The following is a 112,559-nucleotide window of genomic DNA, read 5'->3' as shown; positions in this document are numbered from 1 at the left end:
GTGGGGCTGGGCTGTGGGGCCGGGCTGTGGGGCGGGGCCGGGCTGTGGGGCCGGGCTGTGGGGCGGGGCCGGGCTGTGGGGCGGGGCTCCGCCGCGTTTGGGCCCCGCCCCCACGGCCAAGGCCCGCCCCCCCGCAGCCCCGCGCCGGGATCGCTCCGGCGTCGCTGGCCCAAGGATGCTCCGAGCCCTGCACCCCAGAGCGTGTTGCGGTGCCTAAGGGGGCTCCAGAGAGCTGGAGAGGGACTTTCATTAGGGGCCTGGAGTGATAGGACAAGGGGTGATGGCTTCCCACTGCCAGAGACAAGGTTAGATGAGATATTGGGAAGAAATTCTTCCCTTTGAGAGTGGAAGGGGGCTGGCACAGGTTGCCCACAGAAGTTGTGGCTGCCCCATCCCTGGAAACGTTCAAAGCCAGGTTGGACAGGGCTCTGAGCAAGTGGCAGGTGTCTCTGCCCATGGCAGGGGGGTTGGACTGTATGACTTTGAAAGGTCCCTTCCAACCCAATGCAATCTGTAATGCTGTATTGGGATATGGTTATTCCCCCAGTCCCACGTGAATGGCATACGCTGGGAGTGAGGAGCGGGGGGATCTCACCTGTGGGTAATGTTCAGGCTGATGGCTGGAGGTGTCTCATCCCTGCCTGCTCTGCAGCTGTGGTGCCTGGCTTTGAGTGCTGAGTTTGTCTGACCCCGTCTGCAGCCATTGGCTTTGGATAGAGCCACGCACTGCCAAACCACCCCTTCCCTTCCCAGTCAGAGCCACGTCCCTGGGTCATTCCCTTGCAAAACCTCTTTCCGTATCCTGAATTAGTCTCGTATCTCCCGGGCTTGCTTTCCAACACCTATGTCCCCTTCAGAGTACAAATGTCCAATATGGCTGCAGGACAGTGTGTGCTTGGTGGAGATGTGCCTTGACAGCCACAAGCCCCCAAGATGCCACATGGACGCCCCAGTCACACCAACAGCCATGTCCAGCAGGGATGCTAGGTTGTCCCCGCGTGCTGTAGAGCTCCCAGGCCACTCAAGGTTTTCCCCGATGGAATCAGGGGGTGGTCTGCAAATTCCTGGCATCCAATCTCTGGCCCCATGCTCTGGGCACAGACCTGAGGCCTTGGCACAAACACAAATGACACGATGCTGTATGGGATTTGCTGTCTGGGATCCTGCTGGCCAGCATGTGCTGCCTGATTCCCAGAGAAGGGATTCCCATGGCTGTGCCATGCTGCATGGCTCAGCTTAGCCCCAGCCAACAAGCTCGCAGTGGGAGCCCTGTTAGAGCATCAGTGGTGTCCTGGCAGGCTGTCAGCCACTCTGAGCCTGTCCAAGGAATGCTGAGAGCGAGCTGCCATGGTGTGGTGTGAGGCCTGGCTCTGGGTCAGGGTCGTCAGGCCTGGGTCTGGAAGGGATTGCCACCTCACCACGGCTTCCCCTGCCACCAATGGCTGAGCAGAAAGGTGCCAGGGAGAAGCAGATGACAGCATGGCATGGGGCCAGCCATGTCATCTGCTCCCAGTGGAATAGTTACCTCTCAAATTTTCTTTATTCCTTAATTTCCTTGGCCATTGCTTCTGTGAACGGGACTGTAAAAAAAAAAAAAAAAAAAAAAAAAAAAAAAAAAAAAAAAAAAATCCTGTGTGGGATTTTACTTCCCCAAGAAAAAGCTGCTGTCATGGTTTAGGAATAGCACTCTCCAGTTTAATGCCCTCTGCCCAAGACTCTCCCAAACCAGATGCTGCTCACTCCCTCCCACCACCTGGGAATGAGCACCTCCTGCTCTGGGAATGGAGTTGAGAACTGGAGGCACAAAAACATGGGTTGAGATAAAAACCACTTACTGGAAACAGCACCTCTATGGGGACCTCCGCACTCCCCAGCACCACACTCAGCCACGGGGCAGGGGCACTATTTCTTCATCTGGGAGCAAGTGGTGGATGGGGAGATGGAGTGGGCCATGGGAGCCCTGATCCCAGTGGGGCTGAGTTGGATCTTCTAGTGCCAATCAATTAGGAATAAACATGGCTGGCAGCAAGGTGGGACCTGATCTCCTGGGAGACGCAGAGAGGAACTCACTAGAGCCATGGTCACCACCCTGAGGGCCTGCAAGATCTCGCTGGATGAAATCTTAGGAAACCACCTGTGCCTCTACCCTGACTGTAGGCACTTCCAGCCCTCTGGCAGGGATGTTTCCCTTTATTCATAAGTTATATACTTGTAGATTTTAAAACATACACATGAATAGACATTTTAAAAAGAACAAACTAAAGATTTAATAAACACTCACTTAAAAATATTATTTTATTTTGTTTATTGATTTGTATATATTTGCACCAAATATGTAATATCAAAGTATACTTGCACCAAATGTACTTTCCTCCTGCACCTTGATGGGTTGTCTTGTGTACCTCTGGAGTTGCATGCACCCTGGCTTCTCTGGAGGAAGCAGGGGTCTCCCCTGAACTCTGAGAACACAAATTCATGATTCTTTTATCCCTGGTGACACTGCTGATCCCTTCAGCAGGCTCCCCTGGTCCATATTGGGGTGTGGTCTCATCTATCAGTGTCTTGAGTTGATGAAAACTAAGCACAGACACAGTTGGAACTCACTGTACCCAGCCCTTCCCTGCCACAAGGATTCTCCATCCTCACTCTCTGTGCAAAAGCTCCAGAGGTGCACTCCCAGACCAATACTAAAGCAGCTACACTTGGCAGGAGCAGCCATGAACTCTCAGGTTTCTCTGACAGTAGGAGAGCAAGGGGTGGCAGATTGCTCTGGCTCACCCCTTCCCTGGGAACAGTGGGTAAAAAGGGATGGGAAAATCACATTTTATTTCCAAAGGAGCTGCTGATTTTGTAGGTGTCTTAAAATCTGGGTTCCCCACCTAGCCCTGTGTCTTGGTTTTGAAAGACTGTTGTCTGCCAGGGAAAGCTAGAGCCTCCCTTGGAATGGAGAATGTAACCCCCCCTTCCATCCAATTATTATAATTTTGCAATTAGGGGCTTTCAGGCAAAGATATGAGAATAGGAATAACAGTTCTTTACTAGGAATATTAAAAAAAAAAACAAAAACAACCAACCAAACAAGTCTAGTAGTTAAAAAAAAACAAACCACCACACAAAAAACCAACCAACCAACCAAACAAACAAAAAACCAAAAAACAAGCAAGGTATCAAACAAAAATACTGGAATACTCTGACAGAGACAGGGATATGACCTGGCACCCTGTTGGTCAGGGTGTTGGAAGCAGTCCATATAAATCCTCCTGGAGTAACAGATGCGGTCCTGTGGAGTAGAGATGGTCCTGTAGAAAGTCCAGTGGCGACAAGATGGTTCCAGTCTTCCTCCAGGAATCCAGTGGGAAAACAGGATACCTTGTGTCCTTCAGTCCCAGTTTTTATCTAGCTAGGAACAGTTGGCTCCTCCCCCACCATGTGGAGCATCTCCCAATGGGATGATGGAATGTGTCATGTCACTGGTGGGCCCTAATGGACCATTATCAGAAGATGTCCCCCTGGAGGATGGAGAGGTGGTGAAAGAGATAAGAAGCACTGCCCCACCTGGGTTTAATGGCTGGGCCATTATCAGAAGGCATCTGCCCCCCTCCCCCCTGGAGTTACAAGAGAAGGATAAAACATCTCCCAAAAACCAGTTTTCAACAGATGAAATAGAAAACACATTTTTAGGTTACATAATCCAAGACACCCTGCCTCGTCCATGTCTTCTGAGAGGACACAGTGCAGCCTAACCTGAGTGGGATAAATCATGTTGGGTTCCCACTGGGAAGTCTTGACTTCATCAATCATAGGACACTAGTTTCCATAATTTTTCCTCAGTAGGATTCTTACAGAGTTTTGCTTGTAAAGTAGTCTCCCTTGGGCTGAGGTCTGAGGAGGACACATTTCACTGTATCTGTCTGAATCTCCCTGTACATACTGAGCAAAACATCCACTCCACCTCTTTATTTACAACCACCAGGTACCACTCTCATAGATCCATGTGCTGAGAGTCCTTGAACCCTTCCTGAAGGCACATCATGAGCCAAATCCATCTGCTCTCCCACCTGCACTAGTGCCTCATTGCCATTTCACATGTGGAAGCAGCTTCCTGTTCCCAGGATTAACTTTCGGCTCCAGAAACTATAAAGATCAGACCACTGACAATGGTTTTCCTATTTATACGTATTTTATTGCATTAAGGGAAAGACATCTGGCTCAGCAGTGTCTGCATGTTGAGCCCAGACAAGATTATCCAGCACTTACCAGGAGTTCAAACAGCTAAGTATTACTGCTGTGCTTGCCTCAGAAAGGGCTCTGCTTGGGAATAAAAGCTCTTTCCAGGGAGCCTGACAAAGCCCTCATGTAGATAAATGATTAAAGGAAAAAGGGTTACCAAGGGCATCGGCATGCCAAGGCAATGTGTGGACAGCCAGCACAGGTCATCCACCTGGGCAGTATTTATTTCTTACGGAAAGAGTTCCCAGAATTGCTTATTGGGAGAACTCCTGTGGCCAGACAACTAGCAGTGTTAAAGAATCCCCTCCTCGTCTATCCCATAGGATGCTACATGCTATCCTTCTGCCCACCCCCCGAGAGGATGAGGAGCTGTGCAGTGCTCCACACTGATCCCCAGCTTTAGGGATGGGATGAGACCCACCTCATCCATCGAGGGCTGTACCTGCAGAGCCGGGCTCTCTGAAGCCAGTAGTGGGAGGCTTTCTGTCACAGAGGAAGAGGATGCTGTGAATTAGGGACCCAGGGTCACCCCAGGCAGTAAGAGGTCTGAATGTGCTGGTGAGCAGGAGAGAGAAGCTGCCAGCTGTGCCCCCACCCGTACTGCCTGACCAGTACCCCCAGGCTCTTCCCCTGGGTCAGGTCACTGAGAGACCTGCCCCTGCTGCCGGGAGGGTGGAGGTCACTCGGTGTCTTTCAGGTCACTCAGCTGCTTCCTCAGGGACACCTCTAACATCTGAGAACATGGCAGGACTGTATTCTGGACATGCACAGGGCTCTCCTGATGGTCCCAGGGACTGTTAAACAAGAGCAGACACAGCAGTAGAAGATCAGAGAGCAGACACAGTAGCTCCTTTCCTTCCAGGTTTCCTGGCCTGCAACCTGATTGGTCTAAAGATCGTGCAAAACGCAACAGGTCAGACCCTACCTGAACATCTGCTGCTCTTCGTGGGAACAAATTGTGTTTACACCTTTAGTAAAGATACAGAAAGGTGTCCATCACAGATTGCGGAAGCAGATGTAAAAAAAAAAAAAAAAAACAAACCCAAAAAACCAAAAAACCCCACACAAACAAAAAAAACACTTTAAAATTTATAGACAAAGCGCCTGCGGGCCAATACTGCACTGGGGATGTCAGCCTCATGTTCACACCGAGAAAACAACATAAGGCAGGCACCTCTGAGAGTCTGTGAGAGTCTGGAGGACCAGAATGGCATCCAAAGGTGTCTGTAGCTCCATCAGGCTTGAGAGTGGTGAGGGAAAGCAGAGACACCGGACTGCAGGAAAGACTTTGAGAAACTGGAACCTAAGGATAAATGAAGATGAGATACAGAAGATTTTGAGTGTGAAACTAAAGCTACTGAATTTGCAGGAGGAGCAGGCCAGGAGATGATCAGTGATTCACACAAGTCTAAGAACCTACTGGTACTGACAGAGTTGCCGTCAGGTCCTTCCAGAGAGAAGGGTGGGAACATCTGCCAGGAGCAAAGAGAAGGTGGGTGCCAGGCTGAGAGGACTGAGCACCCTCAAACAACATTGCAAGGGCCCTCCAAGAGGGAACAGGGCAACCCTGCCATGCTGGGGATGTGCTTTACAATGCAGTGGTGGGCTGTGGGTTTGTCCTGGTGCCCAGCACTTGGGTGGGGGGGCGTGAGCAGCCAGCCCAAGGCTGGGGTGCCTGAGCATGGATGCCACGGCATTCATGGACACACTCCTCAATGCAAGGAGGCATGACAGTGGGATGGGAGACGCCTTCAGGGATGTGATGCCAGGCTTGGAAGCAGGAAAGGAATGGAGAATGAAGGACAGGCATGTACTCAACATGCTGTTTTGGGTTGTGATGAGGAGTAGGAACTGGTAAACAAGTGTGCAGCCACAGAGGGATGGAAAGAACCTGAGGGATAAGAGAAGCTGGGAGAGCAGTGTGGCCTGGTGTCTTCACATCCAGCTCATGGGAAAGATCACAAGCAATGCTTCTCCTTGTGCAATGCTGCTGTAGAGAAACTCAGACTGGTACATGGAGCTGCCCACGGGAGCAGATGTTCCCAGAGTCGATGGAGGACTCAGGGGGAGGGAGAGGAGTGTGAGATGAGCAGAGAGGCCAGCACAAGACACTGAGACACCATCAAAAGATTTTCCTAGACCTAAACTGCCTTTGTAAGGAAGGAATGGAATTTCTGCCTAAGTGATGTTGGGAGCCCATCACAGATCTCTCAGCCGGCTTGGGGCGAGGACAAATCTGCAGGAGAAATCCTTTCAGGAAGAATAACTCTTTGGAGAGGCAGACATGCTATAATCATGTGTCTGCAACCGTCGTTCTAGTTATCCTTGGAAATGCAGGCAACTTAACCAGCATAAAGTGAGCTGATGGAGTTTTTGGGGTGTTTTTCTTGTACCTGTTCCTTTTGGTTGTTTTTAGAAGAGCTATTTGGGAAAATAACTTCAGCTCCAATAAGCATGAGTCAGTGCCATTTGGCATAAATAGGAAGATCAATAGGGGCAGACTGGTGGCTGTTGCTGAGAACAAGCACAAATCAAGAGAAGTGAGGCGAGCTGATTCCTGCAGCAGGGCAGGTTTGGGAAATTGAGCATTCAAACAGAAAAGAGAAAGAAAAGGCACCAAAAAAAAAAAAAATAAATCCTTTCTAAGCACAAGGGAGAGACTGGTGAAACAGAGCTTCTCTCCTACAAACAAGCAACATACAGGCACCAAGAAGGGACTCTGGAAATAGTGGAATGTCTGCAAGGAAAGAAAAGGACCTGTTCTGGAAGATGAAGTGCAGAGAGCCTGTGAGAACAACGTGCAGAGTTACATGGGGTAAGTATTAGCCCTTCAGCCATGCAGCTGGGGACAGGCAGTCCTGCTGTGTCCTCAGGACAGCGCCCTGGAGGTCAGACATCTCCGGCTCCCAAAGTTCCAAGAGGACAATGACAATTTATGGCCAGTGCCAACATGAGGGCACTGGGACAGCAGCATCAGGGAGGGAGGAGGGTCTTCAGAAATTTCCTGAGGGAGGGAAATGTGGCTGCACCTGGATGCAGAGGGGAATGTGGCTGCACCGGTTTCAGGAAGAATGAACCCTGTGTCTCCAGCAGTGAGAGTGCGAAGTGTTTTTGTGATGCAGGAGAAGAGGAATCTGACCCCAGACATTTGCAAGGCTTCAGAGGAAAGAAAGAAAACTTGGTGGGCACAGGAGCTCTGGGACTGCAGGGTAGTCTGCCTGTCTGCATGATCCTTGACTGGAGAGCCAGTGGTCTGGTCAGCACAGGGGAACCTTGAGCCACCGGTATGGCACAGGATGCCAAACTGGCCACGGGGACAAAGGGTCCCAGTCTTTTGGGGGAAATAGTGATACTGTGTTGTGTTAGTGAGAACTTTCTCAGTGCTGCACAGGGAGCCCACTTGAGGAGGAAGCCGAGCTGGGCTGTCATGATGCCTGATAAGTAGAGAGTCCATTGGAGAAGATATGGTGCAACATGGTCAGCCTGGAGAAGCGAATCCCAGCGGGGAGATGGCTGCATCACGGAGGAGAGCCCTTTGCTTGGGCATGCTGCTGAGGGCCACCCTGGAGGGGCAAGCCTACAAGAGCTGGCAGCTGAAACCCAGTGCCAAAAATTACTGTGACCCAGGAATCTGCTCCTTAGAGCCAATGTACCAGGGTTTGGACAGGATTTAGGATATTTGTGTGGTTTCAATATACTCCTGGGTGTATATTGAAAGGAAAAGGCTCTTCTGGGCTCACAGCCACCAGATCCCATGGCCAGTGGCACTTGGCGATCTCTGGAGTCTCACATGGTGCCTTCCCAGGAGATCTGAGACCCAAAGCGCTCACTTCATGGGGAAAATACAGGAGATGTTTGGGTTCCTAAATCCATTTGTCATCACCGAAAACTTTTCCCTTTACCTAGAATAAACCTGTTCTAACTACAGTTCCATGTTCACTGAGCCTTTGAGTTGATTTGATGAAGCAGAGATGGAAAACTACATGGCTGGTCCACTGTAAAGGTAGCCCACAAGCCCCCTGGGGAGACCACCCACCCCAGCTCCCTTCCTGCACCCTGTGACCTCTCCATGACAAAGAGTTGGTATCCTCAGGACAGCACCGCAGTCTGGGCTACCAGAAAACCAAGTTTGGCTCTCTGGCACCAGTTGCCTTACTGGGGGTTGGAGGGTGCAGAGGGATGAGGCACAGCAGACCATGTGTCACCCCACAGCAAACCCCCCCATCCCATGAGCCAGGGCAGGGGAAAATGTCAGAGGTGCTGTGCAAATAGCATCTTCATTTCATTCTCTGTTAACTGTAGGGCTTTGCAATTACATCTACTGATCTGATAGTTATTAGGGAATGATCAGCCAGTCATTGGCAAGGGCTGTTTGCCTTTCTGCTGATTAAATTGCATTTGATTTGCAATCAGATCTAATGAGTCAAGAGAACTTGAGACAGGCTCAAGTGAAGCATAGGCCAGCTCCACGGCCTCGCTGTGCCTGAAGAGCTGCATCCCAGGGACACTGCTGGGAACAACCCTGCGGCACAGGAAGGTGAGGGACACGTCTGCAGGTGAGCAGTGCTGTGTTTGTGGCAGGGACAGAGCTCCTGCCATGCTGCTGGCAGGTCACCTCTGAGGCTGTGGGCTTTGAGACATGCTCCAGTGTATTGGGTTGGCATGGCCAGGCTTTGGTAGCGGGGAGAATATAGAGGTGGCTTCTGTGAGAAGCTGCCAGAAGCTTCCACCCTGTACAGCAGAGCCACTCTCTGGTGGCTCCAGAGACAGACATGCCACGGGCTGCGAGTGTAGCCCTGATTGCTGGCTGTGGAAGAGGGGCAAGGAACAGAGCAGGGCAGAGACCCCAGCATGGGGCTGCTGCTTCTCTCCTGCACCCCTCTTCACAACAGGTGTGTCTGGCAGCTTCAGTGGTTTGGGACACTGGTGTGATTTCGATAGACCCCTGGATGTCTTTCAAAAGAGGAAAGGCTGTTCTGGGCTCACACCCACCAGACCCCAGCATCACTTGGGGAACCCTGTGGTCTCACTCTGCTCCATCCAAGGCAGATGGACAAACCTGCTACCAACGTCTGCATGTCCTCAGTGACCCCTGCTGCGGTGACCACACCACCAGCTGGTGACCGGTGCTGCACTCATTCACATGCAAAGGGACGTCCAGGAAGCCTCTGCCATACACATACAACTGCTCCAGGCAGGTTGGTTGGGCACCCGTGCACTCAGGGGTTTTTGGGATGGCCAAGAACTCGCAGGTCTCAAGCAGCAAGTGGGACCTGGCTCAGAGGCTGAAATTAAAATGTAACCTGGTGCCAGCTGGTGCTACTCTTACAACCTGAGATGATCCCATACAGTCACATTTTATTTTTAAAAAGAGGAAAAATGAAAAGTCAAGAGGATTAACTGTCACAGTTAATCATATGGCACAGAGATTTTCTGGAAAGACCGGCTTAGCTTCCCTCTGAGTGCTTAAGCTGATATTAGCAAATACAAGCCCTAAATGACATTGGGAAGCCTAAATGGAACCTGGCGCGATTGCATCGGTTTAAAGAATTTGATTAGAAATAGCATAAATATTCTTTAACTTATTGAAGACAAGTGAAGGCAACAACGTAAGACGAACAACAAAGACACCAGCATCTGGTGCCTTGCTCTTCTGCTTTGAGAAATGACAGCTGCACTTTATTCAAAGGCTCTGGCAGCAGGAATTTAACACGAGAAAATATTTGAAAGTAGCTGGTTAAATACAAAGAAAATAAGCTGATAAAAGAGTGAAGAAAACCTGTATCCACCTTGGCCAATAAGGAGCTTTGGTGAATCCTCAGAATGGACAGTCTCCTCTGCAAATGCTTCAAAAGTTCTTTCCAAGTGAGTAATAAGGCAGAGGAGTTGACACTTCCAGACAAAATAACTCCAACATCACTACGGCATCTCATCTGCCACCTACACTCCCTTTGGTGCCTTCTAGTTTTTACCAGATGATGAGAAGAAGAGAATGTGCCAGGCTCTGCAGAGGTGGCCAGAGGGACAGCAGATGAGTAGGTCCTCTCACAGTGTGGGAGATAGTCACAAAAGCCACAATAAATGTCAGATTTGGGTGATGTCTTGGAAAACCTTGACAGGGGGCAGACGGAATCCGACTTTTGCACAGGAAAATCACACCTCAGAAATACACCTCTCTGGAGGAGTCAACAAGACATGGGTGTTGGACATCCCCTGGCCAGCTGGAAAGACCCTATCAAAGCTCACAGGGGACAAGCTGGCATAGGCTAGGGAAGAAGATATCACTGAGGTAAATCACAGAATCAGTCAGGCTGGAAGATCATCCAGTCCAACCTCCTTTCTCAAACAGAGTCCCCCAGAGCAGTCAGGATCGTGTCCAGACAGGTTCTGAGTTCCTCCAGACGTGATTCCACAGCCTCTCTGGGCAGCCTGTCCCAGTGCTTGGTCACGCACACAGTATAAAGAGTGGCTGAGAGAGAAAGGAAACAAAGTCACCCAGGGAGGTCACTGACTGACAGATATCTGGTAAAACATCTTATCCATGTGCAGCAGGTGCCAGAGGGGGCAGCATGAGATATTAGGAGAAGATCGGAGAACAGGACAAGGCTCCATGTAAATCTCAGTTGTACCCCCATCTCTTCAGGGAGGTGAAGGTCCAGGTCTGGCCACACAGCCCCAGCAGGGACATGGCCTGAACAGAGGAAGGAGAGAGAAGGGTGAGGGGGGAAGCTGGAAGGACAAGGAAGCTTGTCAAAGATTTAAGATCTTGAACAGCATAAGGAGCATGAATGCAGGGGATGATCTTGGATCACCAGCAGCCATCAGCTGCCCATCTCAAACTGTTCCTCAGCCACCAAAGGCTGTTCCAGCACTTCCTTTTCCCCAACACCCCTCTACTCTCTCCATCAGTGTTTGGGGCCCTGGTGTCTGGGCTGATCCCCATGCACCAGCCTGGTCCCTGCCAGCCCTGCTGTGTTCCCATGGCCACTGGCTGAGCAGCTGAAGATGGAACCACCATGACAAGCAAAAGGGAGAGCAGAGGAGACCGAAGCTCCTTGCTGCAGGATGCCACCATTCCTAAACCTGGGAAGCCCTTAGGAACATTCAGGGAAGAAAAGTCCCTTTTTATCAGATATATGATATCTGGCCAGAATTGCTGGGGGCGATAAAGGAGCTTTGGGTGAGCAGCAGAGACAGATGCAGGGAAGGGTTGAGGGACTATGGAGGGCTGCATGGGGACCCACCACATGCTCTGCATGGATCGGACTCACACCCAAAACCACTGAACTCTCAGCTGTCAGCATCTGTGCTCTGGGACCCCACCTCCAGTGGGGGTTTTCTCTGTGTGGTGCCCAGGGACAGAAACCACAGGCAGCTCTCCAGGTTTGGCTCCAGAGGATTCAGACAGCCATGTTCCACAACAGCTTGCAGTGGGGTAGAGAGGTCCCAAATCTGAATCTTGCCCTGCCTTGGCTCAGCCTGAGATGTTGGATGAGCTCCTGGGGATCCCAGGGAGCAGAGAGCTGCAGTCACTGCAGGGCAAGAGGAAGAAAGGTGGTGGATGGGGGTGGGTGCAGCCCTCCAAACTCCATCCTCACTCTGTGGCCTTTCTCCATGCATCCTCTCTTGCCCACAGGATCCCCAGCTTCACTGCACCCTTTGCCTCACCTCTGCTTGGCCTGGTCCTGCCCCTCTGGGAGGCACCCAGGAGGGAAAAATCATGTGGTTCTGAAACTGCCCTCTCTTGAGTGAACTCAGCTGGGATCTCTCCTGGCTGTTCACCATCTACAGCCCCCAGGAGGACAACAGGAGGGACCATAGGGCCCAGTACCCCAGGTTCTCTCCAGACACCAAGATCTGGGGAAAGTTTCTGTTTATTTGGCAAAAAGCAGGGGCTGAAGGAGCAGGGGCTGAAGGAGCAGGGGCTGTGTCAGAGTCCTGACAACTGAGTTTGGAAGAAGGATGGTGGAGCAGGAGCCTGGAGCTTCAGAGCATGGGTCTCGCACTGGTTGGCAGGAGCATCCACAAGCCAGTCTGCGCTTTCTGGAAAGCAAATGGGAGAGGTGGAAGCTGGGTGAGGCAAGAAGAGCAGCAGAACTATCCATTAGGATCAGTGCATTCTTCTCCAGTTCTCCCCAGATTTGTAGGGTGAGGCATCTCCAGCAATGGATTTCTAATAACTCCTAAAGCTGTGTGGTGGGAAAGCACAGGCCATGGGGGGCCAACAGCAAATATGTTTTGCACGGTGAGACACCGACCCACTCACAAGCCTTTGGCAGGAGCCAGTGTCCTGGTCCTCACCACTCAAAGGGCTGCACAGACGTTTCTCTGGTGGTTTCAACTCACATGCCCACGTTCAGCGCCAGGCACTTCCCACTGGGGGTCCCTGGGTACTGCTACCTGGGGGTCCCCACTGTACAGCAGCATCCAAAGGAATGGTCCTACCTGTGTGCAAACTCCAGCACCAGTTCAAACAGCTCAACCCCAGAGGAATTCAAAAGGTTCTTGGTGGCCCTTGCCTTGGGGGCACCAAGAGGGTCAATTTCCAGGAGAGAACATTGCAAACACCATGTCGCACTGCAGCAACTCACCTGCGGTTTGTCAAGTCTGCATTCCTCTGTGGAAACAAAGAGAAAGCCTGAGTCAGGCACTGTGGTCTGAACAGACCCATTTAGCACCCAAAATAGACTACTCAGAAGGAACTTGTGGGTTTCTCCTGGCTCACTGTGCCCAGCCAGAGCACCGCTGGCTGCCAGCACTCCCTCCTGCCAGCTCAGACCACAATGTGGTGGCACTGATGAGCTGAGCTGGTCCCTCCCTTGTGTCCCTGTATTGGCCCTGGGCAGTGCTCACCCTGCCTGGGTAACATCCAGATCGTCTCTTTGGTGAAGCCTTTCTTCTCGGCAAGTCTCTTGAACAGCGACTCGATTTCGGGTCTCACCCACTGGCTTCTGCCTAAAGACGAACACGAGTTAGCTCCAGGCTGCACCTGGCCCTGCATCTCCTGGGAAGCTGCTGAGTGTGTCCAGCTGAGGGCGGGATGGATGGCAGTCCCTGGGAGAAGGCTGGAGGTACTGGTGGAAGTTCTGGAGAGCAGTGGTGGCCAGGCACCCCATCCAGGGAACAAGATGAGCCAGAGGTCCTGACACCAGCATAGTGACTCCTCTCTTGGTTCCTGACCCCACTGATTCTGTTCTGCCTGTGCAGCAGGACCCCCACTCTCCATCTCTCTTCACCAAGCAACTTATCCAAGGCCATGGACTTGCAGCACAGTGCTGGGAGCCTGAGCCCCAACCTCCCCTGCCACCCCAAACCACTGCTCCTTCCCTGACACACAGGAAACACCTGGTAGTCCCTGCCTCGCTCCAGCACCTCACCCAGGGCAGGAGTGAAGACCCCTGTCGCCTGGTTCCTGGCCTTGCAGGACCCTCAGAAGCACCTGACACCTCTGAGTAGTTCACCACTGCTGGCTACTCACTGTAAAGTCTCAGCATGTGCAGGGTCTTCTTATCCTTCTCTCTGGTGGCAAAGACAATCATGTAGGAGCTGCCGTCGGTATCCACCAGCTGCACTGTCTTATTGCCCCTGTCTGCAAAAGGATGTGCAGAAAAATTAATTACGTCCTCCTGAAAACCACCACGCTGCAAAGAGGCTGTAAGAGCATGAAGCCTACCAAGCCCATCTTTCCTCGATATCTCCCCATCCTGGTTTTCTCTCTTGCTAAGGCTCCTCTGAAAGCCTGGGGTAGCCCACAGACCACAGCAGAGCAGAGGGATGGGGAGGTGAGGGCAGAAAGGGCTGTGGAGGGTCAGTGCAGGCTGTTGGCCAGTGTTAGACGGATCCCTGGGCTGGGAATGGTGGAAAACCACTCCTGCTCCATCCTCTGGGAACATCCACTCACAGCCTCTTTGTGGAATGAGCCCACTTTTCTCAAGGGTTTAAGCTTGGTCTGAATGTGTTTATCCCAGAGGGAAGGACTGGGGGTCCTGCCATGCTGCTGGGTCACCGGTCCTGGGGTGCAGCTGGCACCTGGACACAGAGGGATGTTCCACCCAGGACACAGGAGGGGCAGGCAGTCCTGAGGGCCATGTCCCCAGGAACAGCCACTGCTTCAGACAGGGGTGGTGGGACATGCCTCCATCCTGCCCCAAGAACCAGGCATCCCCACTCACCAGTGCTGCAGTATTCATTCGGCCTGCCTGTTGGCTTGTAGATCGATTCAAACTTCATACATCTCTCAGGGCTGCAGAACAGTGAAGGATACTCCAGCTGAGGTGAAGTGACCCCCTTTACCCTTCCCTGTTCAAGGGTCGCTATCCCAGGTGTGGGACTTGCTGTTCAGAGATGGGATGGTGTGTCCAGGGCAGGAGGGGACAGATACCACCCTTGGAACAATGAGTAGCCAGGCTGACAGGGGACAGTGCTGGCACCCGGGGATTATCCATTCCCTCTCTCATGCTCTGAGCTTCTGGGATGAGGCTGGTTCTGCTGGGAAAGTTGTAATCACAGGGTCCCATCCCACCCTCTGTGGTGCCACTGGTCCTAGCTAGTGTTGCCCTGAGCCTGCCTTAAAGATGGGGGGCCCACAGCTGTCCCAAGCCCCTGGTGGTCCTGTCTCAACCCCTGTCCAGGTCTTTGGTGAGTTCACTGAGGTGGAGACCCACCAGTGAATGTCCAGGGAGGAGGTTGGGAGTGAAGCTTGTGGAGGAAAGTATGTGGGACTTACGTGGGAATTGCAAAGGAAACCTTCAGGTCACCATCCCCCAGGACCTCAATGTTGGCCATTGCCATCTTCAGTTGGTCCTTTTTTTGGAGGTAGGCCTCGGAGTCAGAGGCCATAGCAGTGATGTACCATGTCCCTGCAATCTGGCAGTGAGAGCAGGCTGTGAGTCCAGAGGAGCAGTCAAGAGTGCCCCCTCCTCAGGGACCAAGCCAGGACAACCTCAGTCCAGGGAACACGCACATCCCATCCAGCCAACAAAATTCCCTCAGGGACACCTATGCAGGAGCTGGGTGACTGTCCTCATCTGAGTGTGACAGCAAACAGTGGTGGCTGTAGTGACCCCAGCTGTTCCCAACACCAAAACACCTCTCTACACCTCCCCACTCTGCTGGTGACTGAAGACCACTCCCTTCCCTTCCCTTCCCTTCCCTTCCCGCACCTTCCCTTCCCCTTCCCCTTCCCTTCCCTCCCCTCCCCTTCCCTTCCCTTGCCGCACCTTCCCGCACCTTCCCTTCCCTTCCCTTCCCTTCCCTTCCCTTCCCGCACCTTCCCGCACCTTCCCGCACCTTCCCGCACCTTCCCGCACCTTCCCTTCCCGCACCTTCCCTTCCCGCACCTTCCCTTCCCTTCCCGCACCTCCCCTTCCCGCACCTTCCCTTCCCGCACCTTCCCGCACCTTCCCTTCCCTTCCCTTCCCGCACCTTCCCTTCCCTTCCCTTCCCGCACCTTCCCTCCCCTTCCCTTCCCGCACCTTCCCTCCCCTTCCCGCACCTTCCCTCACCTTGCTCTCGTCCAGCTCCCCAGTTGCCGTGTCCCCAGCCTGCACACGCAGCAGGCACAGCAGGACCAAGCCCAGGCTCAGCTCCATGGTCCTCATCTCAGCTCCTCCGGCTCCAGCAGTGGGATGGGCAGCTGGGGCTCCCGGATTTATAGCTCCGTGCTCCCTCCGCCCCCGCTGGAGCGGTGCCGAGCCCCACGGGAACGCTCTTGAGGTTGGCTTGGGCAAGGGGTTGGCTTCGAAGGGCAGGAATCAGCTCAGGGTGAACAAATCCCTGGGGCAGAGGGGGCCAGCCCCAAAACGGGCTTACAGGAACTGTTGCACCACTGCTGAAATTTGGGATTTCCCCTGTTCTTGTAGGTGCTTGCGAAAGAACAAAGCGAACGATTGTTTTCCAACGGGCTGCCAGGAGGAGCGGGAGGTTCTTCCCGGCACGGGCTCCGGGGCAGTGCCGCTGCCCAGCTCACCAAGGACCTCGGTGACCCGTTCTGGGATCCTGCCCAAATCCTGCCCTTCCCTGGCACAGCCCGACCCGCGGTAGCGGCGCTGGGGCACGCAGGGTCTGCCGAGCGGGCTGCACCCTGACAGGGCGGGCAGAAGAAGGGCTTCATGTCGCCGTGGGAGTGTGTCCCTCCTTCCCAGAGTGTGATGTCCCCTGTGGCCTGGCTCTGCCAGGCTCCTGGGGTCACAGCCCAACACCTGACTGGGCACTCAGGGACTCCGAGTCAGGGAGGCAGAGGGGGAAGCAGAGGCTGCCTTCGCTCTGCAGGAGGTGGAGGGGGATGAAGATTGCCTTTGTGGCTCATGGCTCTTACTTCAGTCAGATGGGGACCAAGGGGGGTAGCAGACAGGCATGGGAGTCCCATCCTGCCATGTGCAGCCCTGGTGCCAACCCACTCCCAGCTGGGTGGCACGGGAGAGGACTGAGTGAAGAACGGTGTACCCTGGGGGTGTCCCTGCAGGCAGCACTGGGCAGCCTGACTGCTTAACCCTATCTGCCCAGAGCTACTGACCACCCAGCTGGGCTGTGCCGGCCCCTGTTCACCCTGGCTTCATTCCTCCCTGCCCTAGCAGCTGCTCCCCTGCACCTTCCCCATCCCCTGCTCCCTGTCCTCCCCATGCTGGGCACAGCAAACCTCATATCCAGGGAGCCCCCTAACACCCGTGGGGGCCTGACAGGAAGGGTCAGCTCCAGGACTGTTGGGCTCAGGGTGCCTGGGGATCCTGGCAGCACCCTGCTCCTGCCAACAAAGCACCGATCTCTGGGGCGGCTTCTGCATCTATTTATTTAGGAGGTTGAGGGTGATCCTAGTGTGGAACAGGGGGTCTGGGAGAGCCTGGAGGATGGGAAGGAGCACCACGGAGTGGGGTGTAGAGCCCATCATCCACTAGGTCTGGAGGACACGTGGTCCTTCAGCTGCAGAGGCAGGAGAGGCAGATGACTGGTCAGAGCAGGGCAAAGCCAAGGTGACAGAGCCCCGAGGCAGGTGGGGGATCCCCCATGGCCTGCAAGGCCCTGCTCAGCTCAGGCCATGCTGGAAGGGAGTCACAGCTTTCCCTGGCCACACTCACCTGATGTCCCTGGTACATTGATCTGTTGGAAAGCAAAGAGAGGAGTGAGCGTGCAATCGGCAGCACCCTGAGCCCCTGTGCAGAGTCCTCAAGCAGAGGGGCTGCAGCTGCCACCCTGTGCCCTTGGGCCACTCACCTGACTTGGGCAGGATGGCCAGCATGTCCTCAGTCAGGCCCATGGTGGAGATGAGCTCCATGAACTTCTGCAAGAGCTGGGGGCTCACGTCCTGCTCCCTTGCTGCAGCCACACATCCAAAGTGGGAGCTGGTGAATGCAAGGAATCGCAGCAGCCAGCCCAACACTGGGGGTCCAGGTACTGCTGGGCAGCAGCTGGACCCCAGGGAAGGGCCAAGGTGAAGCCATGAACATGCAGGGTGGACACTAAGCACCCCACCGCTGCCCTGGGCTGGCAGCAGAGGGGCACAAGTCCTTTGGGATGAGCGACCCATTTGCTTGAGATGGTGTGGGGTGGCTGGCAGGGCTGGGTTTCTGCAGCTGGGCTTGCATGCTGCGGGGGGCTCCGGTTCAACCCACAACCAGCTGGAGATATCTCTAGTGCAAAGTTTCATCCACCCCAAAATTAATTCCCTAGGTTATAAACATGGGGTGCTGCTGGTGGTGGCCCTGGGTAGTGGTGGGGAGACAACCACTTGTGCCCCCACCCCTTCCCAGGAGCCAGGTCCCCACTCCCAACGCACTGAGGAGCTGCAGCGCCGTGCTGGGCTCTCCCTCGCTGTGATGGGCCTCGTGCAGGACAGCGTAGTAACTGTAGTCTGTCTCCATCACACGCAGATCCCTCTTCTCTTGTGCTCCTAAAGGCCCGAGAGGTGACGAGCTGGGTAACACGGTACAGTCTGAGCCCTCCTGGTTCCCACAGCTCACTGGGCTCAAATCTGCCTGAGGGAGGTATGAGGAAGGAACCCTGCTCCAGGTGAAGGAGCCAGGTGGCAGAAATTTGCCACCCACCCACAACCTCTCGCTGAGCCATGGAGGCAGAGGGGCCAGGCCCACCTCCCACTGCTCCTGAGGCATGGGGGCTGGGGATGCCCACCCTCTGTTTCAGTGTACTCATGGCTCAAAGCCCACACATACCCATGTAGTGCCCCGCCTGCTCACTCTGCTGGAAGAGCAGCTCAAACGTTTGGCATTTGTCCATCCTGGAAAAAGAACATGAAAAGGACAAACGTGCCTAGACACCGCGTTGGAGGCCACTGGGGCGGTGAGTACGGGGGGAGCTCAGCCTGCTCAGGGGGATGCACTGAGGCAGGACTGGGCAAGCCGGAGCAGTGCGGGAGCTGCTGTGTGGGGAAGGGCTTCCCTGGCCCACAGGGAGCAGAGTGAACAGGATGGACACTTACAGGGGCCAGACCAACTTCATGGCCAGGTCCCCTTCTGGCATGAAGCTGATGATGGCCATGGATGATTTCATTCCATCCTTCATCTTCAGGAAGATGGAGCAGTTGGAAGCGATGGCTGTGACATGCCACACCCCTGCAAACTGCCACAGGACATCACCAGTGGAATTTGGAAAAGTTGTGGGGACCTGCTGGGGGACCTGCATTCCTCCATGGGAGATCTGACAGCCCAGTGCAAAAATCTGGAACCTGCAGTGGGCCTGCAATTGTCTGTGGGGACCTGTCACCCTCTTCAGGGACCTGCCACCATCTGTGGGGGTCTGCTCTCCACTACGGGGAGCATGACACCTCTGTAGAAACCTATAGGAACTGTAGAAACCTGCCAGCAGGTGGTGGCAGACCTGCCACCCTCTGTGCAAACCAGCCAGGCAGACATGGGGACCTGCCACCTTCCTGCATGCAGAACACCCTGTCCTGCCCCATGCTAAGAGTACAGGTGCAGCACCTGGCCCATGTTCCCTGAGGAAGTGCCACACACTTGGGGACATCATGGCCCCACGTGTTGGTGTCCTTGCAAGTGGGGTTACTGCTGGCACTGGACGCAGCAGCCAGGACTAACCTGGTTTTGCACAGGTTTTCCTGGAAGCTGCCCTGGAGTTGGCTCAGGAACGGGGATGGAAGATGCCTGGGGGTGCAGCACAAGCCCCCTGCCCCAGCCAGCCCCTCCAGCCCAGGCAAGATGTGCCAGGCAGCACCCTGTGCAGTTACCTTCTCGGTGTCCAAGTCCGGCTGCACGGGCACCTGGGCCCCTGCCCGCAGCAGGCAGAGCAGGGCCAGAGCCAGGCTGGGCAGTGCTGCTGTCATACTCGCCCTGAGTGGATGTGGGCAGGAGAGGCTGTACCCACCTTTATAGGGCCCACTGCTGGCAGCACTCCTGCCCACGCCAGCTTTATGCAACAAGTTACACAAGAGCAGGGATAACCTGTGCCCGACTTAGGTGACAGTGCTGGCCCTGTCCCCCTCAGTTCCAGATGAATGCAGCCTTGTGTGAGACCCAGCCTAGAGCATGCCAGGACCAAGTGCTGCCCCATGCCTCCTGTGTGTGCGGGGAGGAGTCTGAGGGGCTCCCTGCTGGCTGTTCCCATTGGGTCTAGGGTCTGTCAGCAGTGGGACACACGGATCCTGCCTCAGGATCCTCAGTGCCACAGAATGGTTGTGCTGGTGTTCTACCTCAGACTGAGCCACAGCTCAGAAGGGGTGGTGGCTTCTTAGGCTGGTGGCAGCAGGATCAGATCCCACTGCTGGAGAGGGCCTGGGCTGATGGGATGGAGCCCAGGGGACAGCCAGGATTGAGCCACACCCAGAGCTGACAGACATCCTTCTGCTTCATGTCCATCCTTCCCCAAACTTCTGGAGACCCCCTGATTGCCCATTGCTCCATTCCCATGCTGCCAGCCTGCTCTCCAGCAGGGAAACCAAGGCAGGGAGGCTGGGGGAGCCCAGGGTGCCCAGGGGGCAGAGGAGGAACAGATGCCCCAGTGGGTGCTAGCCTCAGGGATCTCTTTCTGGGACAGGGCATGTTCAGTGGCCAGGCAGCACCATGGGGCAGGGCTGTGAGTGCACACGGGGTCTCAGCCCAGCAGCTCCACAGCAAGGAGCTGGGGTCAGCCCTGACCGCTAACCCCAATCCCAACCCTACTGGCCATGCTTTCCCCTCCCCATCGCCTTGTTTGGGACTGTACCACAACAACCCAGCAGGCAAGGGCTGGTTTTTTTATGGGCTTTAATCGAGACAGGGATACAGGTGTGGGTTGTGAAGCCAGGGAGCAAAGGCTGCTGCGGTGCTGGGGGGCCACTGGGGGTCAGATGGGGCAGGGTGGTCACCAGCTTGCAATGCTGTTAGGGCTCAGGCTGGCAGCAGCTGGTGGGTCCGCCTGGAAAAAATGGGGGGTGAGCATGACAGAGCTGTGGGAGACCAGGTAACACACAGGGGGAACACGGACCTGGCCAGCCCCACATTGAGTGGGTAAGCACCCCACAGGGCTGGGTGGAGGATCCCCAGTAGGAGCGAGGAGAGGAGCAGCCTGGGGAAGGGTTGTGGAGGGGCTGGGGGCTCTGTGGGGTGACGTGGCTTTAAGCATCTCCATACCCTCCTGCAGGGCTGGTCTGAGCCCCAGTGACGGCAGGACTCACCTAAGCAGTATCTGCCATGCATTTGTCTGCAGGAGAAAGAAACAGGAAGATCAGCTCCTCTGGGAGCTGTGGGACCTCAGTCCCCCTGAGGGATCCTGAATGGAGGCACCCCATGGCTGGTCCCATGCTGACCCCACAGAGAGGCAGGAACAAGCCAGCAGGGTCTCCTCCTTCTCAGTCCCCCTGTGGTATCTCACCCCCTACTCCCCGACACCATCCCTGTGCTCCCAGCCTCACCCGTTTTGGGCAGGATGAGGATCTCGTCATCTGTTAGGCCCTGCTCCCTGGAGAACTGGGTGAACATCTCCAGGCGCTCAGGACTCAGCTCCTTTGTCCGGCCTGCAGCCAAGAGCACGGTGAGAGGCAGCCGCCCCGTACCCACCAGCACAGGGGCACAGGCAGCCCAGCAAGGGGGTCCTGACACAGCCGTCATCATCCCAAGGTCACCCCAACTTGGGAAATGACCCTAACCCTGCCCTTCTCCCGTGGGAAAGACAGACATCCCAGGACTGTGGACAGCAAGAGGATCCTGGGGCAGACATACTGTAAAGCAGGACCATGGTGGAGGAACCAGTGCTCTTGGAGATCTGGGTGGCCACCAAAGCGTACTCCTCGTAGTTGGTGTCCACCACATGGATGTTGTGCTTGCTGCCCCAGCCTGCGGGGGACAAGAGGCACAGCTCAGCCCTGAGCTCTAAATCAGCCCCAAGGCAGGAGAAGGGACAGCAGGGCTGTGAGCGTGTCCAGGGCTGCCCCATGGAAGCTGGGCACTCACGTGGGCTGGTGTAGCTGAACCGCCCTGGCTGCTCTGTCTTGATGTAAAGACTGTTCCTCGTCACACACTGGTCACCCCTGGGGAGCACAGCAGCGGGGGATGCACCAGTGACCACCCCCAGTACCCACTCCCTACTCATGCCCTCCCCATGCCCCATACTTGGGGTAGGTGGAGGTAACTTCCAGGTTCCCCTCTGCGGTGCTGGAGATGATGGTGGTGCACATCTTCATCAGGTGCTTCTTCTCCTTGAACCAGTTAGAGTTGGAGGCCAGGCCGATGCTGTACCATTTCCCTGTGAGCTGCACACAACATCAGCCCTAGTTGGGCATAGACCCTGTCTCACCCCTCAGCCCCCACCAGCCCCAGTGCAGGCCATACCCCTCTCCCCTGCCAGCCCATTCCCTAAAGCAGGACAGTGTCCCAGGGCCCTCATTTTGCAGGGAGCTGCTACAGCTCTTGGCAACCACAAAACTCAGGAACAAGGAAACTCCTGTTTCATGACATGCCCTTCACTGCCCTTGGGTGTTTCCTTCCTCTTCATCCCAAGCCCAGGGAGTGTGGCAGAACTGCCTGGCTCTGAGATACCATTTCCATCCACCTGGGAGGGTGAGGAGGGGTCAGGACACTGGCTCTAGCATGGCTCATTCCAGTCCAGTTTATGGAGCCAGCAGTGTGATGCCCCTGAGGGGAACTGCCAGCCTTGAAGAGCAGCTGTGCTGCGATCAACCTTGCAGCACATCTCAAAGCCCTGTCCTTGCACTAAGTGTCTCCCTCCATCCCCATCACTTCCCTGGGGTGGCTGTGTCTCCCAGGACATTTCCAGGGAAGGAGGGGTGTAGGGGATACCCCAGCACAGCAGCTCTTATTTTTTTGTGGCCCTGGGACCCTGTCTTTGTTGGGGAGGGGTTCCCATGGCCCATCTCTGTGCTGTCACACTGAGGCTGCATTTCTCTCTCCCCTGTAAGATCCCTGTGCACCCACACCCAGTCCACAGCACAGCAGCAGCTCAGATCTGTGCTGGAGCCTGGATGCTGGATCCCTTCCAGAGCCACTAAAGCCAGATGTTGGGAGGTCCCCAGGATGGGGGCAGCATGTGCGCCAGTACGAGCCTAGCCACTCATCCACACCCGCACCACCCCCTCCCCACATTTTCTGGGCAAGGATCCCCCCAAACACCCCAAACCTCCACAGAGGTGATGCCGGTTGGCCTGGTCACCTTGTCCTGCTGGAAGTCAGTTTGGACAGGAATGTTGTCCTGGGCGTGCAGCGTCCCGAGCAAGGCCAGCCCCAGGATGCTGAGCAATGTGGGCTGCATGGCAAAGCCGAGCCGAGCCGAGAGCTGGAGGCAGAGCGTCGCAGTGCCGGAGAGTTTGTCGAGCCCCTATTTATGGGCAGGCGTTGCAGGGGCCCCCGGGGAGCCAGCCCTGCCTCCCCCCAGTGCTGTTATGCAAGCTGGAGCAGGACAGAGCGCTGAAGCCAAAGGGCAAGCAGGGGATCCTGCGAACGCTTCCCTCCTGTTGATACCACATACTTGCTCCAGGGTGCCAAACTGCTCTGCAGTGAAAACAGCTAGCGGCCAGCGCAGCGGCTGCCCTGCCCCCAGCGCTGCCGGGCTGGGCGGGGAGCAGACCACGGAGAGGGGCCAACGCTGCCCCATCCACACAGGGGGGCCTCACTCGGACCCAGAGTGAGGCTCCAGTGAGATGGAGGAAATGTCCAGTGCCTGCCAGGTCCCAACCCACGGGACTTGACACCTGCATGTGCTCCTGTGGGACACCCTGCTGTGCCTTGACTTTGTCTCTGCATCATCCAAGGAAGTATCTCTACCGGCCCCAGCGCTCTCGGGGTGCGTCCCACTGGTGAGCTGAGGAGCCCCATGCTCAGCTCCCTTGGGACCAGCATGCAGCCAGATGCACCACAGAACTTGACTTCCCACCTGCCCAACCACCCTGCACCCTTTTCCAAGAGGGGCTGGAGACTCCCTCCCCCTTGATTTGAGGTCACCGGTGGGTACTAAGGTGCCCCCCCTCAATCTGGGGGGCAGGGTGAGGTATGCTGGGTACCAGCAGCAACGCCCAGGGGTCTGGCAGGGTTTGGGCAGGGCTGGCCATAGCCCCAGCCCCGCGGCACAGCCCTGCCAAGGTGCTTTATGTAAGGAGGATGTTTTCAGAACAGCTGGTTTTCCCCTGGCAGCCCCTCCCTGCACATTCCCTTCCCTGCGCCCCGCTGCGAGGCCGCCCTGCCCGGCCCCGCGGATTTAAGAAAACAAAACAAAAGCTGAGCCAGGCAGGACTGGCCATCATGAGAGCCTGGCTGGGGCCCTGCATGCTGGGCTGGGGCTCAGTCTCCCCCGGAGGTCACCCTCAGGGTGCAGGGGGGACCTCTCTCCATTAGGCAGAGGCAGGGAGCACCCGGGGTGTCACTGTCCACCTGGCACTGAGGCAGGAACAGAAACTTCCCCCTGCTGCCCAGGTGCCAGGAGGGGGTGCCCAATGGATGCCCAGGTGGGGGCATCTCTCCTGGGGGTAGCAAAGCTGGGAGCCAGCCCTAGGACCTGAGTGGCAAAGGTGGTGCAAACTCAAGAGTATGGGAGCACTTGGGGGCATAAGGGGACACCAACGGTGGCAAGGGGCAGAAAGAAGCAGGGCTAGGGGCAGGACGGGGTGTCTGAGCTGTGGGTCCCCGCAGCAGCTGGACACAGACCCTTGGGCATCACCTGGGTGTTTGCACTCAAAAATGGTTTAACCCTGACAGATGGGCTGAGCCGGGATGAAGGGTGTGGGGAATCCTTGGGGACCAGCCCAGCTCCCCGGGGCTCTCCCCTTTCTTCCTCATCTCCCTGCCCAGTGCAGCTACTTCGGGGTGCAGGTAGAATGAGCTGCATCCACCACGGCCCGGCTCTGGCAGGCTCGGGAGCTGTACACGGCCACCCCGCACGTGGGTGGTGGGAACAGGGGCTGGCTGCGGGCACATCACGCGGCTTCCCTTACATAATTCTCGGATAAACAACATGTGTTACCAGTTCCCGCTCGGATTGCAAAATGCCGGCGCTGGGGACAGAGGGCTGCTCCCCGCCCCGGGGGCTGCGGGAGGGGGGGACGGGGCCCCGCACCTGCCTGCCGCCGGGCTGGTCCCTGTCCTCTCCTGAAGCCACGGGCAACGGGTACCGCTTGCCTGCGATGCGTGGCAGGACAGCCTCGGAGAGGCTCCACACACAGGAAGGAGGGGCCCGATGATGGGCTGCAGCATTAACCCTGGGGGTCACCCCTACTGGAAGACCGTGCAGACCCTGCCTCTCTCTCTGAGAGGTGCTGGCTGTGCGGGCAGGAGCCCAGTGCAGACATCAGCCCCTCGAAGAACAAACTCTGCAGGGCTGCGGTAGGGGAAGGGGGTGTTTCCCAGCCCTGGGGATGGGAAGCAGGATTGTGGGACTAAGATTTCCTCCCCTGGGGTCCCTGAGTGATCTCCCAGCTTCTTGGGGGAAAAGGCAAACGCTGTGCTCTCCCCAGTGCCCCACAGTCTATGCTCCCTGTGGCCCCAGGCATGGTGCTGGTCCCCTCAGTGCCGGGTCCTCCTTTGCCCCTGCCAGCTGGACCACAGGCACCACATCACAGGAACCACCACAATTCTGCCCCACTTTCCCATGGCTGGGGAAGGCTCACAGAGATGGCAGAGGGCTGCACAGCCCCCCAACATCCCCCAGCCAGGGGCAGTGTCCAAGGCACTGTCAGCCCGTGGTGGAGGCAGTGCTGGCCTGGCTGGAGCAGACGAAGAGGTGATGGGCCTGTACACAGGCTCTTCTCTGAGGCATTTATTGGGGTGTTGCTGGCTGCTGCAGGAGAATGGGGCACAGAGCAGAGCAGGGACACAAGCTGAGGGGCACAAGACAAGGACAGGCACAGCTGCCAGCACAGCTGGAGGAGCTGAGGAGCCCCAGGACTGGTTCCAGAACTGTGGAGCAGCAGTGGGAGCTGATGAAAAGCGTGGTTGAGATCTGTGTGGCCATGGGCAGCTGGGTGAGGTGAGGGCTGAGCTCTGGGACCCCCCTGGCAGCTCTATCTGCGCCTACAGCTTCGTTTCTGGAAGGAAGAGAAGTGCTGAGGGGCTGGGGGGGTGTCCAAGCCCAGCACCAAGGCTGGAGACCTACCTCTGCCTCCCCAAGCACCAATGACAAGTGGTGGAGCTGTCCCCAAGGACTCCAGCCCTCATCCCAGGGTGCCCCTGTGCCAGGACATCTCATCCCAAACCAGCCCTCACCCCTGGAAACACCAATATAGATCCATCAAGCCCAGTCTGACCCATGTTGGGGGGTGAGTGGGGTTTGCTTTGCCAGGATGTACCTGATGCCCATCCTGAGTGATGGTTTGCCACACAACGGCACAAACTCTGTTCTGGGGAATGGTCTGTCATGGCCTCTCCTCTGCCAGACCAGCCCTACCCACACTCCTGGGGCAGGACCACACAGCCATGGTGCAGCGTGGATCTGGCCCAGTGTGCCCAGCCCACCACCCAACCGGTGCCCAGTGCGGGACCAAACCTGGCACATGGGGGCACCCAGCACATCAACTCACCATCGAGGACGTGAAACTCATCGGCAGAGTCACAAAACCCTGCAAGAGACAGAGCCCAGGAGGAGATCATCTTGTCTGGGACCTGGCACTCTCCAGCCCCTGCACCACCAGGACATTACAGGGCACAGCCCCATCCTTTCATCTTTGTCCCTGGGGTGGCAGGAGAATCAAGACAGAACCCACAGGGATCTCCCTGAGGAAAGTGTGCCACCCACCGTAGGTAGGGAAGTAGTAGGTCACATCCTCACTCAGACCCACAGCCCTGATGTGCCGCTCGAACTTGTCCACGACAGCGTCACTGACTAGGCTGGTCCGTCCTGCACACAGGAAGACACCATCAGTGGCCTCAGGCCCTACCTGGCCCTGGTCAGAAGCCCCCTGCACAATGCTCAAGGCCCAGGGGGCTTTCAGCTCAGAGAAGTGGGTTCCCAGTTGCTCCCTTACCCGCTCCCCTGCAGCATCTGCGGACAATTCTCAGGTGGGAGTGAACCCCATTCCCATGTTAGGTCCTCTAAGGCTTCAGCTGGCCTCTCCTGAGTCCAGCACAGGTTTTCCACCCTAGTCCTTCACCTGCCATGAGCCCCGAGCCCCAACCTACCATAGAGCTTAACAGAGACGTTGCGGCCCTTCTGGTAGTAGAGGATGACAAAGCTGCTGGGGTCAGCCTCACCCACCACCACATCTACCTTGCTGCTTTTCCTATGGCCTGGGAAGGATGAGAGGATAGCCCAGTTAGTCCTAGTCAATTCTGGTTAGCCTCAGCATTGTCCAGGGGCTTCATTTCACCACAAGGCGGGTGTACAAGGGGTGAAAATCAGGGCCAGAGTGGTGCATCCACAGGCACCAGCCCATGGCGTCACCCATGTTGGTATCCAACGCTTAGGGACCCAAGACGTAAAATACTGGGAGTGCACCAGGAAGAGGGACATTGGTACCAAAACCCTGCTGACAGCAGGACTGGGGGGCTCCAGCAGCCTCCCGCCACCCCAGAGCAGTTTCCCTCACCCTTCAGCAGGAAGCGTCCAGTGGCCTGGGCAGGAAGGTAGTGCTGCCTGATTTCCCAGCACATCCTGTCCCTGCATGTGCGTGGCGTGAGGAGAAGGAGATTGTCAGTACAGGCTGTGGAAGATCTTCCTGGGTCCCTGCCCACCCAGGCACATACACTGTCTGTTTCCCTGGGACTTTGTTTTCTCCCCATGGAAAGATGTCCCAGAATACCAAGCAGACATTGTGAGAGATGCTGGGCCCAAAATCTGCTGAGCCCAAGGAATCCCTGCCATCTCCCTACAGTGCTGAGCCTGGTCAGGAGCTCAGGGCCCACACCAGCTGGGGGAAGTGCTCACAGGTGTGCTGAAAGTCACCATCCTCAGACATGCTGTCCCTGGGATAGCCCCAAGAGCCAGTCCTGGGCTGGGCAGCCATGGAGCCACCACGTCTCAGCTTCTCCAGCTTGGTTGTCTTCACACTGAGCAGCCGGGGCGTGCCCAGCCCAGCCTGGGCTAGTGGCCATGCAGGTGGCAGGGTGCCCTTTGTGGCCAGGGCTTCTACTACAAAACTCCCTGGAGGGTATCCCACCCACACTTGGCTCTGGGACAGCTCTGTTCTCTTTGGAGCCTGTGGCCAGGACACTGGCACTGCTCCGACTTGCTGTCAGAGTCCCCATCCCAGGGCACCAGTCCTGTTCTGACCTGCCTGCAGCATCCCCGTCCCTGCCCGTAGCCCCTGTGCCCGGCATCACTCACAGCTTCCTGAAGGTGCTGATGACCAGGCTCTCCCCATCCAGGATGGTCACTGTCATCATTGTGGCCTCCAGCTGGTGGCTGTGCTCTGCCAGGTAGCTGCAGCGGGAGGCCATACCCACCAGGAACCACTTCCCTGAGAGCTGCATGGCACAGGAGTGGCACCATCTACAGGTGGCCACCAGCCTGGGGTGCCACCACTCAACCACCCTCCTTCCCCTCACTTGGCACCTCTGCCCACACCCTATCCCTTGGGGTGCCCACAGGGCACAACTGCCCCTCAGGTGCTGGCAGATGGGATGGCAGGGAAGAGCCTGACATGGGAACAGGCTGGGCGTGTATAGGGGATGTCCAAGGCACCTGTCCATGGCTCACACTGCCAACAGCACTACAGGCACCCCAATGCCACACTGAGTGTGTGCTGGACATCACTTTATGCTGCAGCCCCAGCTTGGTCCCATCAGCAGAGCCCCGAGCTCAGCCCAAGCCCCAGAGGGTGGCTGCACCGGCCCTGCGGCAGCTCCAGATGGGTGAGGACAAGGGTCCCTGTGAGGCTCTGGCCCCTATGCCTGCTCTGTGGGCAGCTCTGTGGGCAGTGCTGGGGCTGAGCTGGGCTGCGAGCGGGCGGCACCGAGGGGCTCGGGCTCGGAGATGGACTGGGAGGTTGAGTCTGGGGAGGACAGTGGGGGTCAGCTCTGGAGGGGGACACGGGACGGGCTGCAAGGGTGGGCCTGGGGGGAAGGGCACAGGGGATTAGGTCTGGACGGGGATACAGAAGGTAGGGCTGCAAAGCTGGGTCTGGGGGTATCAGCCCTGCAGGGGAACAGGAGCCACCATGGTTCCCTGCAGCCCACCCAAGTGCGGGGTCAGCGGATGCCCACAGACCCCTCAGCCCAACCCCTCACCTGGTGGAGGCTGAGCCCCTCCTGAGCCGCCACCTTCTCCAGCGCATTCTGGGGAGGGGGCGGCCGCCGTCTGTGCGCCGCCCTCTGCCCCCGCGCCGTAAGGAGCAGCCCAAGGAGCAGGAGGGTGTGCAGGGCCGCCATGTGCCAGTGTGCGAGGCCCGCGCTGCCCGGAAGCGGCGGGGCCAGGCGGGCACGGCCAGGAGCCAGGAGACCTCGTAGCGGCTGGACGGGGTCAACGCCGGGGTCATCGCCGGGGTCATCGCCGGGCCGGGCTGGAGCCCAGTGAGCGGGCCCGGACAGCGCCGGGGCTTGAGGAGGAGCCGAGGCGGGAGGGTCCCGCGTGGGCGGGGCCGGCTGGGGAACGGGGCGTGGCCTAACGGGGCGTGGCGTGTCAGATGAGGGCGCGGTCACGTGAGTGCCGGCCGTGACGGGCGCGGTCGGACCGGGCGGGGCGGGGCGGGGCGCTGCTGCCGCCGCAGGGGCGCGCGTGAGCGATCGCGCCGCGCTCGACTCGCTGCGCCTGGCACGCTGCGGGGAGCTCTGTGCTCGAGCCGTCGGGGCTGCGGCCGGACGCGGCCGGTGATTGGCCGGCGGGGGAGCGCCGGGAGCGCCGGCCGGAAGTGGCGCGGCGGGGTGGGGGCGGCGGAGGCGCCGGGGTGCGGGGGGACAGCGGGGACGCCAGGCACGGAACGGGGGGAACACCGGCCATGGGGGACGCCGTGGAAACCGGGCACGGCACGGGGGGAACGCTGGCCACGGGGGGCACCGGGCACGTCACGAAGGGAGCGGGCAAGGCTCGGGGGGGCCGCGGGCCCTCGGCGGGTGCGGGTTCCCGGCCCGGGCCTGACACCAGCACCCCGCTCGGTTCCAGGCGCGGCAGCAGAATGACACGATGGACGCGGGTTGCCCCCGGCTCCCAGACACCGTCCTGTTCGAGATCTTTCTGTATTTGGACCACGCCGACGTGCTCTCGGTGGGGCTCGTCTGCCAGCAGTGGCGCGCCGTGGCCCGCGACGAATTCCTGTGGAAGGAGCTTTTCTACCGCTACTACCGCGTGTCCCGGGATGTGCCGCGGCACCCAGGTGCGCTCCGGGGCGAGGGGCTGATCCGGGGGGGCGGCATCTGCTGTGAGTCCCGGATGGAGACTGCGCTGCCCTCGCTCTGCCCTCTACACGCCGCTGTCGGGGCGGTGGAACACCTGAACCGCGTCGCCTCAGCTGTGTCACAGCATCATGGACTGAGATGTGCATGGGAATGGCTCTGGGTCTGCTTAGACCCTTCGGAAACGAGGGTGAAAGGGCTGGAAATGCTTTGCGTCTCCTTTCTTTCACAGAAAGGAAGTTTTCGAGCTCTCTAGGCAGGTGCTCTCTGTAGCTGTTACCCAGGGAGATCCCGGGAGTTGCAGTGAGTCACCACATGCTGCTGCATCCCAGCCTTTGTGGGACCTGTGGAATCACTGCTGGCTTGGTTTTTCTGGGACTTGGCAGCTCCTCTGGTGTGTCTCTGTCTTTTCTCCCACTAGAGCAGGCACTGCCACCAGCACCATTGGCTGCTCCAAGGATCCCAGGGACCAGGCTGTGCAGGGATGCCGGTGCCTGTCTGGGGATGTGTGGCCCTGTGACAGCACTGGGGACATATGCTTAGTCAGCAGCTGCCCCACAGCACCAGGGCAGGTTGGACTTGATCTGGGCTCACAGCAGGAGCTGACAGAGCCTAGCGGGGCTGCCCCTGGCCAAGCTGTCAGAAGGCTTGGGGATGGCAGTTGTGTGATCAGAGCTCTGCTCCCTGTTGAGCATCCAGTGCTGGAAGCAGTTTGGTGCAGTCTGGAAGGATGACCCAGCTCTGTCACACTAGCTGGGACCTGGCAGCAGGAGCCTTTGCTGCCCAGGGGTTTTCTCTCCAAGCAGTCCATTCCCAGTGCGTTGCAGGGCATGGGAGGGCTGTGCTGGGGGGCCCCAGCTGTGGCTGAGGGAATTGGATCTTGGGTTGTGAGTTGCAGTGGCTACAGAAGGGCAGGAAGAAATGCCAAGTCCCAGTGCCTGGGAGCTGATCTTGCAGCAGGAACACCACTGCAGAAGCACTCTGGGAAGAGGTGGATGTCGATGGGATTCCTCCAGGCTGTGTGACTTTGCTCTTGCAGACCCTGGGAGCTCCATGGGGCTGAGGATGTTCTCTTTAGAGGTTTTTCTGGAGCCTTTTGAACAGGCTCGTTCCCTCCTAGTTTCCTGGAGCTGCTGCCACTCAGCTGCCAGCCCTGTTCTTGAGCACTAATTAGGATCAAGCAGCTGGTGTAGCTCCGTAACGTATTCGGGCACTTCCTTGGCTGCTGGAGCTGTGGGCACCCCGCATAAGGCAGCAGGACAGGGAAGCTGGCAGGTGTGGGCAGGGGCTGGAGCATGAGCTTGGAGAATACCTCTGCCAGCCTGGCTGCCCTGGGCAGCCCCATGGTTAGAGGAATGGTATCCAATAGGTCTGTTAGGTGAAATGTTGGGTTTACTTGGCCAAATGGGGCCTGCTCAGGCTTTTCCCAGATGGATAGGCTGGGACCAGGAGGTTCAGAGGGGCTGAAGTGCCCAGCCTCGAGCAGCAGTGGGATGTGCTGGCAGCAAGCTGGTCCCTGTCTGCAGGAACAGGTGCCTCCTGGGCTGCAGTGTGTTCCAAAAAATCCTTCAGTCCTGTTCAGTGTCACTAGGAAAGTTGGCCCTTATCCATATACGTGTCTAAGCCTCTTTGCTTCTCTGGGATTTGCAGCTACAAGAAGTCTGTAGGCTGCTTGGCTGGGCCCTTCATTAAAAATCTTCTTTATTTGTCTTTTATTGCCCATCAGTAAGACTCAGTGAGTGTGCCCAGCTTCTGTTCATCTTGCATTTTTTCAAGTCTCTTACCTCATGGAGATGTTTTTTTCCGGGTCCCAGAACCTTTTTGGAACCATCTTAATTCTGTGTTAGACAAGACAGAGATAATCAATGCAGGGCTGGGTACAGTGAGGAGCAGTTTCCCAGCTTCCCTCTTGTCCCACCTGGTTGATTCAGTTGTGTTGGAGCATGTGTTCCTTCTCAAGACTGTTTTGTCCTGATCAAGGTTTTGGTCTGACAGCCAGAGCCTCTACCCGGGCTGTTCCAGCATGGGTTGTGCTGGTTTGGAAGGCAGAGGTGTGGTGTGGAGCTGTGTGTGTACTGGAAGAAAGGGGAGGGGGGGGGTGGTTGTGTGGTAGTAGGGAAGCTGCTGAGGAAAATGCTGAGGGCTGGTAGCTGAGCTGCAGCCCAGAGCTGGTGCCCCAGCAGAGCTCCTGGCCTTGCTTGCAGGAGCCAGGATTGGTTTATTAAAGCCTGATGTCATGTTTAGCCTAGCTCTGCTTGCCTCCACTCACACTCCTGTCTCATATCCCTGCTCTGTGCTGCAGGTGCTGTCTCCTGGTATGATGAGTTCCAGAGGCTCTACGACACCATCCCTTGTGTGGAGGTGCAGGCCCTGAAGGAGCATAATGACCAAGTTTTGCACCTGAGCTTCTCCCACTCTGGCTGCTTGTTTGCATCATGCTCCAAAGACTGCACGGTCAAGGTAAAGTGGTAGGTGCCCTGCCCAGCCCTTGCAGCCTTGGTCCAGTGGGGCTTAGCCCTGAGAGCAGCCTTTGGGAAGTCTGTAGAGAGGTTTCACCAGATGTCCCTGGACTTGTGCTGGTTCCTGCGGGTGCTGAGCTGTCTTCTAAGCCATAGAACTAATGACTTTTGCAAATGTAGCCTTGAGGGCTGTGGATTCCAGCTCCAGCCTGAATGTGTGTGGAGGTGGCCGAGGTGCTTTGCTTTCTAGGAGCAGATCAGTGCCCTGTTGTGCCCTGGGTCTGACAAAGGCTGGGGAGATAATGATCCACTGCAGTGGTTCATGTCTTGCCTGGGTGGTTGTCCTGGGAGGAATCTGTCTGAACATGCTGGAAACCCAGCACTATTCACTGCCTGAACACCCTATCCTCTGGCCAGTGGAGCAGGAGTTCTCCATTTAGCCCCTCTCCATGTCAGGGGAATGGGCAGGGATATGGTGAGTGGGAGGCAGTTAAATGGAGTTTCTGATGCTGTTTGTTTTTCATGTCCCAGTGAGTACTAGCAGAATCACTCTCAGGCTTATCAGCAGCTTCCTGACTGTTCATCTCTCTGTAGATCTGGAGCAATGAGCTGGACATCTCCCTGCAGCACAGCTCCAACATGAGGCCATACAACTGGAGCTACACCCAGTTCTCCCAGTTCAATTCTGATGACTCCCTCCTGCTGGTATCTGGTGTCTTTGTGGGGCCTCATAACTCCTCCTCAGGGGAGATTGCTGTGATCAGCATGGGTAAGGGGCTTCCCTGGGGCATATGAGTGCTGGGTGAGGGGGTTCCCTCCTTCTTTGGATGTGCAGTGGCCTTGCCTCAGCTTGTCCTGACTACTGAGCTAAGGGGTTCCAATCACAGTTCTAGAGGGGAGACCTCGCAGACAGCCTTAACTCTGTTTGGGTCACTACAGCAGCACCTCATGGCAGAGTGTATTTAGCCTCACTTCTTTTCTAAGTTCCAGTCTGGGCAAGGGTTATCCACATCACTCATCTTGAATCGCCTGCCTCTGGCATATGTGGTGCTTACCACAGAGCCTCAAAAACCCAGAATGGTTTGGGCTGGGTTTCTCATTCCAACCCCTGCCATGGGCAGGGACACTTTCCAGTCTCCCAAGGTGCTCTAAGCCTCATCCAGGTTGGCCTGGGACACTTCCAGGGATCCAGGGGTAACCACAGCTTCTCTGGGCAACCTGTGCCAAGGCCTCCCCACCATCACAGGAAACAATTTCCCTGCACTATCCCATCTGTCCCTGCCCTCTGACAGTGGGAAGCCATTCTCCATTGTCCTGTCCCTCCATCCCTTTTCCCAGGTTCTCTCCAACCCTCCTGGAGCCCCTTTAGGCCCTGGAAGGGGCTCCAAGGTCTTCCCAGAGCCTTCTCTTCTCCAGGCTGGACACACCCAGCTCTCTCAGCCCATCTCCAGAGGAGAGTGGCTGGATCCAACCCTCAGATCACCTTTGTGACCCTAGTCTCACCCTTAGGTCTCACAGGGCTTTCTGAGGTGTTGTCACCTGAGCCTCTTTCACTTCTGCTGCAGCTCTGTGTATGAGGCTTATCCCCACTGTGTTATCTCACCATCTTTGTGCAGAGTCCCACAGTACCAGCAATCAGGAGTGTAGCAGGAATCAGGAGTGCACAGCTGCCTTGGCTGGAGAGGCCCCAGTGGTGGGAGGGAATTTCTGTGTGTGTTTAACTCATTCCTGTCCCCAGGGCCTGCTCTGGGCCCTGCTCAGGGAAAGGGTGGGAAGTTGGATTGCTCTGGCTCTGTGCACTGCCCTGTTATTTTGGTTTCCTTTGTGCAAGGTATCATCACACATCTCTGGAGAAAAGAAAAATAATCTGTCTCTGTAGCAGTGGCTGGGAGCTGGATGGGGGTTGGCCTCTCCTACAGAGACCTGGATCCACTTCCCCTGTCCCACATGCTTTCTCCAGGGCTCTTGCTGGATGTCATTGCTTCATGTTTCCTTTCCAGAGAACTTCACGCTGCTTTCCAGGGTGAGGAATAAGCCCTATGATGTGTTTGGGTGCTGGCTGAATGAAACCAACTTGATATCAGGCAATCTGCATCGGATTGGGCGCATAACCTCCTGCTCAGTGCTGTGGCTGAACAATGCTTTCCAGGTGAGCTGCCTTCCTTCCAGCTTGACAGGCAGTGCAGCTTCCTGCTGGCTGCTGGGGGAGGGAAGGCTCCAGGGAAGGATGGCTCAATCCTCCTGTCCTCCCTGTTTGTCTCCTCTGACTTGCCCTTAGGATCCTGAGCTTGAGGCAACCCTTGCATGAGGTTTCTCCACGCTTGGTGTTGTGGTACCCACTACAATATTCTAACTCTGCCCTCAGATCTCATTAACTTTTGCCATATTAATTGGGCTGAGGAGTTGGCTGCAGTGCTCCACAGCGTGTATTGCCCAACAGCAGGGCTGCTGAGGTGCTTGGTAGTCTGAAACTGGGCCTGGGACCGCTGTAGTGTGGCATGTGTCCCAGCAACGGCCCTTCTCCCACTTGGTAGCTCAGGGTGTTCCTGGGAGCTGGAGGCTGAGCTCAGCCCTGCCTGCCCTTGCTGAGATTTCTTGGGCCAGCTGCTGTCTCTGATTCCATGGTGAGACTTGGAGAGCCAAGTGTGCTGGCCTCAAATTGCTCATTCACGCCCTGGCACTTGGGCTGCTCAGTTGTTTTCCCCATGTTTTGCCTCTGTTTCAGTGTCATACCTGCACATCCCCATGTTTTGTGATTTTAACAAGATGCTGACCCCAGGTAAAATGCTCTGGTAGCAGAGACCCTTCCCACAGCCACATCTCTGTGCTACACTGAGGCATTACCCCAGCATTACCCCTTCCATCCCTGAGAGGCCAGGAAGGACCTTGCCTATAACAGGGGTGTGGGAGTACAGCTGCAGGCTGGGAACATTGAGGCAGAGAGGGACCTGCTCTGTGTGTCTGGAGCAGATACCAAGCTGCCCCTGCTGAGGGGTACAAGCACACTCCAGGAGCACAGGGGTTCTCTGTCAATGCTGCTGTGGGCCAGAAGGATCCCACTTCGTGCTTATCACAGAGGTCTGTTGCTGAAATCCTTTAGAATGTAGAGGTGGAAGGGACCCACAAAGATCAAGTCTAGCTCCTGGCCCTGCACTGTAAAGCACCAGGTAGCACCAGCTGATGACCTCAGGGTAGGGGGCAGCAGGGCTTCCCAGCTGCTGTGCTTCCTCGCTCCCCTGCTGCCTGCCTGCAGGAACGTTTTCTCTTGCTCTGTCTCCATCCAGAGTAGGAAGGAGCTCAGTAGGGCTGGAAAGCCCGGGGCGCGTTCTTGTGTCAATGCCTCACACATACTGTGAAGGGATCTGTGGGGGCTGGTATCCCCGCACTAGCTCAGGTCTTGGCTTGAACTGTGGTTCCTGCTCACTTCTCCCCTCTGCTTGCAGGGCATTGAGTCTGAGAATGTGAATGTAGTGAAGAGACTGTTCAAAATCCAGAACCTGAATGCTAGCACCATCCGGACTGTGATGGTGGCTGACTGCAGCCGGTATGATTCCCCCGATCTGCTTCTGGACTACGAGGAGCAGCTGGCTGCTTCCTCCACTTGCCCAGTCTTTGATCTCGGCAGTGACAGTGAGGAAGAAGAGGCCAAGCCCAAGCTGCCTCCGGAGCCAGCCGTACAGGAATTGCCGGATGCCGGGGGTGTGCCGGCAGAGCACGGGCTGCAGCAGCTCTTTGATGATATCATGGAGGGCCGCATGAGGCCTGCCATGACTGAGACAGAGCTGGAGACAAAGGTGGCTGAGCTGTTTGTGCGCAACAGAACTAAACCGCCCGAGCCAAACCTGCTTCCCACGGACAGCAACAGCAAGACAAAGTACTTGATCTTCACCACAGGATGCCTCACCTACTCTCCGCACCAGATAGGTAAGGCTGGGTCTGAGCCTGACACAGCTGGGTCTCCCTGGGGGCCTGGGCTGCCGCTGTGCTTGGGATTTGGGTCGGGAAAAGACCTGGTCTCTCTGCTGCCTGTTTGGGAGATGTGAGCTGCAGTTTGCTCTGGGTTCTGAGAGGCCCCATCAGTGAGGGGAGTTCCACCTCCTCTACTTGCCTGAGGGTTGTTTTGTGGCCAAAGTCATGGCAAGGCTGAGCAGAAAAGCAAGAAGGAGCTTCTGGTTGAGGACACCAGCCATGAGCAGCAGTGGGTGCAGGAGCAGGGCAACTGTTGCCCCAGAGGAGTGTGTGGAGGCACCTCGGTCCTGTTCTCTTATGGGAGTAGACAGGGTATCAGGTCAAGCCTGGTCTGAGCAGCAAGGTGTTGATGTGTGAGTCACTTGTGCAGTGCCCTTGGCCCTTGCCTGCCTCCCCTCTGCCATGGTTGGGATCACCTTTACATGGGTGTCCAGCCTCAGTGAGACACTTGGAACTGGGGAGGTTTCCAGGGGGATTATTCACTACCCCAGGCAGTGTTTGTGTGGTGAGCGATGCTGGGCAGGTTGCAGCCTCCTCCGTTGTACCAGTGGGGTACAATGGGCTCTGGGTGCAGCATGTGCTAGGTTGTGGCTGGTGGTCTTGTCCTGTATTAAGATGTCACTTGCTCTCACCTGGGACACTCCTGTTAAGGCAAAAAGTCTATCAGAGCCTGAATTTACAGGAAACCCCATGGGAAACTCCTCAGCAGAGAGCAGGAGCAGGTAGACTGGCTGTTTCCCTGAGACCCTAAAGCTGGCAGAGAGGTGGAAAGGACCAGGAGTGTGGGAGGAGGAGGGAGCTGCTCCCAAACAAGACTGCTGTGAAGCCAGACTGTTTCGGTTCCTTTCACTGCTCGCACTGCAAGCACAGCCTTGCTTCCTTGCTCTCCTGACTTTCCCATGACATAGTCCTACACCAGTACAGCCCAGTAAGGTGGGGGAAGGCAGTTTCCAGAGCTGTAAGCAACTTAGTCTTTGGCCACCTCAGTTAGGAATATGACTTGGACTGATTGAGCTCTGCTCCATGCGCCTGCCTGTGGGCTGGGTTTGCAGGCAGCCATGGTGACTCAGCCCTGGGCTGGGCTGAGCCAAGGCCACCTTGCAGACTGCAACCTGCCACACACCAAGGCAGAGCCTCTGGGCTCCCGAATTCCTCTGCAGCCTCCCAGGACTGAGGGATTTGTGTGATGCCTTTGAACTCTGTGACTCCCTGGCTGGCAGCCAGCGCTTGCAGTACAGGCTGCTGCTTGAAGGGCTGGACACTGGCTCAATTCCTGTCCCACCATGAGTCACTGCAGTGTTGTTTTTCCCTTGGTTTGTGCACAGAACTGGCCCTGTGGACCAGCTCTGTGCCCACAGGACCCAAAGCACCTCACTCTGTGCTCACCTCCCACTCTATGCAGTGCTGCTCCAGCTTGAAATCCTTGATTCCCATTTCTCATGCTGGTTCCAGGTTGAGCAGCCTGTCCTGCTGACTCGTGTGTCTGAGTTTGGAACGGGGAGCATGGTGCTGTGGAAGTGAGGATGAAGATGCTGGTGAGCAGCACCAGTGGGGTGAAAGAACACCAGTCCTGTCCCAAAGGTCCCAGGCTTAGGAGCAGAGACACTGGGAATGGCTTTGGACTTGAGCTGTAGTGGGGTGTCACCTGTATCTTGTTGGGCTGCAGGAGAGGGCTAAAATCAAAGCCCAAATCAAAAAATCACTAACGACAATTCCTGCAGAGGGGCAACGGGATGGGCTGGGCTGGACCTGCTGAGGATGAAGGCTGTGTATGGGCTGGGACCTCCCCCAGCCCTGCTGGCAGCAGCCTGTGGAAGTGCCTCCGTTTGCTTTCTGTCCCACAGGGATTAAAAGGATCCTGCCCCATCAGATGACAACTGCAGGGCCGGTGCTGGGGGAGGAACGGCGCTCAGATGAGTTCTTTGACTCCCTGGATCATGTCATCGACATCCACGGGCACATCATCGGCATGGGCCTCTCCCCTGACCACCGGTGAGCACAGAGGGCTTCAGCAACTGCCAGGGTGGGCAAGAGCCGCCCATGGCCTCTGTGGGGTGACCAGGACATGAAGTGACTGTGGTGGATGGATTGGGTGCCTGCTGATCCAGGTGCTGATGGTGTGTTACTGCTGAGCATCACCCCCAGCTGTGGCAGGAGTATGTTCCTGAGCCAGCTCAGGACAAGGTGGCTCCTTCTGAGAGTGGAGGAGCTGCCCACACCAATATGTCTTGTTCCTGAGGCAGATCATCCATAGAATCCTAGGATGGTTTGTTTTGGAAGGTAGCTTAAAAACTATCTAATGCCCACCCTCCTACCATGGACAGGGACAACTTCCACTCTCCCAGGTTGCTCCAAGCTCTGTCCATTTGGCTTTGAACATTTCCAGGGATCCAGGCGCAGTCACAGCTTCTCTGGGCAACCTGTGCCAGGACCTCACCACCCTCAAAGGGAACAATTCCTTCCCCATATCCCATCTCTCCCTGCCCTCTGGCAGCTGGAAGCCATTCTCCCTTGCCCTGTCCCTCCATCTTTTGTCCCAGGTTCCTTTCCAGCTCTTTTGGAGCCCCTTCAGGCACTGGAAGGGACTCTAAGATATCCTTGGATCCTTCTCTTCTCCAAACTTAACACCCCCAGATCTCCCAGTCTGGCTCCAGAGCAGAGGCTCCAGCCCTTGGATCATCTCAGTGGCCTCTTCTGGAGTCCAGCATCTCCACATCCTTCTTGTGTTGGGTTCCCAGAGCTGGAGGCAGCTCTCAGGTGGCATCTCACATGAATGGAGCAGGGGGCGCAGAGTCCTCCTTCACATGCTGCCCAGAAGACACCCCCATCCTTAAAGAGAGTTTTAATGGGATTAGAGAGCTGTGACCTGACCCCTTTTAGGTGTGGCGGTCCTTTCCAGACATGGCCAGGAGCGTCCCAGCAGCCTGTTCCCCGTTTCAGCCTGAATTTCAGTCAGCTGGGCTGCAGCCCTGCTGTGCCAGGGGGCTCTGTGAGCTCTGGTGCAGTGCAGGTAACCCATCCCTGCCCTCCCCAAGGTACCTGTACGTGAACAGCCGGGCCTGGCCACGGGACTGCGTCATCTCGGATCCAATGCAGCCACCTCCCATCGCTGAGGAGATTGACCTGCACGTGTTCGATCTGAAGACCATGAAGGAGGTGAAGCGAGCGCTGCGTGCACACCGGGCCTACACACCCAACGAGGAGTGCTTCTTCATCTTCTTGGACGTCAGCAGGGACTTCGTAGCAAGGTGAGGGGGTGGGCAGGATCCTCTTCCTGCAACTGGAAAGGCCTGGGGCTGTTGCTGTGGGATGGCCGGGTGAGCAGAACACTCCTGTGTGTTGGAAGCAGAGCAGGGAATGGAATTGGAAAGAACAGATGGACTGACTTGGAAAGCGCTGATAAAGGTTGGCTGCCCTCGTCCTGCTGTAAATATTCTGCTGCAAATCCCTGAGGAAAGAGTAAATCTGGGGCTGTGGTGGGTTTGGTGGTAGGTGGCAAATGCCCTTCTTGGCGCTCCAAGTGCTGCAGGGTGAGCTGAGGGGCCCTGGATCCTAGAGGGAGCTGCCTGTGCAGGATGAATGAAGCTCATGGAGACAGGGGCTTGGATACCCTCTGCTCTTATCCCTGCAGAAGGACGGGGGTGGGAAGGGCAGGGTGTTGTGTCTGCTGGGCTGACACTGGAACCAGTGGGGCACCCTGACCACTGTTTCCGTCCCAGTGGGGCAGAGGATCGACACGGCTACATCTGGGACCGACACTACAACATCTGCTTGGCCAAGCTGCAGCATGACAATGTGGTGAACTCGGTGGCATTCAGCCCTGTGGAGCAGGAGCTGCTGCTGACAGCCAGTGATGACACCACCATCAAGGTGTGGCGGTCGCCACGGGCTGTGCGCATCCGGCAGGCCAGGAGGCCCCGGCCCAGGAAACTGCTCTTCTCCTGGCTCATGAACCAGAAAAGCTGAACCCAGGTACATCTGCTCCTGCAGCTTCCTCACTGCAGCACCTCCTTCTGAGCTCACAGAGCCCTGAGCCCTGCACAGAGATGAGCTCTAGGCACACAAATCCTATGGCTGAGCCAGGAGAGGCCCTGGCAGCAGGAATCGCCTCCTCCTTGAAGCATTGGCTTCAGACAGGATGTAAGAGCTGGGGCCCTGCTGTGGGTCTGTCAGGCAGCAGCTGAGCTGGTCATTGCAGGGTGGGCTCCCACAGCTTCTCACCAGCATTGCTACTTGGGCATAGCTCTCTGGGCGAGCTCTGGGCTCAGGGGACACTGAGGCACATCCAGTGTGGGTCTGTGTGAGGTGAGGACATGGCTGGCCCCACTGGGAGCTGCCAGCTGCAGAGTGCTTGGCAGGAGCCGTGGTGCAGCTGCGCTGCCTGACTGCAGGACTCTCTTAATATTGGCATTTTATTAATGTGTGTTTGTCCCAGAGCTCCACAGGCAACTTGTCTGGCTGCTGGGGAATGTCAAGTGCCTCCTCCCCATGGCACCTCTGCCTTTGAGGGCAGCAGGGACTGGGGGCAGTAAGGGGGCAGCAGGGCCAGGGCTGGGAGCCTGACTGGCCCCAGGGTCTGTGTACTGGTATTGCCTGTTTCCATACTTGGGAGGGGGGAGGGCTGGTGGTCACATGGTGCTGGCTTTGCCTCTGTCTTCCTTTGAGTAGCACTTCAATAAGCTATGGATCGGGAACGTATTTATTGTGGGGGATCTGCTGTCCATTTCTGGGGTACCCATGAGGACAGCTTACCTCCTGCCCATGCTACCCAATCATGGCACTTTAGGTTCTTGGTATGTTCTCTGTGAATAGGGTAGGCACCCATGGGTGCTGCAGGTATTCATTCACCTGCAGGTGATGGGGATGGAGCCCTCCTGCCTGCAGTGACAGCTGAATAAGCTCCCTGTCCCTGGGGCTGACCCACCATGGAAGGGGTCAGCTCCTCCAGGACCCCACAGGCAGTGGGAACAGTCACTTGCAGTTCATACAGACTCAGTGGTGTTCACTGTCTGTCCCTTCAGCTTCTCTCCCTGTAGCAGGTACCCAAATGTCAAGAGTCTAAAATTGAGCTTCTAATCTTGACCTGGCCTGATGGGGCCCTGAGGAGCTGCTGTCGCTCCTGGAAGCAGGGCTGTGAAGGAGCTGCAGAGGGAGGCATTTTGGCCTGGAAGCCCCAGGGCAGGTGCCTGTGCCACTCCCAGTCTGGGGTCGCTGATAGACCTGATGGAGATGGCAGCTCCCGTCAAAATGGCACAGATGGCTTCAGCAACCTCTGCAGCAGGAGGGTTGGCACCTGTGTCCTGCTGTGCCCCAGCTTCATCCAAAACCCCCTAACTCAGGTTTTCTGTCATGAAATGAGGGGTTCCTTCATGTGTGTGTACACAGGCTCCACATCCTGCTCTGTCCAGTCACACAGTGAAGGAACAGCCTCTCCCTCCTCCCCCAACTGTGAACTCTCCACCCGTGGCTCGGTGCAGCAGCGTGCAAGGCACTGAGGTGTTGTTTGTACTGAGTTTTGCTCTTCACTCTGGCATTGAATAAATACTCTGCTAAAGCATCTCTGCAATGTGAGCTTGTTTTTCCGAGCACTGCTCTGGTGAGGCCAGGACTGTCACAGGGCTGGGGCACTGCAGGAGCTGCTGCCCAGCCTGTGGTTACCGGCCCTGGAACTGGAGAGTGTGGCTAGAGAGCTGTGAGCAAAAGGAGAGAGGGAGGGGATGGCCGAAGGGCAGCAAGGGCTGAGCAAGGGCTGAACACTGCAGGCTCCAGGACAAGCTGGGGGCTGGCTCCCTCTTGGATTTATGTTATTCCAAGCACTAACAGGCACGGAACAGGTAAGCAGAGAGTCCTCCAGTGCTGTTTGGCATTCCTGTGCCACAGCGACCTCCTGAGCTGCAATGCCACAGTCCTGTCATTGCCCTTTGCATCTCCCTGGTGCAGCAGATGCTGTGGTATGAAGGGGGGCTGGGAGCTTCCCAGAGGGGTCAGGTGCCCCTGGTCATCTCTTGTGCTTGTCTCTTCCACACACAGTGAGTGGAGGCCAGCAGGCTGTTGCCCCCACATGGGTTTAGTCCCTCCATAGGTTGGTGCTGCAGCTTGGGAGGGGCAGGAATAGGCATCCTGCAGGCAGCGAGGGAAAAGCAGCTTATTCTGGAGGAGCTCAGAGCTGTTACAACCCAGGAACAGGAGTGTTGGATTTGCCTTAGCAGCAGCAGAACCACTGGAACCACTGACCCAGCACTGCTGCACTGGCTGCCATTGGCCTTTTGGCCCAGTGAAGCTCCAGCAGACAGAGTTCATCTCCTTCCCTTCCTATTACAGCCCCCCCATTCCCTTCTTATTTGGGAGGCAGGAGCTTGTTGCAGGGAGGCAGGAGGTGGGGAGAGCTCCCAGCACAGAAACCCAGCCACCCCGAGGCAATCCTCCCTCATGCTGTGCCCACCATCCCCGGGTTCATACACAATGATGCTGTTAAAACAGCTTTTATTAGTGGTTCTGACCATACTACCCCCTCAAGGAAAAAAAAAACCTAATTCACAGTGCCCGGCTGAAATGGTGTAGTCAAAAGGGAACAAAGTCCCACAAAACTCCAGTGGTGGCTTGTGCCCAGTGTTTGTCCGTGGGGTCACCGGGCTGGCAAAGCAGTGCCCAGGAAGGGCCTGGGCCTTTGCCTGCAGCACAGAAGCACAATTCCTGCTGCCAGCTCCAGAGCCGCTAAGAGCCAAAAAAGGCCTGGACAGGGTCAGCAGCACGAGATGGGTGGGGAGGAAAAAGCTCCCGGCAGGAGGGGCTGACAGGCCGTTTCCTCTCCAGCAGTAACGCCGTGGCCTGAAGAACTCAGCCTGAGCTTTGCTGCAGCACCGACTCTCCCACTGACCTTCCAAACGTGCTGCGGCAGGAGGAGCAGCTCCCACCCTGAAAACAGCCCAGACCACCCACAACTGAGCCACTGTCTCCACAGTCCCTCCTGGCACTACCTGGCCAGAGCCCCCAGTCCTGCTGCACACAGGAGCCAGACACCCCACAAGCAGACATTCTGATCAACACAGAACAGCCTCTCCCACACATAACACTTAATTCCCAGCAATTTATGAGCAGAACTGACCTTCCTCTCCCTTCCCAGGCTTTTCCAAGCATCCCTGGGGAGCTGCCATAGATGGGAGCAGGGAGCTAGCCTGGAATTTTCCTCATAAGGCACAGGGTTAGAGCAGCAACACAGGGCATGATCTGTCCCTTGGGACAGGCTGGAAGGGGGCTTGCACTAAGGGAAGAGTCCTGTCACTCCTCTCCCTCCTCAGCTAGGCTGTGCTGTCACCAGCTTCTGTCCTCCTCTGCAACAGCAGTGGATGGATCTGTCCCCAGGCCCTGCACACACAGGTATGAGAAGTTCCCCACAGCGATTCCAAAGGGCTCAAAGGTCAACCCAGCACCTGTCTGGAGAGCCCCTGGCCAGCACAGCAGCCATGGCTGCAAGAGGTTCAGCTTGGGCCAGCAGCCTGCAGGGCATTGGGCACCCCTAAATTCCTGGGCAGCAGTAGGGACATTGCAAACAGGCCCAGGGGCAGGTCAGGGCAGTGCCAGCATATGGGGGATAGCCAGACCCTGCAGGGCTCCCTGCCAGGGCAGAGCCTGATGGTGTTCTGGACCCCTTAGGGTGGTTGTGCCAGAGCCAAGGTGTGCGCAGGGCACAAGCCTGGCAGGCTCTGTAGCCACCAGACCCAGGCTGGGCACCTGGCAGGAGCTGCTGGTGGGTGGAGTGTGACCATGCTGCACAGGAGCCAACCAGGGACCCAATCATTGCAGGGTATTCACAGCTGGTTCCTGTCACCAACAAAACATCTCCTGGGGCACGTTCAGCCACTGACAGGGGTGTGGAAAGCCCAGGCAAAGGAGGCAACAAAGCTTTGAGTCCACCCTGGATCAGGGCCCATCCAGAGCTACCCATGGCCACAATAAAGCTGCAGAGGGCACTATGCAGGGATGTGGCAGCCAGTTCTTCCCCACTAACACCAAGAGAAACCTTCTCATGGCTGCTGAACAAGTGCTGCCCAGAGGGAAGGAGCCCAAGGACAGGAAGGGGACAGCACACTTTACTTCTCCAGCCCCCAGGTGGCTGCAGGCTCAACATGGGGTCTTAGTGGAGGAAGAGATTCAGGGTACTGTCACGTGGAACCAGCTGGCCCACGACTCCTGAGCTCAGGGACAGGGAAGAACAGTGAGGGAGAGCTGCTGCTGGTGACTGCAGGCCCTGTGGGAGGGCAAGCGCTGGCCAGCAATGCCCACTGCATGGGCACACAGTACACATCCCGCAGCCCGAGCTGGCAGTGCCCAGACAGACACGGCAGCGTGGCCACAGACGGGCATGGAGCACAACAGCAGGGAAGGCTGGTGGAGCTGTCCCACCGCTGGAGTGAAGCCAGTTCAGAGCCTGCGCCTTTGCTTATGAGCAAAGACAGCTCCCAGCACAGCACCCATCCCACGCAGCGCTGCTCGGCACAGCGCAGAGGGGGACAGGGCCTGGGGCTCTCAGGGTGCACACCAACTCTGTGTCCTGCCACAGGAGGGACAATTTCCACAGCAGATTCCCTTCTCCCTCCCTATAGGCGTTCTGGGTGCTGCCCTATGGTCCCTCCCAGGCAGCAGCACCACCTGCCCCATTCGACACTCCAGCACACACCAGCCATCACATACCCAGCGAGGGCTGGACTCAGGGCTCCCCTGCCCTGCAGCTGGGCTCAGCACCTTCCAAACACACCAACAGCATCAGACCAGTTTGTGTCTCTCTTGCCCAGCTGGCACTGCAGCTGTCACACACCCTCCTGGCCTCCCACGTGTGGAGCAACCAGCAGTGCAGAGCCATGGCACCCCAAAGCACACAACCTCCAGGAACACTGAGATCTCACAGGGAAATCCTAGACAGCTGAGCCAAAATCCACAGGAAGTGGAGCTCAGGCAGGGCAAACTGCTGTTTTACTACAGAGAGCTGTGGATGTCGGCTGAACTGGCAGAGCAAGAGCTGCACTGGTTTCCACTGGAGTCCAGACAGCAGCAGTTCAGACACCCAAGTCCCTGCAGGAAATCTTCCATATCCCACAGCCTGCCAGTGTCCACCCAACCCTCTCCTCAGGAAAGAGGGCTCCCATCAGACACCTTGTTTCCACTCAGAGCAAAGGTCCCTTTTCAGGAAGGGTTTTTCCCCTCTCTGTGCCTCCTCCTCTCGCTCTGAGACCCGCCTGAAGTGCAGCACAAGCAGGAGATGCCCTGGGCAGTGCTGGCTCCACTCTCACTGCTCCGAGGTCAGGAGGGTTAGAGGCCCGTGAGATCAACGATGGCTTTAATAAAGATGGCATCATCACGCACGTAGGAGTTCTTGGCTTCCATGACGGACACGGGGCAGAAGAGGGGGCAGCCACTGGCGATGTTCATCTCTGTGACGGGGCGCTGGAAGGATGAGGACGTCACGTCAGGGCGGAAGGCATCGATGATGTGCTCCCGGTTATTCTGGTCCAGAAGCATCAGGGTGACCTGTGGTGAAAGGTGAAAACACAGGGGAGTGGCTGAATTAAAGACACATGGGAGCCCAGCCCAGTGACTTGATGTCAGACGTGCAGATACCGGCAGCCACGGCCACCCTGCGCACCTGCAAACCAGAGAAATGCCTCTGAGTGGGACCAGCAGAGAACATCACCGCAGTAACATCCTGTAGAAATTTTCCCCATCCCCACATCCTGCCTGTCACTGCAAACTTCCCTGTGGCAGCACAGGGCTGTCAGACTGACTGAAAACCTACACCTTGCTCTCAGTACCAACACTGCACACAGTGCATTTCCCTAAGCGAGGGCTGTTGTCCTCTCTGCATCCGCTCGTGCCTGCTTACTCAGTCTCTGTGTGTTCCGCAAACCTGCGGTGCCCAGGAGCTGGGAGCTGAGCTCCTGACGTGGAGTGAGCACCTGCTGTCCCTGAGCTCTGAGGCCATCACAACCTTCCCTTTGCCCTCAACCCCTGCAGAGGGTCTGTGGGGATCCAAACATCCCGTGTCATCCCCTTGCCCCACAGTACACCTAGAGAACCCCCAGGACAGCCAACACAGAGCCCTTCCTCTGCCTCGCCAAGCGGGCCAGAGTGACAGTGCCGAGAAGCTCAAGTGGATGCCAAACCAGCCAGGCCGTGGCTGGACACAGTGGGCTCTTCCCCAGACCCACCTTCTGGTTGAAGGGCCACCGCAGCAGCGCGTCGTTGGGTCCCTTCATCACCACAAAAAACAAGGACAGGTGGGTCCCACGGCCGGTGCCGTCCCCATTCAGGTACACGCGCAGACACATCTTGTAGCCGTACTTGCTGGTGTAGAAAGCTGTCAGAGAAGTGTGGAACAGGCACAGTGAGGCTCCAATGCAGCACAGTCTGGCACCAGCAGATTCTCTGAACTCGGAGGGCTCTTAAGTCTGGGAAGAGCCAGGTCTGGGCTGCACCAGAGGTGGTCTGGAAAGCCCAAGGCCAGGCAGCGCAGCCCCTGGCCTGAGCAGACGCTGTGCAATAGAGCAGCTGCTGCCATTGCTGCAGGTGCTGCTGTTCCCCTGCCTGTTCCCTCACTGCCAGGGGAAATCTGCCACAGAGTTGGGCCAATCCTCCTGCACCCCGGTGCTAAAGGAGCTGTGGCTCATGGCAGTAACACCGGTGAGCAGGAGCAATGCCCCCCATTAAAGCATCTGGCTGGGGCAGAGCTCGCTCAGCACCCCTGCTGTGAGCTGGTGCCTCTAGTTAGGGCAGGGACTCAAGCAAGTGAGCTTTAGTTCTCATTTGGATCCCTATGGAATGACTTGGGCATGACTGGGATAGGATCTCAGGCCCTTTCCTTCCCCAGCAGTCTTGGGAATGCCTGTGGTGTGACAACAGACCTCTGTGGGGTCACAGCCTGGAATGGGACCTGCCACAAGCCACCCTTCCAGAGTGCCACAGAGCAGTGCATCTGGGACTGGCAAGGCTCAGTGGGCACAGGCAGAGATCAAAGGCCACAGCCCATATTTTACTGCAGGACTTGGTGCTTTTCCCAACAGGCAGACTATGAATAACAGAGACACTGTGCTCTTCCACAGGGTGAGGGACAAGAGATCAGGTCTTTGTCACTGCGTCCCTTTTAGCAATCCCCAGCTCATTCCCTCTGCTCCTGCCTCCCCACCTGCTTCACCCAAAGGCTCTCACGACAGATGACCCTTTTGCTAGTCCACGGAGAACAACCCCATTGTCTCTCTGGGCCTTCTCAGCATTCTCCTCATGCTGTGAATGCAATACCCATAGAGGAACAGGAGAAAGGATGGCTCCAGAGTGGTGGGAATAGCCAGGGAGATGGACCAGGCAGCTAGGCATCCTGCTCTCCCTGGCCCAGGCAAGGAGCAGAGCAGAAACGCAGCAAAGCCATCCCCCTACCCCCCCAAGACCAATGGGCTTCACCCTGGCTCGTCCCGGGTCAGGCCCTGAATGAACTTTCCTTGTACAATTTGCTGTTTTGCACTCAAGATTTTGCCCTTTCCCAAACCTTATGTCAATCACTCTGTTCTCACAATACTGCAAGCAGCAACTCCACTTCCTTTACTTTAACACAGCTATCAGCTGGTATTTCCTTGCCTTTATATTTAATGCAAACCAAACAATTACAGCCACTTCCCTTTCTTCATCCCATCCACAGCCTGCACCTCTCTCTGCTCAGCCCTCTCTTCCCTCTTGGAACAGCACTGCTGCCTGCTTCACTCTCCAAGACAAAACACCCGCTTCCACATAGAATATTTTTTTTCTTGGCCTGATTTTCTCAGCCTGGCCTTGGCAGCATGTCCCAAGCAAAGGACCTGCCACAAGACCCACACCCATCCAGCTGGGATGCAAAAGATTTTTGGGATTTTGCACACCTGGAGAGAAGATGGCAGGAGAGCGGCCTGTTATTGCCTCCTGACGCTTCCGGGCAAACTCCGTTATCTTCCAGATGAAAACCCCGTCGTAGGTGGAAGCCTCCATGTTGCGGATCTTCTCCTCCATCTCAGCCATGGCCAGGTCCTTGAGCCCAATGCTCCTCTCCAGCTGTCGGACCTGCTCAGTGGGACACACGGTGCAGGTGAGAAACACACCAGCTCTGGGGCCTGGGAGAGCCAGCAAACCCCAGAGACCCTGGCATCCCCTTGGCACTACTCCTTAGTGCGAGACTTTCTCCAGAATGGACAGGGAGTGTGGGAGGGAGAAATCGAACAACATAAGCCAATCCACTGAAGCTTCCTTTTGCACCCTGTCACTCTGGAGAAGATCCATTCATACGGGTCAGTGTTTAAGCTGGAAACCTTCCTGTAGCCAACGTAAAACTCCTTCCAAGGAGCTGCTCCATTGGCTGAGCAGCACAAGAAGTGAGGACGAGGGAAAAAATCCCCAATAACTCAGCATTTTGACAAAACTAAACTGAGAAAGAGCAAAAATCAACACCCTCTGGAGGATTTGTCCTTGCCAGCTCACACAGGGTCACACCAGATCAGCTGCCTAGAGAGCACAGGTATGCTGCAAACTGCACAGCTCCAGGTGCCAGGAACACTAGGAGCACTCCACAGACACTGCTGGAGCAGAGTGGTGGAGGCAGCTCCTTCACACCTCCAGCCTGTTGCTGCAGGCAGCAGCATTGATGGCACTCCTTTGGCAAGATCTGGAAGGTAGGCAGCCCCACAGATCCAGTGAGATGCAGCACAAGGAGATGCAGTGAAATTCTGGGTGCTCTGCCTCTTGTCCAAAAACTTGGCTGAGGAAGAACCCCTCGGTATCTTGCCCAGCTTAATAATTAACAGAGATCCGACGTTTTATACAGGTCAGCTAAATTCCAGCTTTTCCAGGGAGCTGTTGAGGGTCAGGCACAAGCACAAAGGGTATTTTAATTCTGCCTTCAGATTTGTTGAGTTTCAGGGCCAGGTGGTGAAGCCCTGCTAGCTCACGACATGGAATGGAAATGGAATGGAAACAGGAAACAGTCTCTGCTGGGAGTGCTGGGAGCCCAGGTGAGCAGTTACACACCTTGTTGCTCAGCGTTTCGATTTTCTCCTGGTCCAGCCGGTGCTGGCGGCTGTAGGCTTCAGCTGTCAGGGATACTCTCTCCACCTCCCGGTTGAGCACACAGACAATGTTCTCAAAGGTCACTGTTTTCCTCTCAAGGGCCTCACACCTTCCCAAGAGTTCCAGGGACCGGGAGAGCTCCGACTCCGAGCACAGTGCGTTTGCTGCCAGCAGTGGGGAGCTGTTTTGTGATGAGGAAAGGACAGGAAGGGGTTTCAGGTCCCCAGTATGAGTCTTGAGGCTGAGCACAGAGCTCAGCAGCATGTAGAGATGCTCTGCCAAACACTTCCTTTCATGTTCCAGGAGTTTTTCATTTTCCACCTACATGAAGAGAAATACATCCCCCATTCAGCATGTGCAATCTACAGTGTCATCATCCACAGAACCAATCCTCCTATCCAGTTCACAACACCAGCTTTAAATTTATGATTTACAGGGGGAAAAAACCCAAAGAAATAATTAAAAAATGTGTTTTGGTGGGGGTGGTGTAGGTTTTTGTTTTGTTTTAGAAATGCCTCAAATCACATACAATGAGGGATGCTAAACACTTCCCCCAGCTGTACTGGTCTGCTCTGCCTTTCTCCAACCCCTCCCAGAAAAGCTCTGTCAGATGTACCTAACAGCAAAAAAGGACAAAGCCTCACATAACCCCCTGGAGGAGGGATTTATATGAACCAGTGGGAGCTGCAAAAACTAAGTGATACCGAGAAATATGGCCTGGCCCCAGTTCTTTGCTTACAGAATCACTGTAATCACAAGTCATTACACACTTGCTTGGATTCAAAGAGACCTTCAACCTCATCCTGTCCCACTCACTGCCTTGGGCAGGGACACCTTCCACTAAACGTGGTTGCTCCAAGCCCCATCCAACCTGGCCTTGGACACTTCCAGAGATCCACAGCTCCTCAGGGCAACCTGTGCCAGGGCATCCCCACCCTCACAAGGAACAATTTCTTCCTAAAAATCTCACCTAAACTTGACCTCTGACAGTGTGAAGCCACTCCCCCTGAAAGTAGCACAATCACCAGAGTCCCAAAGCACTTAGGGTGCTCTTAAAGTAGGAGGAGATTTCTTTCCACAGGAATGCAACACCTGGGACACCCAGACTCTCTACAGCAGATGATGTGAAGCTCCATGCGCAATGGGTTTAATCAAATACCTTAAGGTAAACACATGTGACAATCTGAGCACCAGCAGTTTGCAGGTGAACTCTAAGGCTGGGACTGAAAAGCCCCAAGGTAACCCAAGAAGAGGAGCCCTTACCACCTCAGCACAGCCCACAGCCTCGAACCGGCAAGGCACTTTGGATCTACCACACGTCTTCACATGGTCCCGAAACTAGAAAGGCAGGAAGGAAGGCAGTGTTAAGATCTTATGTGTCCCCAGTGCTCCCCTTCCATCCCACTGACATTTGGGAAACTGCAGCCAAGTTGAAGAATGCCCAAGCTGTGGCTAACCACCAGCTGCCACAGTGCCCACTAAACCTGGGCTCTGCCCTCCATCAGGTGTGACTTTCACTGGAATACAAATACAGCCTTGACCCCTGGAGAAAGCTTAATTTCTCCTTTTCTTGATGGCTGGGAGGTCTCACTGCTCACCTGCACGTGCAAGAGAGAAAAAAAAATGGGTACAGGTATAAGCTGTGGATGCAGAATAATGAGCTCTCCCTGAGGAATGGGAGGCATAGGCAACAACCCCATGAAACAAGGGCACGTTTCATTTTTGGGCACTTCACACAACTCTGGTCAGGATGTGCTACAGGCTGGTATTTTTATCTCCACCCCCAGCATTACATTTCTGCAGAGAGGTGTCACTAACCCCTCAGCACTGGGATGACTTGTTCAGGTTCCCACACAGCACACGATTAATCCAACAAGCACTGTCACAGCTTCAGCTTGGGTTTAGTACACCCCTCACCATCAGATACCAGAGCTCTCTTCTGAACAATCACCACATTCCCTCCCCACTTAACTCCTACATCTGCTGCAACAGATGTCAATTAAAACTGGTTTTAAACCACTTTTTTAAAGGATTCTAGATCCATCTGGCTTGTGTAATGAGTCAGGTTACTCAGAGTTAACATGACAGCAAGTAAACAACAAGAGTTTGGAGAGATAAACACGGAAGTTAATATTTAAACCCAGATCACCCATGGGGACCCCATGAGCTGGCTCCCTCCTGGGCTTCAGCCTGCAGATAAGCTGGCATGTACCCCAAACCTCAGCCTGCAGATAAGGTGGGCTGCAGCCCTACCCCATCCTTATGCTGCCCATTTGGAAGAACTGCTTTGCTCCTCTTTTTGCTGTCTCTGCTCCCCTGCCCTGCTAAAGGGCTTTTTCCAACACTGCTACTAAAAATATTTGCCTGTAAAAGGCAAGACGGTTTCAGATGAATGCGCTTTTTGAAAATGTTTCCCAAAACTTGAATTTTTCAGGCTTTTGAGCCTTGTCCCAGGAGCCAGCAACCTGGAGATGCTATAGGCATGTATTCCATAGATGATTAATTAGCTATCAATTAATATAGCTGGAGATGGGCTCTCTTTCCAAAATTGCAGCAGTGGTTGATGCAGTTACTCTACACTGAACATAAACCCATGAGTGTGCTTTTCCCACAGAGGCTCTGCGCCAAGACATGGTTCCAAAGGAGGTGGCAGTAGCAGCACCAACACGGACCTGAGTGAGTGCCCCTGAGCCACATTCCCTCCCACCCATCCTTATGGAAAACTCACATCCACATTAACAGCTGCCACTCAGTTGTCCTCCCCACTTCATTTCCTAACGGACTCTGCTCCTCCCTGTTCCCAGAATGCCAAGCTCAGCCCACCAGGACACCAAATACCCCCGTGGCACAGGGTCGGACGGATACCTTCTCCCTGGGAATCTTCTTCCCACAGCCTTCACAAGTCAGCGGGAATTCAGGGCAGACTTCATCATGAGCCTGTGAAGGAAGGTACAGGAAACATTTGTTCTCAAATAAAAGCCCCATGGAGGTTCTTTGATGGGCACAATCCCACGGGGGTGGGTTTATATCTTGTAACAGCCGAGCGCTGGATTTACCAACCTACACCCAGACCTTGGTCACGCTGATCCCTCTGAGCTGCTGACTCATCCTGTGACCTCCAGGCTACCCCAGCTCTGGGTGCCTACATAGCCTCAACCTCTATTTAAAAGCTGCCACAATGCCTTAAAAAAAATCAAATTATTGCTTTGATGGACAAGATAATCAACAGGAAACTCCATTTATGGCTCTGCCAGGAGAAGACAGGTTGAGGCAGGTTGAGTGGAGCAAGCCACTACCTCAGCAGGATAATTTGGATTTTTCCACTGTAATGGTTATCAGTCAGCTGAGGCACAGGCCCCGTGCCAGCTCATCACACGCCAGGCTGAGCTGTCTGATTGTATCTTCACGTTTGAATTAGAATACCATTTTTCAACCAGAAAGAAAAATATTTTTAAACTGTTTCATTTACCAGTCCCTGCATACAAGCACCTGCCCCTGCAGCCAGAGTCAGGGTGGGGTGATGGCCAGAGAGGCTCAACAAACGACCAGGGCAACGTGATCCTCTGTCCTCAGGAGACTCTTGGGCAACAGTGCTAAATGGAATGGTGGAACATGCCTCTGCTTCTATGCCATTTCCACACTGCTTAAATCTTCTTGTTATACACCCACCAGTTGAAACAAGGCATTGGAAACACCATGAATATGCACATCAAAACTCGAAAGATAAGAGCACTGAAGTCTCCTGCCACGGTAGGGACAGAAAAAAAATCCAACCAGGAGCATTTCTAATGCAGCAATCTGAAAGCAGATGTTTGAAAACCTCATCACATTGAATCTTTGTCGCCTTCTGGGGGAACATGCGCAAACCTCACCCTGTCACACGTTGGGAAGTGCGCTGAAAGTGAAACCGGAAGTAGCTCCACTCCAGCTTCTCGGTCACTCTCTCCTTTTTATACTTTAAGTTAATGACTTAGGCTCAGAGCTTCACTGTGTGTCCCTGGAAAGATGACTGGCCAGCTGGCAGGGTCTGGGGGGGCATGGCTGCCCACAGACACAGACACTGCTGCCCACAGACACTGCTGCCCACAGACACTGCTGCCCACAGTCACAGACACTGCTGCCCACACGGACACTGCTGCCAACACAGACACTGCTGCCCACAGTCACAGACACTGCTGCCCACAGACACTGCTGCCAACACAGATACTGCTGCCACACGGACACAGACACTGCTACCCACACAGACACTGCTACCCACACAGACACTGCTGCCCACACAGACACTGCTGCCCACAGTCACAGACACTGCTGCCGACAGACACTGCTGCCCACAGACACTGCTGCCAACACAGACACTGCTGCCCACAGACACTGCTGCCCACAGACACTGCTGCCCACAGTCACAGACACTGCTGCCCACAGACACTGCTGCTCACATAGACACTGCTGCCCACACGGACACTGCTGCCCACACGGACAGAGACACTGCTGCCCACACGGACACTGCTGCCACACGGACACAGACACAGACACTGCTGCCCACACGGACACAGACACTGCTGCCCACATGGACACTGCTGCCCACAGACACTGCTGCCCACACGGACACTGCTGCCACACGGACACTGCTGCCACACGGACACAGACACAGACACTGCTGCCCACATGGACACTGCTGCCACACGGACACTGCTGCCCACAGACACTACTGCCTGCATGGATGCTGTTGCCTGCAGAGGGGGAGGAGGCCAAGTACCTGCCTTTATCCCACTCACTCAGAGGGGCTGAGCCCTTTCTTCTATCCACCTACTGCTCTCAAGTTCTAGAAGTGCCTGATAACATCTACCCCATGATCCACAAAGCACTGGCAGAACAGATGGTCTGGATGAAAGAAGGAAACTTCACTGCAGAAGCAACTATTTTAAAAGGGAGTATTTTAAACTTACAGTCTCCCATGCCAGCATGCTGGGTGTGAAACTACCACCCTCTCCACACTCCCACCTCCCAGCACTTATCCTCCATCCTGACTCCTCTCTGCACCACAATGCCCAAGAGTGGGCAGCCCTGCCTGCAGCACGGGAAGGAAACCAGCCCTGCTGAACTCAAACTGTTCTGTATGTAAATAGACACCCAGAAGCTGCAGCCAGTGCAGATCCAAACATTTCTGTATAAACAGTTTCAGACTCTTCTGGAAACCCCTGTTCCTCTCGTCCCACAAGGGTGTCAGAGCAGAGATGGATGGTATCGCTGCTGGAAGAAATCCAACCCAGCCTGGAGCCAAGAGCAGGGGTTGGCACTTGAGCCTGATCTGCCACACTCCACTCCCCCAGAAATGGGGCAATCCTCCTGTTTATATCTTTCTCAAACCCACAGCTGTGGCTTCTGATACAGGGATAAGCACCACTGACATCCAGGCACTTGCTTGCAAAGTTTTTGCGAGCTCTAGAAAGCCATGACTGTGAGAAGGGCTAGGCAAGAGCAGGCACCCTCCCAGAGGGAACCAGAGTGGAAATCAAGTCAGACAGACATCAGAGGGAAGGGACAGCCATGGAAGAATTCAAGTGGAGCTGGAAGAAAATGGCTTACCCAGTGAGGCACACACCAGCCTGCAGCATCCAAGAGCAAGAGCAGGAAAATCAAATGGGGCAGAGTTAACAGCCTTCAGCAACACCCGGTTCTTCCCACTCAATTACAACCAAAGCTGTTGATTGACCCACACATCAATTTCTTTCCCTAATAATAAACAGTAACCTGACCCCACAGACACCTGCCCATCACCCACCACCATCAGGCAGGCCATTCTCTGGGAGCTGACCGGAAAGGTTAGAAAATCAGACACCACTGCCCGTGGAAGGACCAGGGCAACTGAGAGGATCAGAGTCAGGGGCTGTGTGTGAGGGAAATGATAGAATCACAGAATAATGGAATGGGCTGGGTTGGAAGGGACCTTAAAGCCCATCTCATTCCACCCTGCTGCCATGGGCAGGGACACCTTCCACTCTTCCAGGTCATTCCAAGCCCTGTCCAACCTGGCCTTGGACACTTCCAGGGATGGAGCAGCCACAGGTTCTCTGGGCACCCTGTGCCAGGGCCTCCCCACTCTCACAGGGAAGAATTTCCTCTTAACATCTCGTCTAAATCTCTCCTCTTTTACTTTAAAACTGCCCCCCTTTTCCTGTCACTATCTGACCATGTAAAAAGTCTCTCTGCATCTTTTTACAAGCCCCCTTCAAGCACTTACAGGCTGCAGTGAGGTTTCCCCCGAGCCATCTCTTCTCCAGGCTGCTCAAAGGTGCTGGGCTCTCCCCTCTGCCTTCAGGCCCACTGGCAAATGGAGCTGCCCATGTATATTGGGAATCTCCCACGTCAGTATCAGGAAAGCAGAAAAGCTGTATATTTTTAAAATTTGCACTATTTGCAGACGAAGTTTCTCTCCGGACATTCTGGCAGCAGGATAAGGCCGTTTCATCTGGGACAGCAAGGGCAGCACTCTGCACTGTAGCTGTGCAGGGGAGTGCAGGCATACAGAGGGAAAAGCAGGTTTTAATAAGGGCAGCTGATCCCTGGAGCACATAGAGATCATTCATAAGGGGGCTGAGGACAGACCTCACTGTGGTCTGAAGCTTCCTCTGATCTCTGTTCTGTGTGCCAGTGACAGGACTCAAGGGAATGGCTGGAGTTGGGTCAGAATGGGGTTAGAATGGATATTAGGAAAAGGTTCTTCCCCCAGAGGGTGTTCAGGCACTGCCCAGGCACCCCAGGGAATGGTCACAGCCCCAAGGCTGCCAGAGCTCCAGAAGGGTTCGGACAACGCTCCCAGGGATGCACAGGGTGGGATTGTTGGAGTGTCTGTGCAGGGCCAGGAAGTGGAGTGCATGATCCTTGTGAGTCACTTCCAGCTTGGGGTGTTCTCTGGTTCTATGCAATGCCAGGATGAGCTGCTTCCCTACTTCTCCTTCAGTCAAGAGGGAAAACTGCAGTTTAATCTGATCACCATTTCATCTCAGGGCATCACTAAATTTGATTTCAGCTCTGGAAGATGCTTCTGCTGGAAGTCATTATCTCCATACCCTGGTGGCAGAGCAGGACATGCCCCTGCTGCCTGGCTGCTTTGCTCATAACCTGCCACATCCACAGAGGTCCAGTTTTTTGGAGGTCTTGTAACCATGTTAGGAATCCATCAGCATGATACCGGGTTCCCTCTCCAGCAAAGGGACAAGGCAGGCAGCTGGGAAATGCCACTGTTGAAGCAGCTGTTGTGAGATACCTCTACGAGAGCCTCTGGGAAGGTCACAGCAAAGGGCAGGGCTGGCAGAGGGACAAGGGACAGGCTCAGAGCAAACTGCATGCTGCAGCTCTCCTGCAAAATCCCCAGCTCTTGGAAACCGTTGGAAAGTCACTCCTAGCACAGCAACAGTAACCATAAGGAGACAGCTCAAGGGCTCGGCAGCTGTAAGAGAGCAAGAAAGAAGCAAAACTACCAGGATGGCAGAGGAAAGCCAGCTGCCACAGCACAGGGCACAGCGGCGGCTAGCAGGGCTTGGGTGGTCTCCAGCCCCAGCACTGCATGTGCAGCACTTGGCTTGTTGGACATGGTAGCCTGGCCACAAGGAAAAAGGTGGAATTCCCATGGAATTGTAGAGAAAACACTGAAAATGGCTCTCCAGAGTAAAAGAGGGAGTTCTGAGGGAACCTGAATCCTTTGTGCTAAGAAGCATCCATTGCTTTGTGCACCTCTGTCAGTTTCCCAGGGGCTCCAGAGCCTGCAAGATGGGAATGTGCCACACAAGGCAGGTGCTTCAAGATTCCCTGCTCCTCTCAAGTCCCCATGCCCTTCTGTGCTGCAGCTCCTCCTGCCAGGGAAGTCCTAAGCTGGTTCTATGCGAAGCTTGTTTGACCCTTTCCCCTACAGGTGAGTGGGGCTACCTGGCACAGGGTGACCACACGTCCAGTCCTTGTGCTGCTGCACGGAGCCCAGCAACACAATGCAGGAAAGCAGCCTCCAGTTCCCAGTGCCAAATGGGAATGGGAGATTTCTGAGGCCATCACACAGGCTGGCATCAGACACTAATTTCTCCCTTGCTGGGACATGCTGTTGACAGATCCAAGCAAGTTCACTTGGCATCACAAATACTCAAATTTCAAAGAAACTGCCAAAAGCAAAGATGAAGTTTGCATCAATAGGTACTGTTGGCTCCAGCTGGGCAGGCACTGAGGGCATGGGAACCCAACACACCCTCACTGCCGCTCTGTCCCTGGTGCCCACTTAAGTGAGGACAAAAGGCAGCAAAAGTCTTGTGGGGGTTCCTGTGGGCCTGGCCCACACCTCTGTTCAGACCCAGGGCAGGAACTCTCGCTTTCAGTGTTGAAGTTTTGTTCATTAGCTGTTAGGGCTGCACAGACAAAGGTTTGATTTGGGGACTGCTGGCAGAGGGACACCAAAGCAGTGTTTCAGGCACCGAAGACAAGTGTGAAGGCAAGAGTGATTTCTTAGGGCTGAGGAGAGTACAACGCTTTTGAAGCAGCAGTAAACACTTTCTGCCATTTTCTAAAATAGGTTCTGCCACTCCTGGCTGCTTTCAACTATGAACAAGCATGAAGAGGTGGCCCACTCCAGGATGATTTTTCCAAATCCCTCCCCAATTCCCCAAGCTGCATTCATAGTGAATGGTTCCCTCACAGCATAGAAGGCACACTTAGCACTCATCTGCATTTCAAACCCCGTGACTTACAGCTTTTCATTCTCCAAGGGACAGATGTCAAAACTATTCATTTTTGGGCCACCACAAGAAGGCTGAGCTGGTTTCAGAAGTGAAGAGCAGACCCTCTGCAGCCGGGGCTTTCCAACCCCCTCCCACGCACACTCTCCGGCACTCCCTGTGGCTTTACCTCCCACCACAGATTTGGACGGGAAATCGCCTCATGTCTGGGCAGCCAGCTACACCAATTACTGTGGGGACTGTAAGCATGGTTGGGATGTGTTTGTGGGCCTCAGCTCTGGCTCTGCAAATTAAGGGCGTGTCTGATCCCTTTTCCAAAAGCAGCAGGTCCTTTTGGTCACCTGCATGTGCACGTCAGGGATCCTCTCACCCGAAAATTGTCTGGTCCTGCTCATCAGGCTGGAGCTAGCTGCAAACTGCACTTTATCACCAGACCAGAATGCAGAGCCAAAACATTCAGAAGAAGACAATAAATGCTGTACTGGGTTTTAAAGAGAAGGCTGCTCACCCTGATACAGCAGCACCAAGCGTTCCCGCCACAGCACCTTGAGCGTTGTACCCCACACAGACAACACAGATACAACACTGAGGTGCAACTTTGTGGAGCAGGAGACGGGTGATCGAGCTTCAAAGACCAACAGCTCTCCTCTAAGCAATGTGCACAACCCTGAAGATGAAGTTTCAGCCTCAGCTGAAAATCACCACCAAAACCTGTAGGGGCATTCCTGGGGTGCAGCTGGGAGGGAGGGGCATGACAGTGCACGGGAGGAACCCCTGGCTCAGGGCCCCCAGCAGCACTTTTCAAGAGGAAGTATTCCCTAGATAAGGTGTGATGGGGGTTCTACAGCATCTCCTGAGTACGAACAGGGGGCAGAAAGGAATGCCTGGTTATCCTGTCCTTCTGGTGCCAGGAAGCCACATAGCCCAGAAGGGGTTGCAGACATCCTTTCTGACACCACAGGCTTTTGAGTAACATCACTTGGGTTCAGAGTTTTGCACCTTCTGCAGCCTTCCAGGTCTCACTTACAAAGAACTCTCTAAAGCCAAAGTGACAACAATAAACTCGAGGAAAGCACATGCCCCCCAGCATGGACTAAGCCAGCATGTTCCCAGACCTGACTGTTGCTCAGCCCCAGGAGCTGAACTCATCTGAGCCCCACAAAACTTAGTTTAAATACAGATGTCATGTTTAAGCTTAAAACTTAGTTCTCCTTCCTAAAATTGGACAATTTCATTTCCTTATGTCTCAGTTAATTCTATTTCCAGCTGATGAGGGCTGAGTTAAACCCCCTGTCTAGGGTAACCAAGGGAAATGCCAAAGCTGACCCCATGTGTACCCCTCCTCAGCCCCTCCTCCCATCCCAGTCCTGGGGGAAGGGCACAGGAAGGGAACTGGTGGGATGAAAAGCATAAATAAAAGGTGTATGAAAACTGACAACGATATGTTGATAAACAAGAGAGGGACGTGGGCAGCTAGAGGTACTGTAAGGCAGGAGGAAAAACACACCAGAGCCGAGGAGCCACAAACTCCCTCTCCTGGATATCACCAGGACCGTTTTTGAGGTTTTTCCTTTTGCTTTAACGGGCTGGGTTTCGTTTCTGCAGCCCTCATCACTCTTTGCTCTTGAATCTAAAGACCCATGCCCACAGCTGGATTTTCCAAATGTACATGCAGACAGACTCATCAGGAAATAAGGTCACTAATAGAAGGAAAACCCCTTCAGCCCCCCCACAAACTACTTTATCCCAATGCCACTAAATATGTACAAACTCTGAAAAAATGCAGCAATAAATCCAGACTTAAATATTTAATACGGTCCACACAGCTTGAAACAAAAGTGCAAGTCATGTCAAAGCAGACTGCACTCATTCAGTTTTGTGTTTCCCTTTGAGAGCCAAACTTAAGTCTGCCTGAACAGAAAGCAAAACTGAAATCCATTTTGCTCCTTTTTTGGAGGCTTAAGCTTTCCAGCTGCAGAACATTTTCTCCCCGTGTGTGCCCTGATAAGATTAGCAGACCAGAAGTGACAGTAACTCTTGATTTGCAAGGGGAGAGCAGCCTCTCACAGCACAACACACGATTTTTAAATTTGCAAACAGTGAATTCACTCTGAGGGACTTTCCATGTCCTGTCGGAAAGAGCTCTGAGGGACTTTCCAGAGTGGGAGTGCTGAGCTGCTGCAGGACGTTACCCACAGCGCAGCTACTTATGCAGCTCTTCTGCACCAGGCAGCTCTGCACAGTGGCCCTGGAGGCTGGGTTTAACCTTAGCCCAAGGTACCAAGAGGCTCTGGGCTAACACAGCCACTCAATGCCTCCTTTCCCAGCCCGCCTCAGCCACACACGTGGCTCTGGCAGTGTGGGGATAGCCCGTCTTGATTAAATGCCACAGGTCTTTGGCACGCACCTGGGAGAAGATAACACAAGCCAGACCCTGCCTCCTCCCACCAGTTCCTAGGAAATAGCCAGCTTTTCCTGAGAGGGCACAAAATAACGTTCCTTAGGCTGAATGCCACCAGGGCAGGCAGGAGAGATGACTCAGCCCCTGAGAGGAAGCAGCCGGCACTGCTCCAAATCCCCACACAGGACACCCCGAGACTCACAAAACCCCCTGGCAGGGAAGACGCGTGCCACAGACCCACAGCCCACGTGCTCCAGGGCCACACTTCTATCAATCATCCTTTGTCCCAGCAAATGCCAAACTGGGGCTTAGGAAGATCAGGTGGAGAGTAAAAACAAGGCACAGGCTCATCCATTCAGGAGCTCCATATCAGCTGTGTCTGAAGTACTGGGGCATCACATGCTCCTGCAGCCCTGATCCCAGGACGGGTCACTGTCCTTCTGAAATCCCAGTGGAAGCTCCGGCCGGACTCAAGCGCTCAAAACACTTGTCAGAACGCATAGGGAGAACTTTCGGCAGCTGAAGATTTTTGCTAAGCTCTGCCAGAACAGACTAAGACTTCCTTTAAAACCAGAAGAAAAAGTTCAGCACAGCTCATCAGCCACAGCACAAACAGCACTGGAAGTTGCTGAGAGATATAATTTGGTTTAGTATAATGAAGATGACCTCACTACAATCATTGCAGAAGACATCGGATTTCTGGGCACCAGCAGAAATTAGAGCATGGAGCAAACAATCTGCAGATGCCACAAGCACAGCCTGAACACGAAACCTCAGTACCAGAGTACCCTGTTCCCTGACATGCGATCCCCAAACTCTGCGCTGTCGGAGTGTTAGACTTTTCACCTGACACTTCTTCAGTCCCAAATCCACACCACAAGCCTCTCACAGATGTACAAATGGGGTACACAGCAGCAGATCCACTTAGCACTAACATCCTCATCTCTTGGACTGAACTTTGAGCAAACAGCAGAAGGCTCAGACAGCAGGGCAAGGAAGCAGAGCTGCAGAAGCATCTCTGCTAACAGGCTCAACAGTATGGACAAAACACTCAGGCCTGATGCACAACAGTTGCTTCTTCCTTCCACCTTGCAATGGCATCATCGAGAGAATCCTAGCGTCAGCCTAGACAGACTGAGGTTAAACCTGTTCCTGAAACACATCTCAGTCACCACCAAAGCTTTGTGAACCACCAGACTATCATCTCTATCTGGAGCAAGTGTTAGAGGGAAATAAAATGTATTCCTCTTATCTCAGACCTCCTGCGTAGTGGTTCTGCCATTTCAAGAGGGATGACAAAATTGTCCTTCAGGAACCAAAAGCTTCACGTACATACACATCCTATGGACCAAGCACCCACAGCCACAACTAAAACCTGATTTAAAAAGCTAGTGGGTGCTAGTAGTAGCATTTCTTTTCTCTCTCCTCAAGGAGAAATGAGATGGGAAAACCATCCTGTCCAGCAGCCTTGTGTCCCAGAACATCTTGGGGTGATGGGTGACCAGACCAATACCCAACATCCAGTCCCACTGTCCTGGTAGTTCTGGAGACAGCTGAAATGGGATCAGGTCACTTTCTGTGAGCTGATGGAACCTGAAGAGTTTAGGTTCACAAAATCCAGAGAAATTCACAACCATTTCATGGCACAGCAGCTTCTCGACAGTCTTGTATAGCAGAAAAGAGCTGCAAAGAGAGCAGGTGGTTCCCATCATGGAAAGGACATGCTCACAGGCAAACCCCTGTGATCACAAGCAAACCTGAGCCAACCTCAGTCCAGACTGTGCCCACAGCAGGGCACACAAGCCCTCACCCAGGGAACCTCTCCAGCTGACAGCGAAGTCCAGGGATTTGACAACTTCTCCGCACTGTCAGCAGGCACGGGCAACACCCTGAGCCTTCCACGGAAACAGAGGAAAGAAGGATGCAAACGTGCAAAGCCTTGCTTTGGCCTGTACCTCGTACTCTTTGATGGTTCCCTTCCAGGTGCAGCCACTGTTGATGCAGACAGCAGGCAGACTCTCCACTTCCCGCCGCGCCGCGTTGTCTGGGAAAGCCTGAAATGGAAGAAACAAGCAAACCACAAAATATTACCGAGGGGTTGCAGTTTTGATCAGGACTTTGAATTCTTTCTGAAAACTCCTCCCAGACCAGTTGCCCCATTGAGCCTCAGAGGTGTGTGAACAGCAACCAAATTGCTGTGACAGCTTTAAGTAGGGCACCGCTTGCACACACATGACCTGGATTTCAGCACTGAGGAGTCCAACACAGTAATCACCCTTCTCACTGCTGAAGAAAAGGGCTCCTAGGAATAAGGGGTTCTCAGGGCTCATGTTTTAAACAAAAACTGCCACTGGTATTACTGACACCAGTGATCTGTTAGATTTTTTTTTCAGTGCATTTTTCCTTACCGAGCTTGTTTCCAAAATAGAAATTCCTTCTTCATATATTCCTTCCTGGATACAGCTAGCACACTTCTGAGGTCCAGCACTATCAGACAGAAAAACAATCATGAAACACAACAAAAAAAATTATGATTTAACAATAAATTGATTTTTGGTAACTTTATGAAATGACAGTGTTTTCTTATTTTTTAAAGCAACACATTGAGCCCTTGCTTGTGTGTATTTTTGATGCCTATTTATAATTTTTTCCTTCTGCCAATCAATCATTCTATTAGGCTTCCATCACTCAAAGATAAGAGTGAGGCAGAAAACAAGGAAACTTCTCTGGAAACCCACTTGTCCTTAAACCTCTCCCATTTTGACACAGCAATGAAATGATGACTTTATGAGTCTGATAAAAATGGAAGGAGATGGGTGATAGACCAAGACTGCCTCCTCAATGGCAAAAACAATGCAGGGGATTCTGGAAAAGAGAGCTTTGGAGCAACAACAAAGGCAAGTCAAAGATTACACATTCCCTTAGAGAAGAGGTAATGCTGAACCTCAATGACTCAACACAGATCCCTAACTGAGAAAGTCCTGAAAATGACACTTTTGTCCGCTTTTGTTCTTGAAAACGCCTTTTCAAGCATTTTGTCTCCCCACTGAAGGCACAGCAGTTACCTGATGATTTTTTTCAGGCAATAGGAACAGTAGCGATGGCCACACTGTGCCTGGAACGGCCGCCTCAGGATGTTCTTGCAATCGGAGCACAGGTATTTCACCTCCAGTTTAGTTCCCAGGATCTCCTTTGCAAACCCAGGCTGGTTTAGATCCAAAGAACCAGGTGGAGAAGAGTTTGCTGCTGCCATGTGAACGAAAAGTTCTGGCTGTACCTCCAGAGACTGAAAATAAAAGTATTTTCTGCAACTGATTATAATTGCATGGGGGTGATTTGTCATACAAACTCTGTGTTACTCACAGATTATTAGACTGTCCCCCAACACAAGTGAACAGACTGATGTAAACCACACCACAAGCCTGCCTTCACCTCCCAAATATGGGAGGAAAGTTGAATTTTAGAACTAAATCCAGAACACAGAGACAGGAAGGACAGACCTAATAAACCCCCCGTCCGAGCTGACTGAAATGCAGCCTGTTTAGAGATATCAAGGCTTCTTGCTCCAAATAAGGTAAAAAACTGTCTTAAAGATGATAAGAAATAAATATAATAAACTCATTTCACCAAAAACCTGGTGGGCATCACAGCCTACCAATGCCTGCTTTCACTCTTGTCAGCTGTCAGGAGGGACCAAAATTCTACCCAGAGGCACCTGGTCCCAAATGTTGCTGGGAGAAAGCTGGGCATACAGTGGAGCCCAGATTTAGTGGCGGTGCCCAGTTAGGCGCAGAAGGTTCTCCAGAGGAATGAAAAATGAGGGCACGAGAGGCACGAGCAAATTGGAAAGGGGGAAAGTAATAAAATGCTTTTGTTTTGGCTGCTTATGCATCTCACACCTTTATTCCCTGCGACTACATGCCACAGCCACCGAAAACACCTAAGGAGCACATCCGTGGAGCCCCGTGGTTTGGGTGGGAAGGAACCTTAAAGCTCATCTCATTCCACCCCCTGCCATGGGCAGGGACACCTTTCACTTGCTTGTGATCTCAGGCTGCTCCAAGCCTCGTCCAGCCTAGCCTTGGACACTTCCAGGCATCCAGGGGCAGCCACAGCTTCTCTGGGCAATAATGTACCAGAACCTCACCACCCTCACAGGGAACAATTCCTTCCCAATTTCCCATCTATCCCTGCCCTCTGGCAGTGGAAGCCATTCCTCCTTTCCCTGTCATTCCATGTCCTTGACCAAAGTCCCTCTTCAGTATCTTGGAGCCCCTTTGGGTACTGGAAGGGGATCTGAGGTCTCTCCGGAGCCTTCTCCTCTCCAGACTGAACACCCCAAGCCCGTCTCCGGGAGGAGCGCCTACGAGAGGAGACACGGCGAACCGGAGAAGAGCCCGCGGCTGCCCCGCTGCCCCCGTGTAGCCCGGGCTCCCCGCAGCTAGGAGAGCTCTCTGCCGGGCCGGGCTCCCGGGGGAGCGAGACCCGGCCCGGCCGCTCCCTGAGGGCCCCGCACTCACCGGCCCTCGCTCCGCGCCAGCACCGGAAGCGCCGCCGGGCCCCGCCCCCGGACACGTGTTGCGAGCTCGGCCCCGCCCATCGCCCCGGAACGGCCCCACCCCGGAACGGCCCCGCCCATCGCCCCGGAACGGCCCCGCCCATCGCCCCGGAACGGCCCCGCCCATCGCCCCGGAACGGCCCCGCCCATCGCCCCGGTACGGCCCCGCCCATCGCCCCGGAACGGCCCCGCCCCGGAACGGCCCCGCCCATCGCCCCGGAACGGCCCCGCCCATCGCCCCGGAACGGCCCCGCCCATCGCCCCGGAACGGCCCCGCCCATCGCCCCGGAACGGCCCCGCCCATCGCCCCGGAACGGCCCCGCCCCGGAACGGCCCCGCCCATCGCCCCGGAACGGCCCCGCCCATCGCCCCGGAACGGCCCCGCCCATCGCCCCGGAACGGCCCCGCCCATCGCCCCGGAACGGCCCCGCCCATCGCCCCGGAACGGCCCCGCCCATCGCCCCGGAACGGCCCCACCCCGGAACGGCCCCGCCCCCGGAACAGCTCCGCCCACGGCAAACGGCCCCGCCCATGACAAACGGCCCCGCCCACGGCAAACAGCCCCGCCCACCGGCAACGGCGGGACCCCGACGCCCCCCACACTGCGACACCCTCAGTACCATCACCCACCCCTGCGCTTCCCACACCCCCACACCGACACCCTTGACCCCCCAACAACGTCACCCATCCCTGCATCCCGAATGCCCCCAACACATCCCCACCCTGCACCCCCGACACCGACAACCACCCCATCATCGCCCACGTGTGCACACTCCCAACACCCCCAGATCAATCCCTATCGCCTCCCTCAACACCCCACCGTCACACCCAGCTATGCCCCCTGCCACCCCCACTGTCACCCCCCAATGTCACCTCCCCTCAGCTCCTCAGTGACTCCCTCACCCCGTCCTCTGTCACTTCTTCCCCAGCACCACTCTTCGCTGACCCCCCACGGTCTCCTGCCATATCCCTGCCTCAGGCGACCCTGCTGAGAATAAACCTAGACCCCCGGGATGCCCTCACACTCCCCCAGGACTCCTCCTTATCTACCTCCTGGGTTCCCTCATCCATCCCCTGAGCCCACCTCATCCACCTCCTAGGACCTCCTGGGTCCCCTCGTCCATCCCAGCGGCTCCCCATCCATGCATTGGGACCCCTTCATGCATCCCCTGCACACCCGACCCCCCCGGGGTCCCACCGGGGACAGCCACCTCCCGCTGCATTTCCCAGGTGAGCAGCCCCTGGTTCCTTGGAAACGGCCCCGAGGGAGCCCTGGCACCCTGAGGAATTGCTTTAAAGTCACTTCTGGTCATTTTGGGGGCCCTCGCCTACCTGCGCACAGAGTGCCATGGCCACCTCGCGTCCCGTGGCGCCAGCTCGGGGGACAGGTGGAGGCCGGCGGTAGGGAAGGATGGGCGGTGGCAGGACGGAGACGGCAGGACGGCGATGGCAGGAAAAAATGTCGTGTGGGGGAAACGCGCGGCGCAGCCCGCACTGAGGTCACAGCGAGGTGCTTTTCGCAGGGGAACTTGTTCAGCAAAAGGTCGCAGCAGCAAGATTTGTCAGCCGGGGTCCCCAGCCTGCCTGCCCCCCTAGCCTGGCTCCGGCGCAGGAGCTCCGGGGCTTTACCGCCTGCTGCGCCGGCGGGGCGGGAATGGACATGTTCTCACTGCGGGGAATTCACCCGGGGCCGGGGAAATCCTCGCCGTCAGAGCCGGGCGCAGTGACACAGCGGCCACGGTGACTCTCCCGGGAGCCTGGCTGCCAGCACGGGGCCGGTGAGGAGCGCGGCAGGGCCGTGGGGTGCTCGGGGCCAGGTGCTGCTCAGGCACCGTCCGGGCGGGATGCTCCCTGTCACGGAGCCGAGGACAGCACCTCCTCGCGTGTGTCGGCACCGGGAATGGCACGGGCACAGCTCTCCTGGGATGGGCGCCGCTTCACCCCCCACACTGCAACAGCACTTTTCCCTGCACAGCCGTACTGGTCTGCCAACACCGGCATGGAAAACTCGGTGATGTCATCCAGTGAAGGAAAATCCTGTCCGCACTTCCTGAAACGACCGTGACCTGGCAGCAGTGCCGGGGCAGGATGTGTTGTTCCCAAAGGGACAGGAAAACCCCCACCAAAGGCTTGCTTGGAACGCCCACCGCGGGACAGGACCATGGGGCTGCTCCCAAAGACAGGATGGGACAGAACGCCCTGGAGCTGCTCACGATAGCCGTGGGATGGGAGGGGACCACCTAGGGCTGCTCCCAGTCCAGCTGCTGCAACACCCCGGCTCCACCGCACGGCCCGAGGAGAGAGTCTTGCACCCCGCTAATGTCCCACCTCCAGAGCCGCTTTCTCCTGTTCCCTGGGAGCCGGGGTCAGACACGCTGCAGTGTCAGATGACAAATGTGAAAAACAAAGTCCACTCTTTAAAATTTTTAAAAGTTTAATAGGGGACAAAAAGGGACAATATCCAGTGATGGGGCATTTTTTGCAATTGGCCAAATAACACACCGTTAGCTTAAAATAATGTTCTCTATATGCTCTTACATTACTGGGGATACATGCATATTCATGAGTTTATACACTATTTGAACATTCTTGTGAGTGTTTGATGTTCTAGGAACCCTTTTGTTCAGTTTTAACTTTTGACTTGTCTGCATGACATCCTGTAGATTAGGTCAATATATTATTTTTCTTCTTGTGGTTCTATCCTGTCGTTTCACACTCCTCGATAACGAGGAGTCAGTAAATTCTTCTCCGGGACTCTAGGTTTTGTCTCTGTTATCTTATCACTTGGAGAGGCCAGTCCACAGATGTGAGAAACAAGATCATTATTTTACACCATTCTCTGAGTTAATTACTGTCATGGTTCTGAAAGACAGTTGTCTGCCAGGGAAAGCTAGTTTCCCCTGGAATGGAGAATGTAAACCCCCTTCCCTCCAAATTATTATTATTTTGCAATTAGGGGCTTTCAGGCAAAGATATGGGAATGGGAGTAACAGTTCTTTACTAGGAATATTAAAAAAACCAAACCAATCCAAACCAACAAAACCAAAACAAAACAAAAACCAAACCAAAACAAAAAAACCCCACCAAAACCAAACACCCCACAAACGTAGTAGTACAAAAAACCAAGCAAGGTAGCAAACAAAAATCCTGGAAAAACCCTGATGGAGTCAGGGATACGACCTGGCACCCTGGTGGTCAGGGTGTTGGAAGCAGTCCAAATAAATCCTCCTGGAGTAATAGATGTAGTTCTGTGGAGTAGAGATGGTCCTGCAGAAAGTCCAGTGGCGGCGAGACAGGTCCAGTCTTCCTCTGGGGTTCCAGTGGGAAAACAGGATACCTTGTGTCCTTCAGCCCCAGTTTTTATCTAGCTGGGAACAGCTGGCTCCTCCCCACGCTGGGTGGAGCATCTCCTAATGGGATGATGGAATGTGTCATGTCACTGGTGATTCTTAATGGCCCATTATCAGAAGATGTCTCCCCCGTCCCCATCCCCCCTCCTGTCCCCCCCGTCCCCCATCCCCCCTGGAGTTACAAGAGATAAGGAAAAAACATCTCCTCAGTGGCTTTCAACAGATGAAATAAAATACACTTTTTTTTTTGGTTACATAACCCAAGACAGTTACACAAGAGTATTTTAACATTTCATAGTCTCTGCTTTAATATTTTGCTAAGGCCTATGATATATTTATCACATTACTATTTATATAAGCTATACGATGCATACATAAACTGATTATATTATACTAATAAGGAATTATAAATTGTACCAGATCAAAATACTTGTTGTGCTGGTGGGTTTTGTTCAGCTGTTTTGGAGTTGTTTATCCCAAAGGTTCATCTCTGCTTTTCCCACCCCTGCGCGCCCCCAATAAATCATTACCACGGAGGACCTAGCCCCTCTCTTTGTTGAAGGAGGGAGAGGGGCTGGGTTCTCCAAGGGCTCTGACTCAGGAGGCTGAGCAGGCTTTGGAGAGGGTTCAATCGGCAATGTCTAGCCAGCAGGCTGATGCTGCCGGCCAGAACTTCCTTTTAGTTTCATCATTTTGGGAAAATTGCCACACTTGCATGGGCTGATTTTTCAGTGGGACAAGAACCAGAAGGATCACCTCTTAATCATAGAGTGGGTGTTCCTAGGTCATCAGTTGACCAAGAGTGTCACCAAGCCACAGGAGATGATGGCCCAGCTGATCAGCAAAGCTAGGGTCAGGATGTGACTGCTGGCAGGGTGTGAGTTTGTATGCATTCATGCACCACACTGTCAACCGGAAGGTTAACAAAGGAGGCTTTGGAGCAGTTGCTCTGTGAGAATGAGTTGTTGCAGTTTGCTCTGGATAACTACCCAAGGAAAATTTCAATCCGTTGCCCTGGCCACAAATAATTTAATTCGGAATTTCATTTGATCCCAAAAGAGAAATAGAGACGCAAACCTCTCAAAGCCTTGACAGTTTTTACTGATGTATCTGGAGGGTCACACCAGTCAGTGGTGACTTGGAAGGGCCCTCAGACTCAGCAGAGGGAGGCTGACATCAAGATAGTTGAAGGTTCACCTCAAGGGGCTGAGTTGGCTGCAGTCATCAGGGCTTTTGAGAAGCTTTTGGTACCCATAAATTTGATCACTGTAGCATATGCAGCAGGGATAGTGTCCAGAGCGGAGAATGTAGTTCTCAGGTCTCAAATCCGGCCATTTTCAACTTGCTCTCAAAGCTGATACACCTAGCCCCCCATAGAGAGCATCCTTACTGTGTTACACGTGTGAGGTCACACCCTGACCTTCCTGGTTTCACCGTAAAGCAGATGCCCTAGACACTCCTGTGCAGATGGCAGGTGTACCTATCATATTGCAGCAGGCCAAACGAAGCCATCAGCCATTCCATCAGAATGTCCTAGGCCTAGGCCACCAGTTCCACCTAAGGTGGGACCAGGCCAAGGCAATCATAGAAACATGCCCAAACTGTCAAAAGTTCTCCTTACCCTCGGGATTTGGGGTCAACCCCAGAGGGCCTGGCAGTTGGGAGGTGTGGCAGACAGATGCTACACACATTGCTGAGTTTGCAAGGTTTAAATATGTTCATGTGTCGGTTGATACTTTCTCTGGTGCTGTTTATGCCTCAGCCCACGCAGGGGAGAGGACCACTGATGCACAGAAACACCTTGTGCAGGCCTTCTCCATGCTGGGGATCCCCAAAGAGATAAAAACTGAAAATGGCCCAACTTATGCCTCCAAGGAGTTTGATAATTTCCTGCAGGAGTGAGGGGATGGAACATAGTAAGGGGATCCTGTACTCCCCCACTGGCCAGGCAGTGATAGAAAGAACTCACTAAACATTGAAGAAGACCTTGGGACAACAGAGAGGGGATGTCAGGACTGACAGTCCACAACAACGACTTTGTAAGGCTCTGTCCACTGTGAACTTCCTTAAGTGTTCACTTGAGAACCTCAATCCACCGATGATCAGATACTTCAACCAGAATCATAGGTTGAAGTTTGAGGAGAAACCGCCAGTCCTGGTAAAGGATCCTGAGACTTGGAAGGTACAAGGGCCTTTTGATTTGGTCACTTGGGGGCGAGGATATGCTTGCCTATCCACCCCCACAGGTTTGAAATGAGTTCCATAGAAATGGGTCAAATCCTATATTCCACCCAGGGAAAAGAAGGCCCGGAATGCGGCCCCACCAATACCTTCCCAACTTGATGATGTGGCAATTGCTTCTTATAGGCGACGACACAAAGGAAGTGGGAAACCCAAACCCTGTCTTACCCGTAACTCTGAGTCTGAAACAGATGGCTTTGATAAGTTTTCAACAGTATCTTTTTCTTACCTATGTATGTTATCTTTAGATTTCTTTTAAGACATCCTCCTGACCCCCAAGATGAGGTCAGAACTCCTGTGTTTTCTGTGGCTTCTGACTCTGTCAGTAGTACAGGGACATGAATGTGACGACTCTCAAGGGATGCACTGCTTCAATCTCTCCAGCAACATCTGGAGCATCCATGATCCATGCAGGAAATGAAAGGCATAATGGAGGAGATCAAGCAAGGAGCAGAAGACTGGCTGGAGAACATCTTTAAAGAATGGGGATTACCAAGGGGAATGTCATCATTTGTGAAGGATGTCTTACAGGCTGTTCTGTTTGTCATTTCAATTTACATAGCCTTTAGGACTCTAAAAGGAGTCATCACTAAGTGTACTAAAAAGAAACTGCCCCCTTCCAACATTACCGCGGCTGCCGTTGAAAGATGGTGGCAAAGGCCAGAGACAACAGTTTAAGGAGTTAATCTCCTCCCTCCTCTGTCCAAATTAAACAAAAAGGGGGAATTTGTGGTGATGGGTTTTGTTAAGCTGTTTTGTTTAACCCAATGGTTCATCCCTGCTTTCCCCCACCATGATAAATCAGGTACTGTCCAAAGGTATCTCCTCCCCTGTCCCCTTGTCCACCTCTCCTGACCCTGCCCTGTGTTAACCTGGGGCCAATCACCTACCTGCCCCACCCTTCTGTCCCCTGGTTTAAAAGTTTGGGGCAGGACCCTGTTCTCTCTCTCTCTCTCACCACCTCTGGAGAAATGAAGATCTCTGAGAGAGCCTTCTCTGACTCTTGCTTTGAACCTAGACACTGAGGATATCCAGGACCAGGAGCAGAAAGCAGCTCTGCTCTCTATCATTACTTGGACTGTTTGCAGACCAAGGATGACGCTCCTGACCAGCGTGGCCAGGGGACAGAGCTAGCTGGAGCCCCTCAGCCCCCTGTCATCAGCTTGTGATTAATAACAACACGCAAATGCTAATACATAAATGCCAAAGCCAATATAGTATTGTAATTTATAACATAAATGACAGATGACAAACCCCCAGGCCCTCCCAGCACCTGACTTCTAAACAATGCTCAGATCATCACCATGATTGGGATCCGGCTGCTTTGTCATGGGAAGACCCCACAAAAACCCGCTTGGGGAGCGTTAACTCACTTCAGAAATGACTGACGAGAGCAGGAACAGCTTTTTATGCCTTTACTGAGAAACTTTCTGGGTGATTCTGATGCAGTTTAGGGATTTTCTTAGGTACTGGATCACAGAATATCCCAAGCTGGAAGTGACCCACCAGGATCATCCAGCCCAGGCCCTGGCCCTGCACAGACACCCCACCAATCCCACCCTGGGCATCCCTGGCAGCGCTGTCCAAAGGCTCCTGGAGCTCTGGCAGCCTCGGGGCCGTGCCCATTCCCTGGGGAGCCTGGGCAGTGCCCAGCACCCTCTGGGGGAAGAACCTTTCCCTTATCTCCAGCCTGAGCCTCCCCTGGCACAGCTCCAGCCGTTCCCTGGGTCCTGTCGCAGAGCAGAGATCGGTGCTGCCCCGCGGGAGGAGCTGCAGGCCCCGGTGAGGTTTGAGCTCAGTATCGCCCTATCTAGGCTGAACCAACCCAGTGTCCCCAGCCGCTCCTCCCTTGACCCCTTGGGACCATGCCCATGCCCGTGCCCGTCCTGTGGACGCTCTGCCGGGCTCTCCGCAGCACTAAGGCCCCACGGCACATCCCAGCCCCGCCGGTACCCGCAGGCTCACCCGGTACCAACGGGCCGGGGGAAACCAACAGGGCGAACCGCCGCACTGCGCATGCTTGGCTCGGCTAACCGGGCAGGGCTATTGGTCAACGGGTCTGACAGCGCCGCAGGACAAACCAATCGCTGCCAGGAGCCGAGTGAATGGCAGGGCTGATAGTCAATCCTAATGCGTACAGGTGCGTGCCCTCCGCCCCCAGGTAGGGGTGCGCGTCAGCCAATCGCATAGCGAGTAAGCTGATTGGCAGGGCGCTGCGCCTATCAAACGGAGCTGCGTCTCATCTGGGCGCTGTTAAACCAACCGTCCATGGGGGCACTTCGGCTCTGCCCGCTGCACTCGCGCCGGGCCCCGCCTATGAGGGGCTGCCTTTCTTGACAGGCGTGCGCCTCGCCCTATCAGCGGGCGCCGTGCGGCCACGCCCTCAGAGGCGGGCAGTGGGCGGTGCCCGGCAGCGGGCGCGGCCCGGGCGGGGTCGGAGCGATGGCGGAGAGCGACTGGGACACGGTCACGGTGCTGCGCAAGAAGGGCCCGAGCGCGGCCCAGGCCAAGTCCAAGCAGGTCAGCGGGGGGAGCGGTGAGGGCCGGGTGCGGGGCCGGGCAGGCGGCGGGCCTGGGTTTGCCGTGGTTTGAGGCCACCGCCCCGAATAGCGCCGCGTTCACCGCGCACCTTCGCTCTTTCCCCAGGCGATCTTGGCGGCCCAGCGGCGCGGCGAGGACGTGGAAACCTCCAAGAAGTGTGGGTATCCCGCGGCGGGGGGGAAAGGGGCGGTGCGGTTTGAGGCGGCTGCCTGGGATGGGGAGAGGGAGCAGGAGGCGGCACCGCCTGGCTGAGCCAACGATCCCGAACTGGGCCGGAACGCGCAGCGCTGGGAGCCGCCGGGCTGACGGCCCTGGAGCCGCCCCTTAGCTTCTGGTTGCCCGAGGCGGAGCTGGTTTCTGCAGAGATCTTGGAAGAGCTTTTATGGTCTCAAAACTTAAGCTCCCTGTTTTGGCAGCTTATTTCTGTTGCGAATTTGAATGGCTGCCGATCTTCCTATGGTGCTGCTCTTTAAAAATTCCTTGTTTACTCTCCCGATATGAATTGCTGGGTTCTCTCACTGTAGGGAGGCGGTTCTGATTGTTGGAACTAAGTAGAGAGATGATTCTTGAAGAAGGTTAATCAGCTTTATTGGGACGCCGAATGTCAGAGACTAATGTAAGAGAAAGGATTCAAACTAGGGCTTAAATACTATACCTAATATGAGAGAAAGCAATGTGTTTTTGAAGCTCAGTCTTTCAGCAAAACTAAGTACATTTAGACTTTACTAATAAAAGGTGTCAGAAAATTTGCTTAAAAACCGCTCACTTGTGCTGCCTCGTACCTGAGCAAGCACAGTTCAAGTTCAAGTATTGACTTCTCTGTGCTACAGCATAAAGGTGTGTCTGCAGCAAAGTTTGAGCATTAAGTGCCCAAGGAAAAGCAAGGCTTGCCCTGTCTGGAGTGAAGTTCAGGTGTGAAGTAGGGAAAGGAAAGGGCTCTGTATGGCTAGGTGTGCACAGCACCATGAACAGGGCTAAGGTAATGGTCCCTGGTGGTCAGGATCTGGGTGGGATCAATATTGATGTTGGTATGTTGAAATCCTGACAGCTCCCTGGGATCCTGGGCAGCTGAGGGCTTGGAAAAAGTCCTTTGATATTTTCTGGCACAGCTCTGAGCCTTATTTTGTTTGTCCTTGGGTTTTTTGGTTTTTTTGTTTTTGTTCTTGCTTTGAACGACAGGGGCAGCAGGCCAGAACAAGCAACACTTCATTACAAAGAACACGGCCAAGCTTGACCGTGAAACAGAGGAGCTGCACCATGACAGAGTTTCCCTGGAGGTGGGCAAAGTGATCCAGCAGGGCCGGCAGAGCAAGGGCCTCACACAGAAGGACCTGGCCACGGTGAGTCGAGCATCTCCAGGTGAGGGTGGGCACCTCTCCTGTTCCCTCATGGGCAGCTGCAGTGGGATGGTGCCATGAGCTGGAAGTTTGGGGAATGCAGCATCTCAGGTGTCTGATGTCCTGGCAGCTTCAGTTGTCTGGGGAAAGTTTTGAGTTTTTTCTGTGCAGCCCTTGAGCCCCTGGTTGGAGGCAGAGCCTGTCTGTGGCTCTGAGCTAGTGGGAGGCTGCTCCCCACTTCTTCCCAGCAGCTCACACCAACCCGAGAAGTTTGTACCATCTGGGCTGAGCAGTGTTAGCAACTCCCTGCTGTCCAAAGGAACAGCAATCTCTGGTGTTCCTACTCCTGAAGAGGAGAGAAGTCAAAGTCCATTTGGGATGGGTGTCACGAGTGCTGGGACACTGCAGAGGGGGTGCCAGTGGGGATGGAGTCAGCCTGGGAGCACTTCTTTGTGATCTGTCCTGGTGGAATGAGGGGCTGTTCCTTATCTGTGTGAGTCCTGGAGGGCTGCTGCTGAGAGTTGCTGTTTGAGGCTCATCCTCTCATTTCAGAAAATCAATGAAAAACCACAAGTTATTGCTGACTATGAATCAGGACGAGCAATCCCCAATAACCAGGTCATGGGCAAGATTGAAAGAGCCATCGGTGAGTTAAGGGAAACTTCAGAAATACTGCCAGTATTTGGAGGGGTGGTTTGAGGGAAGTTATTTACCTTTTTCCTTTAAGGAATGTTGCTGGATGGAGATTTTTGTGGGTGTGGTGCAATTAAGTAATGTTCTGATAAAACCTGGATCTGCTGTGTACCAGAACTGGGAGCTCTTGATCTTTGTCTGCACCTTAATGCCTGCAGCTGTGGACTAGGGTCTGTCCCTGTGTGCTTTCCCCCAAAACCTGTGAGATGCTGAAACCCATGGAAGCCTGATTGTGGAAGGATTTAGTGTTGGTTTTACTCTCCTGGGCTGGTTCAGATCCCATCTGATCAGTTGTTGTTTGAAGTTGGTCTGATGCTCCTAGAAACTAAAGTAGGGTTCTCCTGAACTCTGGTTCCCCTGCTCTCTTGATGTTCTCTTCCTTAAGGCTGAATTTGGTGGAAATAAAAGTTATTGGGTGAATGATTGAGTACTGATGGTGGTGGTCTCCTTTGTCTTATTCCAGGCCTCAAACTGCGTGGAAAGGACATTGGAAAACCTCTGGAAACTGGCCCTAAAGGGAAATGACAACAAAGCCTCGAAATAAATTTGCTCAGACTGATCTGGCTCTCCTCAACCACTCTGCATATTGCCAAGCTGAACAAGAGGGTTTCAGACTTGCTTTTGGGGGGAAATCTGCTGAATCTGTACCTGCTGTAAAAAGGCAACCTTAAAGAAGCAATTTTCCTAATGTTTGTTTTTCCTTGCTCCTTTTCAGAGATAAGGATCTGAATCCCAAGAAAAAAAAACCCTAACCCTGCCTCTGATTGGCCAGAAAACATGTGCATTGTGGTGTTAGGCAGCAGCTGATGTTAAGGCACTTCGGGTGGTCTGAAATGCAATGATTTAATTGAAATACTTTGGAGGATGGGTGAGATATAATATATACAAATAATTTGGGAGAATTGGGGCTTGATCAGAAATGATGACTCAGTCACTATATCTCAATGAGTTTGGTTTGTTCTTTCCAGCCTGTTTTAAAGAGATCTATAATAAAGTTTGATACCCTTCAGTTGCCATGGGGAGCTGCTGCATGTGACCAGCTGGTAGTAAATGTTGTGGCTGAGTGTGACTGGAGCTGCATCACTTCTTCCTTCTGTGATTGTAACTAAAGGGACACCTGGGTGCCTGGGGTGTGAGGGTCAATGCTGTCACAACCTTCCTGGCTGTGTCACCTCTCTCTGTGTTGGGGATGGTGCATCTTGGCCAGCAGCCTGGGAATGGATTCAGTGCTGGGGAGCTGAGGGGGGTCAGTAGGGATCTGCAGAGCCAGGCAGGTGCAGTGACATCAGGTGAAGCCTGAGCCCTCCTTGCCCTGGCCCAGCTCTCAGCTCTGCTGGGCTCTCATTTCTGCAAGCAGGACAGGGCTGTGGGGGTGGTGCTTGGCATGAATGAGGCATCATCTGAGGAGGACACAGCTGGGAGGTAGACAGGCTCTGATCACAGTCTGGGAAAGCAGGATCTCCCTCTAGCTGGACATGGGGGCTGCGGGTAGCAAGATACTGGTGGGCTCCGCAATGTTCAGGGTCTGAGCTGGGCTCTGTGTGGGGCTTAACACTTGAACAAGTGTTCAGGTGTGAAAGCTGGGGGTCAAGAAGGGGTCCTGGGCTTGGGTGTGCAGGGTAGGGGTCTAGGCCCTGAGCCCAGCCTGCGCCTCAGGAACGTTTTTGGGTTTCCCAGTGACATTTTCCAAGTGTATTCACAAGGTGTGTGGGCAGCAGGTAGGCACTTGTACACCAGAACAGGAGCTGCCTGCTGCCCTCAGGGGTGCTTTGGGGTGCACCGCTGGGCTCCCTCCCCTCCCCACCACCACTCACCCACCCCAAAATCAGCAGAGGCACTGAGCTTCCTCCCCCTGGGGACTCTCTGCCCTGGGAGCTCTTGTGCTTTTTCCTGGGCACAGGAAGTGGCTTACACCCTCTGCAGCACCCACTGCTCTTCCCAGCTCTGGGGGTCAGGACCCCACACTTCAAGCCCCCTTCCATGGCCAGAACCCTTTTTGGAGGAGGACAGCCACTGTGAGAACTCCCACTCCTGCTCCCTGCCAAAGCATGGGCACATTGCTGTGTCTTGGAAGCAGAAAGTTCATGTTACAAACAACAAAAACACTTTTCCTGAGCACTTGGAGGTAGGGATGACAGCGGTGTGTCCCTGTGTGGGACAGGCTCCCCGGGTCACCAGCTGCCCAGTGCCACGGGCAGGGAGCAGGCAGCTGAGGTAGTGTGGGTTCCTGTTGAGAGCTGGTCTGCCTGGGGGGAGCAGGCAATTCCTGCCACTGGCTGCTAATTTCAAGACTCGTCTCCCTCCCTTGGAGATATAATGACCTTGTCCTGCAAAGAAAAGTGAGTGGGAATTTGTAACAAACGTGAGCTGGCTGCTGTGAAACACCAGGATTTCTTCCAGCCTCCAGCGAGGACAATCTGTGTGCCTGCTCCCTGTGACCCCAGCAGAGGCACCAGAAGCCCAGTGTGCTCAGGGGGCTCCGTGTTTGTTGTTGAAATCCATGCTGGGGCTGGTGGCTCTGCTGCAGATGTCGTGGCACCAGCTCTGTCCAAGGGACCTGCAGCTTAAGCCACCTTGCACTAATTTGAGTGCTGACGGAAGGAGGATGAGCCAGGTTTGCCAGACCCCCTTCCCATAAGACTCTGGGGTGGGATCACACTCAGCTCTTTCTGGAGCAGCAGCACTTTTAGGTCAGTCCTACGGCTCGGGGTCACTTGTTTGTCAACAAGCAGATAAGAGGCAGAGCCCTTTGCACCTCCCTGTCGCGTTGGCAGAACGAGGGGTCAGGGAGAACCTGATAGCGCTTGCTGAGCTTTTAGGAAAACGCTATTTTGGCACAGCTGGGGTAATCAGGGAAGTCCTTCACCCTGTCCTTACATCTCGGAAGGTGATGTTGTCGAAGCCCTGGGGACTGTTGCTCTCTGTCGGTGTCCTGCTCGCCAGTCCTCGCTGTTTCAGCCAGTACCGGCCCCCAGCAGCGACCAGCGCCACGATGACGAGGGCCAGGAGCAGACTGAGCACTACCTCGGCCACAAAACTGGCGGAGGGTTTCTCTGCGGGGGGAGGAAATGCTGTCAGGCTCGACCCACTGCCCAAAGAGCCGCGTCCAGCCTCAGCCCAGCACCTTGGGCAGCTCTGGGTTGACCTTTCACAGCCAGAACTGCCCCTTCCCCTCCCCGCCGCGCCCGCACCTTCCACTGGACTCTCCGGGCTGGAATGGCAGCCCGCACCGGCGCTGTACGCGATGTCATCCAGTGCCACTGTCCCCTCCATCGGCCACCTCCGTGTGGTGATCTCAAAACTGATCTGCGGGGGAGGATGGGTTCTGGGGGGGCTGGTGCGCGCCCGGTGACACACCGCACCTCAGGGTGGCCCCGCTTACCTGGAACTCGCCGGGGCTCCGCACCGGCACCACGGCGCCCCGCCAGCCCCGGCTGCGGTGCCCCGCCACGCTCCACAGCGTGCGCTGCCCCGCCGCGCCGCGCAGCGTCACCCGCAGCTCCCCACTGCCTGCAAGGAGGGGGCACAGGCGTCCCGGCATTACCCGCTGCCCCGAGCCCTCCCGGCCGTGCCATCCTCCCCTGGCCGCACCCAGGGGGAATGGGCCACCACCGCTGCCCAGCTGGAGCTGAAACGGTGTCCGTGGTCCACGGGTGGGGAGGACCGAGGCCGCCCACTCCCATACATGAGACCCAGGGACAGCACCTCCTCCCCGCCCCTGCAGTGCTCACAGAGGTGCTCCGGGATGTCCATGTGGTACCAGAAGCGCAGGCAGGAGTCGGTGGCCGCGGGCAGGGGTGGGCTCTCCAGCAGGGCACTGGTGCCCCTGGCACCCAGCACGCTGGTGTCGAAGTGCATGTAGTGACCTGGGCACAGAGTGCAGGGTGTCCCCCAGTCCTGCAGCCATTTGTCCCACCCTGCTTGTCCCACTCTTCCCCAAAATGCCCACACTGATGCCTGGAGGACTACACAAACCGGCCCTGCGCCTCACTGTCCTTGGGGCTGAGCTGCCCCTCCCAGGTGAAGACGGGACAGTAATGCTGTGGAGCTAGGCCCCATAGGGTGTACAGGACTGACCCCACCCATCCACAGCTCCTCTTCCTCGCTCTGGCCATGCCAGCGTGCCCGGGCAAGGATGGGTGTTTCCTACCATTTCTTGTGCCCAGGGTGTGATCCTGCTCAGGGCCGGGATACTTGGCCAGGACGATCCCACTCTTCCAGCCCCAGGCAAAGCTGTGCAAGCGAGGGTCTGAGGGGCTGCTCCAGCCACAGGTGTCCTGCTCGAAGTCACAGGATGCTGGGAGGAAAGCAGGGCTGTGAGACACCCAGTACTACTTGGCAAGAAATGGGGCACCGGGGTGGTACACAGCACCCCCAGCTTTGGGCCAGGCCAAGCTCAGGGCAGGAGCAGGTCTGTCCCCATCCCCATGGCTTACATGCCCCCACAGGATGTCCCATGCCCTGCTGTTGATTCACAGTGGCCCTGTGGGGTGGGGTCTCACCTGGCTTGGAGCAGGCTCCGTCCGACACATGCAGGTCGTCCAGTGCGATGTATCCGTGGTCACCCCCAGCTCCCACTGCCTCAAACACCACCTGGGCAGGGTGACATGCTGAGGCTGGCAGCCTCCATGCACCCCCTCATCACCTGCAGCTGCCCCCAGCATGCTACCCTGTCTCACCTGCCAGTCGCCATCAGGCTGGATGGTGACATGGCTGCGGTGCCAGTTGCTCCCTTCCATGGCGCTTATGCTCAGAACTTTCTTCCTCACCCTGCTCTGCTCCACGAACACCATGAGGGAGCCTGCCCGGGGCACCCAACATGGAGGAGGGGTCCAGGGCTGTGCCGTGTGGGACCCACACCCATCTGGAGGTGTCCCCAGGGACCTCAGGGCAGGTGGTGCTCACCTGGGGTCCCAGAGCTCAGCTGGTACCAGAAGGCTAGGCACTGGGCAGACACGGAGAGCTGATAGGGCTGGGAGGTGAGGGCAGCCGTGTGCCCTGCAGGCAGGGAGACCCTGCCCGTGTTCACCACCATGTAATGGCCTGGAGGAGAGAAGCCCCTGTGCTGTGACCCCTTTCCAGTCCTGCTGGGGAGCACTGGGGACAACTGGGGCTGGGTTTTCCCCCCAGGTCAAGGAGTTTCCCCAGCTTGGGAAGCTCCCCAGGATTAGGGAGCCCTGGGGCTGGGAGACTGTGTTTGGGGAGTTCCACGGTTGGGAAGCCCTGTGCATCATTGCCTTCTGCTCATCCTGGGGAGGGCATGGAGGCAGGGCAGGCATGACACAGGGACAGCGGGCAGGGCTGGTGTGAGGACACTCAGAGCAGGCAGGGAGGACACTGAGTGCAGCAGGGAAGCAACAGGGTTGCCATGGCCCCGTACCTGCAGCCGTGCTGGTGGTGTGGTCGGCCGCAGGGCCGGCGGTGGTGCCGGTGCCGTTGCTCTGTCGCTGCCAGGTGCCCTTTCTGCTGGCTGTCAGCCCGCAGCTGTCTGCCTCGAAGGAGCAGGAGAGCTCGGCCCCACAGGGTCCCGCTGTCTGCGTGATGTCGTCCAGCCCCACGTCCCCCAGGAAACCATCACGCAGCACCTCAAAAGCCACCTGCCACCACACAGTGGTGTCAGACACCCTCTGCCTTGCTGGTGCCAGGGACGTGGGGGACCCGGTCCTCACCTGGTACCGCTGCTGGCCCGTGGTGGGCAGTGTTGCCCATCCCCGGTGCCAGATGCTGCCCTGGGTTCCTCGACGGGTCCATAGCACCACCTCCTCCCCTCCCTCTGGCTGCAGCTTGAGGTTCAGGGTACCTGGGTAGAGGGGGGCGTGGAGGCAGCCATCCTGCAGCCAGTGGGGGACCCCACTGTCCTCAGAGTGGAGTGGGGCAGCCCTGGGAGGATGCCACGGGGCATGTACCGATTTGTGGGCCGGCCAGGCGGTACCAGAAGGAGAGACAGCGTGGGGCAGCGGCCGGCTCCTGGTGGGAGGTGAAGAGCCGGGCCCGCTGCCCATGGCTCCACGGCACAGAGGGGTCCACTGACAAGAAGTAGCCTGAATGTTGGGGACAGCCAGGGTGGAGTGGTGTGAGTGATGCAGAACACTCACGATATGAGTGTTCTGCATCACTCACAGCCCAGATCTGGGTAGTCCCAGGCTGCCCTAAGGGAGCTTGCTCCATAGGCATGGGGGTGCACAGGGTGTCTTGGCCCTGGGGATTGAAGGCTATGGGATACCATAGACTCCTGGGTTCCCCCAAAGAGCAACCAGCCCCTTACCTGAGCCAGTGGTGTGGTCAGAGCCCTGGCCCTGCCCCGTGCTCAGGACCCATTTGAAGTCACTGGACAGATCCTGGTACCAGCCACACATGCCCCTCTCAAAGTTGCAGGACAGTTCTGGCCAGAGACAGGTGACAGTGTGGAAGTGGAAAGGGGTAAGACATCATAAAAGCAAATGGGTCCCCCAAACATCCCTTTCCCTCTGCTCCCTGCCCCACTCCCCAAGATTACCCCATGCAGGGGTCCCAGGCCAAGGCAAGATATGTGCTTGCACTGGCCCTTGGCCCTCTGCACCATGGTCCTGCTCTTGGACAGAGTGACAGCCACCAGGCAGCCCCCATGGAAAGGGGCCCATAGGTACCCTCTCTGCCCACACACCCCTGGCCATACCTGCAGCTGTGGGTGACACCACATCAAGGTAGCATTGCTCGAATGTCACGTTGTCAACACTGACACTTGCCGAGCCCTGGAGATCCACCAGCGCCAGCAGCTCAACCTGGGGGCAGCAGCCATGAGCCCGGGATGCCTGGCAGCCCCCAGAAAGCCCCCAGGCTGCTCCCTGTGCATCCAGCACACCTGGAAGGGCCGTCTTCTCTCTCCCAGAGGGACACGGACGTGACCCCTAGTTGTGCTGCCGTGACCTTGTGTCTGCCAGGCCAGCTGGGAGGTGCCAGTGGTGTGATCTGAGACACTGATGGCTAGGAAGCCTGGAACAAGAGGTGATGTAGAGGCTGTGGGCACCCAAAACCCGTGGCCACCCTGTGGAAGCCCTCCATGGCACCAGCCCAGGGCTGCAGGGACATGGGCAGGGACATGGACGCCCCAGCTTCAGGATGATGTGCTGGGGCAAATCAGTGTTGGGAGAGGCAGCAAAGGCAGGTGTGTATGGGAGGGTCTGAGGGCAGGAAGCAGACAGGGCATCCTGGGGGTGAGCAGGAGGTTACCTTGGGGGTCACTGTGGATGTGGTAGCCCATCTCCATGGTGCAGGCAGGGCCAGAGGGGCCCAGCGGAGGCGATTGTGCTTTTGCAGGACCCACCATCTGTCCTTCTCCTGTCTGGATGGCCAGGAAAGTCCCTGGGCACAGAAACACTCTGTGAGGTGAGGACTGTGGTCCCATATCGCCGGTAGCACCCCCAGCCCAGAATCCTACCTGGACATCGTCCCCCACTGTGCAGTGGCACTCATTGGGGGTCCCTGCTCTGGGGGCTCCCGTGGTGCTGAAGAGCCTCACCTGTGAGGAAGCTGTCAGATTCCGTGACCTTCTGCAGGCCCCAGCGCAGCCGCCCCACACTGACGTCGTGCCAGCCCCCAGCCCCTGACTCGAAGGTTGTTGTCCCTGCAAAGTCAAAGAATCCCAGAATCCCAGACTGGTTTGGGTTGGAAGGACCTTAAAGCTCATCTCATTCCACCCCTCTGCCATGGGCAGGGGACACCTTTCATTATCCCAGGGTGCTCCAAGCTCCATCCAGCCTGGCCTTGGACACTTCCAGGGATTGGGCAGCCACAGCTTCTCTGGGCAACCCAAAACTCCAGGCTCAGTCTTGCCAGGCCATTGTTCTCCCAGGGGCTGTGCAGGCACTCAGTGCCCCGGCCATGCCAGCCCAGAAGTGCCTGCTCCCCTCCACTGCCGGGGTACGGGTGCAGGTGCCTGCCTTGGCTCTCACCACAGCGCTTCTCGTCGGAGCCGTCAGCGCACGTGTCAGCGAAGTCGCAGAGCAGCTCTGCGGCAATGCAGTCCCCACTGTCACAGGCCACCTCATCTGCTGCACAGGGGCTAGCATCCGCCTGGCTCGGCAGCATGACCACAGGCTTCTCTGATGGTGAAACATCCCAGGATGGAGAGCAGCGGTGAAAGGGCCCAGCAACAGCATCAGTGTCAGCTCTTCAAACCACTATCCCCTGTCCCCAGGCGTCCCCCTGGCTCTCCGTTTCTCCCATCCCGTCCCAGCCCAGCCTAGCAGCCGCCAGCTGAAGGGGACCCAGGGCCTAGTGAAAGCTGCTTGTGTGACATGTTTTGACAGAGGATGGAGTGTCACTGCCATGGGACAAAGAGACCAGCACCCCAGGGCAAGTGTTTGCTGTGCTGTACCCAGGATGGGCCCTGTGAGGAGCAGAGGGTCAGGCAGATCATGTGGGGTCCTCTAGGCACGGTGCCATGGGTACAAGACACCTGGGACAGCTGCCCACGTTGGAGCAGGGTGAGGGACACTGCCCACGAGCTCACCCTGCTCCTTCATACAGCCCGGAGACAGGATCAGGTCATCGATGGCCACGGTCCCACCTCTGCTGGCCACTCCCTCGATCAGCACCTGCAGGAAAGCACAATGTCAGCAACATCAGCAAGGGGTCCTGCACAGTATGGGGGGGATTAGGGTGACACCGGGGAGACATGGGATGGGGGGAGCCAGAATCCCTCATGGACTGACACACATTCTCCCCAGGAAGGGACTCAGTGGAAGCAGGGGCGATGTTGTGGCTGACAGGGTGCACAGCGTGGGCTGGACGGCCATGGTGGCCTTGGGGGTGCTGCTCCTGTACGCAGCCGTGGTCCGTGACCCTGGGGGCAGCCCAGCTCCCCTCAGCACAGCACCAGCCCACCTTGAAGGGATCCGTCACGTTGAAGTCCACTCTCTCCCGGACCCAGCAGCTGCCCAGGTCTCCTGTCCTCTCCCTCATCAGGTGCTTGGTAGAGTTGGTCACGTAGGAGATGCTGAGGTTGCTGGTGGCTGAGCCATGGAGGTGGCAGTACAGCGTGAGCTGGCGATGGGGAGGAGGGTGAGCCCTCAGGGCAGGGGCACACAGCTCCCTGCATCCCAGAAGGGCTGTGAACAGTTCAGAGCTCCCAATGGACACCAGAGGTGTCACCAAACCACCCCCAAAAACCTGATGCCCATCCCCAGCAAAGGCCAATCACAGCCCCAGCCCCACATGAGGGTCCCCAGAGCTGGGAACCTCCTCTCCCATCACCACTATGCCCACATGAGCCGTGACATGAGGTCCCAGCTGTGACTCACAGAACAGGAGTTGGTGGCTTGGAAAGTGGGGCTGCTGAGCTGAGCTGTGCCACCAGACTGTGCAGTGGGGGCACTGCCCACGTGGAGGAAAAAACCTGCAGGAGATGCTGGGGCTGAGCGGAGCCAGGCAGATGTGTGGGTGCAGGACACTGCTGTCCTGGCACAGCCCTGAGCAGAGCCCAGGCATGCGTCACTCCAGGGCACGTCCACCTGCAGTAGGGCTCCACCGGGGCACTGATGCCCCACACGTACCAGTCCTGCTGTTGTTGCTGTGGTCCCGAGTGGGAATGCCATAGGAGGTGCCCAGGTTCAGGCTCGTGTTCCTGCCCCACACTGATGGCCCAGCTGCTGCCTCCCAGCCACAGAGATCGTGGTCAAAGGAGCAGCGGGTGAAGTCCTCTGTGAGGAGAAGGGAGAGCAGTGACCCAGAGACTGGGATCCCAGCCCTCTCTTGGACAGGTCCCTGCAATGGGCTGGGCTGATGTCACCCCTCTGCAAACCCTAGGGTCATTTTGCCCTCCTGGTGTGGGGCAGAACTGGGGGGACCCCTGCCAGGCCAGAGCACAGCTTTGCCCCACCAAGGCAGACCCTCAGCCCGTCCGCAGGACTCCTCCCCGGGGCCAGGGGTGCTCACTGCATCGCGCCGCGCCCTCGTCCGAGCCGTCCCCGCAGTCGTCGGTGCCGTCGCAGAAACGACGCTGTGCCACGCAGGAAGCACGGAGGCAGCGGCTCTCCTGGGCCCCGCAGAACTCCTGCCCGACCTCTGGGGCGGGGAAACACACGTCAACGAGTGGCTGGTCCCACAGGGACGTGGTGAGCACTCCCGGATCCTTCCCTGGGTGCCTCAAGGGACAGGTTTTCACTGCCCACCTCATACTCTGGCCAGGGCATGGTGCCCCAAGACACAGTGAGCAATGGGAGAGCTCCCCCACGTTTTGCACCCTACTCAGTTCCCCCAAGATCCCAGCTCACATCCCAGCAGGTGTGGGACTCACTTGGTAAGCCACAGTTCCTGAACATGATGTCATCGAGTGCCACCTCTGCCCCGCAGGTGGGTGGTTGTGTCAGGGAGAAGATGAGCTGTGATGGAAGGATGGCATGAGCTGCCCAGGCTGGGTCTCAGAACATCGCCCAGCTCCTCTGGTCCCAGCTCATGTGGACAGTGTCTGGGTACCAACACTGCTTCACCTGGAATTGCCCCACGATCCGGCCGGGGTAGGCAACCAGCTCGTGCCAGCCCTCACTGCTGTGCTCAGGGCTCTGCCACAGCTCCACTGCCTCGTCCTTGTGTACCACAGCCAGGCGCAGCACAGGCCACTCCGTCTGCTTCAGCCCTGAGGGAAGCCCCAAAAGCATCCTTGGTATGGGGCATCCTGGGGTACCAAAGGAATGAGCAGAGCCCCACCAGCCTTGGGGGCTGGACCTGGGACCCCCGGGTCCCACCAACTCTGTGTGTGGAGCATGGAAGAGGCAAACAGGGTGGTAAGGACCCATCTCAAGGTGCAGGTGGCTCTCCCTGCCACAGGGGCAGGTGGCCCCATCCCTCCCCACTGCCTCCCATCCTCACTGCCCTGCAGCCAATGCTGCCTCTGCCCACCTTGGGTGCTCTCACAGCTCCCTGAGAGGTGATACCAGGTCCTGATCTCACATGTGGCAGCTGCTTCCTGCATATCTGGTGACCTGAGCCAGGCTGTGGCTGGAGTCTTTGTTTGGGGGAACGTGGTCACCAAGAACCAACCTGGGGAGGGCAGAAAACAGAGCAGGGGCTGCAGCCCCATGGATGGGCATCGGAGCTGTGCCAGCACTGCTCCTGCCCCTCTATGTATCTGCTCCATCACCTGCACCCTACAAGGATGGGTGTTCTGGCACCCCAACTCCGGGGCACCCATACTCCAGTGGAGTGGTGCTGTGGGTGCCCAGAGCAGCTCTCACTTACCCACATCAGTGCCCATGGTGTGGTCTGAATGAGGCCCCATGCCCCACATGGCCAGGCTGGCCCGGCCTCGCACCCAGCCATACATCGAGGTGCCCACGTCCTGCCAGCCACAGTCACTGTCCTCAAAGTCACAGGTGAAGGGGGTGCCCAGCACTGCTGAGCTCCGTAGGTACCCTGAGGGTGGGAAGATGGGGGATCAAGGCAGGTTTGGGGCCACCCTGGTGACCTGTGCCCACTCCAGGAAATTACACCCACCCTGGAGGGCTGCACCTACCCAGGGACCTGTGGCCAGCCCGTGGGACCTGCGCACAGCCTGGGATCCTGCAGCCACCTGGCAGACTCACCTGCACCCAGGCGACCTGTGTTCACCCTGGACACCTGCACAAAGGACCTGCCCCCACCCCGTGGATCTGCACCCACCCCGGGGTCCTGTACCCATCCTGGGGGACCCTGCATCCATCCTGGGCACCAGTATAACCCCAGGGACCTGCACCCTCAACACCCTCCACTACACAGCCTGCTCTCACCCCAGGAGCAGGGCCTGAGGGTGGGTCTGGGGGCCTGGGGACTGGGCACCCACCACATTGGTTCTCATCTGAGCAATCGCTGCAGTCACAGACAAAGTTGCAGAGCTGCTCAGCCGCGCTGCTGCAGCTGTTGACGACCACGGACCCACTGGGAAGGACGCTTCTGGCTATGGGAGAGACAATGGGGCTGAAAGCCCCGCAGGGAACCAGGCATGGTGCCCGCAGCAGGTGATGGAGGGGCACGCGTGACCTGCAGGTGACATTTGCCTGGGCACCTCAGTTTGGGACCCTTCTGGGGCACGTATTGAGCTCTCAGTGGCATCTTCCCCTGTACGATCCCCCACCTTCTCCACCCCCCCCCCCGCACCCCCCCCGCCTCCGTCACTGTCCACATCTCTCCCGCTGCCACCTCCCACCGTCAGCCTCGGGGCGCCAGAGCCTGCTAGGGCACTGACTGCTATATCGTAACATCCCAGCCTCCTTTTTGGAAGAAACAGGAAAATCTGGGCATTTTCTGTCCCACGCTGAACACAGCCATTGGAGATCCCCAGCCCGGTGCTGGGGGCTCCGACAACCGCTCACCCTGGGAACCCCGGGCCGACCTCACCTGCGGAGCCCAGCGGGCTGGACTGCACCTGCCCCGGCTCCCAGCGCTGGCAAACTACCGGGGAGGACCAGAGCCAGCCAGCACGGAGGCCCCTTCCCTCCAGCGACACAACCCCGGCCCGCGTCGGCAGAGCTCACCCAGCAGCACCAGGAGGGCCAGCATCGCCTGCCTGCCTGCAGCCATCCCGGCCACCGCGACGCTAAAACGGAGCTGGGAGAGGCCCCACCGTGAGCCCCCGGCTGGAATGTGCTCCCTAGGACCTGCCTGCGTTGGACTTCAGCCCCGCTGTTATCGGCTCCCTGGCCAGGTTTATGGCGAGGCTGTGCCGGCTGGGACAGCGCAGCGCGATCCTGTCAGCAGCACCGCCGGCACCGCAGCAGCGGCCAAGCCGGAGCCAGGTGCCCCAGGGAGACCTTCGGCACTTCCCCACTGAACCTCTCGTCTTCAGCTCGTTTTCCACCCTGAACAAGACGGCCGGAGCCACTCTGACTGGGACGGGGCACAGCCCAGTGGAATGCACCGGCTTGGTGAGCGATGAGGACACTTTCTGCCGGGGATGCTCCCAGCCCTGTGGGGAAAGCTAGCACCTCTGCTAGGGACAGGGGGGCTCTGCCAGTCCCCTCCTGCATAAGGAGAGGGGGAGAGACTTTGGGTGCAGGGTCGGCAGTGGTCTGCACTGTGGCGAGGGAGAACCCCTGAGCTGGGAGTCAGCAATATCTCCAATATTCCATCTTACCCAGCCCTCCGACAGGGAGAAGCCATTCCCTCTTATCTTGTCACTCCAAGCTCTTGTCCAAAGTCCCTCTCTAGCTCTCCCGAAGCCCCTTTCGGCAGTGGAAGGGCTCTAAGGTCTCCGTGGAGCCTGCGGATCCCAAGATGCCATTGGGAGGAGCCAGCCCTGCCTGCTCTGCTCCGGCTGGCAGGAGCATCAGCACCCAGCTCATGACTGCCACGGGTCAAAGGGACACAGGTCCGGGGCCACAACCAGGTCATTCCTGGGGCAAAACATTCCTGGCAGAGCCCCAGCAAGGGCTGATGAGCCTCGAAGCACAGCTTGGCATCCAGAGCCCCACATATCACCACCAGTGTCACCTGGCAACCGCAACTACTGACCCCACTGGTTTCCCCACCTGGGCAGGGGAAACAGGGGCTGCTACCCCACAGCACCTCTCTCACCTCTGCTGCTGCAGCCTCTGTGCTCAGAGAGGGGCTCTGTTGAGCATATCCTCCCATTGAGCCGATGGCCTTGGAAGGCAGATTGCGGCAGGATTGCATCAGGGGCAGTAAAAACACAGGCTCAGCTCCTTCTCCCAGAGCCAGCCAGGCACAGTGGGGACCAGCAGCCCCACATCCCCCAGCCCTGGCATGTCCTAGAGCAAAGCCCTGCCCAGGAACCTGGCAGCACCAAGCTGGCCATGGGCCAGTGCTGTGGCCACTGGCAAAGAAGCCAATGGTCTCCTGGGTGTCATGGGCAGAGCCTCTCTCACAGATCTGATCCCCCTCCTTTGCACTGGGGATGCTGGTGCTCCCAGTATGAGATGTGGGCATACTGGAACAGATCCAGCTGGGGCAGTGATGATGATCATAGGATAGTACAGAATGGAAAGGCACAAAAAGAGGTCACTCCATCCCACCCCTCTGCTCCACAAGGATTCCCTGGAGGATGTGTCCAAATGGTTTTTGAGTATCTCGACAGGAGATTCCTGGATGATGATGACGGGACTGGATTTCCCACAAGGAGAGGTTAAGCTGAACATGCCCAGCTTGGAGAAGGTGTAGGGGGATGTCACCCAGGTAAGCCCTGGCAGGAGGGTGCAGGGAGCCAACCCTTCAAGCAGGGAGTGTTCCAGTAAGGACTGAGACAACAAGAACAAAGCAAGAGCAGCAAATGCCACTCAAAGAAAAACCTGTGAGCTTTGACAACCTGAGGGCTGTCAAAGTCAAAGCAGGCTCCCAAGCTGCTGGGAAGTCCAAGTCAGGGAGATTCTCAAACCCCACCTGGTCACAGCTCCCACAGTCTAATTCTGGAACAGAATCACAGAATTCCCTGTGTTGGAAGGGACCCACAAGGACTATCAAGTCCAACTCCTAAGCCTGCACAGCACATCCCAGCAATCCCACCACAATGGACCCATTGGAGCTGGCTCTGCTAGGCCAGTGGATGGACAGGACATCCCACGTGTGCCTCCAAGCTCCATGATCCAGTGATGTGCAGGGTTGCAGCTGACTCCATGTGACTTCTGGGTAACATTCCCCCCAGCACAGGGGTCACACCTTGCAGGATGGAGGACAAGGCACAGCAGAGACATGTTTTGGCTATGAAACTCATCTGCCCATTGCGAGCTTCCTTTGGAATTTGGGCACAGGCTGAGCGTTGGACACAGGGCACAGGCTGAGATTCTGCAGGTTGAGCCGACCCTGCATGGCTCTGGACTCAGAGGAAGGAGTCCACATCCCTGAAGGCACGAGGTGGAGGCAGCAGCAGGATCATAGCCAAGCAGGAGCTGGGAGCACACAGGGTCAGAGTCTGACAACAAAATGAGGCTGTGACTGGGCTGGGAGGTTCCTCCAGCCCCAGTCTCACGTGGGACAGCAACCGAACCAACCCAGCCTGCACATCTCCCTGGAGCTCTCCAGCCACTGAAGCCTCCAACAGCTTTTCCCAGTCTCCTGCCAGTGCTCCTCACTGGAAGCACAAGCAGGGAAAATCCCTGGGAAATTCAGAGGAACAGGAGCTGGTCCTGGGCGGCCAGAGGGATGAAGTCAGGGAGGATGTTCTTTCTCAGGGTGTGACCACCTGCCAGAGTGGGAATGGGCATGTTCTTCCCAGGCAGCTCAGTTCCCTCCTCGCAGGAGATGGGGCTGGTCTCTCCCCCAGGTCTACCCTGCCTCTCCCACCCCCAGGCCTGGGCATTGCTTTCCTCTCTCCTGCTTCAGCCCTTTCCAAGGCAAATCCCGATACACCTCCTGCTGTTCCCACTCCAGACTGCCTGCTCCCATGCGAGGTCCCCCTCAAGGGGTGGAAAACCTGGGGGGATCCCTTCCACTGACAACAGGCACAACCCAGAGCTGGGAAGGAGCAGCTGAGCTGTGAACATGGCCACCAGAGCAGCTGTGCTCCCCCAACGACTTTAATTCTCACAGATACATGTGGGATGAGCCCCTGGTACCAGGAGGCTGGGGTAGAGCAACCACTGGCTTCACCAGCTTTGCCATACCCGGGAGGTGGGAGCACTCGGCACAGAGACAGTCCAGTGATGGCAGAGAACAGGCAAGAACACAGAGGAAAATGAGGAGAGCCTGGAGCACGGCTGAGCATGGGGAGCCTACTGCCACCGCCCTGGGATGGCATACAGCTGTGTCAGCTCTGCGCTGGCACCACAGACAGAGGTGTCAGTACCCTTCATCCGCCCAGGTGATCTCATAGTTGGGATACTCGGCCTTCAGCTTCTCTGTGGTCACAGCGTGGTCAGCTCGTCCAAAGCCCTGCAGACGAAAGAGGGTTCCCAAGGAGAGCTGGTGAGTAACCACTTGAAGGGAAGCCTGGCAAATCCCCAGGACAGCTCTGGCAGACCCCAGCAGCAGAGAGGCCACAGAGCCTGTGCCAATCCCCCCACGGCAGCCCTGCCTGACTCCAGCTGAGGCTGGTATAGCACCCAGACAAGAGCACAGTGCCACCCTGAAGCTGGGAAAGCTGCGTGCTCTGGGGCTCAGGGATCACCACCCTGTGCCCTAGTCCCAGATGGGCTCTGCACTCAGCACCCAGCACAGCTGATGCTGCAGCACAGTCCTGGGCTGCGGACAGCATCCAGGGACCCACCACGCCGGTCATGTCCCCAGGGGTGCCTCCAGCCACCCTTACAAGGCCCCTACAGCACCTGACAGTCCTGCACGAATGCCCCCAGGACACACAAAGTGGGGACACAGTTTTTGTGCAGCTCAATCACCCCCTGGTAGCGCCCAGCGCTGGGTACAGCCACTGAAGGACCTAATGGGACTCCCGGGGGCTCTGGGTGTGCGGCAGCCCCACAGGCTGGGGAGTTCATGGGGTGACCCCGCTCTAGCCAAGCACCGCTCACCCGAAAGGGCTCTGCGAAATCTCCCCTCCCTGGGGCACTCGGGAGAACGCCCAGGAGCCCCGAGAGTGCCGCCCCGCTCACCCCTTCCACCCCCGAGGGGATGCGGAGCCAACTCGGCCACCGTCAGCGAGACCCACACCGCGAAGGGAGATGCCGCGTCCATGCGTGGGTCCCCCCGGCCTCTGCTTACCACCGAGTACCCGTAGACGTGGATCTTCCTCTCTTCGGGGCGGTGGGAGAGGCGGCCGCCGCCCAAGCACTCGCAGCTCAGGCCGTGCCGCGCCAGCTCCTCCGCGGTGCGCTCGAACAAGTCGGCTGCAGGGAAGGAGCCGGGGCGGGGGGGGCGGGGATCGACGATCCCCCGCCTCAGCCGCTGCCCCGTGACGGATCAGACCCCTGGCAAGCCCCCGTCCGTCCCCAGGGCCCGCGGCCGCTTCCCCCGCACCCCGGGCCAGAGCCCCGCCCCGCACTCCCGACGCCCCTCACCGTGGTACTCGGCCCAGCCGTGGCCTCGCACGACGTCCTTGGCGAGCGCACCGGCCCCGCGCACCCGCACCAGCACGTACTTGAAGACACCATCGGCGTCGATCTGCACGTCCGGCACCCGCGACAGCGCTTCGCCCGCCATCGCTGCCGCCCGCGCGCCGTGCTCACCGCCCGCTCCGCCCAGTGTCCAACCAGCGCCCGTTCCCTGCCCGTGCTCACCGCCCGCTCCGCCCAGTGTCCAACCAGCGCCCGTTCTCTGCCCGTGTTCCCGCCTCCTCTGAGCAGTGTCCAACCAGCGCCCGTTCCCTGCCCGTGCTCACCGCCCGCTCCACCCACTGTCCAACCAGCGCCCGTTCTCTGCCCGTGTTCCCGCCTCCTCTGAGCAGTGTCCAACCAGCACCCGTTCTCTGCCCGTGTTCACGGCCCGCTCCACCCACTGTCCAACCAGCGCCCGTTCTCTGCCCGTGTTCCCGCCTCCTCTGAGCAGTGTCCAACCAACGCCCGCTCCCTGCCCGTGTTCCCGCCTTCTCCGCCCAGCGTCCAACCAGCGCCCGTTCCCTGCCCGTGTTCCCGCCTTCTCCGCCCAGCGTCCAACCAGCGCCCGTGGAGCCAGGCCTCGCCCACAGCCGGCGCGGGGTCCCGCCGCGCAGCGGCTCTGGGGATAGAGGCTGGTCCGGATCGTGGTCCCGGTCCCGGCGGTGGGATCGGCAGCGGGGAGCGGGGCCGGCCAGGACGGCGCGGGCGCCCCGGGTTACGGGCCTTGGCCACGGCTTCGGCTCTGCCTCCCCTTCCCTGATCCCTGCCACGATCACCCCCCACCCGCTCCCCGTGGATCCCTCACCGCTGCTGCTACCCCCTTCCCCGGCAGCGTCCAGGGACCAGCGTCCAGCCCGGCCCCGCTCTATGCCCAGAGCCCGCGTGGGATCCCAGGGCCCCCCGGCACCTGACGCTCCCGCAGTGACACGCTCAGGACACACAGACACGGTGGGGATTCGGTCCTGGTGCAGCCCAACCCCAGGCGCTGGGTATGGCCGCTGCGGGACCCCCGGCGCTGAGGGGGCCCTGGGGCAGGCGCGGGGACTCTGGGTGTGTAGCAGCCCAGTGGGCAGGGGTTGGTGGGGTGCGCGGCGCCCCCGCTCTGGCCAGGCACCGCTCACCCGAGAGGGCTCTGCAGGGGGTTGCCAGGCTCTGGGCTCCAGGGCAAACTTGGGGACGTGCTCCCTTCACACCCCGTGCCGGCCGCCCGCAGCCCCCTACCCTTGGTGTAACAGCCGAGGGGGTTCTGACAGGACAGCACGTATCTACAGAGGGGATGCCCCCCGCCCTGCGTTCACATGATGTCGTCCAGGAGGTTGGGGCTGGCCACCCAGTCGAGGGTGCGGGGCTCAGAGGCCGCCATAATCATGCACATGAACTGTTTGCCCGTCCTCTTGTCGATGGGGTAGATGGTGGTGGGGGTGAAACGCTTGTTGCTCTCCACGAAGTCGCAGAGCTGCTCGTAGACATTGGGGAACTCGTGCCGCAGAAAGACGCCGCGGATGCGCAGCTCCCGCTGGATGTTGATGAAGCAGACCTCCCGTGCCTTCCGGCCCTCCTCCCCCTCCTTGTCGATGTCCGCCGTGCCAGGTGGTGGCGTCAGGATCAACGTTTCCATGTCCCGCTCCTTCTTCAAGATCTTCTTCTCTGGACTGGAGGAGGCTAAGGCCACCTTGGCATATTTCCTGACCGTCGGCACCTGCATCTTCGGCGACGGCCTCTCTGGCACTTTCTGAGTGACGGCCACGGTTACATTCAGCAGGAAACATTCGTTGGGGTCGTACTGGTTGCCTGTCTCCCGCAGTTCCTGGGCATACTCCCCCAGGTTGTCCGAGTAGCTGTCCAGCTCCCGCAGGGACAGGTAGGTGGGGGACATCAGCAGGCTCTCCAGCCCAAACTGGAGAAAGTTCTCGGCCGAGCCCGCATTGGGGAATCCCAGGAAGAGGACGCCGCGGCCGCGGGAGAGGTATCCCACCTTGGCAATGCGCGAGAAAGCCTTGTGCACCTCAGCGTTCTCACGGCAGAACTGCAGGACGTGGCGGCAGACGCTGCCCACCCGCCCGTAGACGCAGCTGGCCTTGTGCGTGTCCCAGTCCTCGCGCCGGCAGTGCCGGGAGCAGTAGTAGGTGTAGCAGCTGTGGCAGGATTTGAAGTAGAGGCAGGCGTTGAACATGGTTTCCGTGCGCCGGCACTTGGCATTGGAGCACATCATCATGTCATCTTCCTCGGCACTCAGGTCAGGCGAGCAGTTCTCCGGTGACTTCTCGAAGGGGCCAGTGGCCGGTGGGGCGGGTGGGCGGCGCGGGGTGCCGGCGTGGGAGCTGAGGCCTGGCTGATCCTTTGTGGGTCGGGGTCCCTCAGGCATGTTGTGAGGGACCCGCTTGCCCTCGCCCCGCCGTGGGGGACCCGAGGCGCTACTGCTCAGCAGCTGCTTGAGCTGCTCTGCGAGGCTGTCCCTGTCCCCCGCGCGGTGGCCCGGTGCGGGCTTGTAGTCAATGACAAGGTCGGTGATGAGCTCGTCCAGCTGCTCCAGGCTGCGCTGGCGCCCCGAGCCACTCTCCCTGGGGCTGGGCTGTGGGGCGCAGGGCGCAGCGTAGGGCCCGCGCTCCCGCCCCGCGTCCAGCATGTCCCAGCTGGCTGAGCGCCTCTCGCTCCGGCCCAGCCCGTCGGCGCGGATGTCGTTGTCGGTGATGGTGATCTCTGGCGTGACGTACCAGGAGCGGCCCGGGGGCCCGCGGCTGCCATCGGCGTGCACCCGCTCAAGGATGGAGCTCTCGGAGAGGGACAGGGCCGCGTAGCGCTTGGGCGAGCTCGACAGGTTGATCACCACAGGCTGCCGGCGCTCCTCAGGGGATAAGGCACGGTGCTGTTCGTGGGCGAGCAGGTTCTCGTAGCTGCGCCCGCGCTGCAGGGCCTCCTCCCTGCGCGCCGCTGGTGCCAGGATGTTATCCCAGGATTTGGAATAGTGCTGGGTCTCCCGGCCCAGCCGTGGTGGAGTCACGCCATAGCTAGCGTGCCAGGAGGAGAACATAGCCTCCCGCCCGGCTGGCTGTGGGGTGAAGCGTGACAATTGCAGGCTCTGGTAGGGCAGCGTGGCCCGCTCTGGGCAGTACCAGTCCCCGAAGTGCAGGGGCTGAGTGCTGCGGGGTGGGGGGCATGTGCGCGACAGCACCTCCCGCTCTCTGTACTTCCCGTAGTCCTCGGCATAGAACAACCGAGCGGCAGAGCCGAGGGCTGGGTACGTCTGAACGTCCTCGGCGTAGAGGGTTTTGACAGGGGTCCCACGCGGGGCAAAGTAGCGGGGCTCATCCCCATAGAAGGTGCGGGCAGGTGCCTCCTGCACCGGGTAACCCCTCGCCTCCTCCACGTACAACGTCCGGGGCGGCATCGTGTGAACGGCAGCCTTGGCCGGCTCCTCGGTGTAGAAGTGCTGGGGTACGGCTTGGCGGCTGGGGTAGGGGTAGCTGGCATAGCCAGAGCTGCGGAGAGGCATGGCAGGGCTGGGACATCGTGCTGACTCCTCTGCGTAGAAGAACTTGGCTGGGATGCCGTGGGCCGAAAAGGTCATGCAGCCCCTGTCGGGGTACTCCCTGAATTCCCGTGAGGCCGGCACGGGCACTGTCTGATACGCCAGTGCCCGTGGGTCTGCCTCGTAGTACTCACCGGGGTAGGGCAGCAGCGGGGCGTCCCCGCTGTAAGAGTCACTGGGGGTGGGCGTGCGGGACGTGGACGCCTGCCGGCTCCCTGGCACGGTCAGGCTGCGGGCGGCCCCAGGGGTGCGGGGCCAGCGCGGCGGCTCTGGACGGTTCGGGGCCGCCCGCAGGCTCCGCGCCGTGTGCACCAGCACTGCCTCGTCCGGCTTGATGTCCACTCGGCACTTGACGTGGGGGCTGGCGCCTACCTTGGGCCCTGGCCCTTCTTCGTAGCAATTGTTGCCCAGACAGAGAGGGGAGATCCGGCTGACGCTGCTCCGTTGCGGCTGCAGCTTGATGGGGTGAACCTCGTTGGCCAGCGCCCGCAGTGGCATCGTGCCCTCGCGGCGCGGCGAGGGATCGGTGTGGGAGGGCTCCCGTGCCACCCGCAGCACCTCTCGCCCGCGCCGGACCGGCGGTGGTGATGCCACCCCGGTTATGGGCACCGGGGTCAGGGTGGTCTTCACCCGCGGGGTGCTCTTGGAGCGGGCTCGGCGCTTCGGCTCACTCCGCGGTGCGGGGGCTCTGCCGCTGTAAGGGTCTGGCTTTGGCGGCGCCTGCCTGCCCGGCGGCCCTGGCGTGGGCTCGGGCACGCCGGGGCGCGGGCAGGTGCGCTCCATGGCCGGGGGGGTACCCAGCTCTTCCAGGGACTCGATGAAGTCAAAACTCCTGCAGTGGCGCTTGTTGAAGGGCTGCGGCTCGCGAGACAGGGAGGAGGACATGGAGGCATCACATTGTGCCAGGGGCTGACAGACAACGGAATCCCCAGGGGCTGCTGTCGCCACCTTGATGTCTTGGTACACCGTGGACACCAGGATGTCAGGTGGGTCTGTTCGTGTCATCTTAAAAGCGGCTCTTCTCCCGCCAGTTCCCTGTCACACGGCCTCAGAGGACAGCAGCCCACCCTGCAAGAGAACACATGAGGTGCCTCAATCCTGGAGTGACCTTGTATCAATCCCACAGCTCCTGGCTCAGAGCTGGGGATTGTCCATCTCTTCAGAAATGAAGGTTTGGGGGCCTCCCAGCCTCCACTGCTGCTGTTGATAGTCAACTAAAGGAAGAAACTGGAAAAAGTCTCCAGATCAAGGGTGCAAATCACGGAGCGGCTGGCAGGACACCCATGGGAGCAGCAGGGAATTCTGCATACCAGCTCAGCACAGCGAGAGAACACAGAGTACTCTGCCCTCTTCCTGGGCTGTAGGACACAGAGACTGTCTTGCAGAATCACATGAATTGGCAGCTCTGAGCAGGGCTGCAGGGGTTCAACACCAGGGTTTTCCATGGGGAGTGTGTGCTCAGACCCCGTGAGAGCACTGGAGTGGTGAGGGGGCTCCTGGGACCGTGTATACCCACATGTGTCCCCAGAACCAGCACTGTAGAGGGGAACAGGGCCTGGGGATAGGCACCATGAGCACCCACCATGGTGGCTGGGAAGCCCCCAGTCTGTAGGAGGCAGGAGCCACAACCCCTCCCTATGGTGGCTGCACCTACTGTGGCCCACAAACACCCCTGTGGGGTGATCACAGTGCTGCCTATGCAGAATTGCATCACTCTCTGGGTCTTTCAGACCTGGGGTGGCCCCAGGGGTGCAGAGGGGTGCTGTGGTGGGTGCCCCAACCCACACGTCAGCAGTGATTCTTGCATCACCTCCCTGTGCCAGAGGAGGTGTGCTGGCTCTGTACCCACTGGCTTTGCTGTCTTCTGTGTCCCATGGCTGTGACACATCCCCTGGGCTGGAGAGCAAGTGTGATGGTGGCTTCAGCTGCTGTGGGACATCAGGTCTGATACCCACTGTGTGCCAGCACCAAGCAGCCCCGTACTTGGGACAATGCTGTTGGGTGGCCAGGGTGGGCAGTGTCCCCAGCTGCAGTGTGACACAGCTGTGTGACAATGAGGACATCAGCACAAGATTCCCACAGTGCATGGGGGGGACAGAGGAAGGGGTCTGCCCACAGGGCTAAGTGGGTTGTAGCACTGACCTTCCACACCAGCCCTTCAAGAGCTGCTGTGGGTTGCCACCACCACTGGGGGATGCGCACCTTCTCTGCCCACAGCGGGGACCCCCCAAGCTGTCACCTCACCAGGTCCTCTGAGCATTGGATATTGTAGCCACCAAGGTCCTGGGTGTGCTGGTTGATGCTGGCTGCTCTGTGTTGCACTAAAGGTGGGTGGGCACTTGTCTTTAAAGAGCAGCAGAGGACCACAGGGAAGATGTTTCTTGGAGGAGAGGAATGGACTTTATTTAGCAAGAAGGTTTGACTACGTAGTGATGGGGAGGGGGCTTGGGTTCCTCCTCATTGCCTGCCCCAAGCTGGAGGGGTGCAGATGCCAGAGCTGAGGTGACTCCAGTGGGCTTGGGGTGTCTGTTCATGTGATGGGCTGGGAAGAGCAAGATACCATGATAAAGGTATCTTGGGGGTCCCAGTGCCTCCCAGAGCTGGGAGGGCAGGTTTGTGAACAAAGAGGTGGCCCAGTATTGGTTCTGCTGTGTTAGAGTATGTGGGAGCTGGGCTGGATCTGGGAAGGCTCTACACCCCATGCCACAGCGTTGGTGACAGTGGCATTGGGAAGCCCATTCCTGTGGCATCAGGGCGGCTGGGAGGCAGGGAACTGTAGCCCAGGGTCCTACCTGGTCCAGCAGCATCAGTGAGGGGGTGGGTGGGCTGAAGTGGCCAAGGGGCCTGTGGCGGCTCCATCCCAGCACTGCAAAACAAACAAGGCATGTGAGGCTCCTGGGGCACCCCCAGCCTGGTGGACGTGTGGCCGCCAGGGCTGTGGATGCCTTGTGAGCACATGGAGCATCCCAAGAGACCCCTGCAGCCACAGCCCGGCTAAACCAAAAAGAACTGTCACTCAGCGAGGACGCTGTGCACATCCCTGTGCACATCCCTGTGCACTGGGGATGTGGGTGATGCATCCCATGGGCACCAGTGTCTTCCACCCACCCAGCATCACCCACCGCCGGTGGAGCTGTGGAGTTGCCATGGTTTCTCCAAATTATTCCTCCTCTGCGAGGACAGCGTGGGTGAGGACAGCGTGGGTGCCGGGGGTGGGTGGGGGGGGGGTGGGGCTGCGTGAGGAGCTGGGGCTCTGTGGCAGCGCAGGGAGAGCAGAGTCCTCACGAAGCTGCAGGAACCCTCTGCCTATTGAGGGGGGCCGAGCGGGGATGGCCCCACGGTGCTGCCGGTGCCATTACTCTCACATACCCACCAGCCTCTGACACTGACTTCGCAGGGAGAGGGTTTTGCATTCCCCTTTGCTCTCCAACCGGTTGATCGGCACCCGGTTGGTTGGATGCCCCCTTAGCCCTCAGCGCTGCCCGGTTTCGGCAGGCACCAGCCTCCCTACGCGGGGTGCCCACACGGTGTCACTCCGCGGATGTGACGCTCGCCGGCAGCGCTGGCAGAGCGGCCGGGAGCCGCCCCCCGTGGGCTCCTGCCCTTGCTCCCGGCACGGACCCACGCGCTGCTCCTGCCGTGCCGTCCGTGAGCACCGGGCCCCGGCAGCACGAGGGGCTGGGCCGGGGGGTGACCCCGCTGCCAGAGGGGCCCACGGAGGATGGCTGGGAACTGGGTCGCTGCCTGCATGTGCCACGTGTGGGTTGTGCGGGGAGAGGTGCAGACCCCCTCCACCGCACCCCACACTGCCTGCACACTGCCCACACGGCCGGGGCACTGCCCACACGCTGCCTGTGCTCTGCCCCGAGCTGCCCCTACACACGGCCTTGCCAGCCCACGGCCTGCCCGTGCTGTCCTCAGCACTGCCCGGGCAGTGCCGCTCGCTGCCCGTCCCTGCACATGGCGAGGGCTGCCGCCTGCCCATCCTGCTCTTGGTGCCCAGCCAGGGCACTGCCCCGTGCACCCTGCCCGCACGCCGCCCACCCTTGCCCACACACCGCCTGGGCATTGCTGCCCATCCTGCCCACTCGCTGCCCATGCACGACCCGCCGAGCTGGCAGGAGCGCTGCAGTGGGTATGGTGCCTGCACACTGCCTGCACATGCAGAGCGCTGAGCACGCTGCATTCCCCCCCCCTGCAGCAGCCCCAGCGCACACTGCGCTGTGCAGGGCCCACTACGCGCACGGCCCAGTGGGCACTGCCAGCAGCACCCACGATGCCCCAGCGCTGCCCCAGCACTGCCCCGAGTGCTGCCCTGAGTGCACCAGGGGCCCCTGCAGCCAAGGACAGCGTCTTGCTGTAAACACTGTGCTCGAGCAGATGATGCTGGGGGTCTCACCAGCAGCTGCCGTGGGGGCAATGTCTGTGCCCGCCGTGCCCTGGCCAACCTGCTGTGCACGGCTCTGTGCACCGTGTGTGCATCAGCCGGACACCCATGGCGGCTGCTGCCTGGGCACTGCCCACATCGGGACCTGGCAGCTGCCACCGTCTGTGAGTGAACCCGCTGTCCTCCCTGCCTCTGCTTTGTACCCGTGGCAAATACACTCCCACCGCTGCCACCCCCGAGATACACACACGGTGCCCTATGCCCCTGTTGTGGTTGCCCACCCTGTACATCAGACAGCCCCTCCACACACCCTCTGTGCTCCCTAGCCCCGTGTCTCAGCCTCTCTGCCCCTGGCATTGACACATCGCCCCCAGTTCCTGTCCCAAACCCGCCAGGCACAGATGGCTGCCAAATCCCAACCCGTCATGTGCCCCGGAGGGGTCATCCTGCCGGGGGGTGTAGTACTCCGGGCCCAGGAGGGCATCCGCGGTGCCAGCATCCAGGTTGGGGTGAGCAGGACCCCAGGGTGCAGGGGATGCCCTGACCCCTGGCCCCTCTAGTCCCTCAGCCTGGGGGGCACCCGCAAACAGGCAAGGCCGGGAGGCAGAGGAGCCAGGGGTATTCCGGGAGGGCGAGTTGCGGAGCCGGGTGGACGGTGCGTGGGGCGGCCCCCGGAGGGGGGCGGGTCTGTCCCGGGCGCTGCCGCAGACGCCGGGGCGGTGGCCCCGGCCACCCCCACCCCGCTGCGTACCGGCACCGGGCCCGCTGGGCCCCGCAGGGCACTGAGCTGGGCACCGGGGGAGGGGTGAAATGGCCCGGCCCGAGCACTGCGGCGGGATGGGACGGAGATGAGGATGGGGTTTTGGCTGGGATAGGGGTGAAATGGGGATGGGGATAGGGGGGGATGGGGATAGGGCACACGGGAGTATGGAGAACCCCGAAATACCGGTGCGATGGGGTGGGATGACTCGGCTCAGGAGCGCGGGATGGGGATGGCCCCGGTGAGGTTGAAGGAATGGAGGAAGCGCAACTAGATGGGGATGGGGTATGGGGCAGGCGACGATGATGCGAGGAGCCTCGGCGATGGGATGCCCTGGGAGGATCTCCTGGGGATGTGGAAGGCGGGCGGGGGGGAGCAAAAGGGGAAGATGAGGTGTGATGAGATGCGAGGCAATGGTCGGGGGGGGCCGCGACGGGCTGACCCGGTCGGGGGCTCCCGGGGGTACAGCAAACCCCACCCCCGCCCGCGACCCCCTTACCTGCACCGCGCCAGCCGCTCTGGCGGCTCCCGCCGCATCCCCCAGCCGCCGCCGCCGCTGCGCTAGGCTGGGGCTGCCGCCGCCCCGGGGACCATGGCCCGGCTCCGCCTGATCCACGGCACGGCACGGCACGGCACGGCTCGGCCCTACGCTCTGCCGCCGCTTGTTTTCCCATAAATACGGCAGGCGGAGTTACCGGCGGGGCCGGCACCGGGACCGGAGCCTCCCCCGGCACCGCCTCCAGACCGGTCCTCATCCCCATCATCCCCATCCCTATCTCCATCCTCATCCCCATCCATCCCCACTTTCCCTCCCCGGCTCCGCTGGGTCCCGGTTCCTTGTTCGCGGCCCCGCCCCCACCCCTCGCCGCATCTCTTCTTCCCCCTGGACCTCCGGGCAGGGTCTGCGGGCCCCCCGTGCCGTCCCTCAGGGGGTTCCTCCCCACCACGGGTGTGAGTGTCCGCGGGACCCCTGGTGTCCCCGAGAGCACCCGAGAGCACCCAGGCTCAGCCCGGCACCGGTACAGAGCCCTCCAGCCCCCACAGGCACCTGCCCTTGCAGTGGCAGCCCCCCAGTATCGGCAGCCCCCCCAGGCCTGTCCTGCCTGACCTTGCCCCATCACCGTGGCCCTGCGCGGCCAGGGCCGACTGGGCAGCGAAATCCTCTGCTAAGCTCCTCCTTGGAATGGCCTCGTTTTTCCAGTCATCGGGGCTGTCGCTGCCTGTGGTGGCTGGAGCCTGCAGGGATTCTTGGTGAAGGAGGCACAGAACAGCTTCCGGCACACTCTGGCCCCAGCATCTCCAGCACAGCACGGTTCCTGAGTCACAGCCGTGCCTCAGTTTCCCCCTGTCACCTCCTTGAGCTGCTCTCCACTGCCCACAGCTCTGGGAGCAGCCCCAGCACCTGTGGGTGCCCTGGCAAGGGGCCACGGCCCTGGGACCCACCCGGTACCTGCCATGGCTCCGAGCCCTGATCTAAGGCTGCTGCTCTCCATGTGTTTCTGCATGGCAGGTGCACGCCAGGATTTGCATCATTCAAAATCCCTATAGCCAAGACCCTTTCCATCGTCTAGTGCAGCATCAGGAGCAGCCTTCCACTCTCTCTGATGGTGCAGGAGGCAGAGCAGTGCTGGCGGGCCTGTGACGGGCTGGCCCTGCTGTGATTCCTGCAGGAATGCTCCTGGGAGCATTGCTGAGCCCACTGGAGGCCGGGCTGAGCACCAGGAACTCATTGCACTGACGAGTGGCACAGGAGCTGGGAGCAGGGTCATCCTGTCCCCACTGCACTAGACCCCTGTCAGGGTCATCCTGTCCCCGCCAAGAGACCCTCGGGACCCCTGCACCATGTTCAGACAGGCCCCATCACACCCCCCCCGCACTCCCCAGCACTTCCATGTTCCTCTCTGCAGGACACAGGGCTCCGGCTGCTGGTCCAGCTGCTCCCTCTGCCCCCGTCTTCCTGCCCCCGCGGTCCCCACAGTGCTGCTCCATCTGCTCCCGCCTGGTGCCAACCCCGTGCTAGCCAGCCCCGAGCATCGCCGATGTGGCCGCTGATGCAGCCGGAGCACCGGGCAGGCTCCACATCCCCGTTAATGCAATCACCGAGGGAGGCAAGAGCTCATCCCTGTGGAATGCACAGAGTTCGGGCATGGAGGAGTACGCTGCTTTTAGGGCATCGCTACAGTGCCACCCTCTGTCCGTGCAGCTGTGGCCCTCGGTGATACCTGCATGGATTGAGGTCACCTGTCCGGAGGTCTGGGCTTTGGAGCGGCCACAGGTCCGAAATCAGGGAACAAACGGGCCGAACCATGTCCCCCAAGCCCCATAGCAGGGGACAGCGGGACCATCTGCTCCCTATGTGAGGCTGCTATTCCAGGCTGGGAAGTGCTTACGGATCCAACTGGAGCACAGACAGGTCTCCACACACCGGAGATGGCAGCGCCATGTCATGTGCTTAGGGCAATGGGGCTCTGGACACTGCCTTCCCCTCCTCTCCCCGCCCCCTCCTCGTCTTTCTCCTCCTCCTCGTCCTCCTCCTCCAGCCAGTGGTAGCCTGTGGCAAGAGGAGATCCCCTTGGAGGAGGTTGAGGGCTGCAGTCGTGCTGGCTGCTCAGGGCTGTCAGCTTGCCCTGAGCATGCAGTCGTGCTGCTGCTTTGGGCTGTGACACCCCGGGTTCCCAGTCTGTGGCACTCAGGCAGGGGAGGCAACCTCAGCCCTATGGGAGCTGAGAAGGGCTGGGTGGCAGGGCTGAGGGGCTGCCCCTGGCCTTGTGCCCACTACCCACAGGGGTGGCAGTCCCTCAGATGGAGGGGACCCCCTTGGCACAGCCATGTGGGCAGCAGGACTCAGCAGGCTGGGATGGAACTGTCCCCTACTCCTGTGTGGAGGACAGAGGTGTTGGGGCCCTGCCATAGCTCTGCGGGTCCAGGCTTGTCCCTGGCTGAGCTGCTGGGGCCCCTGTTCTGCCACGGGAACATGTGAGTAGCCAGAGGGATTCCACAAGCCTGGCTCCTGCAATCCTGCAAGGAAAAGGCCAGCCTGGTGCCTCTCCCCAGGCAGGAGCAGCTCCTGTCCCTGTATCTGGGCTGCCCCACTGTGGCTTGCTGTCAAGACCAGGAGCAGCCAAGCCGGGCCAGTGTGGCAGCAAAACTTCTTTTATTTGTGGCCTTTGCCTGCTTGGTGCTGAGTCCTGCCCCGGACCCCACGGGGAGCAGAGCCGCAATGTTCATTGTGTCCCTGTGACTCAGTTTCCCCACCAGCCCCTGACAGTGTGTACCTGGCCGAAGTGTCTGCAGGTGACAGACTTAGTTCTGCTGGGCCCTATCCAAAGGGGAAACTGAGGCACAGAGGAACAACGTGCCCAAAGCTCACCCTGGAAGTCTATGGTGACTCTGGACACTTGGTGAGACCCAAAGCAGGACAGATCTCATCCTGGGAGGGACATGGGGGTGTCACCTGTCCTACAGAGCTGCAAAGCTAGGGGAGAGGGGGTTGGGGCCCCCCAGCCCTCCCCAAAGAACAATTCATTGAGGTCACGCTGAGAGCTCACTGTGAGATTTGACACTAACCTGGGCACAGGATATTGGATCCCCTGATCTGACCCCACTGCGTCCCTTGGTGCAGCTCAGAGCAGGAATCGGTCACCCAGCACAGGGGCCCCCAATGCCTGCCCCAGGGATGCTGACCCTGGTGGGAGCGGGCATGGTGTCAGAGGCCATTCCCCAAATGTGCTGGGCTGGGAGCTCTCCTGGCCCAGCCCTCGTGCCACACCAGGAACTGGGACTTGTGGAGGCAGAGCAAAGAGGTCAGGGACAGGAGAGGTTGGTGGAGACCACAGGGACATAAGTAGGGGAGCACAGCGCTGACTGGGCCAGCACGAAGCAGTTTTGAAGCATTAGAATGACCTTTCTGGGCATTTGCAAAACACTGCCAGGAGGGCCAGAGGCTCACCAGGAGGCAGATATGGGCAGGAGCAGGTGGGCACTGAGGGGAGGCCTCCAAAATAAGGGTTTTCTCCAGGATGCTTGTGGCAGAAGCTGCTGCCCCAACAGGCATGGAGGCCCTCCCAACACCAAGGCCAGACATGGCACCAACTGTCCCTGGGCAGTTGACTTGTCACCCTTGTGTGATAGCTGTGGAGGGACGGAGGGTCAGATCCCAACCAGGGGGGACTGACAGAACAGAGGGCTGGAGCCCCTCTGCTCTGGAGCCAGACTGGGAGAGCTGGGGTTGTCCAGCCTGGAGAAGGGTGTGGGGAAACCTCAGAACCCCTTCCAGTGCCTTAAGGAGAGCTGGAGAGGGACAGGACACAGGGAATGGCTTCCACTGCCAGAGGGCAGGGATAGATGGGATATTGGGCAGGAATTGTTCCCTGGGAGGGTGGGCTGGCCCTAGCACAGGGTGATCAAAGCAGCTGTGGTTGCACCTGGATCCCTGGAAGTATCCAAGGCCAGGCTGGACAGGGCTTGGAGCAACCTGGGATAGTGGAAGGTGTCCCTGCCCATGGCAGCGGGTGGAATGAAATTAGCTTTTATGTCCTTTCCAAAACCAGTTTGTGATTCCATGACCTGACCACAATGCCCACTGGGGTCAGTGGAGCCCATCCCCCTTGGATCAGCAAGACTGCCATCAGAAATTCTGCCCTTTGGTTGGGACACTGTGCAAAGGAACTCCTTGAGGCTGAGAGTCTTTGTCTTACTTGGGAATTCTCAAGTCAGTCAGGCAGTAACAATTCCATTTGACATCACAAACCTGTATTCAAATGTTGGTGGAGCTTTAGTTGGTTTACTTGCTTTATAAAATAAATCTCATTTGAATATACCATTTGTCTAAATTTTGTAAGATGCGGGGACCCTCTGGCAGCCCCAGTTTGGCAGTGGGACTGGTGTGATGCCAGGGGAAGCCAACATGGCCCACTCTGAGAAAGCAAAAAGAGGAGAGTCCTCAGAGAAACTCTGAAAGCAATTGGAAGAATTGGTATTGGAAAAAATACCTGGAAGGACGTTAAACACAAAAAACCCAATTTCCACCTCTGCCCTGTGCCGGGCGCGTTCCTGAGGAACAACAGGACATCCTCCCCGACGCCCACCCAGTCCGGCTACGCTCCGGGATCTGCCCAGTGGGACGTGACCATCTGGCAAATGCCAAGCAGCCAACAGGCCCCCAAAATGCCCAGCCTGGGGAGCCGGGGGCCAAGCTGTCCTCCCAAGGGTGCCCTTGCCAGCCCAAGGGACAGGGCGAGCTGCTCTTACCGCGGGTGCCCGGGGCTGTCCGGGGGGGCGGTGGAACACGTCAGACCCCGCCGGCAGTTTAGGACTCTGCCTCTCCCAGCTGTGGGATCCCCGCGTTACCTCGGAAACAGAGGATTTCAGGGCAGCTTGCAGTGGTGCTGCCCGCGGTGGGGACCGAGACCCCACGTCCGCAGCTATCCCTGGCACGGCGATTCCCAAGCTGGATGTGCCGGGGAAGGACCGGGTGGCCCAGGTGACACGGCCGAGCGAGGGAGAGGCTGCGCAGCTTAGCACGGGGCCCGTGATGCGAAGCGACAGCTCGGCGCTGGCACCACCAGCCTGTTCCCGGGGCCACCTGCGAGACGGAGCCGGTGACAGGGCGATTGCACCCACAGGGTGACGGCAGCGCCAGGGACGGGCTGGGGCGTGAGCCTCCGCTGAGGCAGCTCCTGGCTCTCGCTCGGCTTCCCAAACTCAGTGCTGAACGGGTCAGGGGTCCACCCGCTGCACCGGGAGGTGATGCTAGGTCTGTGCTGTGCTCCCGGTAGGATGGGATTCCATGGGAAGGGGCTGCAGCTGGGGCTGGCCAGGCCTGTGGGCAGGAGGTGGGTACTGGGTCCCCAACACACATGCTACAGCCACCCAAGCGGTGGTGAGGGCTCCAGCACTGGAGGAATGGTGTGGGTCACCCCAAAATGGGGATGGGGGGTGCGGCACCCACCTATGCCCACTCTGTGGGAAATGGGGGTGACTGGCACTCACCATGCTAGGACTCGTGAGTGTGACGTGGGTGACTCTGGGAAATGTCGGGGCTGCCCCGCTCCCTCCTGTGCTACTCAATTCACAGTGGGGGATGATCATTTGATAATTTGATACCTCCTCTTTCCCCCAGGCTGTCTGTTTCCTATCCTCCGTGTGTGAGCAGCCACAGCCGGGGGCATTAGGACGGGCACAGAGCACTCACTGCAGGACCAGCCTTGGGGGAACAGAAGGGGTCTGGCAACCACCCCACTCCTGCTCTGGGGAAGGGCTTAGCAGGGAGCAGCACAGGCAGGGCTGGGGGCACAAGGGAGGGCAGGGCAGTGCTGCGCTGCAGACATGGGCCTCTGCCCCCTCAGCAGGCAGCACCACCGCAAGCTGCCGTGAAATCCTCTGTTTCCAAGGTAACGTGGGGATCCCACAGCTGGGAGAGGCAGAGATGGAATGGGATGAGATGCTAGCTGCTGGCACCCTGCAGCTTCTGTCTGTGGGTGATGCTCTCCTTTTCCCAAGATGGCTGGCATCAGTGTGATGCATGGCTGGAGGCAGGAGGGTCTCTCCTCCTTCCAGCTTCTCTCCTCTCTTCCTCTCATCCTCTCCCTGCCTCCAGCTCTGAACCAAGGGAGAAAAGACGCCCTGCTGCTGCCCACCTGGGGGCTGGGGAGGGAGCTGGACCCTGCCCTGCAGGCCCCCTGGGCTCGGTGGCACCCAAGGGTGAGGCGAAGTTTTTGAGCAGCTATGAGAAGTCCCTGCCTGCACAGAGAGCTATAACCCCACATTCCTGTGGGGGTTCCTTGGGAAGGACCAGTTAGTCTCCAGAGGCTCACAGGAAAGCAGTCTAGAGGTGAGGCTCATCTGCTGACCCACAGCAGGGCCACAGGCAAGCTCTGTTTCAGATATCCTTGTGTCCCGCGGTGGCTGTGAGGAAGGATCTCAGTGTTGCCCTGCCACCAGTGCACTGGGGAAGGTGCTGAATCTCTCTCCAGCCTCCCTCAAAGATACCACAGAGCAGCCTGATCACTCAGGACCTCCCATAGCTGCAGGGGTGCTCAGACACTGGTGACAGCCCCAGTGGGTAGAAACCCATCACCTCACACCTGTCATGGAGCCGCTGCCTGCCAAAGGCACAGGGAGGGGTGTTTCTCCTGCCAGCTCCAGGGAAAAGCCTGCTCTTTCCCCAGCTGGCTGGCTCCCTCCTGTAACCAGCCTGCAGACACCAGCTCGGGGCTCCAGCCGTGGCTGCTGCCCAGGCCAAGCCTCAGGCACTGTGGGTGCTCTACGTGCCATCCTGGATCACGGAGGAGGGACTGACATCCCGCAGGCGTCCCCTGCCACCAGGAGGCACAGCACCCCCATCCGCTTCCCAGCTCCCCTCTGTGGCGATGGAGAGCTGCACCACTCCTCCCCTAAGGCAGAGCCTGCCAAAAACCTGGGGGTAACCAGGAGTTTTAGGGGTTCCCAGGCTGGCTGCCCATGGCAGTATCCCCGTGCAGCTCCAAGCAGAGCACACGTGCACACAGACAGTCCTGCTTTAACCTGGAATGGAGCCCTGTTCCCCACAGGCTGCCTGCATCCCCAGTTTAGCTGACCTTGCCACACCTCACCCCACTGGGGTCTGCCTGAGCCCACGGGATTGCCCATGGGATCACCCACGATGGCTCACTGAAGGTACGAGAGGGTAATTCCCTCTGCTCAGCAACCATCCTGCCCCGGGGTTGAGAGAGGAAGCCTGGATACTCACCACGGGGCATCCTTGGGCCAGGAACACGCCAGACATGCCTGAGATGCTGCAGGTTGGTTTTGGAGGCAAACCCACCAGTTAAAAAGCCTCAGCTACTTGTCCTGGTATCTTTATGCAGCAGACTGAGCCAGCGCTGGATTAATTATATTATGCCATGATTGAGGCTGTTGCTAGGCTACAGCCCCGGTCCCTAAACCCATCCTACCGCAGGATTTCCCCACCATCACTCATCCGGCGGCTCCGGGGCATCCCAAAGGACAGGGAAGCACCATGGGCTCCCCAAGCAGCTGGACCCTTGGATATGGGGACATTGCAAGCAGCAAACCCATCGTGCCCCCAGCCCAGCCCCTGCCCAGGTTCATCCTGTGCCAGGCTTGTGGGCAGACAGGTAGCCCCCAGAGCCTCCAAGAGCATTCATAGCTTTTCATATTAATTTTGTGTCCTGCTAAAATTCAAGTTCCAATGACCTTTTCATGTTCACTGCTGGGAGGAAGGAAGCAAATTCTCACCCTGGGCCTTGGCAAGCCAGTCATAAAGTCATGACTTTATGGGAGCAACAGAAGTAGTGCAACGCTGCATCCCTCAAAGGGCACCATCAGGGCACTCCTTGCATGTGGCCCTTGTCATTTACCACGGGAAATGAAGAAGGCTGTGTTCCCTGGTGACACAGGCTACAGCTGTGGAAAAGGCCAGCCCATCCCAGGGTCAGCAGGAGAGGGATTATATGGGAATCATTAAGAACCAGCCCTGGCATGACCTCCTGTGGACTGGCATGACTACAGAGAGATGAAGTCTGAGGGGAACTTGTGCCAAGAATGGCACAGCCAGGTAGTGCCCTGGACAGAGGTGGAGCAGAGACAGAGCCTCATTGGTAAAGGGCTGTGAAGAGGGAGCAGCACTTAAACAAGTGTCCTGGCAAAGTAACAAATGAGCATAAATTGTCCAGGAATAAAGCTGGATGGCAGTGATCAGACAGCTCCCGAGCCCAAGGGCAGAAGGTGACAACCCTATGGACAGCTTTCCACAGGGATCATAAAATCATGGAGTGGTGTGGGTTGGAAGGGTCCATAAAGATCAGCTGGTTACAACCACTAGCTATGGGGCAGGGAAACAGCTGGAATGGGGGTGGCTGGAACTGCAGGGACCTGTCTGCTTGTCCTGGTGCTGGTTCCCTAGCTGGGGTTTGACAGGAAGAAGCCACAGGCCAGCTATCAGCCATGGTCTCTTTGGCACGGGCCCTGTAGGGCTGGGGCACATGGCTCGGCAGCTTGGATGTCCTGCGGGGAGTTTTGTGACAACCACTAGGACAGGCCAATATAAAGAACTTTTCCAGCAGGCTGGGCCAGCCACCTGTGCCAAGGAGAGCTGGGCCATCAGGAGGGCAGTGCTGTGCACACGGGAGGAATCCTGGGGGCAGCAGGTACAGGAGGTGGGCAGCTTCATGCCATAGGTGCAAGGCAGCTGGAAGGTCTCCCAAAAACTGGGTCCCACCTAAGGAGCCATGAGGCTGTCAGGCAGTGTGGAGCCCACTGGGGTCAGGTCAGTGTGCTCCAGAGTCCGCACCCATAGCTCCTCACAGCACCCACAGCCCCTCACAGCACCCACTGTCCCCTCACAGCACCCACTGTCCCCTCGCAGCACCCACAGCCCCTCACAGCACCCACAGCCTTCACAGCACCCACTGTCCCCTCACAGCACCCACACAGCCCCTCACAGCACCCACTGTCCCCTCACAGCACCCACAGCCCCTCACAACACCCACATCCCCTCACAGCACCCATTGTCCCCTCATAGCACCCACAGCCCCTCAGAACACCCACATCCCCTCACAGCACCCACACAGCCCTGCACAGCACCCACAGCCCCTCACGGCACCCACATCCCCTAACAGCACCCACAGCCCCGCACAGCACCCACTGTCCCCTCACAGCACCCACACAGCCCCGCACAGCACCCACAGCCCCTCACAGCACCCACTGTCCCCTCACAGCACCCACACAGCCCCGCACAGCACCCACTGTCACCTCACAGCCCCTCACATCTCCTCACAGCACTCACTGTCCCCTCACAGCACCCACTGTCACCTCACAGCCCCTCACATCTCCTCACAGCACTCACTGTCCCCTCACAGCACCCACACAGCCCCTCACAGCACCCACTGTCACCTCACAGCCCCTTACATCTCGTCACAGCACCCACTGTCCCTCACAGCACTCACAGCCTCTCACAGCACTCACTGTCCCCTCACAGCACCCACACAGCCCCCCACAGCACCCACTGTCCCTCACAGCACTCACTGTCCCTTCACAGCACCCACTGTCCCTCACAGCACCCACTGTCCCTCACAGCACTCACTGTCCCCTCACAGCACCCACACAGCCCCTCACAGCACCCACTGTCCCCTCACAGCACTCACTGTCCCCTCACAGCACCCACACAGCCCCTCACAGCACCCACTGTCCCCTCACAGCACTCACTGTCCCCTCACAGCACCCACACAGCCCCTCACAGCACTCACTGTCCCCTCACAGCACCCACACAGCCCCTCACAGCACCCACTGTCCCCTCACAGCCCCTCACACCTCGTCACAGCACTCACTGTCCCCTCACAGCACCCACACAGCCCCTCACAGCACCCACACAGCCCCTCACAGCACGCACACAGCCCCTCACAGCACTCACTGTCCCCTCACAGCACTCACTGTCCCCTCACAGCACCCACACAGCCCCTCACAGCACGCACACATCCCCTCACAGCACGCACACAGCCCCTCACAGCACCCACACAGCCCCTCACAGCACGCACACAGCCCCTCACAGCACTCACTGTCCCCTCACAGCACGCACACAGCCCCTCACAGCACCCACTGTCCCCTCACAGCACTCACTGTCCCCTCACAGCACCCACACAGCCCCTCACAGCACTCACTGTCCCCTCACAGCACCCACTGTCCCCTCACAGCACTCACTGTCCCCTCACAGCACCCACTGTCCCCTCACAGCACTCACTGTCCCCTCACAGCACTCACTGTCCCCTCACAGCAGCTGCACTGTCACAGCTGGGAGCTGCTGAGTGACAGCAACTGTGAACTGTTATGCTGGGTTGTCCCACTCCAAGGATGGGTACGGAAAGGAATACTCCCCAAATAAACACTTGCAGAGAATGGGACAGCACCTGGGCCACCCTGGCAGGGAGGACACAGTGAGGGAGAGCAGGGGCCCTTGGAGTTCTCTCCTGGCTTATTCCAAGTCCTCTGGCTCCAAGCTGGCATGGTGGAAGCCCTGGAGATCCCAGGTAGCTGGGAAGCAGGCACTACCCTGCCCCTGATGGATGAGGCTCCCCATGCTGTGCTGGGTAACCAGGCTCAGCCCAAATGCAGAGATAAATCTGCACTTTTCCCTCCTAGTGCTCCAAACCCAGCCCCTGCAGCTGTACCCAGCATTAGCTCTAAGAAACTGCAGCTCCTCAGCCTTCAGCTCTGGATTTTGGGTTTTTTTGGGTTTTTTTTTGGATGACTGATAAAACCAAAACCAAATACCCTGGTACCTGCAGTGATGCTTGCAGTAACTATTTATATCATTGTGATCCTGCAGAAGCTTCCCCATAATGACAGGCACATATCTATTTTTTATATTTAGCTTCTTTGAAAGGATGGCATGGGAAAGCCTGGCTCAAACAAGGCCTATTTCTTTCTCCCCTCCCTCATGCTTCCTGGCTCTGGATCACAGCTCATGCTATAGCCCAAACCAGTTCAAATGGGAGGTGTCCCTGCCCATGGCAGGAGGCTGGAATGAGATGAGCTTTAAGGTCTCTTCCAATCTAAATCAGTCTGGGATTCTCTGTGTATTATAAAAAGGGCCTTTTTGATGCTCTTCCCTTCCATGCTCCCACTTTACCCACAAGGTGGAATTTC

The 112,559-nt window shown here is 57.3% G+C and overlaps 10 protein-coding genes and 1 long non-coding RNA gene across 19 annotated transcripts; 2 read left to right on the top strand and 9 right to left on the bottom strand.

Annotated features, from left to right (window-relative positions):
- Positions 1-12,086: 12,086 nt before the first annotated feature.
- LCNL1 (lipocalin like 1) lies at positions 12,087-16,044 on the bottom strand. The gene is made up of 7 exons (XM_040083621.2): positions 15,735-16,044; positions 14,957-15,096; positions 14,403-14,473; positions 13,709-13,819; positions 13,084-13,185; positions 12,822-12,847; positions 12,087-12,273 (listed from the first exon to the last, which is right to left on the bottom strand). Exons 1-7 carry the CDS (start codon positions 15,828-15,830, stop codon positions 12,217-12,219), a joined length of 603 nt encoding a protein of 200 aa, XP_039939555.1. The 5' UTR covers positions 15,831-16,044; the 3' UTR covers positions 12,087-12,216.
- Positions 16,045-16,926: 882 nt separating this feature from the next.
- On the bottom strand, positions 16,927-20,282 carry LOC120761783 (lipocalin-15-like). Of its 2 annotated transcripts, XM_040083430.2 has the most exons (7): positions 19,427-20,282; positions 18,662-18,801; positions 18,396-18,460; positions 18,002-18,115; positions 17,440-17,541; positions 17,304-17,325; positions 16,927-17,148 (listed from the first exon to the last, which is right to left on the bottom strand). In XM_040083430.2, the coding sequence occupies exons 1-7, from the start codon at positions 19,520-19,522 to the stop codon at positions 17,145-17,147; spliced, it is 543 nt and encodes a 180-aa protein (XP_039939364.1). In that variant the 5' UTR covers positions 19,523-20,282; the 3' UTR covers positions 16,927-17,144. The 2 variants fall into 2 exon arrangements, with proteins under 2 accessions (XP_039939364.1, XP_039939363.1); XM_040083429.1 differs by having other exon boundaries at positions 18,662-20,282.
- Positions 20,283-20,424: 142 nt separating this feature from the next.
- LOC120761784 (lipocalin-like) lies at positions 20,425-23,075 on the bottom strand. Of its 3 annotated transcripts, XM_040083433.2 has the most exons (7): positions 22,843-23,005; positions 21,786-21,925; positions 21,627-21,703; positions 21,396-21,509; positions 21,089-21,190; positions 20,852-20,877; positions 20,425-20,592 (listed from the first exon to the last, which is right to left on the bottom strand). In XM_040083433.2, exons 1-6 carry the CDS (start codon positions 22,939-22,941, stop codon positions 20,852-20,854), a joined length of 558 nt encoding a protein of 185 aa, XP_039939367.1. In that variant the 5' UTR covers positions 22,942-23,005; the 3' UTR covers positions 20,425-20,592. The 3 variants fall into 3 exon arrangements, with proteins under 3 accessions (XP_039939367.1, XP_039939366.1, XP_039939365.1); XM_040083432.2 differs by having other exon boundaries at positions 20,808-20,877; positions 21,396-21,703; positions 22,843-23,075; XM_040083431.2 differs by having other exon boundaries at positions 21,396-21,703; positions 22,843-23,075.
- Positions 23,076-23,256: 181 nt separating this feature from the next.
- On the bottom strand, positions 23,257-28,991 carry C8G (complement C8 gamma chain). 2 transcript variants are annotated; one of them, XM_058423124.1, is made up of 7 exons: positions 28,842-28,982; positions 27,940-28,079; positions 27,203-27,273; positions 26,796-26,903; positions 26,413-26,514; positions 26,198-26,236; positions 23,257-25,705 (listed from the first exon to the last, which is right to left on the bottom strand). In XM_058423124.1, the coding sequence occupies exons 1-7, from the start codon at positions 28,980-28,982 to the stop codon at positions 25,692-25,694; spliced, it is 615 nt and encodes a 204-aa protein (XP_058279107.1). In that variant the 3' UTR covers positions 23,257-25,691. The 2 variants fall into 2 exon arrangements, with proteins under 2 accessions (XP_058279107.1, XP_039939549.2); XM_040083615.2 differs by having other exon boundaries at positions 23,257-26,236; positions 28,842-28,991.
- Positions 28,992-29,461: 470 nt separating this feature from the next.
- FBXW5 (F-box and WD repeat domain containing 5) lies at positions 29,462-41,927 on the top strand. Of its 3 annotated transcripts, none has more exons than XM_040083488.1 (9): positions 29,462-29,474; positions 29,713-29,923; positions 32,245-32,402; positions 32,996-33,170; positions 34,402-34,550; positions 35,845-36,325; positions 38,215-38,362; positions 39,406-39,618; positions 40,090-41,927. In XM_040083488.1, exons 2-9 carry the CDS (start codon positions 29,734-29,736, stop codon positions 40,334-40,336), a joined length of 1,761 nt encoding a protein of 586 aa, XP_039939422.1. In that variant the 5' UTR covers positions 29,462-29,474; positions 29,713-29,733; the 3' UTR covers positions 40,337-41,927. The 3 variants fall into 3 exon arrangements, with proteins under 3 accessions (XP_039939422.1, XP_039939420.1, XP_039939421.1); XM_040083486.2 differs by having other exon boundaries at positions 29,470-29,523; XM_040083487.1 differs by lacking the exon at positions 29,462-29,474 and adding an exon at positions 29,479-29,497.
- A 910-nt stretch (positions 41,928-42,837) lies between these two features.
- TRAF2 (TNF receptor associated factor 2) lies at positions 42,838-66,595 on the bottom strand. Of its 3 annotated transcripts, none has more exons than XM_040083402.2 (10): positions 65,089-65,135; positions 63,634-63,854; positions 62,977-63,055; positions 62,524-62,622; positions 52,313-52,384; positions 50,711-50,785; positions 49,409-49,768; positions 48,271-48,448; positions 46,573-46,721; positions 42,838-45,895 (listed from the first exon to the last, which is right to left on the bottom strand). In XM_040083402.2, the coding sequence occupies exons 2-10, from the start codon at positions 63,819-63,821 to the stop codon at positions 45,677-45,679; spliced, it is 1,419 nt and encodes a 472-aa protein (XP_039939336.1). In that variant the 5' UTR covers positions 63,822-63,854; positions 65,089-65,135; the 3' UTR covers positions 42,838-45,676. The 3 variants fall into 3 exon arrangements, with proteins under 3 accessions (XP_039939336.1, XP_039939335.1, XP_058279105.1); XM_040083401.2 differs by lacking the exon at positions 65,089-65,135 and adding an exon at positions 66,459-66,595 and having other exon boundaries at positions 42,857-45,895; XM_058423122.1 differs by lacking the exon at positions 65,089-65,135 and having other exon boundaries at positions 42,857-45,895; positions 63,634-64,006.
- A 945-nt stretch (positions 66,596-67,540) lies between these two features.
- LOC120761817 (uncharacterized) lies at positions 67,541-72,738 on the bottom strand. The gene is made up of 3 exons (XR_005703744.2): positions 72,683-72,738; positions 70,947-71,107; positions 67,541-68,536 (listed from the first exon to the last, which is right to left on the bottom strand). It is a non-coding gene; the product is annotated as an uncharacterized LOC120761817 (long non-coding RNA).
- Positions 72,739-73,093: 355 nt separating this feature from the next.
- EDF1 (endothelial differentiation related factor 1) lies at positions 73,094-76,297 on the top strand. The gene is made up of 5 exons (XM_040083178.2): positions 73,094-73,237; positions 73,364-73,415; positions 74,438-74,598; positions 75,148-75,241; positions 75,752-76,297. The coding sequence occupies exons 1-5, from the start codon at positions 73,160-73,162 to the stop codon at positions 75,811-75,813; spliced, it is 447 nt and encodes a 148-aa protein (XP_039939112.1). The 5' UTR covers positions 73,094-73,159; the 3' UTR covers positions 75,814-76,297.
- An 843-nt stretch (positions 76,298-77,140) lies between these two features.
- On the bottom strand, positions 77,141-87,822 carry MAMDC4 (MAM domain containing 4). The gene is made up of 30 exons (XM_058423168.1): positions 87,777-87,822; positions 87,615-87,693; positions 87,086-87,282; positions 86,506-86,679; positions 86,167-86,307; positions 85,758-85,903; positions 85,565-85,649; positions 85,204-85,332; positions 84,822-84,968; positions 84,570-84,664; positions 84,154-84,312; positions 83,780-83,864; positions 83,220-83,369; positions 82,787-82,891; positions 82,498-82,629; positions 82,130-82,260; positions 81,944-82,049; positions 81,554-81,670; positions 81,195-81,329; positions 80,958-81,088; positions 80,669-80,885; positions 80,194-80,331; positions 79,968-80,089; positions 79,791-79,881; positions 79,439-79,585; positions 79,020-79,154; positions 78,671-78,798; positions 78,480-78,594; positions 78,166-78,341; positions 77,141-77,615 (listed from the first exon to the last, which is right to left on the bottom strand). The coding sequence occupies exons 1-30, from the start codon at positions 87,820-87,822 to the stop codon at positions 77,574-77,576; spliced, it is 3,801 nt and encodes a 1,266-aa protein (XP_058279151.1). The 3' UTR covers positions 77,141-77,573.
- A 2,930-nt stretch (positions 87,823-90,752) lies between these two features.
- Positions 90,753-92,706, bottom strand: PHPT1 (phosphohistidine phosphatase 1). The gene is made up of 3 exons (XM_040083445.2): positions 92,205-92,706; positions 91,909-92,033; positions 90,753-91,125 (listed from the first exon to the last, which is right to left on the bottom strand). Exons 1-3 carry the CDS (start codon positions 92,344-92,346, stop codon positions 91,033-91,035), a joined length of 360 nt encoding a protein of 119 aa, XP_039939379.1. The 5' UTR covers positions 92,347-92,706; the 3' UTR covers positions 90,753-91,032.
- Positions 92,707-93,045: 339 nt separating this feature from the next.
- AJM1 (apical junction component 1 homolog) lies at positions 93,046-101,499 on the bottom strand. The gene is made up of 3 exons (XM_040083441.2): positions 101,416-101,499; positions 98,562-98,635; positions 93,046-96,837 (listed from the first exon to the last, which is right to left on the bottom strand). The coding sequence occupies exon 3, from the start codon at positions 96,772-96,774 to the stop codon at positions 93,535-93,537; it is 3,240 nt and encodes a 1,079-aa protein (XP_039939375.1). The 5' UTR covers positions 96,775-96,837; positions 98,562-98,635; positions 101,416-101,499; the 3' UTR covers positions 93,046-93,534.
- Positions 101,500-112,559: the final 11,060 nt, after the last annotated feature.

Source organism: Hirundo rustica, chromosome 20 (assembly GCF_015227805.2).
Source record: "Hirundo rustica isolate bHirRus1 chromosome 20, bHirRus1.pri.v3, whole genome shotgun sequence".
Lineage (NCBI taxonomy): Eukaryota > Metazoa > Chordata > Aves > Passeriformes > Hirundinidae > Hirundo > Hirundo rustica.
Note: the sequence above shows the minus strand (reverse complement) of the source record. Positions and strands in the feature narration are given on the sequence as shown.

Excerpts from the sequence above, each read along its gene's own strand:
- TRAF2 (XM_058423122.1), bottom strand. The coding sequence starts at position 63,911 with ATGACAAATCACCCCCATGCAATTATAATCAGTTGCAGAAAATACTTT. Across the intron at positions 49,769-50,710 it reads CTGTGGGCTGTGCTGAGGTG|GTGGAAAATGAAAAACTCCT; the intron begins GTAAGGGCTCCT and ends CTCTTCATGTAG. Across the intron at positions 45,896-46,572 it reads GGTGGCCCTTCAACCAGAAG|GTCACCCTGATGCTTCTGGA; the intron begins GTGGGTCTGGGG and ends CTTTCACCACAG.
- MAMDC4 (XM_058423168.1), bottom strand. The coding sequence starts at position 87,822 with ATGGCTGCAGGCAGGCAGGCGATGCTGGCCCTCCTGGTGCTGCTGG. Across the intron at positions 86,308-86,505 it reads CACCATGGGCACTGATGTGG|GTTGGTTCTTGGTGACCACG; the intron begins GTAAGTGAGAGC and ends TGCCCTCCCCAG. Across the intron at positions 85,904-86,166 it reads GAGCTGTGAGAGCACCCAAG|GGCTGAAGCAGACGGAGTGG; the intron begins GTGGGCAGAGGC and ends GGCTTCCCTCAG.
- FBXW5 (XM_040083488.1), top strand. The coding sequence starts at position 29,734 with ATGGACGCGGGTTGCCCCCGGCTCCCAGACACCGTCCTGTTCGAGATC. Across the intron at positions 33,171-34,401 it reads GATTGCTGTGATCAGCATGG|AGAACTTCACGCTGCTTTCC; the intron begins GTAAGGGGCTTC and ends TTTCCTTTCCAG. Across the intron at positions 36,326-38,214 it reads CTACTCTCCGCACCAGATAG|GGATTAAAAGGATCCTGCCC; the intron begins GTAAGGCTGGGT and ends TCTGTCCCACAG.
- EDF1 (XM_040083178.2), top strand. The coding sequence starts at position 73,160 with ATGGCGGAGAGCGACTGGGACACGGTCACGGTGCTGCGCAAGAAGGGC. Across the intron at positions 73,416-74,437 it reads CGTGGAAACCTCCAAGAAGT|GGGCAGCAGGCCAGAACAAG; the intron begins GTGGGTATCCCG and ends TTTGAACGACAG. Across the intron at positions 74,599-75,147 it reads CACAGAAGGACCTGGCCACG|AAAATCAATGAAAAACCACA; the intron begins GTGAGTCGAGCA and ends CTCTCATTTCAG.
- LOC120761784 (XM_040083432.2), bottom strand. The coding sequence starts at position 22,941 with ATGCAGCCCACATTGCTCAGCATCCTGGGGCTGGCCTTGCTCGGGACG. Across the intron at positions 21,926-22,842 it reads CTGACTTCCAGCAGGACAAG|CTCACAGGGAAATGGTACAG; the intron begins GTGACCAGGCCA and ends TGTTGTGTGCAG. Across the intron at positions 21,191-21,395 it reads CACCATGGTCCTGCTTTACA|GCCGGACAAAGGAGCTGAGT; the intron begins GTATGTCTGCCC and ends TCTTGGCTGCAG.
- LOC120761783 (XM_040083429.1), bottom strand. The coding sequence starts at position 19,209 with ATGATGTCCCCAAGTGTGTGGCACTTCCTCAGGGAACATGGGCCAGGT. Across the intron at positions 18,116-18,395 it reads GCAGGCGGGGCACTACATGG|GAGCACAAGAGAAGAGGGAT; the intron begins GTATGTGTGGGC and ends TCGGGCCTTTAG. Across the intron at positions 17,542-18,001 it reads CACGGCGCTGCAGCTCCTCA|CAAGGGAGCAGGACGTGAGC; the intron begins GTGCGTTGGGAG and ends GTGTGGCTGCAG.
- AJM1 (XM_040083441.2), bottom strand. The coding sequence starts at position 96,774 with ATGACACGAACAGACCCACCTGACATCCTGGTGTCCACGGTGTACCAA.
- LCNL1 (XM_040083621.2), bottom strand. The coding sequence starts at position 15,830 with ATGAGGACCATGGAGCTGAGCCTGGGCTTGGTCCTGCTGTGCCTGCTG. Across the intron at positions 15,097-15,734 it reads GGGAGCTGGACGAGAGCAAG|ATTGCAGGGACATGGTACAT; the intron begins GTGAGGGAAGGT and ends TCTCACTGCCAG. Across the intron at positions 12,848-13,083 it reads CTGGATGTTACCCAGGCAGG|AGGAATGCAGACTTGACAAA; the intron begins GTGAGCACTGCC and ends TTGTTTCCACAG.
- C8G (XM_040083615.2), bottom strand. The coding sequence starts at position 28,982 with ATGGCGGCCCTGCACACCCTCCTGCTCCTTGGGCTGCTCCTTACGGCG. Across the intron at positions 28,080-28,841 it reads AGGGGCTCAGCCTCCACCAG|CTCTCAGGGAAGTGGTTCCT; the intron begins GTGAGGGGTTGG and ends TGTGCCATGCAG. Across the intron at positions 27,274-27,939 it reads ATCAGCACCTTCAGGAAGCT|GGACAGGATGTGCTGGGAAA; the intron begins GTGAGTGATGCC and ends ACGCACATGCAG.
- PHPT1 (XM_040083445.2), bottom strand. The coding sequence starts at position 92,346 with ATGGCGGGCGAAGCGCTGTCGCGGGTGCCGGACGTGCAGATCGACGCC. Across the intron at positions 92,034-92,204 it reads CGGCTGGGCCGAGTACCACG|CCGACTTGTTCGAGCGCACC; the intron begins GTGAGGGGCGTC and ends CCTTCCCTGCAG. Across the intron at positions 91,126-91,908 it reads ACGTCTACGGGTACTCGGTG|GGCTTTGGACGAGCTGACCA; the intron begins GTAAGCAGAGGC and ends TTTCGTCTGCAG.